The sequence below is a fragment of the Psammomys obesus genome, unplaced genomic scaffold (assembly GCF_907164565.1).
Source record: "Psammomys obesus unplaced genomic scaffold, mPsaObe1.curated_primary_1811, whole genome shotgun sequence".
In the NCBI taxonomy this organism is placed as follows: domain Eukaryota; kingdom Metazoa; phylum Chordata; class Mammalia; order Rodentia; family Muridae; genus Psammomys; species Psammomys obesus.
This window is the reverse complement of record NW_026594377.1, coordinates 261,547-383,783: the sequence shown is the minus strand read 5'-3', so window position 1 is coordinate 383,783 and position 122,237 is coordinate 261,547. Positions and strand designations below refer to the sequence as shown.

The window sequence follows — 122,237 nt, the reverse complement described above, 5'->3', positions numbered from 1 at the left end:
TGGGGGTTAGACGGTAGCCTGGGGGTTAGACAGACAGCCTGGGGGTTAGACAGACGGCAGCCTGGGGGTTAGATGGCAGCCTGGGGGTTAGATGGCAGCCTGGGGGTTAGACGGCAGCCTGGGGTTAGATATCAGGCTGCCTTCTCTAGCTGCAGGCTGAAGGCGCTTCACCGTGCATGGACACTGGGGGGGGGGGCATGGCTCCAGTTGCCTTCCAGTTTTCTGCAGAGGGCTGGGGGGCAGGAAGGACTTGCCTGGACCACTCAGTCCTTCCCATCCGGGGCTCTGCTCCTCTTTCAGAGCCTCTTCCCCAGCCCAAAGTTAAGTTCCTGGAGGAGCCGCTGGGCCACGGTAGAAGGCAGCTAAAGACCGTGCAGGAGCAGGTGACTGGTTTGTGGGGTGGCGTGGGCAGGAGGTGAGACAGGAAGAGAGAGACCAAATGAGAGGCTGGGTGGCAAAGACACAGGCCATGGGGTGGCTCTGAGGGTTGGCTGGGCCCGGCACATACCTGTCATCTAGCACGGGGGAGGTGGACGCAGGAGGATGAGGAGTTTAAGGTCATCTTCGGCCAGCCTGGGCTACACGAGGCCTTGTCTCTGCTGGTAACGGGAGCTGTGGCGTGAGAGCAGGGGAGGACGATGTCCCCGGCCTCTCCAGGCTGTGTGCGTTCTGGGTTCCCATGCCTGTGTCCTGCTCTGCAGTGGTCGAAGCCCGCCATCCCCGACGGCTGCCGGGGGGTGAGGCCCGGGGCAGGGGTCAAGTACATGGTGAAGGTACAGATGCTGTCCTGCGCGTGCCAGAGCAAGAACTCGTGGAACGTGTCCCTGGGCGAGAAGCTGGACCTCTCCGGGGCCGCCTACGAGCTGGCCCTGTTCGCCAAGACCCGCTTCGGCAACAGTCGACCGCAGGCGCAGGCGCCGTGGCATCTTCCCGCCCAGGAGCTCACAGGTGCTGGGGACGCCGGGGCGCAAGGGGCCAGGCACGGGCGAGAGAGGTGGGGCGCTGCTCCCTCCCAGGAGAATGAGATTCAGGGCATACACAACACGCCTTACCATCCGGCTCTTGGGAGGCAGAGGCAGGCGGATCTCTAAGTTCGAGGCCAGCCTGGTCTACAGAGTGAGTCCAGGACAGCCAGGGCTACACAGAGAAACCCTGTTTCGAAAAAGAAAAAGAAAACAACAAAAGGCCGGAGTCCTACTCCGTAGCCAGCTGGTGCCTGTAAACCATGTCCTGCTGTATCAGCCTGGCATACAGTTGGTGCTCAATTCATGCTAGCTGATCTCCTCAGGCTGAGCCTGTGTTTATGGTTGGCACTGACACTCTGTTGTCGTCCCATGTGACACTCATGCTCCTTCCAGAGCCGAGAAGCCTGAATGTCAGCGTGGAAGGCAACGTGACCTCCATACAGTGGGCGGCCGAGGCCCCAGGCACGAGCTACTGCGTCGAGTGGCAGCCGCGGGGCGCGGACAGGACGCGCACGCGCTGTGCCCTGATTGCGTCGGGAGACAGGCGCTCGGCCCAGACGGGTACGTCAACGCGGCCTCCGGGGCCTGTAGGGACCCGCGCCCGAGCCCTCCCCGGGTTCCCAGGCACGCAGCGTGCGGGTAGTCTCGCGCAGGAGGGTGGATCAAACGAGACGAGGGCTGGTGCGAATTAGTGAGGCTGGAGACAGGAGGGGGCCCGGGGTTTCGCTCCAAGGCTGCCTTCTCTGGGTTTGGGCTGCAGGTCTGGGGGAGGGGGAGCGACACAGATCTGGGGATCTCAGACAACCCCAGCCGAGGCTGCGACACTGAGCACAGACTGGTCCCATGCTGTCAAGGCGGGGGTAGTGGGCTGAGGGAGCCAGGGAAAGACGCATAAGGGCTTTGAAGCACGAGTAGGAGTTTCCTAGGCGGTCCCAGAAGGCAGCACAGCCAGCTCCAGGACTGACAGTTTGTCATTGGCTGCGCTGGTCCTGGCAGTGACGCACAGCTGGAGCTCCCAGCCCGCCCGGGACCAGGAGGAGTGTCACCGCGTCACTGTCTTCGCCTCCAAGAACCCCCGGAACCCAAAGCAGTGGTCCACGGTCCTGTCCAGTTACTACTTTGGGGGTAACGGTGAGCATTTCCGATCTGTGGGTTGTCTCACTTGGCGACCTTCGAGTGTCAGGGCCTGGCTGCAGAATGGAAGCTCGTGGGCGGAGCCAGGGCCGTGGGCGGAGCCAAGGAGGTGAGCCGGCCAGAAGCTATCGCTATTGGTGGAGCCATGTCAGTGGGTGTGGCCAAGGCTATCCGCAGAACCCTATGCGGGTGGAGTTAGGGTGGCGGACGCAATCGGGGCGGTAGGCGGGGCTGGGGTTATTGTGGTGGGCGGGGCGGGGCGGGGCCAGGGCGGTGGTCGGGGCGGGGCCTCTTTGGTGGGCCAGGGGCTGATGAGGGTTTTGCGCAGCCTCAGTGGCCGGGACTCCGAGCCACGTGTCGGTGAGGAACAACAGCGGGGACTCCGTGTCCGTGGTGTGGACGCCATCGCGGCTGAGCGCCTGCCCCGGAGTCCTGGCGCGCTACGTCGTGCGCTGCGAGGCTGAGGACGGCTCGTGGGTGTCAGGTGCGGGGGTGGGTGGGGCGAGCACCGTTGCTGTGTTCCTGCGACAGAACACGGTGACCACGGCGGCCTGCCAGGGTTCCACGCGGTGCTCACATCCCGGCCTCCACGTGACACCCCAGTCCCACCTAAAGCCAACAGGGACCAAGTATTTACACATAGGAGCCCACGGCGGCCGTTGTCACTCAGAGCGCTGCATCCTGTTTAACACGTTTTAGCCACTTATTTATTGACTCATTTATTGTGTGTAACTGGTGTCTACGGAGTACGCGTGGAGGACAGCGTGAGGGTCGAACTCGCAGCGAAGGCCTCACAGAGGGCTCAACCAGCCCGCCAGGCCTTTTGTTTGTTTCTGAGACAAGGTCCTGCAGGCCTGGCTGTCCTTGAACTCCCTCTGGAGGCCAGGCTGGCCTCCAGTTTATAGCAATCTTCCTGCCTCCGCCTTCTCGGACCCGCACTGAGCCACAATCCCGGCCTTCTTCACTCTTTGCTACCTTTAAAACCTCCCATCATTGGCTGATGGTTCGAGGTGCCTGCGCGCCATGTGTGCCGGATGGAGGCCGTTGCGGGGGGGCGCAGACAGTCCTGGGCCCCCATGCGGTGCTGGAAACTGAGCCCGGGTCCTCTGGAAGAGCAGCGTGTGCCCTTAACCCCTGAGCCCCCTCACGGCGAGGGTGGCCCCCACAGGGCTGCTCTGAGTGTCCGGCTCGGCCTACGGGTCATGAGGGGATCCCTAACCTACCTGCCTTCCTCCAACAGAGTGGTCCGTGCTACCCACGAAGACCCAAGAGACGCTTCAGGGGCTGCGCAGCGGCGTGGTGTACAGGATACAGGTGCGAGCCGACACTCTGCGACTCCTAGGAGCCTGGAGCCGCCCCCAGCGGTACAGCTACGGTGAGCGGGGAGAGCAGGGACCCCGGTTACCCAGCATGCATTTGGCACCTGTTTCCCTAATGGCCCCCAGAGCCCCTCACTGGCTGACTTCCTCTGTGGCCTCCGGGGAAACCACGAGTAGGAATTACTCTCTTGTGGCCTGCCTTGCCTGTAAGATTTGATTCTTCAGCCCCAGTTGTCAAACTCGCATTCATCCTTCAGAGCCCAGCTGTAAAGGTCCCTCCTCCATAAAGCTTTCCCTACCGGTCTCGGATCCACAGTGACAGAGTAACTGCCCTCTGCCCTCTCTTGGCTCCTTGGGTTGCTGTATGTGGGTCCAGATGTGTCTTCTCCAGTCAGGAAAGGAAGGAGTGAGGTGCACAGCCCTCAACCCGAGTTGTCCCTTCCCCAGAGGTGCGGATTTCTCCTTTACACATCATTTTCGCGTCTCTGGGGAGCTTCGCAAGCGTCCTCCTCCTGGGCGGTCTCGGGTACATCGTCCTAAACAAGTAAGTTTCACCTTTCCCTCCTGACGACTGTCCGCAAGGCATGGATCTGTGCTGGTAGCCGAGGACACCGGGCACAGCGCCCGGAACCGGATTGCAGTGGTGGGCAGAGATGGGGCTGAGCATGAGTGTGGGAGTCTCCTCCCGTCCACATCACTCTACACTGCACAGCGGGCACGAGAGAGACTCGAACCGCCAGCTCTGATCTGCGGTCCTTTGCTCCCCAGGGCCGCCTGGCATTTGTGCCCACCCTTGCCCACACCCTGTGCCAGCACGGCTGTGGAGCTCCCTGGCAGCCAGGGCAAGCAGGTAGGCATTCCTTCTCGGCTTCCGACTTTGTTTGGTACGTGCTCCGGCGCAGCTTCCCCAAGCTGAAGGGCGGCTGGAAAGCCAGGCGGACCGGCGAATCTTCTGGAAGCCATCACGGGAGCAGAAATTAATGTGGCCTCAACGGACGGGGAACTTGAAAGCCAAACTAGGCCGGGCGGCGGGCTTCAGCATGGCTGGATCCAGGGTCGCGCAATCCATTTGCGTGCTGCAGCTCTCCAGGGCTCTTTCCCCGGAACTGGTCCCTGCCCCCTGAAAGTCAGTGCTAAGGGGCGGTCCCCCTCACCCGGGCCCCGACACTGGCGGGCCACACTGTAGCCGGGCCCCGCCCACCCAGCCCCTCTCTCGGCCCCGGCCCCGCCCACACCCTGGCTCAGTGGCTCCTTTTCAGGCTTGGCAGTGGCGCAGCCCTGAGGACTTTCCGGAGGTGTTGTGCCCGCGAGAGACACTGGTGGTGGAGATGCCCGCGGACGGAGGGGACGAGACAGAGTCTCCCCAGGCCGCCCCAGAGCCTGCCCTGGACACAACGCGGCCCTTGGAAGCCGGCCGCCTGAGCAGGGAGGACAGTCCCTGTAGCGGCCTGGCCCACGTGACACTCCCGCTGCTCCTGGGGAGCACCCGGGGAGCCCCTGATCTTTGGTGGACCCGGAAGACTGAGGAGACGGGACTGCCTGCCTGCCCCTTGGGACAACAGGCCTGACTAGCCCCGGCGGCCTGCTCCCTCCTGAACCGCAACAGCTGTCCACAATGGCTGACCTGTTTTACAGATGTGACTCGGAGGCACAGGGAGAGCGAATGTCTTACCTGAGGTCACACAGCATTTGCAGGACGCAAACAGAGGGGGCCCCCACTCTCACCCCTAGAACACCCCTACTTCCCCTCCCATCTATTCCCTCCAGGCCCCGTGAGGAGAACCCAGAAACCGCCAAGAAGGGGAAGCTGCTTCACGCAACCATGCTTGCTATCGCCAGGGCAAGTCTGGGCCCTAACACTGGTCTGTTTGGGGGTGTCCATCCGGCCTGAGAGGATACAGGACCAGGCTCAGATTGACTGCAGTGCCCTGGGCTGGTGTCCATCCCCAGATGTGCTAGGAAGGGCGTCGGGATGTTTCTAGAGCGTCCTTACGTCGATGGCTCAAAGTGTGGGCTTCAGCAGCGGAAGAGAGTGGTCTCCACATCTGCTGGGAGGTTACACATCCAGACTCAGTTTCCCTATTAGAGCATTGCGCACTTAATACATGGCCTTCCCAGTGACTGGCAACTGAAGCTGGCATCGCCCTGCGCAGCTGTCATCCCACACCCTGGAGGCAGCGGCAGGAAGATGAACCTGACTGCATAGCAAGGAGGGCAGCCTGGGCTACACGAGACCCTGTCTGGAGGGCACTGTGATGGACAGTCACTCAGAACTCCGAGATCAGACCTGGGTAGGAGGGACAGCTGAGGCCTGGAGGTCCTTGGGTGGTCCCAGCTCCCTTCCCACGAGGCTGCCCCCAAGTGCACCCCTGGGTTCCCTCTGTCCGTAGGCACAGCAGCCGCCTCAGTAAACGCCCGTCTGTAACTTCTCGCCGTGACCGCCAGGGGGCAGCAGCGGCGCGTGTCGCCTCCGCGCGCCCCTCCCCCCCCCCTCCCGGCACAGGCGATTTAAAATGGACTTTACCAGTTTGACTCCCCCGAGGTGCGAGGACCCAGAAACCCAGCCTTTTATGACTGGAGTATCCGCAGCTCCGGGCCAGGCCTCCCCGACCTAGGACCTCAGTTTGCCCACAGAAGCTTCTGGCTGGGGAAGGAGCTTTGGTCTTGGGGTCCAGCCACACATTGGTCCCACAGATGGTTTGGTTACTGTAGCCCAGGCTGGCCCAAACTCCCAGCCATCATACCTCACTTCTCCAGTGCTGAGCTGTGTTGGGGTCCCGCCGGGGAGGCAGAGGACGCCGCTGCGCTTGGGAGGATTTGCCAACGCTCACGGCGTCGGCCTGGGGGCGGAGAGGGGTCACCTGCACCCCGCCGCGCAGGTGGACGCTTTCTGTCCAGCTCCCTTTCCACAGGACGTGTATCCTGGCGCCAGCGGGGAGTGACCAGCGCTCTCGCTCTGGCTTCTGCTGGCCACGGGAGGGCGGTTTGGCTGGGGGGTGGGGCCGAGTGACAGCCTAGGATCCCGGTGAGGGGCTGGCGCTGCCTGGGGTTCACCCCTCGCCAGTGCAAGACAAACAGGAGTCCTTACTGTGTCCCAGCCGCGTCCTGCGAGCTCCGTCTCGAGGCCTGCCCGGGTGGGGCGGCCCATAGGCTGCTGCAGGCAAACCCCGGCTCGGCGCCCATCACACCACCCGAACTGTGATGAGGCGGGGGAGGGGCGAGGTGGGAGGGCAGAGGGGTCCGGGAGGAGGCTATGCTGTGGCTGCGGCAGCCAGGTCCTCCAGAACAGCCAGCGCGAGGGGCCTGCTGCGCCCGATGGTTGCTGTGGGCCTACACGCTCAGCCGCTGGCTCTCCCTCAGCCCCCGTTAGTTTCTGTCGGTGGCCAGGTGTGGAGCGTATCAAAAGCAGGGACCTGAGCTGCCTCAGTTTCCCTCCCCGGGCACCTCCTGGCTGTATGTCTCCAGTGGCCTCTGTCTGTGGCCTCCAGCTGGGATGGGTGGATCGTCATGCGGAGATCCGCACAGAGCGGCTGGGCGCCGGACAGTGCCCGCTCTGACACTGATTTTACGCACACTGCTCTGCCTTCCTCTCTTCCCTTCAGTTTGCCCATTGAAAGCGCACAATTCAGTGACATTTGCACATTCAGTTGGTGTGCACACTGAATTCCAGACCATCCCATATCTAATGCCCCTGTCTCCCTGCCCGCGCTGTCACACCCTGAACCTGACCGCAGAGCCTATGCTGGCTGCTGCCAGCACAATGCATTTTTGAACTTTCTCAATATGTGTCGGTGTCTTTCTCTTTCATAGCTGAGTACTGTTCCATTGCGTGCTGAGAACATGTTTTGTTTCTCTGCTCATGTGCTGATGGGGACTCGGTGGCTCTGTGGTCCTGGCCGCTGTGGGTCCTGCCGCTCCGGCCTGCTGTTCTCTCCTTCCTTCGCCTCCTTTCGGCTGCCCTTTCCTTTTGCCTTTTCCTTTCCTTTCTTCCTTCCTTTCTTGCTCCTGATGGAACCCAGGACCCTGTTTCACCTGAAACAGAGGCTCCACCCCAAGCCACGCCCACCTCTCGCTGAGGCTCCTAGGCTGTCATTGTGCCCCTCCAAGCCACGCCCACCTCTCGCTGGGGCTCCTAGGCTGTCATTGTGCCCCTCAAGGGTTGTAGGCAGGGGCTGGGGTGAGCCACAGCGCCTCCATCCCTCAGCCTGGAGCTTCTACCGCTCTGCCCTTGGAGTTTCTCAGGGTTGGCAGCCACGCAGGGCTTCAGGAAATGTCACTTAGCCCTTCAGCCTCTAAGAGACACTGTCTCCAGCACCTTGAGCGGTGGCACAGGCACATAAACAAAACAAGGAGTTGGTGGGAAGCCGGCTGGCCTGGTCCTTGCCTAGATTTCCATGGGGGCCACTGTGTAGCCCTGCCCTGTCTGATCTCTGTACACTGTTCCAGCTCAAGCTGACCCAGCACTGTACCCTTCCTGTGAAAGCAAAACAGCAGCTTCCCTCCCCACCCCCCACTCCTGTCACAGGCACTTTCCAGTAGGGGCCTGGAGGAGGAGGCCATACAGTCAGTCAACAAATATCTCGAAGAGCGGGCTCAGGTCAGGTTATGGATTCTCTCAGCCATTTTGTTTTGTTTTGTGGTTTTGGTTTTGAGGCAGGGTCTCTCTGTGTAGTCCTGGCTGTCCTGGAACTCCCTTTGTAGAGCAGGCTGGCCTCGAACTGAGATTGACCTGACTGCCTCCCGAGTGCTGGGAGTGAAGGCTGCGCCACCACCGCCTGGTGTCTTCACTTTCCACACTGTCCACGCTCGGAACTCTGGTTCCTTCTCTGACAGTTCCCTGCTCACACGGGCCTGTCTGCTTCTGCCTCCGCGCCCTGTGGATGGACCTGGCTGGTGGCCTGAGTCACACGTGGCTGAACCTGTCCCCCACCCAGCTCTTCATGTCAAGGCTGTTGTAGCAGTCTGTCGTCCCTTCCACCCTCTGCACTCCCAAACAACTCAGCCATGCTCCTGCCTCAGGACTTTTTCCGGAGTCTTGCTTCTGCCTGGGCCCTTAACCCCTGTGCCTTCCTGTCTCCTTGGCCCCCTCCTGGGTCTAATTCCAATGTCCTTGCTCAGAGCCCCCACATGCAGTCTGAAGCCCGTTCATGGCTGCACCTTCAGCTGCCACGCACCGTCAGCTGTGAGTGCTATGCACCTGAAGACCTGCTGAGGGCAGGTGGCCCTGGTGCCACCGCTCCCGGAGGTGGGGGACAGCAGGAGACATGGCCGCAGGGTCAGGCCCTCCCTGAGAGCAGCTGGCCCCGCCAGGGTCTGGAGGCCCTGAGGCATTGATTGCTTCCTCCCCAAGGACAGGAGGACTTGTGTGGGCTTCAGAAAGTTCACAGGTGGGGAAACTGAGGCACAGAGCTGCACCATGACTGCTAATCAGTCCGCCTACCACTCCTCTGCTCAGCCTGCCCAGGGACTTCCTCGTGGGCAGATACCGAGGCAGCTGCTTTCACAAGTGGCTGGAGGTTGGTATCGGTTTGCATATGGCACACCGGATCACACCGCCTGGGGTGACCGGGGGATGTTGGCTCTGCCACTGTGTATGGGAGGAAACAGGGCACCAGTCCATGGCACAGAGACAGGGGCAGGTGAGGAACAGGGTGGGAGGGGCCTGGGCCCAAGCATGAGCCCTCACCTCAGACACTCAGCTGGCGCACGGTGGCAGCTCCCCTCCCACCCTAGCCACCTCTAGGCTGGCAGTTGGCAGGTCCTGACTGGTCTGTAGAGTGGCCTGTGCCCCTGGTCCTGGGTCATTTCTGTGTGTGCCTGGGACACCGAAGGTGTCGGTTGGGCTTTCTGAGCCTTCAGCCGCTCCCACCCTCCAGCCTGGGTGACCCTGAACATGAGGAGCGCTGACTGGGAACTTTGGCCAGTCACAGGCGGGAAGCAGCATGACGGGGTGCTCCCCTCCAGATGCTCTGGGCTGCAGCGGCTGCTTTCCTGCCGCGCCCCTCAGGTGCCAGCGCCAGGGCTCCTGTGTGCCAGGAGTCACGGCAGCTGTGTGTGGCTTCGCCATTCCTCTTTCCACTTTCCTCAAGGCACCCTGTGAGGAACAAAAAGTCCTATGACTTTATTAAAGGGAGGGCCTTGGCTTCTTCCTCTGCTGCCCCAACCTTCCTCACTGCATTTTCACTGTATGAGGGGCAGAGGGCAGAGGGCAGAGGGCAGCCTGCAGGACTTGGTTCTCTCCTTCCACCGTTGGTTCCAGGCATCAGACTCAGCCGGTCAGGCTCGGGAGCACCTCTGCCCTCTGGGCCTTCCTGTCAGCCCCCTGAGTCCCTCGCCGAGCGCTGATGTCTCTGACCCTCTGGCGTCCTCCCTCCCCGGTGCTGGCACCGACGGCCCCTCTCTGCCGGGACAGCTCCACCTTAGGCAGGCTTCCTGCTGCTGTGGGTTCTGGATTCCACATTGGTCAATGTGCCCCTCCCTATGGCAATCTTTCTGATGTAACCACGGGCTGTGAAGTTGCTCCCAGGGTCTGGTAGGACCAGTCTCGCCACCTCACTTTTCTCCAGAACTGCTGGGCCCTGCACCACCCTCTACTCAGTGGGGGCTTTTTGTTGTTGCTGAGACAGGTCTCCCTGTGTAGGCCAGGCTGGCCTGAAACTCAGCATTTAGTCAAGGCTGACCTTGAACATCCCAACTGTGAGCATGCAGACCCCACCAGTCTTTGCTGTTGTTTGAGATGGGGGTCTACTCTTTAGATGTCTGTCTGGTATGGAACTCACAGCCATTCTTCTGCCTCAGTCTCCTATATGTCAATGATAGGCCTATGCCTTCATGCCGGGTAAAAAAATGGAAGTTTCCCTGGTTTGATGATGGCTTTCTCTGGTGGTGTAAATCCCAAGTCCCAGGTTGGCAGTATGGCTGAGCAGGTAAAGGTGCTTGCTGCTAAACCTGAGGGCCTGAGTTCAAAGCCTGTGACCCACATGGTGGAAGAAGAGAATGGACTCTAGCAAGCTGACCTCAGCTCATGTATCCTGCCACTTCACCGCCACGAAGTAAGTAAATAAAATAAAATGTAGTTTAGTTTAAACGCTTTTTAACATTTTAATTAAGCCAAGACCCTTCTTCCTTCTGTTTTTCTCATTCATGATCTACCGGAAAGCTCCAGGTCCCCGCGGCAGCAGAGCACTCACGCCTCCAGGCGGAGCAGGGCTGTGGGCTCCCTTCCGAGTCGTGGCCTTGCAGGTCCAGCGACCATGGAGCAGGAGGGACCCGCAGCACCCCTGTTGTCTCGGGGACAGACCTCGGCATCTCCGGGGCGGTCCAGCTCCAGGAACCTCAGGGTCATTTTGATCCCTTCAGAGTCACGGAAAATTCCAGACTGAATTCCAGTCCTGAAGCCAGGAACTCGCTCTGATCCGCAGAGACCGGGGCGCTGAACTATGTCCTCCCGCCTGCAGCCGCCAGGGGGTCACGTGACCGCGGGTCCGCAGTTCCACCGCCATTGCAGCCGGAGTTCAGGGGAGGTGGAGACAGGAGGACCCTCTCCGGGCTGAACTGCTCAGCCCCGGGTTCTGTGGGATACCCGGCTTCAAAACCGACCCTGTGGACAGTTGAGGGATGCGGCCCGGGCCCGGCCTCCGGTGCTATCCTGCATGGCAGGAAAATATGCTCAATCTGGCTCCAGGCCTATTTGTCACAGCCTGAAGCTTAACACGGTGTCTGCACTTGGGTCTGAACACTTGGGAGGCAGAGGCAGGAGGACTGTCATGAATTCGAGGCCAACCGGGCTACATAGTAAGACTCTGTTACAGTAACAACAATAATGATCATTACTTAATACCATTAATTATTACTGTGATCCCAGCACTTTGGAGGCAGAGGCAGGTGGCCACCTGGACTAGCGGGTTTGGCCGTCTGGCAGCCAACATGGCTGGGTTGTGCCAGCAGCAGGCTGGGTTTCACCGTGACACCGACACTGTGACCCAGTGTCTGGACACTTGCTGCTGTCACTAGATACTTAGTAAACAGTGCCCACAGGGGCTCTTCCTGGGTCAGCATGATGGTGAAGGAGCTGAATTCCAATGCTATGGTTTCTTCCAGCCAGACCCATAAGTTCCTACATTGGCCCAAGAGCCCAGCACTCTGAAGGTTGAGGCGGGAGAATAACTGTGAGCTCCAGGCAAGAATAAATAAAGCAAAATGAATAAACAAAACAGCTAATTATGTGGAGGCCGGTGTGGCCAGTGAGTGGGCTACAGGAACCAGCCAGGGGACGGGAGGCACTTGGGAACTGTGCTCCGATCTTCCTGTCTCTGCTGGTCTCCTGAGAGGCCTCAGCCTTGGCCAGGATGGGGGGCAGTGACCCATACAAGATACAAACATCCTCAGCCTGTGCTGGTCAGAACCGGGCTAAAAGGAAGAGAGGGAGCCAGGCTCAGTATAGGGGTTTTGTATTCACCCTCAGTATAGGAGGGTGAATAGCAGTTTGTCAGCAAGAATGAGACTATGATAGGTAGTTAGACTCCAATGATATCAAGGGCAAAAATACTTCTGACTAGAACTGTCCCCACTTAATGTAGTCAAGATGAAGGGCCTGGAAAGGGGCATGTCCAAACTGGAGCTGGGGTCTCCTGTCTCACCAGGAGCCATAGCTGCCACCATGGCCACAGGGACATGCACACACAGAGGGTCACTGGCAACACCCCTACCCAAAGCCAACCTGCAAGCAAACGCTCAGGAAGCCCACAGTTGCCTGCCCCACTGCCTTTTGTTTGCCCACGCAGGGAAGAGCTTGGCATGGGACAGGACCCTGGCACACCTCAGGCAGCCCTGGCCCCCCAACCTCCCATCCCTCCTCACAGACTGCAGTGTCCCATGCTGTCCGGAGTGGCCCGCTACTTGTTCAGGGAAGACAAGAGTCCAGAGCTAACCCCTGATCTGCTCTCCTTCCTGGGCCAGGGGTTCACACCTGGGGAAGTGCCAGGACTTCCTGCCTGGGGCTCCATCCCTGCGGCCTCCTGGGGCTATCTCCCTCACCACAGCCAAGCGCTATCCCCAGCCAGGACTGTCTGCTAAGTGACTGCATAAGCTGTTCCCCGTGGCTGGACACCCTTTCCCTGTAAACTCCTCTTCATCCATCCAAACCCCAACTCCAGTGTCCTCTTTCCAGGACCCTCTAGACCCAGCTCCTTCCCATGGCTCCACCCTGACTTGTGTGGCCGGGATCCTGTCACTCCCGGTCCCCATCCAGGTGTACCTGAGACTCCGCCTACCATCCTGTCACAGGGGCACCTGGGCTTCCAGGCCTTGATTACCTCTGCTGAGGCCCCAGTCTGATTGGTCCGGTCAGTCCCCCATGAGCCAATCCCATGACTCTGCCTGACCAGAAGGTCCGTGATCACGTGAAGCCTGGAAATGGGGTGGGGCTGGCTGGGAGGGGCAGACCCCACAGGGGTACGCAGGGTTTGGGGTCCCGTCCTGCCCACCCTCGCTGTGAGGAGCCCTGGGCAGTTTCCCTGCAAGACTGCTCTTTATATGACACTCCCCCCATCCCCCCATCACCCGTGGCCGCGGCTGTCACCATCCGCCCCAGGCCAGTCACCACTTCCGCGTCAGCTTTTTGGGGACTTTCCTCAACCGCACAAAGCCCAGGGATCACGGCCTCGGCTCAATGAGCAGAGCTCGGCCTAGCGTGGGCAGAGGCCTGCCCAACCCAGGAACACATTATCTATGAACCCCTGTCATGACAGGTGGAGGTGGGGGGGGGGGAGGAGGAGTTCAAGGCCAGCCTGGGCTACAGGAGATTGTCTCAAAAAACAAACAATAAAAAGAGGGCCAGGTGGAGGAGCAGGAGCTGCTGGCCAGGCAGGTGCAAAGGTCCTGGGGTTGGGGCTCTGCCTCCTCAGGAAGACGGAGCCAGGGCCGGGAGGGGACTGAGGAGGTGGGACAGGGTGTTCTGTAACCCCGCCCGCAAAAAAACAGCCCCTTCCCCAGCACCCCAGGGCATCTTACCCTGGACAGAATGTGCCCTGGAGCGGCATGGAGACAGTGAGGGCGGCCACGACTGTGGGTAGATTCCTGAGCAGCCACTCCAGCGGGCCAGAGGCCAAGTGTCTGTGCCCTGCGTGCTGTCATCCCAGGGCTCAGACACTAAGCCAACAGGGTCAGGCCCAGCCAGGCAGAGTTTGACACTGAGCCCTTATTGGTCAGATTCAAGGGGGTCGTGGGAGAGATGCAGGGAGGTGACCCCACCCTAACAGAGTCCTGTGGCTGCAGCAGAGGGAGAAGGGGCCTGAAGCAGCGCCCCTTCCCCCACGGGACCACTGAGCCAGCTCCTTCCTGCTTGCTGCTCACCTACCCTGGAAACCAGTAAGCATCAGGTACCGAGGCTCTGGGCTCGGGTGTCAGGTGGCCAGCTGCCTGGCCCGAGGGAACTGCCCTGGGACAAACTGTGCTCACCCAGAAGGGGGACCCCACACCCCCTGGTGGGGACTTCTGGTCCTGGGCTGCAGGTTTGGGTTTCGGGGACAGTGGTGAGGATGGCTCCCTAACCGCCCTAGACACCCCAGCCTCCTGAGGCATTGTGGGTCTCTAGAGGAGGAGGATCTGTATGACCCCAGGGTCTAACCTCCCCTTGGGGCTCTGGCCCCCAATGCCACCTCAGACCGTCAGCTAATGTCTACTTTTTTGTTGTTTTGTTTTGGTTTCCCCATGTGGCACTGTCTGGTCTGGAACTCTCAGAGATCCACCTGCCTCTGCTTCCCAGTGATGAAATTAAATAATAATTAAGGGAATCTAATTTTTATCAATATTATTGCTGCTACTGTCTCACTATGTAGACCAGGTTGGCCCTAAACTCATGGCAATCCTCCTGCCTCAACCTCCGTATTTATGGCAGTGTGATGACAACCATTTGTGCTATGTTTGGGGTGGTGGTGATCACGTGCAGAGCCAGGAAAGTTATTCAGAAACCTTAAAACAGTAGACCAAGCCTAGAGGGGTCAGAGGTTAAGACCTGGGTTCAGTCCCCAACATCCACGTGGGCTCACAGCCATCTGTCACTCCTGCTCCAGGGACCCCTTTCTGGCCTCCACGGGCCCTGCATGCATGTGGTACAGAGACATGCAGCAAAATAACACACACACACACAAAAAAAAAACAAGACAAATCTTAAACAAGTAGCAGACAAAGCTGGTGAGCAGGGGCAGCAGGGTGACACACCAGGACCCGGTCAGAGCCGCACCAGCCCCCAGCTGCCAAGGTGGATGAGCCAGCAGCTCCGTCTCTTCCTCCTAGTTTATTTATTTACTTATTTATTAATGTACAAAAGGTGATCTGATTGGTTCTTCAGAGCTGTGGAAATGGCAAGTCCCTGGCGGGTGGCGACGTGGGGCCTTGCTCAGTTGCCCGCAGTCACCTGTCCTTCTTTCCACACATGATCTGCTAGGGCACATGTGTCCTTGTCTGGACCCTGACCCCTGAGCGAGGTCTGAGCTTCTAAGCACCCACAGCTCTGGGCTCAGCCACCAGCCCTCAAGAGCTGGAACCCCTGGACCCTCAGGTCACACAGAGCCCACTGGCTTTCCCTGTACATGTCTGCCCCTGGGCCCTCTGTCCTGCTGACCTACTAGTGGGCCTCATCTAAGCCTCCCAACCTGGGATGAAGGCCGTGGGCACTGTTGGTTCTGCCCTTTTCCTCTCTGCTTGTCTACTCACTGAACTCCTGTTCAAACGTCAAAGCCTCAGCTGAGCTGACCTTTGGAAGCCTTCTGCTTCCCCTCTGGACTCCTAGTTGGTCTGGTTCTATGAGACTGGATGTGTCCATCCCAGCAGCCCCACTGTGGGTCAGACGCAGAAAACTGGAAGCCCGAGAGAATGGCCAGTCCTCTGAAGCCGTGTGCTGCCTCTCAGCCCCGTGTGATGTCGGAAGACACTCATCTAACCCTGTGTTCCCAGAGCAGGACTGCAGTGGCCGAAGACTCCTCAACCCGGTACCGAGGTGTGGATCCTTGGATCAGCAGGTCATGCAGCGTGGCCTCACAGCCTCTGAAGAGGGGTTAGGGTCCTCCTGACAGACAGTTGCAGTGAGCCACATCGCTGGCCCTGCCAGCCCCAATGCCTACATCAGCTGAGGGAACAGGCAGTCAGGGGTCCCGAGGAGGGTGTGAGGCCTGAACACATGAAGGAGCTCATTTTCTATTTGCCACAAGGCAGGCTGGGATCCTGGATCCTCCTGCCGCAGCCTCCCAGAGGCCGGGCCCACAGGCCTGTGCCACCACACCCTGCTTGCTATCAGCTCATCACCCATGAAGGCTGGAGAGGGTGCAGGCACCTACCTCAGAGTACAGCGGAGGTGGGCGGTAGCGGAACTCCTGGAGACAGGCCAAGTAGGCCCCTTCCATGGCCACGCAGGGGTCATGCGGGAGGGGGAAGGACCCCTGTGCCGCAGCTGCCAGCTGGTTCTCGACCACCACCTCGGAGTATTCAGGGGGTGCTAGGAAGGAGAGAGGTGAGTGAGGCTGGAGCTGGTCTTCTGGGGACACAGCTCTCTCCCCCTGGACAGCTTCACTGTGGCCCAAGTCGACTTCCAGTTTGCAGCAAGCCTCCTGACTCAGCTGGGCTCTTGGCCTCTGCTTCTCCGAGCCAGGGTCTCGGTGTAGGACAGTTGCTCTCTGGGCCTTCACTGGCATTTAGAGGCGTCTTTCCACACAGTGTTAACTTGGCTTTTGAGTTAGGTTCTCCTGCAGCCCAGGCTGGCTTCTAAGTTATTAAGTACTGAAACTGGCTGGAACTGACCCCTTAGCTCTCGGTGTGCAGGGATGATAGGTGTCTGCTTGCATAGAGACCCCTAGACAAAGGGGCGGCTTGGGCTTGGCTCTGCCCACCTAAGTCCTTCCACAGCTGGTGGGGCTCACCCTCTGGCTGCTCCATCAGGCTGCACAGGCCGAAGTCTTGCAGAAAGCTGGCGCGGCTGCCCACACTGGCTGAGCGGCTGCCTAAGGGGTGCAGGGGGACCGTGCCGATGACCAGCGGCAGCTCCAGCAGCAGCTTGGAAGAGCCTGGGATGTCCACGTAAACCTAAGGGGAACAGCAGCAAGATGGACAGCTGCCCTACACGGCATCTTCCACCTTGGCCTGGACAACAGGGTATGGGGAGCCCAGAGTACCTTGAGCGAGTAGTCCACACTGAGCACTCGACAGTGCAGGATGGATGGGCCCACAGGCGGAATACGCAGGGCACGACCTGGCCACAGCCCATGGCGCCCGGGGCCCACGGGCTCTCCGTCCACGCTGGCCACCACAGCACGCTTTTGCTTTCGGGCACCTCGGGCCGTGAAGGTCTGTGTCTGTACTAGAGCAGCACGGGGCTGTACAGCTCGGGTGGAGCCATTGTCAACCTCCATGAAGATGGGGATGACCTCACCTGCAGCAGGAAGCAGCCTGCCTCAGTTTCCCACCGCGGACTCTCTCCCCCCCCCCCCCCCATGTATGGCCCTGCTCTACCTGGTGTGTAGCCCTTGCGGTCGATCTTGGCTGACAGGGACACTAGGCCGCGGGTGCAGTACCAGGATCTCGCCACCTTCTCCTGAGCTCCAGCCTGGGGTTCCTGTGGGGACACCAATAGTCACTTTGGGCAACTGGGCTTTTGGAGCTTCTGTGCCATAGTCTTGGGGAAGGGCTGAGGCAGAGGGACTGGTGCTGCTTCTGGCCTGCCACGGCCATAGAATGTGAACCTGTCTCAAGAAAGTTGAAGTAAAAATGAAAAGCTAGATTAGGTGTGGAGGCTCATGCCTTTAACCCCAGCAGGCAGATCTCTGTGGGTCTGAGGCCAGCCTGGTCTACTTCGTGAGTTTCAGGCCAGCCAGAGCTACATACATAGCTTTCTAAAATTAAAAAAGAGAGAGGGAGAAACAAACCCATAACCCAGTAAGACAAAGAAATGAAGCCCCAGTGTGCTGATTTTCCAAAGGGGACACGTAAGGCTGGGAGGGGGCAAGGCCCTCGCCCAGAGGTACAATGCGCCCAGAGGCACACCGCGGGTAGTTGCCCTCAGAATCTGCACCCAGCTCTAGAGGGTTCTGCACTCACCACTAACTTCTGGCTCCCTGTTTGAGGCCACCTGTGGCCCCCAAGTCTGAGATTGCACCCAACCCCGCCCCTCACGGGCAGCCACTTGCCAGCAGGGCAGGCGTGTTAATGTCCACGGGTTCAATGACAGTGAACACCTTCCGGGCATGGCGCGCGGGGACCCAGGGGCGGTGCAGAGTGGCTTTGATGGAATAGCGGACGCTGCCGTGTTTTCCCTCGAAGGATGTCACCAGGGAGCTGGGGTGGCGAGAGTGGGGCTCAGGGGAGGAGACAGGCAAGCAAGTGGGGCTTCCCGAGAAGTTGGGAGTGAGGAGACCCGGACGCCCAGCCGGAGGCAGGCGACAGCAGGGCTTACATAGGCAGCTGGAAGCTGAAGGGGAACTCGTGGTGTCCGGCAGGCAGCGCGGCGGTGTCCCCCGAGTCTAGGGAGAGACGGGGCTCAGCGGACGCGGGCCCGGGTCCGTGCTCCGTGAGCCCTGCGGGGGTCCCAGCGTACCTGACGCGAGCAGCGTGGCGCTGTGGTTCACGACCTCCACGCGCTCGCTGTAACTCTGCGTGTAAGCCGTGCTGGAGCCCGCGCTCCGCGACTCCGTCCAGTGCGCGCGAGCGCGGCCCCGAGCGCGCAGCCTGAGCGCGCCCACGCGCGCCGCGCCCGCCAGCTCCAGCAGTACCCGGCCCGCCACGGCCTGGCCTCCGTGGAACACGGGCTCGGTGCCCGCGCGCGCCCCGTCCAGCTCTACCACGAACGCCTTCACCTTATCGAACAGCATCGTGCTGACGGTCGTGAACCCAAAAGCAGGCTGACTTGGTGCTCGAACCCGCGACAAAGAAGGGCGAGCGGCTTCGAGGCAGCGGGCTCGAGCTACGCACGCGCAGAGGCCGAGCAGCTCGACTGCGGCCGTTCCGGACCCCGGCCGCGCGGTTCTTATACCGCGGGGTGTGGGCGGTGCCTGAGGAGAAGGCCGCGCCTACCGGAAGAGGCTCTGTCAAAACGCCAGCGGGGGCGGGGCCTGAGCGAGACAGCCGCGCTCCCGAAAAGCTAATAGCGCGGAGAAGGAATGGCCTGAGGAGAAAGCCACGCCTCCCGGAAGAGAGTCCACCAATAGCACGAGGAGGCGGGGCCTGAAAAACCTGCCCCTGAGGAGAGCGCTAGGCCAAAGGCTTCTCGAAGGCCGTGGCCCGCGAGGAAGCCGCACCCCTATAGGGCACTATGCTAATTACAGGTGAGGGGTGTGGTCCGAGGGGAAAAGCCGCTCCTCCGGGAAAAGGCAGTAGCGCGGGAGGCGCGGCTTGGGAAAGCCTGGCCTACCGGAAAGAACTCCACCAACAGTAAGGCGGGGCGGGGCCTCGCGAGACTCGCCACAAAATAACTCTCCCCGGCCCGGCCGGTCTCGGAAACTCAGCTGGTCCGCCGCTTCAGGTCAAATAAGGAAACTGAGGCCCAGAAATGGGGGACCAGGTCTGCGCCACCCAGCATGACGACTGTCGCTGATTTTTTGTTTTGTTTTTGAGGTCGGTCCTCACGTAGCCCAGGCTTGCCTGGGACTGGAGATAGTCCTCCTGCCTCAACCTCCTGGAGGGCTTAGATGACAGGCATTAGTTAGGAAACAGGGCTCTGTTATTTTGGTTGTTTTGAGACAGGGTTTCACCGTGTACCCTTGGCTGGTCTAGCACTTACTTATGTAGACCAGGGTGGCCTGGAACTCATAGAGATGAGGCTGCCTGTGCCTCCCGAGTGCTGGGATTGAAGCTCAAATCTGGTTTTGAACCCACAACCTTTATTTTCTTTTGAGACCGTGTTCCACCCATCCCAGCGTGGCCTCCAATTCACTATGTACTCGAGCCTGACTTTGAACTCGCCATCCTCCTGCCCTAGTCTTCCAGAGCTAACCTGATGGGCGTTTGCCGCCGTGCCTGGTTGTTTCTTGTGCTTTGAGACAGGATCTCACACTGTAGCCCGGGCTGGCCTGGAACTCACGGCGATGGAACGCCCCTCTTAGGCACTGGATTGGCCGGCGCGGCCTCTGGGCGTAATCCTCGCTGCCCTCCGCAGAGCCGTCTGGGGCCTCCCGACTACGGGCCCATTGTTTCCGGCGGTGCGAGTTGGTGGGAGCAGGAAAGGACTGGTGTTTCCCGTGTTGGGCACCCCTGTTTAGCGAGGGGACCCCAGCAAGGGACAGCGAAGACGAGCCTCAGTTTCCACTTCCATAAGGGCTGAGACAACAGTCTCCCAGACAGCAGGGGATGGCCACGCATAGCCGGCGAACCCAGTAGCCGCCCTGGCATTTCGCGTCCAGGGCTGCAGGACCCGGGACTCAGTTTCCCCTGAGCGGCTGGGAGGATCCGGCCCAGCGTCTGCGGGACGCGGGCGGCCCCTGGCGGACATGCTATGCACTGCGGCTCGCTCGGCCCTTTCTCCTGAGCCCCGGACACAGGGACACCCGAGGCTGCAGCCCCCACACAGCCCCGAGCAGGCGGCGGCCTGGCAGGAAGAGCGGGAACGGGGCGCTCCGCCCTGTGTGAGCCCCCCACGAGCCTCCGGAGGCTCAGCGAGCGTCCTGCCCTCGGCGGCCCAGCGCAGCAAGCCGGCCATCGCGCTCCGCCCCGCGTCAGGGAAGTCCTCAGAAAGCCCGAGTCACCGGGAGAAGAAAGGTGCCGCGGGGCCCCTTCCTGCGGCCTCGGTTCCCGGACCTCTCAGCGCGGTGGAGGCAGGTGTGGCCCCTTCTTCTGCTCCGCCCATTTCACGGCGAGCATAGCCTGCTTTAGCTGAGTGAGCGAGGGGCGGCGAGCCAGAGGCCACCTCTGTCCCCAGCCACACACAGGGCTCTGGCGCTGGGTCCTCACAGGCGATGCCCCCTCCCCAGTCCCTACGGTCTCCCCCCAGCGGACATTTCCATCCTACACAAACACCATCAGGCACGCCCCACACCCCATGAAAAGACCCAGAGTAGCAGACACGGCAGAGTAAACTGAGGCACCGTTCTGGGTGCACAGATAAGAAGATCCTTTGAGAATTGGGATCCCCACCCCTGGAGGTCCTGAGTGGGAGACTCCTAGCCCAGCTGGGATTCCACAGACCCTGCATGGGGCCCAGAAGCCCTCACTTTAATTGGGGTGTCCCCTCTGTGTCCCTCTATGTCCAGATTGTCATAGGCCTGGAAGGGGGGCACAGTCCAAGCCGGAGGACTTCGCCTAAGATGGATGCGTGTCTCTGGGAAATCCCACCTCTGGGAGGCCTTACTTTTTTTTGTGACTGTCTACTGTAGCCCAGGCTACCCTCAAACGATGAACTGCTGGTCCTCCTCCCTCAAGCTCAGTGGTGTTGGGATGACAGCCGTGTTCAGCCACACCTACCGCTTGTTTCTCACCATGTAACTTTGGCTGGCCTTCAACTGCTGGCAATCCTCCTGCCTCAGCTTCCCGAGTGTCTACTGCAAAGGGTGCTCCATTTCTGCCAGCTTACCTGGCAGCAGGCAGGTCTCAGCTGCGTGGAGTCGCTGGACATGGTTGGTGCTCACGAGTGCCCCTCGAGCAGCCCCTGGCCCAGCAGCCGCTGCCCCCACCCCACAGGCAGCCTCCCGCAGCTCCAGCGTGAAGCTGCAGACGGAGCCCAGCTTCATGGCACTCTCGGCCAAGTCCCTGTACCACCGAGTTCCTGCTTCAGCGCTGTGCTTATTCAGACCAGGGTGGGGACAAAGCAGGCGACCTGGGGACCCACACCTGCGTTTTATACTCTCAAAAGGCCCGCGCCGCCTCGCAACACACAGCGCAGATCCTGCGCAGACCTTGAAACATGCAGAGTCTGAAGAACAATGTTGTCCTCCACACTTTCACCACCGAGGAGTCCCAGGTCACCTCCAGCCCTGTTTACTTCTGTCTCCCAAGCTGCCCAACCTCACTGTGTAGCTAAAGAACTCAGCAACATCCTCGCCTTTGCCTTCCAAGTGTTGGGATGAAAGGCATGTGCCACCGCAGCCTGCTTCTTCTGGTCCTGTTTGGATCCCAGTCTCGCTCCCAGTGGCCAGGGGCTACACTGGGCTAAGAGGGGACAGGATGAGGCCATGTTTTACAGGTCCTCATGGGCAGGCTCAAGAGGGAGGGAGTGTTTATTGAGCACCTACCATCTGTGTAGGTGTTGAGTTAGGCCACCTCCCTGAGACTGGCCCTGCCACGCCCCACAGCAGCAGGGGACCAGAACCAGGCAAGTGCCCATGGCCCTCCTCACAAGTTCTTGTGGCCCCAAGCTGGGCCTCTGGGAACCCTGCCACTGTCCACTGTCCCCCAAAGTCTTGGGGGCTGATGGCCTTATCAGGGGCAGCCAGGACCAAGGCTCCAGAGTTGGTCCTGACTGGCCACCTATCCCAGTCAGGCAAGCCAAAGGCTCGAGGGACCTCCACCACTCTGCTATTCTGTGGCCCTGGCTTCTCACCCCCTCCACATCTGCTCCCAGACCCTCCCATGTGCCCTCATGGTGACCTCAGGCCATCAGGGAAGTAGAATCTGGCCACTGTTTGGGAAGCCTGTCCGCCTCACACCCTGCTGTGGCTGCAGACAGGTGGCCCCCCTCTCTGAGCCTGCCTTCCCTGTGTCTTACTCTGGTCTGAAAGATCCCGAGGAAAAGTCATTGTATCAGTCCCTGTGCCCAACAGGGACTCACCTAACCCTATGCAGCAACCTCCCACCCTGTCCCCATCCACTCAGGAATCCTCAGGCTGGGGCACCCACCTCCTCTGCGATGCTCAAGCGCCCCTGCCATGGAAACAGAAAGTGAGTCGGTGACTCCTGGTTTACTTAGAAATGGTGAGGGCCCCAAGCCCTTGCCCTGAGGGCTTGGGACAGCCAAGGGGCACTGATCCCACGGTCCAGCCTCAGGAGAATGAGTTCAGTCCTCTTGGCTCAACTCCACCCAGCCGTGTAAATCCAGAGGTCTGGCAGTCCAGAATGTGGAGGAGCTAGCCGAGGCCACATGATGGCCAAGATTAAGCAGTCTGGTGACCAGCAGGCCGTCACCTGCAGTCTGACCCCATGGTGGACAGCCAGTGGCCTCCTGGGATCTGGGTGACTGGGGCCAGGTGCCCAGGCCCGGGCCAGGGCGGTGGCAGAGGGCATATGGCTTGTGCGATGAGACCAGGCAGGGCCTGCAGGGAGGCACCCAGGGCGTCCAGGCGGCTCTCCAGGGCAGCCAGGCGTGCCTCCAACTCCTCCTGCTGGGCCTGCAGCTCTGACACCACCTCATACGCAACGCTCTGTGCCTGCAGAGACGGAGAGACAGAGCGAGGGACTAAGGACTGAGGGCTAAGGGCAGTCAGGGCCACCAGTCTCTTCAAAAAACAGCTGGCCAGGTGTGTGACCAGCAGGGGGCGCCAGGGTGCGAGGCGCTGAGCAAATAACACAAATACTGGGCTAGAGGAGGTGTCATGCTCCTCCTTTGGGGACCCACACTTTTGCCCAGGCTATCCCTTACCTGTCCCTACTTGTTGAGAAAGCAGGGTGTGACATTTGGAGACATCCAATGTAGCCAGCCTTGAGATGGCTCAGAGGCCTCTCTGGTATTTTATTTTATTTATTTTTTTAAAGATGTATTTATTATGTATACAGTGTCCCACCTGAATGCATGCATGCTGGCCGGAAGAGGGCCAGATCTCATTACAGATGGTTGGGAGCCACCATGTGGTTGCCGGGAATTGAACTCAGGATCTTTGGAAGAGCAGCCAGTGCTAACCTCTGAGCCATCTCTCCAGCACTGGTATTTTCTTTTTATTTATTTATTAAGCTGTGGCACCACCACGTAACTTTGTCTTGCCTGGAATGCTCTATATAGACCAGGCTGGTCTCAAATTCATCAGTCTCTGCCTCCACAGTGCTGGGATTACAGCTGTGTGCCTCCAGACCTAGCTTGGCTGTATAAAATACTATTTTAATGTATTTACATGTATTTTTGAGACATAGTCTTCAGGCCATCCTACACAGCCATGTGAGTACTGGAATGATGTGAAATGAACCACTATGATCTTTGGCTAACATCCCTTAACTCTACAAACTGAGATAGGGGGATCAGGAGTTCTAAGTTGTCCTTGGCTACACAGTGAATTCCAGGCCAGACTGGGCTACAGGACACAGTCTCAAAAACAATGTAACATCTTCAGAGGATATTACTGGGTAGAATGGGACTGGTGGAGCCAGTGCCTAGAATCCTCCAGTGAGGGCCTGGGGGCCGTGGCTCAGGGGTGGAGCCCCTGCCTGAAATCCCCCAGTGAGGGGCTGTGGTGTGGTTCAGAGGTACGGCCCTGCCTAGGGTCCTGTATATGTATTCAAGGCTGGGTCTCTGCAGCCTAGGCTATTTTTGACCTCCTGTGTCAGCCTCTGGAGAAGCTAGAAGCTCCATTTGTGGTTCCATGCCGGAATATTCATCAGGAATGTAAACTGAAGAGCCAAGTTACTGATTTGGGTTTCCAGCCTCCTCTGACTGGACGTTATCTGTGTGTTCCTGGGGCCTCAGGTCCTCCCCTCCTGTCCTGCACAATGCTCACCTTGGCCAGGTCAGCCAGTGTGTTGGCCTGATCATTCACCTTCCCTTGTTCAATCTTCACACTCCGGAGCCTGGGAGGGGAGGGATGGACAGGGGCAGGTCAGGCTCCAGAAGGCCACAGGGCTGAGGGTAGGACACAATCTGGCCCAGATCAGCCCATTCCCAAGAACCTGGCCACAGGCCCACCCATAGGACAGACATTCTCTGCTCACTAGAGACACGCCTGTGGCATGCCCCTCACATGAGCACTATGCACCCCCAGACTTCCAGTCACCCCAAGACTTACTTCTGAGCCCTGGCAGGAACCGGCAGAGCAGAGGAAAAGAAAGAGAAAGAAAAAGTACAATGCAATTTTAATCTCATGTAGCAATGTGCTGAAGTGCCCACCAGCACCCATCACCAGTGCCCCCCCATGACCGCCCAGGACTTTGCAGGGGCCCATGCTCTGCTGGAAATCGCTGCCGCTATGGGCAGGGATCTGGTCTCATAAGGTGAGAGACCAGCCCCTAGGCCACCTGTGTCCCAGCACCCAGGGCCTTCCAGGCAGTCCTGGCTGGCTGCCCATCACTGCCTTTGGACCCACAGCCAGCGAGTGAGTGGCAGGTGCCAGGTACTTTTCCTCCATGGGAGGCTTGCTTAGAAAAACAGCCTGACGTGAAGACCGCGGTGCCTGCCATGGTGTCAGCGAACGGCCAGGACTTGAACCTGATTAAACGTGGTGCCCCTGACCCCGGGAGGGCTGTTGCCCACAGAGAGGCTGCCCTGGTGGGTTCCTGCAGCTCCTCCCCCTCCCAGGCTGTGGCCTGCTTCCTAAGTTCCAGCACTCTAGCCCTGCCACGCTCTGAGTGTCACAGCACCACAGGCAAAAAATAAAAAAAGACAGCATGGCAGACAGACATGTTTTACACACCCAGCATTGGGAGCCCCGCAAGGACCAAGGGCGGCCACCTCTCACACCAAGGACCACCAGGACTGGAGACATTCAGACTCCTCCACTCCCACCCCCAAATCAGATGTGCCTCTGTGTGTTTTCCCCAGGACTATTTCTTTTTTTGGGTTTTATTTATTTGGTTCCTGGAGGCACTAGTTCCATTGTGGGGGCTCTTTACCTGCCCCAGCTTGTGATGCCTCCCCCCACCTCCCTGCCTCAGCCTGGGCTCTGCACCCTCCTTCATACAGCTAACCCTGGGACTCCTGCTTGTGCCTCTTGGCCTCTCTAGGTCACAATCCAAACTTGTTTAACCTCAGTGAGAGGTGGAGGGTCTAGGGAGGGGTGATGGAGGGGCCTACATCAGCCCGCCATCTGCGGCTCCCTGGGAGCCCGGTGTGCAGGAAGGGAGCTGCGAAGGCGCTGGACTTACTGATGGATGGCCTGAAGGAACTTACGCTGGTGTTTCCGTACCCGGCCCTTGTCTGGCTTCTTCACTAGCCTGGTGTGTTTGTAGATGAGCCACGTCTCCCTGAGAACGTTTGCAGCGGCGTTTTTGACCTAGGGATCAAAAAAGAACAGTTCCTTAGGGTCATTATCAGATGACCTGAAACTTCTGCCACTTTCTAGAAACCTCTGGAAATCCAAGGACTACCTGTTTAGGAGTCACAGCACTGTGAGCTCACAGTGTGTCTGCACACTCAGAGCTATGCAGCCTGGGTACAGAACAGTCAAATACTGAAAATGAAACTTTTCCAAATAGGGCTGCATGCAGGGTGCACGCCTGTAATCCTAGCACTCAGGGAGGCAGAGGCAAGAGGATCTTTGTGAGTTCAAGCACAAAGCAAGTCCAGGACAGTCATTTCTGTTTCTACAAACAGAAATCTTGTCTTGCAAAACCAAAAAAGAACAAAGAAACAAAAAAAGAAAAAAATTGCAACTTTGCACATACATACAGCAGTGGTTCTCAACAAGTGGGGTGCGGCCTCTCTGGGGGTCAAAGGACCTTTCCCCGGGGCCATCTAAGACCACCATGAAAAACACAGACATTTAAGTTACTATTCATAACAATAGCAAAATTACAGTTAACAAACACAAATTTATAGTTGGGGTCACCACAACATGAGGAACTACATTAAAGAGTGAGAAACGGAAAGTTGAGGAGCACTGTTTTACAGGGTTTTATGTATGTAACCAAGACTAGCTCCAAACTCACTAGGTAGCTGAGGCTGGCCTTGATCTCCTGCCTCTGGCTCGAGTGCCAGGATGACAGGTATGCAAACACTGCCGACTGAGCCATTCACTCATTTTATACACGGGGAAACTGAAGCACAGAAAGGGCAGTGTGCAAATGCCAAAGAGTTGGGTGCAGTGGCGCACACCCGTGATCCCAGCACTCTGGGAGGCAGAGGCAGGCGGATTTCTGTGAGTTAGAGGCCAGCCCAGGACAGCCAGGGCTACACAGAGAAACCCTGTCTCAAAAACAAACAACAAAACAAAACCAACCAACCAAGTAAACAAACAAAAACCGCAACCAAACAAAATGGTGAAGTGTTTGTGGTGTGCACTTAGTGGCTAGGTCCAGAGATGGGAGCACTGCCCCTCTGAGAGCTGAGGGCACGTGGACACTGCGCTGAGCCTGCGCTGCTGGGGGACCCTGCAGGCTGGCTGGGGCCTCACCCGCTTGGTGAGCTGTGTGTCCATCATGAAGTTGTGCACGTGTTTCTCCGCCTTGGTGAGCTCCAACTTCCTGGCCACAACGGCCACCACAAGCGCGGTGCAGCCTGCTCCCTGTGAGGGGACACAGGTCAGAGCCCAGCACGGGGCACTCCTCTTCCAGGCAGCCCTCCCCATGCCCTGGCCCACTGCCACAGTGGGAGAGACGGAGGGGACTTCGCTACAGCCTAACAGGATGCCTCCAACACCCAAAGGTGCCAGCAGGTTGGGGAAGGAGTTGGCAGGTGCTGAGCCCAGGCACAGTGGGCACAGAGTGCAGATAAGCCTGTCTCGATTCTGGTCAGGATAGGGCCTTTAAGGACGCAGAAGCCTCTTTTTGAGAAAAGCCATTTGACAAGGTCAAAGCAACTTGCTGGAAAATTCTGGAGGGAATGCTACAGTCAGGACAAATAGCCTGTGCATGGGGCATGGAGGTGGGCTGTCATCCATGCAGAGGCACAGAGGAATGCGAGCAGCTGTGGGTCTCCCAGAGCTGCCCCCCAAAAAGCCAGGTCGGGAAGCCTCAGATTCAAGGAGAAAATGATGGCTCCTGGAAATGAGAAAGCCAAAAGTGTGACTGTCTGTGCACAGAAAGGGGCATTGGGTGATAGGAGAGGGTAGAGAGGTGGAAGCAAAAGCCAGGCAGGTGCAGTGCCAACAGTCCCAGCAATTCAGTAGGCAGAAGCAGAATTGCTGGAGTTCAGGGGTTTGAGGACTGCCTGGATCATAGTTAGATTGTCAAACTAATAGCTAACTAACTAAATAAATGAATGGGGGCATGGCTCAAGGGTGGGGCTCCTGCTAGAATCCTCCAGTGAGGGCCTGGGGCTTGGCTCAAGCTGCTGGTTAGAATTTGCTGGAAGGACTGATAATTCTAAAGCTGTGTCCATTAAGGAACTATCACTAACCACAGAAGTTTCTGGAAGGGACCTGGACCATTAGGGAATGTAGTTTTGTATTCCCTCCAGGCCTTTCTGTGCTGGAAGGCTTCACCCTGGGGCTCCAGGAGAGTGGGCCAGGGCCCCACCTTATTGCTCTCTTTCTCCTAGGTGGAACTTGGCCAGATAACTTAGCCAAGATGCCATGAAGTCTTTTAGGGAGAAAGGTATGTGTGGGCTGGGCTTGGCCAGAGCAGACTGAGGTCTGTGTGATGGAAACTTTTCCTTTAGTTTCATACTGTTTTGAGATAACATTTCATATGGTAGCCCAAACTGGCCTGGAAGCTGCCACCTCCTGTCTCAGCTTCCTGAATTCTGGGATGATAGGCGTGTGCTATCAGCCTGACTGCTGATCCTAGTTCTGCAACAATACAGCTTTGCCTCAACAGGAATGGTGGTCTGGCTTCCAGAACGGGCAGTGGCTTAGAAGCTGTTGCCTGGCCTCTGGTGGCAGCAGCATGTCTTTAATCCCAGCACCTGGAGGCAGGGGCAGGAGAATCTCTGACTTTAGGGCCAGCCAGGGCGACATAGTGACATCCCTGTCTCAAAAAACCAAACAAAAGACGAGAAAACTGTTGCTTCAAGCAGGGGAAAAGGAATTTGCTGTCCCAAGTGGACCACACCTACCGAGGCTGAGAGAGAACAGGCTTTTTCTGCCCGGCTTCTTGAGCCACTACAGACCTTTAGAGGTGCAGAGCTACTCGGGCTCCCTGCAATCAGATGTGGGGTCAGCTGGGGCCTCTAGGCATGGGTGTTGTCTCACTGGACAACACTGGCAACATTAGAACAAGCCAACGGGTGGGGTCCCAGTCTGCAGGCCGTGCAGCAGCTTGCACACTCACCATAATGCCAGTGAGCAAACACACGCCCTTCCCACAGTAGGTGTGCGGCACCATGTCCCCATAGCCGATGGACAAGAAGGTGATGGAGATGAGCCACATGGCCCCCAGGAAGTTGCTGGTCACTTCCTGCTTGTCATGGTACCTGGTGTTGGGGGGATAGACAGGGTTGGGTCATTCCACGCTGCCCTCATCACCTTTGCTCATCACAACCTTAGGGATGGGGACAGGACTTTTCCAAGAATGTGGAGGGCCTGGGGGGTAGGGAGTGATGAAGGGCCTGGTGTAGGCTGGGATGGGGGTACCATGCCCTCCCCCATGTTCTTCAGCATCTCCCCTAACACCCATGCTATAACCCCTATGACAGTACCAAGGATGGCGCAAAGGCAGAGCCACATAGGTAAGACAAGCATGGAGGGTAGACACTAGGAAGAACTTCCCATACCATGGCCATCGAGGCCTGAGGAAATAGGGCTGGGGGAAACAGAAGGCCAGCGGTGGCTGTGATGTAAGGAGAGTGGAGGGGTGCTAAAGAGGTGGGATGAGGGGCACAGAGGGACATGCTGTCCCTAGCCTGAGGCCTTGGGAGAGGGGAGGGCACTGGATAGCAGAGCTGGATTTTGGTTTCTGCAGGACAGGCAGCCTGAGGCCTCACTTACTAGAGCTGTGGGGTCTGGGCACCCCGATCGGGGCCAGGACTGATGGGGAGTCCCAGGCAATGGGGAGGGCTCTTAACCACAATCCCTAACTTTCCAGAGATGTTTCTGTACTTAGTTTTGATGTTTTTTTTGTTTTGTTTTGTTTTGTTTTTTTGAGGCTGGGCATCACGTACCCCAGACTAGAATCAAGCTTGCTGTGTAGTCAAGGATACTCACCCTGCCTCCACCTCCCTAGTGCATGGCGTCACCCCCATGCCAGAATGCATGGGTACTTTGGAGTGACCAGGTGCAGGGATGGGTACATGCGGGCATAGGGCTGTGGGGTCGCAGCAAGGCAAGGTGGCAAACAGCAGTGGCCTGGTATTTAAGACAGGCTGGATGATCCCTTTACTGGGCTCCTAGCTCACAGGGGTAGTGCAAGGAGGGCCCTGAAGTCCCTGCTCTGACCAGTGGGTTGGGCTACAAGAGTAGCAGTGGGTACACGAGGTTCCTGAGGGCCAGCCTGGCCCCTAGGAGACAGAAAGATGAGAGAACGGGTCTCCCACCATGACCTTTCCGGACTAGGCACAGGGCAGATGGACCTCATAGTCACTAAGACATTCCTGTACCAATGAGGCCCAGCTGGACCTGTCTCCGATCAGTCAGGCCGGGGACCCCATGCAAGTCCCATGATCCTTGAGGACCTTAGACTCCCGCTCTGGGGTATCGGGGGGAGGGAGGATGACAACATTCCCTTCCTCACTCCACACCCCCAGGCAGGCCATGGGTGACCTGACACTCCTGGTTCCCAGAGCTGACAAAAATTCTGGACTCTGGATTTCCCTTCCTCCCAGCCAGGCCCATCCTGGTGGCCAGCTCCCCTCCCTCACAGCTAATCTTAAATTCTTGGCTGGTGGGACAGCAGGAGTAGGAAGCTGGGTGGCTGGGTCACGAGGGTTGGGGACGGAGGGGCTGGAGGCAGCTCTGATGAGCGTAGACTCACTTGCTGGCCCTAGGGTCCGGAAGGCCAGAGAGAGGGAGGGAAAGCAAGCATTAAACTTGAGTCTGTACTCAGTGGCCCCAGCCCTGAGCTCTACCCCAGCTTCCCAGAAATAAGAGAGCAGGCTATCAGTGAAGGGGCCAGGCCGGAGGGCAGCTCTGAGCCTGTGACCCCTTCTTCTGGGCTAATGTCAGAGGCCAGTGTGGGAGGCCTGGAGAAGGCTAAGGACTGAGCAATGGGCCTCCCAAGAGACAATGGAGACTGAGGACACGGGCAGGGATGGCCCAGCGCCCACCCAGAGGGGCCGAGGCCCATCCTGCAGGCGCCTGCAGGGTCATGGGAGGGCTGTCTAGCAGTGAATGGAGGGAGGTGGGGACCTGGGTCTGGGCTCCCGGCCAGTCACCTCTCGCACACACGCACTGTCCAGGCAGCGACTATCCAGGAGGAGATGCTGAAGACCAAGAGGACGGTGCCGGGGCAGATGGTCATGAGCGTCTTGGTGACAAAGCGCGTGTTGAAGGTCACGCGGTTGAGGGCCCCGATGCTGCGGCTGGATGCGTCGGTGAAGATACGGCTGTGCAGGAGCATCACGCGAGCCAGCAGGTAGAGGCGCAGGAACATGGGGATGGACAGAAGCACGTCCAGGTCTGCCTCGGCCGCTGACGGAGCCAGTGAGAAGGCCAGCCGTGCCGTCCACGTGAAGCGGTAGTGGCCGGGCACAGGGTGGATGGCACACACGGCCAGCTCCAGCGAGATCAGGGACATGCGCTCCCACGTCATGGCGATGCGCCAGTCATCTGCACCATTGTCCACCAGGAACAGCTGTGGGTGGAGGGGTGGCTCCCTGAGCACAGTCAGTCCACAGTGTGAACCCTGCCCGGGCCTCAGCCCATCTGGCTCGGGATTTTGGACAAGGATTATTTTTGTTTGTGCATTTTTGAGAGAGGATCTCATGTAGCCCAGGCTGGCCCTGACTCCTATGTACTCAAGGATGACCCTGAAGTCCTGCGCCCGGAGATCTGTGGTCTGACCCTGTCTCATGATGCAGCGGCGATGGCAGTCCCTAGGCAGCTTTCCTGCCATCGGGAGGGGAGCCGTCTCACACTCTGTAAGGTGATACCTCCTCCACGGCCCATGTGCCAACCAGTGACCTCATCACTGTTAGCTCTCAGTCTGACCCCCAGCCCTGCAGCCCAGAATCTGTTCGTCTTAGCAACATTTCCATTCTGGAACTTCTCAGCAATGCAGAGCCATGTGGCTTTGGGCCTCCCTCAGCCTCCATCCCTCGACCTTGGGTCAGAACACTGTGGTCAGAGCAACTAGCCCCCACCCAGTATCAAGGGGCTGACTGGAAGAGAAATCAGGTTTTAGCTGGGCACCAGCTTTTATCCCGCCCCAGGAGATGGTGACAAGATCAGTAGTTTCCAGCCTGTACTACCTGAGACCCTGTCTCAAACACAAACATACATACACACGGGATCCTGGAAAGCAGACAAGGGGTCGGGACATTGGGAGGGTTGGAGTGGACATTATCTCAGAGGCTCTGCCCAGTTTTGGGTCACACCTCAGCAGTGGTGACTACCAACCTGGATCTCACGGGCGTGGTAGAGGACAACAAGGCCAAGCAAGATGACAGTGGACAGGCTGATGAGGCATTTCAGGGCAAAAGAGTACAGTGACTCCTGCACACAGAGAGGGGGCGCTGTAGGTTCCTGGCATTGCCACCCAGACACCAGCTGAGTGAGGACAATCGCTGCCCAAGCAGGGTCTGTCCCTGTGGCTCCCCGACTCCAGCTCCTTGGACTCACATGCAGGCAATCTGGCTACGTGTGGCCAGAAAATGTCCCTGTGTCACACACCCCTGCGGCTCTTGGCAACTCTGTGCTGCATGCAGCCCCCTCCCACATGCCCCTCCTGCGTCCCTCACCCTTGCTCCCGAGGCCCAATTGAGGCCCCAAACTCAGGCTGATCAGACACACCTTCGTGTATACACCCCAGGACAGCTCTGTTTCTGTCACCATGACGACAATCCCAAACATGCCAAAGATGAGTGCATAGTCACTGAGCCGTTTACGCTTCTCAAAGAGGGCCCTTCGGTGGCCCAGGCGGTGGCTGACTGTGGAAGGCTTCCCAGAGCCGGGCCTGGCCTCCTCTTCCTCTTCTTCTTCCTGTTCCTGGGGGTGGCCCCTGGAGCCACCTGGTGACAGCCGGGCAGGCTGAACCTTGGCCACCATCTGCAGGCCTGGGACTTGGGCGAGCTGCAGGGGACGGTCTGCCTCGGGGTCCACAGGCTCCCAGCCCAGGAATCCAGGCCCACTGCCCAGAGGCCACCCCACACTGCCATTGTGGCTGCGGCTACTCATGGCCTCCTGTCTCCCTGGGCTGGTCTTGTGGCAGGCCTGTGGGAGCCCAGCATGGCTCAGCAGCGGGGCTCCCAAACAGACCTGTGGAAACAGAAAAGAGTGAACCTCAACCATGGCCATTCCAGAACATACCAAGGCTCCGGAGAATCCTGAAGGCATTGCTTGTGTGGAAAGGGGTTTTCCAGCTGCAAGCCAGCACCATCTCTGATGTCATGGACACGGGCATGCCGTGAAACTATGCCCCCTTCCCCTCAAACTGCTGTAGTGGAAGGTGCTGAGATGATCTGTGTGTCCGCAGGGCCCGCTGCACACCATGCACCACGCTGCATGGATGAAGAGGCAATTTTGAGCTGTGACTCAGCTCCCCAACACACGTGCTAAGCACAGCCCGGGAGCTTCCATGTTCGCTCCCCTGAGACAGTGTCCTCCTAGGCAAGCTGCACTGGCACAGGGAAGCCACCTCAGGGGCCAGTCCTAGACTCATCTCCAGTTAAAAGGATTGTCTGTGGTCCAGGCACAAAGGGAAGTCCTGTTCCCGTCTTATAAAGCTGACAGAGGTTGGCAGTCGGCTTCATTTTCAGCCGGCACTGTGTTAGAGCAGGGACTAATGAATGCCCCCAGGAAGTGGCACAGGCTGCCCCACAGCTGTGAGAGGGAACCAGCCTGGCCCTGACCCTAAGGGCCTGTGAGCCGGGGACACCGGCTGGCAACTAACCAATGCCTCTCTTCACCTGGCCTGGGATACCAGCTCAGCCCACTTTCTCTGGTCCTCTGTGATTTTATATATTTATTTTAGAGGCAGGTTCTCAATCTATAGCCCTTGTTGGCCTTGAGCTTATGTCACATACCACGTGCTGGGATGACAGCTGTGAGTCACCGTGCCAGGTGTGGTAATACAGACCTATCATTAAGTGAGTGGGGAGGCTGAGGCAGGACATAGTGAATTTCAAGACCAGCCTGTACTACAGAGTTTGAGGCCAACTGGGCTACATGAGACCCTGCCTCAAAATAAAATAATAAAATAAAATAAAACAGGATCAATAGGTGTCCCCTTGGTGCGAGTCTCCAGGAGGGACTCGCCTGCCCACACCCCTTCACAGGACCACAGTGAGAACAGCCCATGAACCTCACAGGACACTAGACCCTGTACGGTGGTCATGCCAGCAGCCAGAGGGCAGATGAGGCGGAGGAAGGCCCGGGACTTCTCAACAAACTCACTGGCTCCTTAAGGTGACTGGCTCTGCTTGCCCATTCCCCAGCGGCCGCCAGGGAGCTTGCCGGGCCGGACTGGCCGCCCAGGCGCTATCTCTGAGTACCGTGACCCCGGCTCAGGGTGGCCGGCGAGCGCGCACTCATGTCACCGGCTGTGCTACATCCACCCTGGTGCTCGGACTTTGAGAACTCAAGCGTCTCCCACTCGCAACCTGCCCTCACCGGGGCAGTCGCGCACCCACTCTTCTGTGTCCCTGACCCTGACCCTGTGACGACACCATCCCCAGCCGTATGGCCCAGGAACTCGCAATTACCGGCCTCCCGCTTCCTCACGCCAGTACCTGCGGGCGACGGCGGGGACCTGGGACCCGCGTGCCAGCGCGTCCCCGCCGCGGCCGGTCAGGGAGGGGGGCAGCACCGCCCCGGAGGAGCGACGTCTCGGATTGGCTGGCCGCGCTAGGCCCCGCCCCTATGACCCCCGCAGGCCCCGCCCAAACTTAAAGCTCCTTCCTGGGTGCTCTGCAAGGATGGGAGCCTGCGAGATAGATGGACGGTTGTGCACGCGCGGCCAGCTGTTGCAGAGTCCTGCAGCTGAGGACCTCATCTCTGGGGACAGACAAACTCACCACAGGAATCCCTCAGTCCTGAACCGCAGCTGCCTTGCGGGCAGGAAGAGCTCCAGGGAGGTGGAGTCATCAGGGCTGGGGAGCCCCCCAACACGTGCTGCCCCCCCCTTCACGCAGGCAGCCCTACAGGGCTCGCTCATGCAAGTTTTTATTTTGAATCAGGGTCTCATGTAGCTAGGTTGGGCTCAAACTCACTGTAAAGCGCAGGTGGCCCTAGAACTTACTAGGTAGCCCTTGAACTGGGTTGTGACGGAGGATGACCTTGAACTCCTGTTCCTTCTCTTTCCACCTCCCAAGCATTGGGACAGGCTTGGGCCACTCTTCCCAACTCATACAAAGTTTTTATGGTCTTGTATTTCTGTTTGTTTGTTTGTTTTTGTTTTTGTTTTTTTTACAGGGTCCCACTCTGTAGCCAAGGCTGATCTCCAATTTATTCACTGAAATCCTCCTGCCTCAGCCTTCTCCCTGGGGGTGCTGGAGTGACAGGTATCTCCTAAGACATCTGGGGGCCCTATTCTTCCCCCCTTTCCCCAAAGTCATACCATCACTGAAAAGTTGGGGCGACTGTCCAGATGTGTGTGCAGCCCTGGGTCCTCCCAGGTGTAGCCCCCCCAGGTCCTATCTGGTTCCTTCCGGGCCTGCTGTCTCTGTGCAGCTCAGAGCAGGGGAAGTGGCCTGGGACCTGACGACAGTACTGAGCCCCAGCTGAGCCCCCAACACAGTGACAGTCCAGGCTAGAACTCACTATGTAGCTGAGAATGACCTTGAACTGTTCCTCCCGTCTCTACCTCTTGGGTCCTTGCCAGGGAAGCCCTCTACCAGCTAAGCTTTAAGCACTGAGCCACCTGACACACCCCTCTTCCACAGCTCCCAGGGATGATGGACACACCCCTGCTTGTCACCCAGATTGGGCTGCTCACTGCCCTAGAGAAGACTTCCTCAGGGGTCTCTGTCTCACCATATACCCCCTTGGTGCCCATGGCCACAATCAGTCCAACAAAGGAATTTACAGCCTCCACAACCACTTCTGCCTCGGAGATACACCCCTTTCCCTCCTCGGGGCCACCTTGCCTTGAAGAAGCCCCTCAAGGAGGTATCCTAGCAACCAGCTGGGATGGGCCTGAGGCCTGCAGGAACCTCAGCTCTGGGGACCTATGATGCTGGTAGCAGGGAATGAACAGACTCAAATGCAAACTGGCTGGCTGCACCTTCATCCTAGGCCAGGCTCAGGGGGACATGGGGACAGGAAGGGAGTGGAGGAGCCACAGCTGCACCTAAGATGCCACTGGACTCCTGGAAACAGCCTTGCAAACCTGTCTTCTGGAGATTGCTGGACAGAAGGCCTGAGGGCTGAGCTACCAGCCCTGGGCAGTGACTGCTGGACCCTGGGGAATCCTTTTGGGGCTGGAGGCACCCAGAGAATGGGGCTGAAGCAGGGGTGGCCTGGTCACACACTCTCCTCTTCTCTTCACTGCTCCCAGGAAGCCACTGCTCAAACTCTGACATCAGCTAGGCATGGTGGCATGTGTCATCCCCGTACTTGAGAGGTGCAGACCAGAGGACCAGAAGGCATGACCAGCCTTTCCTACATATATAGCAAGCTAGCCTGGGCTACAGCCCTGTCTCAAAGTGAACAACAAACAGAAAACTCAAGAGGGAGTTGGTCACAGCTGTGTGTGCAAAGGCCCTGGGGCAGGAGGAGAGAAGGAAGTCATGGGACAAGTTGGGGTGCACATCTTGGGGACTAGCTCTGGGCTACCTGGGGTTCAGAGGTCTTGGACTCACCCATCCTGTATGCAGAGCTTATATTCTCAGGGGTAACAGAGGCCCCCAAAAAGACAGACCTCAAGTAGGAGAGACACAGCCCCAGTCCTGGATCTACAGGAAGTTAGCCTCCCAGTAAGAAACAAGGTGTCACCATCAGGCTCCTGGAGACCTAAGCCATTCACCTTCAGCCAGCAGTGCCTCTCTTTGTCAGCCTTCACCATGTGATCTCTGTGAACAGGCCCTCCACCCCTGCTGAGAGGGCAGCACGGGGCACTGTGTCCAGCCATGGGTGCTGTTCTTACTACACTGTGACTATTGCCCAGGCCTTTTCCCTTAAGCTTCAGGAGTTTTTTGCTCTTGTTGTTAAAAGTTTTAAATTTTTGATATTTTGTTTTCCCCTTTAAAATTTTTTTTCTTCTTTTCTTGTTTCAAGGCAGGGTCTCATGTAGCCCAGGTTACACTCAAAATCACGATGTGGCCAAAGATATCCTTGAACTTTAGCTCTTCCTGGTTCCGTATTCCACATGCTGAGTTTTTGCAGTGCTGGAGGTGGAAGCCAGGGTTTGGTGTGAGCAAATCCTCTACCAGGTGTGCGGTAGCCCCCAGCAATTTCAAAATACTTAGTTGAGAGGAAAGTTGCAGCTGCAACTTGATTTCCAGGTGATCCAACCCCCGCTTCTGGCTTCCACGGTCAGCGGTGCACACGGTGTACAGACATGCACACAAGCACTCATGCACGTAACAAAGGAAACGCTTCCTCCGTGTTCTTACAGGTAGGGCTGGCAGGGTGGCTAGGTAAGAGTAGCCGCTGCTGTGGCGGAGGCCCGGGCCCCAGCACCCACATCATGAGGCTCACCGCCCACACTCAAATGCAGCCACACACTGACGCCCTCACAGACACCACTTTTTACAAAATAAAAATTTAGGGCATGGTGGTGGTCCACGCCTTTAATCCCAGCACTCGGGAGGCAGAGGCAGGGGCAGGTGGATCTCTGAGTTCAAGGCCAACCAGCCTGGTCTACAAAGTGAGTTCCAGGACAGCCAGGATTACACAGAGAAACCCTGTCTCAAAAAAATCAAAATCTTTATTAAAATTTTTAATTAAATCTAAGTCTCCACGTGTGTTTCGCCTATAGCGACAGGGTTTCAAGTCACCCTGGTCTCAAACTCACCACGGGTCGGTGCTGGCTGAGCATTCTCTGTCCACCAGGGACTTGAGGCCAGCAGGACAGCCTGGCATCCTGGCTTCATTTATTTATTGTTCATTTATTCATCATCTGGTGTGTGTCTGTGTCTGTGTGTGTGTGTGTCTGTCTGTGGTGACCCTGAGCAGACCAGAGGGCGTCAAGTGTCTGTGGATTACTCTTGGATTTATTCTGTGTTCTGCCTGCATGCGCACCTGCACACCGGAAGAGGGCACTAGATCTCATAGATGGCTGTGAGCCACCGTGTGGTTGCTGGGAACTAAACTCAGGCCCTCTGGAAGAACAGCCAGCGCTCTTAACCTCTGAGCCGGCTCTCCAGATTTATTAATCTCCGGATTTATTCTCTTGAGATAGGGCCTATCACGGAGCCTGGAGCTGGGCTGGCAGTCGTCCAGCCCTGCCATCCCCCTGCCTCCACTCTGTACAACATTGAGGTTACAGTCATGGCCACACCCTTCTCTTCCTGTGTGAGCTGCGGATCTCCACTCAGGTCCTCAGGCTTGTACAGGGTTCGGCTGAGCTGCCACCCTGCCCTCCCTCACCTGAGACACTGCCCTGTCCTTCTGAACCACAGACCGAAGCTGTTGTCCCTAGACTTCTGAGCCACAGCAGGGGCCTGCTGTTTCACTGTTTCATTGCTGTTTTTTGAGACAAAGTATTGCTCTGTAGCCCAGGCTGCACCCCCCCCCCCAAATCCTCCTGACTCCACCTCGCAAGTCCTGGGAAGAAAGCCCCAAACCCAAGCCTGGCAGTCATCAACCCAGAGGTGAGCAGGGCTAGGGTACTCACCCTGGGCTGCAAGGGGCTCTGGAGACCAGCCTGAGGCCCACGTTCTTTAGTCCCTCAAAGTTGCCCTCGCAGGGACAGCTCTGCTGTGGCTTTTTCCTTCCAGGCACCTGTAAGGATCAGACATGGAGAGCAGCAGACTTTGCTTTGCTTTTGGTTTCTGAGACAGGGTCTTTGTAGCCCTGGCTGTCCTGGAATGCCTCTCTAGACCAGGCTGGCCTCGAGCTCACTGAGCAGCCCCTATCTCTGCCTCCCTGGTGCTGGGATTAACGGCCACCCAGTGAAGGTCTATGGACTGCAGTGTTCTTTAAGGTTAGTGGCTTTAGCGACTGAGCCCAGCATTTGAGGCAGGAGGATCTCAGGGTACAGAGCAGCCTGAGCTTCTCAGCAAGAGATTGTCTTTTAAAAGCCAATGAAACAAACAAACAAACAAATCAAACCAACCAAACAAGTTGGACAAGGTGGCCCCGGCTTTCAGTCCCAGTGCTTGGGAGGCAGAGGAAGGCCGACCTGGATTCAAAGCCAGCCAGCGCTGTGGAGGGACACTTTCTCCCAAAATACAATGAAGTACTTCATTTGATAATGCCCCTCAAGCTACCCAGGCCACCCACACCTCAGTCCTGCTCACTGCTGCTCCTCTGCTCCTGCTGCTGTGAACTTGAACCTGACACTGCTTTCCCAGGACCTGGGCAAGGGGCAGTGTGTGTGTGTGTGTGTGTGTGTGTGTGTGTGTGTGTGGTGTGTGTGTGTGTGGTGTGTGTGGGCTCTGGTTTCAGTTTCTTGGCCATCAGTGGCTATGGAGGGCAGGGCTGCCAAGGTCACTCTGCTCGCCTCCACCAGACACCTGCCCCTTGGGCAGCCTTGGTGAGAGACAAGATCTGGGGACTGGGCTTGGCTCTGCCGTGGTCCTGAAGTGAGTCCTGGGGACCCTAGGTCAATCCCTCTAGTTCCTGGGCTTCGGGTTTGAGGGCTGTCACACTCCACGTTTCAGGATGAATCGAAAAGCACAGATAGGACCCCACCCCCGAAAAGCTGGGTTCGGGACTGAGTGCTCTGGCCCCTGCCTTCTTATGTGACCTTGGATGAGTACTCCCCTCTCTGGACCTCCCAGGTACCCAACACAGGGGGTGGCCACAGAGAAAGCCACAGAGAGGGGAAGCCTGAAGGTCTGGGAGGTCAGCTCTGAGGCTCCTATCCGCTGCCACTGGGGAGGGGGAATCCCCGCTAAACGTGCTGACCAATACCCCAAAGCCCGAGGACGAGGCCCTGGAGGGTCGTGAGGAGGAATGCCACCCTGGGTGACAGTCCCCAGGTCACCAGCCTCACCTGGAGCGGAGCCCCTTTCTCCCAGGGACGCGGGGTTCGTTCTGGGACAGCTCCGTTTGTCTGAGGAAAATGAAGGGCCACCCCGTGGTTCCCGCAGGTCTCCCAAGCAGCGGTAGACTTGGGGAAGCCCGGCACGGAGACAGCCCCACCTCATTGCCCTGTCATCCCGCTCTCCCCCTCCTGTCCGTACACTCACCGGCAGTCTCCGGTCGCAGCTGGGGAGCCCTTTCGTCCCGGCCCGAGAGCGAAACCAAGTGAACCAGCATCCGGCAAGGGCGTGGGAACTGAGGTGCGCGCGCCGCCGCAGCGCGGCCCCCCGCCCGCGGCCCGCTGGGGAGGGTCGGGGGACCCTCCGCGGCTCCCAGCGCGCTCCCGCCGAGCTGAGCCCGGAGACGCTCCAAGGGATGGGGCGGCCCTCGGTGGCCGCTGGCTTTACGCAAGCAGTTTGTAGATGGGGAAACTGAGGCTGCGGCAGGGACGGGAAATCCCGGCTCCTCACTCCAGTCAGGCGCAGCAGCGGTCGCTTGCCCCTCGGGACTGCGTTCTAGCAGAAGCTGAGCCACGGGCAGGGGAGGGTCGAGGGGAGCTAAGCCCAGAGGCTCCTGCAGCTGGTGACGTGGCCCAGGCTGGAAGGTCCCAGTTAGGAGTGTGTGTGTGTGTGTGTGTGTGTGTGTGTGTGTGTGTGTGTGTGTGAGGGGGTGGTCTAAGTGACCAGAGAGGCAGGCGGAGAAAACTTCTCTGTCCCCGCGTCTGGCTGCCAGGCGCCGCCCACGCAGTCGGGGTCCCCCCTGCGCCCCTAACGGCGGATGTCGGGGTGGCCGCAGCGTGAAGGTCAAACCACCCAGCCAGAACAACGAGCCTCCTGGGGTCTGGAGTGCTAAGGCGGTTGGCAAACGGAGCCCGGGACTGGGGAGAGGCAGAGACCTTTCTGGGGATCTCGGCCAGACCAAACCTCAGTTTCCCCAGCCCACCTCGGGGGGTGGCGCTCCAAAACTGAGATCTGGGCCACTGGCGTTATCCTGCTTTGTTCTTTCCGTGTCGCCCCCCACCCAGCCACCCTCGCAGCCCCTCCCTCCTAGCCCCACCCTGAGCACCCACCCACCGTCTGCCATGGTCTGAGGCAGGGGGATTTCCTCCTGGGAGCCCAGAAGCCTCTAAGAACCTCCATCATTTTTCGTTGTTGTTATTGTTTTATTTTTTTCCTTCCTTTTTCTTCCAAATGTTCTAAAAATAGCCGCTCCCCCCACCTCGCCAGTCCCCTAGCCCCGCAGCTAGTCGTGCGCGGCGCCGCGCTCCCGAGGCCGGGGATTCCTCGGACGGATGGGGCTGGGATGTGCGGGGACGCGCGCGGCTTCCCCTTCCAGCGCGGAGCCGCGGGCGGGCGGGGAAAGACAAGACAGAAAGGGGACTTCGGGGTCTGCAGGACGAGCTCGAGGGAGAGCGGCAGATGCGTGGCGCCACCAGGCACCTCCCAACGCGCTGCGTCCCTATGGAGAGTCCGGAGGCGGTGGGGACAAAGGACTCACAGCTTTGTGGAAAACCCTGATCCTCACATCGCCCCGAGTGGAGTCCCCGAGGCGCAGTTCGCGGACCGCCTACAATTCTTGCCTCGTGAAACACCTTGATGGCCTGGCGACCGGTCACATTCCTGTCCCGCACGCACGACTGCCTCTCCTTCTCTTAGCAAGCGAGGAGAGAGAGCCCTATTGTCTTCCCCAGACCCCTGGGTGACCCTGGCCAACCCCAGCGTTCCATTGAACCGGTCCAGCTTCGGGGCCAGCATTTGCACCCTTTTGCCCGCTCAGCACCCCCCCCCCCTTCCACAGCCTGAAGGTGACTGTCCGCTACCGGCACCCCTGCTGGCCACCTCGCTCTGGTTTTAGGTCCCCCAGGACTTCCGTTCTTATACTCCCATCCTCCTCCCCCAGGGGAAAGAGGAGCCAAAGGCCACTTAAGGGGGAACCGGAGGAAGCTGCATCTGGGGCGACTCTGCCGCAAATAAAGGTGCTAGGGATGCAGGGCATGCAGAAACACCTGGTAAGGGCCTTTGTAAGCAACACAAAAGTCCTCCTTGCCTTCTGCAGGGCGTCCCCGAAACTTCAGTAACACAGTGGGGCTGCCCCGCCGCTGTGAGGCCCGAGGTCCCAAAGACGGAAGACAGCTTGTGTTCAGGCTGTCAGCTCGGACCAGACCTTCCTTGCGGATCACTCTTCCCATTGCATCGTCTATCACACTCTTCCCACAAAGGCGGAGGGGTGGAAGCTTTGTGCTGAGGACAAAGGCCCGAGGAAAGGCAAGTGCACCCTAACGAGGGTCCCTGCGGCCCACGACAGGACACTGCCCCTCTGCGCAATACCTTGCGCCCACAGAGGGTCGCAGCCAGGACCCCAGGGGACACAAAGAGAGCAGCCCCGGGCCAGGCATCGAGTTGAGGGGCACGGAGCTCGGTGGGGGCGCCATGCCTTTGCACATTCACGTACTCTGGGCTGGAGTTCGAGGCCCAGGGACGGGGAGAGGCCGAGGACCTGGGAAAGTGGAGGAGGTATGCGGAGAGGCTGGGGGAGGAATTTGTGGAGATGGTTGAGTATGAGAAGGCTCAAGGGGGAGGGGAGAGTATGGGTAGTGGGGAGACTCGGGGGAGAGTTCGGGGTGGGGAGATGAGGAGGCAAATTATGGCTGCAGGCTCTGTGCCATGCGATCTATTTTTAATTTTTAGACAAGGGCTCACGGAACCCACGTTGGCCTGAAACTCCTAATTCTCCTGCGCCCACTAAGTGCTGGGACGACAGGTGTGGCCACTGCGTGGGAACGTCCCGGCTGTGTTCCAGCGCGCGGGTCCCTTTGTCCCCGTAGCCTCCGCGGCGTCCCAGCTCCGAGAGGAACCCCGGCCCGGCGGCGCATGCGCACATTTGCCCGGCTTCCCCGTCGCCCTCAGTCGGCAGCCCCCGCACGGTTGCCATGGCAACCGCGAGGGCGCAAACGCGGGGAAGACCCCGTCGGCAGCCCGCCCCCGCCGTCCCCCGGAGCTCCACTCTGGTTCGAGCCGGTTTCCCCGGACCGCGTGGGCGCTGGGGCGGTGGAGGATTCCCCTAGTCCCCTGGGAGGGGCAGCGGCTAGCGCATGCGCGGAGCATGTGTGCCCCCCCCCCCCGCCCCAAGCACACACACTAGCACACGCAGGGAAAGCCCAGGTGCGAGGGTGAGCGGAAGCAAAGCGCTCCGCGCATGCGCTGAGCGTGACTGCTAGGACCGCCTGGTCTCCTTGGCAACCGCGCGGAACTCCCCTTTCGCCACCTTCTCCCCGAGCCAGGGATTTCCCCGGTGCTAATGCGCAGGCGCCGCCCGGGTTCCGGGAGACCGGGCTTTTCTGCAGAACAAAGGCTGTCGCCCGGTCGTTCCGCGCCTGTCTGGGTCGTTTTTATTTTGACACAGTGTCTTTGTATGTGGTCAGTCTGGCTTTTGCACTTACAGCAATGCTCCTGCCTTAGAGTCCACAATGCTGGGCTGACTGCTCTTGTCCTTCGTGTCCTCACTCTGCAGGGACGGAGAGTGGCTCCCCACTCTGCAGTGCGGCCCTGCCCCTCTGCTGGCTGCCTCCTCCTGCTAGCAGGACGGTCCTGAACCCGCCATGGGAGGGCCCTGGGACACCTTCTTCAGGGTGTGTGTGCCCTTCTTAGTGACGCCCTCTATGGCGCCAACAGTTCCGTGTCCTTAGACTCAAGAAAACCAGTAATTCCTGGAAGCGGGTGTGGAGGGGCGTCCCGGCCCCGGCAGAAGGGAGCAGAATCAGTTGTAACTTTGGCTACATCAGATTGTATCAAACTAAAATTTTTAGTTTTCAACATCTATGTGTAGAGTGTTTTGTCTGGACGCACATACGTCTGTAAGTATGTATGTGCGTGCACCACGTGTGTATCTCGGGCCTTCGGAGAGATCAAAGAGGTCACTGGAGCCCCTGGTCCTGGAGTTGGAGCTGTGAAGTGCTCAGGCCTACTGAGGCAACTCTCCAACTCCCTGAATTCTTTTCTTTCCTTCCTTTTTTTTTTTTTTTTGTTTTTTTTTTTGAGGTCTTTGTAGCCCAGGTTGGCCTTGAACTCCTGTCAAGCCTCCCGAGAACATGGACCAGGATAGCCTGCCGATGATCTTGGCAGATGCCCAGGCAGGATGCAAACACCTTTTGTTTTTTCTTCTTGTGTAACCCTGGCTGTCCTGGACTCACTTTGTAGACCAGGCTGGTCTCAAACTCACAGAGATCTACCTGCCTCTGCTGCCCAAATGCTGGGATTAAAGGCGTGCATTGGGCTGGAGAGCTCAGCATGTAAACCGATTGTCGGCTCTTCCAGAGGTCCTGAGTTCAATTCCCAGTAACCACACTGGTGGCTCCCAACCATCTATGAGATCCTGTGCCCTCTTCTGGCCTGCAGGTGTACATGCAGACAGAGCACTCATTCATAAAAAGGAGTGCCCCGTGCCCAGCAGCTCCTTTTATGGGACCCGTTTTCGCGGCGGCACCTGGCGCTGCAGGCACAGTGCCCTTCCCTTGTCCCAGCTGCACCGTCACTGTAATGGGGGGACCCCAAGCTGTGCATGGCACTCCCATCCCCTCACTAAAGCTCCCAGGTCTCCGGGAATGTCAGGAACCCTCTAGTTAGTTCTAGGGGATGCTTCCTAGTGCATCGCAGGCTTTGTTCAGGTTGTTTGGAAGCCTTTCTCTCCACTAGGCCACAAAGTCGCCACAGAGCAGAGTGACCTTGAACTCCTGAGGGCTGGGATGGCAGCTGTCACCCCCCAGGATTGTTCTGCTCTCCAGCTGTGGGCCTGGAGGCCAGAGCCCACACATATTGGCCAAGTGCTGTCACTCAGTTATGTATCTCACCCATCTTGCCATATTCACTGCCGCAGCCACATCCTGGCAGCACTGTGTGTCCACTTTACCCGAGGCCTTGGCATCAATTGTTCTCTCTTGATCAGCTACAGAACTTATGAGACTTACACTTAACCAAACCCCCTTCATCCTAGCCCTGGTCTTGGGAGCGGGGAACAGCGGCACCCTTCTTGGTACAAGAACCTGGGAGAACACAGGTCTTGAGGGTGACATAGTTGCTCTCTAGGCAGAATCCAAGAAAAAAATAGGAGCTGAGAAGGGTCCAAGCGGCAAGTGACAACTCTGTATGTTGGGTGTCTGTTGTCGGACCTGATAAATTCCTCCCTATGACCGGCCATCTTAATATCCTGTGACCGTAGGGCCAGGGCGTGCTGTCTGCACTGGCCACGGCTTACAGGACTCTCATCCAGCTCCCTCAGGCTCTTCCGGATTGACGCGGCTAGAGAAAGCAGTTCTGAGCTCAAATCCTATACTCTTCCCCTTCTCGGCCAAGGGCTTTCACCAGCCAACCCCAGCCAGCCCAGCACACTCATGCTCCGTGTGCCACCTGGGAGAAACCTATCGTGAGAACAGGCTCAGGGTGAGGACAGACGGCAGCTTCCCTGCTGCTCTGTGACCAGAAGCCTCAGCCACCCACCCCCCTTGCACTGTTGTCCAGGGTGGCCGGCAAGTCTGGGCCAGTAGATTCGACATGATCACCACAGATCCTCTCCCTTTTCCCGTGCTCCCCACAGACACAGACCGCAGGCACCCTCGCCACAGCCTTTATTGGGCGGGTGCTCAGCCGGGCTCCACGGGGCACACAGGGGCTGGGATGTCGCTCAGAGCGGGGACCCTCAGGGTTGTTGAGGGTAAGCTATGGCGCAGCCGGGAGGGCCCCACGCCCGGATCTCTATGGATCCCCTGGGCAGGCCTGGCTGGAGGGGGATGAGCTGACTCAGATAAGCTGGACTCCGGCCGGTTCTGTCATTTGGGTGCGTTGAATGGCAGAACCCGCTGGTTCATGGGGTTGTCTGGGGAGCGCAACCACTCCTTCTTCAGCAGCTGCTTCAGCTGCGACAGCCGCATGTTGGGGTTCTCCTGCTTCAACCGTGGCAGCTGCACCTCTTCGAATGCAGTGAAGGCCGCACGCATGCGGCGCTCCGGGTGCCGGTCCGCGTCCTCTGCCACACTACAGGCCTTGAAGTCAGGACCCAGGCCTGTGCTCCGCCCCCAAAGCGCTGCACTCCTCAGGGCCCCGTCCACCCCACAACCCTCCCACTCGGGGCCCCGCCCACCTGAGCACTGCTATGGCGTCTTCTACAGTGCGCGCCTCCACGCTGCCCTCCTCCTGCAGGCGCCGGTTCAGGTTCTCCTCCAGCGGCAGCTCCAAGTGGCTCTTGGCCTTCTCGACTGCGGGGAGAGGGGCGGGATGTAAGCGCCCGGCGGTGGGCGAAGTCCTCGGGGGTCCACCGTCCCGGGCCCGTGCGCACCTGGCTCCGGGCGCTGCTCTCGGCGCAGGGAGTCCTCAATCTGCGCGCGGGTGACCTTGGCAGGTGCCACACGCGGGGCCTTGCCGCCCTTGAGTCGTGAGTCCTCCTCCTCCAGCAGGCGCTGCGTCTCCTTCTTGCGCTCCAGCTGCTCCAGGCGTCGCTTCTCCTTCTCCTCCTGCAGCAGCAACAGGGTCACCATGGGCGGATCTGCAGTCACATACTGTCTGAGGCCCCAGGGTGGGACTCAAGAGGGCACTGCGCCCTCCTTCCCGACCTCTCAGGGCACCCTAGTGCGTAAAGACCCGGGCAGCTAAAGTTTTCACAATGGCACTCCGCATCCGCCGCCCCAAACGCACAGAAAGGGGCAGAAAGGCTTGTCTGCATTCAAAAGTCAAAAGGTATCTGAGGGCAGGTACGACAGTCAGCCTCAGCTTCTCCATTAGTCCAAAACAGCATCTTCTAGAGGCCCCTCTGCCCCAGCCCTGTCCCGCCACAGGCCCCGCAGCCTGCTCTCCCGAGACTGCTCCTCAGGCTCTGAACATTCCACTCCTAGTCTTTCAGGGCCCCTTACGTCCCGAGGGAGGGCAGAGGGCCTGGGCAGGGTCTTGTGCCAGCTGAGCCCGTTCCCAAAAGGACAATTTCTGGAAAGTTCCAAGAGCCTAGGACCAAGTGGTCATCGGTATGGAGTGACACACACACATTCCGAGCATGGTAACCCTGAAGTACCATGAGCTGAGGGAAGCTGCAGCAGGAGGCTCAGCTGGTCAGCCTGGGTCACAGAAAAGCCACAAACCCTTTAGGCAAAGAGGGCTGGCATCAGGCATCTCAGCAGCCAGCAGGGGAAGGCCCACCAAGGGGACTGTGGTGTGGTGTGGTGTGGTGTGAGTGTATGTGTCGCCATCTAGTGGGATGATCTGTCAGCACCAGCCCCAAACCACTCCAGGATCCCAGTAGGCCCAGGAGTCAAAGAACACAACTAAGGCTAGGGACAAACACAGAGCCACTTCAGCTGGCCACTGCACACGCAGCCCTCCGTGGCTACCTGGAGCCCCAGGACACTGCCCCACCCACCTTGCGCTGTTCCTTCCGCATCACGTGTTTGTCCTCATCCTTCCAGTAAGCATCTTCCAGCTCCTTCTGTTTCTTGGCATCAGCCGCTGCCTTGGCTTCAGCCCTCCGTGCTCGGGCAGCTGCCGACTTGCTGTTCTCGCCCTGGAACTTCTTGGGCATCCCTCAGCAGGCTGCAGGGAGGAAACCAGGCCAGGGAGGGGCTGCACTGTGGCCAGGGCCCAGCCCTCTCTACAACTTACAGAACACATACAGAAGCCATTTTTTAAAGATAGGGTCTATGTAGCCCAGGTTGGCCTGACAACACAATCCTGTCTGACCCTGGGCAGCCACTGGGATAGAAAGGGAAACAGTCCCAGCAGTCAGCGTCTCCTCTCACATTAGAATACGGAACCCTACCCACAAAACTAGAGCCACGCCCCCAGCCCTCACTGGGAGATTCTAGGCAGGGGCCCCACCCCTGAGCCACGGCCCCAGCGCCTCATTGGGATTTTTTAGGCAGGGGCTCTACTGTTAAGTCTCTTCTGATCCCTTTGTAATAATTTTTTAGAGCTACGATTACAGTGTTATACAGAGACTACCACTGCCTAGTCCAGAAAACGCCATTGCTATCAGCCATCACTCCTGTCCCCTGCCCCAGCCCAACTGACTTCCCCTGGCTTTGTCCCTGGAGGCATTTTCAGTTAACAGGTTATTCACCATGGGGCCTTCCGTGTCCAGCTGCTGTCACTCAGCAGTGAGTGTTGTGTTAAAGCCTCAGTCTTTTCTGTGCTGGATAATACTCCACAGCAGCGCATGCCATACGGAGCATCCACTGATGTCCTTATTTGTCTGTTACGAGTCACAGTGTAGAGGAACCCTGCATGGCTCCCGCCGCCAGCCATCTGGGTGTCCTGTTTTAGACTGCTGAGGTCCTGCACCCTGGCTCAGAAGCTGTGCCTATGAGCCTCACACACACAGGCACCTCAGGGACCGACTCATCTGTAAGGCCCCAGAACCTTAACTGTGGGGTGGTCTGGCCCACCCCACAGTGAGGTGAGGGAGGGGCCATGCTTCAGGGATTTCGGGAGCAACCCTCTTCCTGTCAGGTGTGGTGGGGTGAGCCTGAGCTCCAAACCCTTAGGAGGATGAGGTATGGGGGCTGCCAGTTTCAGGCCGTCTTAGCTACACAATGAGACCATATCAGAAAGCAAGAACACCAAAAATACCCCCACATAAAACGCACCTGCCCAAGGCCTGCAGCACGCTAGACCACTTCCCCACTGCCTTCCCAGCATCTCCAGCTTAGTGACCCCAAGTAAGGGTGACAGTCCCAAGTGGCCCGGGACCACCAGGATATCACCCCCATCAGGTCCTCTCTCTGTGTAAGACCCCTCTCTGGCCCTCCCAGAAAACCCGTGCATCTGCAGTCACGTTTCCTACTGAGAGAGGTTCCCAGTAGACAGGGGTCCATGAGGCTTCAGAGGGTGGGTGACAGAAAAGTGGCAGGGCTGAGGATGCACTTATGTGGCTTTCAAAGCCCCATTCAGCAGCTGAGTGTGGGCGCCATGTGGGCAGGGACCTGAGAGCTGGCTGCCTTGTTGAAGCCATTCCATTCCTAGCAGCATGAAGGGCACCACCCACCTGGAGCCCTGGCTGGGCGGGGGGATGGGATATAGACACAAGGCCAGTTGTATATCAACAGTTCATGTTGAGATGGAAGGCTGTGACCGGTTCGTAGTGCTGTCCTACCTCACTGCCTCAGACGGACCATCAGTCAGGGGCAGAGCAGTGTGGACCAGGGCTGCTTGGGTCCCAGCACTTGCTCTGTCCCTGTGGCCAAGGCACTCCTGTGTGCCTCAGTTTCCTCACAGGGGCACAGTGTCATGGGGCAGGCGCCAGAGCTCCAGCACAAGCCATCCCAGCTGGACCCCAAACCATCCTTGAATCCCAAGCTCCTTACTGGGTCAGCAGCAAAGCTCCCCAGGGCTCCCAGGAGCACCCGCAGAAGTGAGGCCACTTGGGGAAACTGAGGCACCCGACTTAATTCCCCTATTGTCCATGACCCAAGTCTCCTAATCCCATGGCAGCCACACCTGCCTCCGTTTGAGCCTTCAAACCCTCCCATCAGCCCGGGGCCTCAGGACCTTCACACCTGGTCTGGAACTTTCCATTCTCCTGCCTCAGCAGCGCAGGGATGACAGGTGTGCATCCGGGGTGCCAGCTTCATGCTCCTCTTCTAACCCAGTGAACGCCTATTGAACCTTCAGGACAGCCTGGGCACAGTCCCAGCAGACAGGCGGACACCCCTGAGTTCTAGGCCAGTCTAGGCTACACAGTGAGAGCCTGACTCAAGAAGCGAAGCAGCTCAGGCGTGGTCCCGGCACGAACCGGCTGTAGCCGCTGCCTTCCCCAGACCGGAAAGTTCTCTTCCAAGCGTGTCTTGGGGTGTGTGTTTGGTGGGGGGGTGGGGGGGAGAGGTGGAGGGGCATTTGGGGCTATTTTTCTCCAGACAAAGCCCGTTTCTCGCTAGGCTGGTCAGGACCCACAATCCTCCTGCCTGTATTTATTCAACAAATGAACTACTGCATTCACTTAACAAATCGTGATCGCCAGACGGCTGGGAGCATCAAGGAGGTGCGTGCACTGGTAAAGGGCCCTCGCCAGACACCTCATCAAGTCCGCACCAGCACCTCGGCTTCCCGACCTACGAACGACAACCACCCGGAAAGACGTTCCTAGGTTGGGCACCGCGGGCGCACGCCTCTATTCTACCAGCACTTTGCAAAGCCGAAGCAGGAGGACCACACCGAGGTCCAGGCAGCCTAGGCTACAAAATGAGCCGAGGGCTCCAAAAATCCTCTTCCAGAGGTGCCCCGAGACGGCCAGGCTGCGCGGCAGGAGGAAAGTTGCGAAAAACACCACCACCACCTCCTCCTCCTCCTGGAAGCCCTCCTGGCTCGACCTCGGCCCGGAAGCGGGCTCAGCTCCCCGCGCGCTGCTGCGCCTGCGCGCCGGGGGCTCCCACCGCCAGGCACCCCGTCTCCGGTTCCGCCCTCCGCCGGCGGGACTGCGGTGCCGAGCCGCGCCCGCACGGCGTGCCCCGCAGCCCGGCTCCGCCCGTGCCGCGGCCGCTCCTACCTCTTCCCCCGGCACCGGCCCGGTCGTCTGTCGATGACGTCCCGCGCCTGCGCACTCACCTGTAGGTGGCGCGCCGTCATGACGCTCTGGGGTGCCGCCATCCTGGTAGAGGCTGTACCAACTGGTTTTTCTCTCAGCCAAAACACTCAGCCAGTGTTGTCAGCACGTCTTCCTTTTCTTAATAAAAATATTTCTTAAAATATCATGCCATGTGCGCATTTTAGGCACTGATGAACAAAAACGGAGGACAAAGACTTTAAGTAGTGACCTTACCAAGCTGGCTGCTGCCCGAAGAAAAGATGGCGGCGCCGGCCTCAAATCAGCCTGTGGACTGCGCTGTCTGGCCACCAGGGGGCGTCTGTGGCCCATGCGGCGTGCGTGCCTGGCTGCTCCTGGGCTCTGCGATGACAATGGCACCCCCAGCGTAGGGCAAAAAACAGAATAGCCTTCTTTGTCCTGTCCAGGTCGGGAAACTGAGGATCAGAAGTAGTAGAAGTTGTCTGTTTTTTTTGTCTTTTTTTTCTTCCTTCCTTCCTTCCTTCCTTCCTTCCTTCCTTCCTTCCTTTCTTTCTTTCTTCCCCTCTCCCTCCCTCCCTTCCTCCCTCCTCTCCTCTCTTCCTTCCTTCCTTCTCTCTCTCTCTCTCTCTCTCTCTCTTTGTTGGTTTTTTTTTTTTTTTGAGACAGGGTTTCCCTGTGTAGCCTTGGCTGTCCTGGACTCACTTTGTAGACCAGGCTGGCTTCAAACTCACAAACATCCTCCTCCTGCTTCTGCCTCCCAGAATGCTGGGATTACAGGCGCGTGCCACCACGCCCGGTAGGTGTAGACATTGAATTAGACTAAAATGCAGCCGGCAGAGCTGGGCATGGCATCATTCCTCCCTGCACGGTGGCGGTCAGGAGCAGGACTGCAAGCCTAGGCTAAAGTGACACTGTCTCAAAATAAATGAAGAGAAATGAGTTGCTAAGTCGCAGCTCCGGGGTGTCCTCCCTTACTGCCGAGGTGGGCCATCACGGTTACCAGCTCTGCTTTTCTTTACTAGTCCCTCCACCTAGTCGGTCCATCCTCCTGTTGCTTCATTAGCAGTTACATTTACCTTAGCCAGACAAGATGGCACACGCCTGTAATCCCAGCACTCAAGGAGGCGGAGGCAGGCGGATCTCTGTGAGTACGAGACCAGCCTGATGTACAAAGCGAGTCCAGGACAGCCAAGGCCACACAGAGAAAACACACAGAAAAAATCACCTTAGTCTGTCCTACTTCGGTGCCGTGCATCTCCCTCGCCTGTACTGCCGCTTCGAGTCATCCCTGAGGGCTCTGGTGTCAGGATGGTAGAGTCAGAGCCCAGCGAGGGAAGCATGGCTTCCCTCCCAGCGGGCTAGGTCATTCCGCCAAGGGCGCCTTTGGCAGCCGCGGCTGCAGGGACCTGAGGCCGCAGGGCCTGCCTCGGCTCCCATTGCCTGCAGGTCTCCCGCACCGCCTCCACGCGCCAGCCCCCTGGCCTCCCGCCCGCTCTTCAGCCTCCTTCCCAAAATCGCCAGGGCCGATCCCGCCGGATTCTGCTCCCCTAAGCCTGCGATGTCGGGACAGGGGACCTGCGGGCACTGCGGTGCTGTTTGGCTGCCGGAAAGAGGGGAGGCCCCAGGACAGCCGGGGCCGGGCCGGCCCTTCCCACACCCACTGCGGAGCGGGCCACAGCTCCCCGCTGGCTCCCGAACCCGAGGACTCCGGTTCTCTCACGGAATTTGACCCAGGTAAAAACCGGTTGTTCCGCGTCTACGTGGAAGAGCGCTTCATGAGGAGCCGATGTGACCGAGTGTGGACGAGCGCGACCAGACCGAGGCCTACCCGGGGCTCAGGCGAGGATTTGCGGGCCAGAGCCGCGCTTCAATAAAAGACATTAAAGTTTTTAAAGTTCCATTTTACTTGCGGTGTGTGAGTGTGCGCGCATGCGTGCGCACCTGTGTCTGGTGCATTAGTGTATGCGTGTGTGAGTGTACAGGTATTTGCATGTGGCGTGTGTGTATCGCCTCAGCCTATGTGCAGGCTGGAGGACATCTGAGTTGTCTTCACTCTTCTGATGGGCTATGACAAAGGCTGTGCTTGGGCCACCCTCCTTAGAAATGGGAGATACTGAGAAAATTGCAGTTTTCCAGTCTAGGACGGTGGTGCACATCTTTAATCCCAGCACTTGGGGAGGCAGAGGAAGGTGGTTCTCTTGTGAGTTCGAGGCCAAACTGATCTACAAAGGGAGTATAGGTCAGCCAAGAAATCCTATCTCAAAAAAAAAACAAAACAAACAAAAAACAACAACAAAAGAAAAAGTAAAAATATTGCAGGTTTCTAGCCAGGGAGGACAGTGCCTTGAGCATGGGACACTGTTGGGATACTTTAACCAGTTCCCTGGATGAAGGGTTCCTCTCCCACCTCAGGTTCCCATGATTCATACCCCATCCTGATTCAGGTATGGGGACCCGGGGACTGGCCTGTACCCTCCTCAGAGACTCTGGCCTAACTTCTGTTCTATGCTATTCTATTTTATTTTACTGAGAGGATCTGTGTAGCCTCAGCTGGCCCAGAACTCAGAGGATCCACCTGCCACTGGCCCACCAGGTGTACCCCCACACCTGGCTTTGTTTGTTTGTTTGTATAATGGGGCTCAGGTTGGACTAGAACTCGCCATGTAGCCCTGGATGACCCTGTAGCCTCTGTCCCAGGGACTGGGATGGCGAGCACACCCCTTTATGAAAGAAAACAGACTGGGCTCACACTCTAAATCCCAGCACTTGGAAGGCAGAGGCAGGAAGCTTTCTGTGAGTTCCAGGACAGCCAGGACTACTCAGACAAACCTTGCTCAAAACACAAAAACATGCAAACAAACAAAAAAAGAAAAGAAAAAGAAATAAAGAAGAAAGAAGGTAGGTTGGGAAGATGGCTCAGAGGTTGAGAGCATTGACTGCTCTTCCAGAGGTCCTGAGAGGTCCTGAGTTCAATTCCCAGCAACCGCATGGTGGTTGGGAGGTGGCTCCCAACCGTCTATAATGAGATCTGGTGTCCTCTTCTGGTGTGCAGGTGTACATGCTGACAGAACACTACATAAGGAAATTAATCTTAAAAACAAAGAGAGAAATGAAGTGTAGTTCGAGGTGTCTGTTGCTGTGAGAGGGAAGATGGCTCAGTGGGAATCGGCTCTGCTTCCATGTCCTGGCAACAACCTGAGCTGCCCCAATCCATGTGGTGGCAGTTATGAAGGACAGACTCAACTATCAACAGGTACGTTAGTTTGTGTACCACCAAGGTAAGCAGTGATGTCAGAGACCCAGAGGACAGCCCTCCTGCCGGACCCAGGCCATCTCACACTACTTCTGTTGCCATGGATACATCATAAGAGAGTCACAGAGAAAATTAGCTGAATAGTAGCTGGTGTGGTAATATTTGGTAGCACTGGGAAGGCTGAGGGAGGAGAATTATCAAGCTGAGACCAACCTGGGCTATAGTAAGACATATATCAAAAAAAGCGAGTTCAGGGCTGGAGAGATGGCTCAGAGGTTAAAGCACTGGCTGCTCTTCCACAGGTCCTGAGCTCAATTCCCAACAACCACATGGCAAGATGAGATCTGCTGTACATGCAGGCAGAACACTGCATCCATAATAAATATATCTTAAAAAAAAAAAAAAGTGGGTTCTGGGACTAAGTTGGTAGAATGCTTGTAGCTCAGGGGGTAAAGTGCTTGTAGCTCAGTTGTTAGAGTGCTTGACATTTTGGACATTTTGATACCTACCTCTTACCCCAGGACACAGGAGTCTAAGGAAGGAGGACCAGAAATTTCAAATAGCCTTGACTTTGAGGCCAGTGTGGGCAAGAGGAGACCCTGAGTCATAAAAAAAAAAAAAAAAAAAAAAAAAAAAGAACAAAAGAAAGAAAAAAGAAGGAAGGAAGCAAGCAAGCAAAGACAGGAGGATCTCTGTGTGAGTTCTAGGCCAGTCAGAGGTATAGAGAGAGACTTTGATTAAAACAAAGGAAAGGAAAGGGGGAAAGAAAAGAACCTTGAAAAGTGCTGTCTGTTTCCTCAAGTGACAGGCAGGAAGGCTCACCTCTTGAGACACAGCACCTTAGGTACCTTAAGAGAAATGCAAACGTTTGTTCCTGATAATTCATTGCCTGTGTTTGTTATTAAACCTATTCATTTTATCTAAATGGTAAAGTTCACATATGACATTGGTTTGGTACAATGATAAATTTGCCTTTTGTTTGGAGACAGAAACTCAAGTAGCCAGGCTGACCTGCTCTTGTTGATGTTGAAGGCAGATCTCTCTGTGTCCAACAGACTGGCCTCAAACTAAGGGATTCCTGCCTCAGCCTCCCGAGTGTTGAGAACAGTGCCTAGCATACCCCAATGATGTTGGAGATGGACCCAGTGCTTCCTAGAAGCTGGGCAAGCAGCCTACCACCTGAGCTATCAGCACCCATGCACTGAGCTACTGGCACTCTATCAACTGAGCTGCTGCCCCAGGCACTAGTACTTTCTATGAAGTAGATTTCTCTGTGAAGATTAGGTTGTCCTCACACCCTGATGCTTCAGTCACCAACATGGTGGCTGGCAGGATGGGGCTTGTTCCCAGCTCAAAATCAGTCAGGGACCAGCACCTCAAAAGCTAGGAGTAGAAAGCGTTCCATGTCCTCATTTTAAGCTGTCTTCTCCTCTGATACAGCACCTTAGGAAACACCTTGACGAACTTTCTATATGCTCCTCCCAAAAGGTACATTTTTCACACACTTGTTTGCGAAATTCGTCTGCTCAGAATCAGGCCTTAATCTTCTGCACATGAAATACTTCTGAGGTCACGCCACCTCAGTCAGCAAGCTCAGCCATCCACAGCCAGAGCAAACTGGGTTATCTTTGACACACACTCAGTGGGGCCCAGAGGCACTGAGGGAGGTGGGAGTGAGCTCAGGGTGGAGCCCCTGCCGAGAATGCCCCAGTGAGGGGCTGGGGGTGCATACTGTATGCTTAGTTCTGTCTCAAGCAGTGGATATAGAAGAAAAACAAAGCTAATGTGTCAGGGGAGAATGGTGTCAGTTCAGCTTTTAGCTGAATCCCAAATCCAAGTCTCTGGTCACACAGAGACTCCTTGTGGCTTGGTCACCAAGCCACAATCACTATACCAGAGGAACCTCCCAGTCCTTTCTTCCTTTCTTCCTTCCTTCCTTCCTTCCTTCCTTCCTTCCTTCCTTCCTTCCTTCCTTTCTTTCTTTCTTTCTTCCTTTCTTCCTTTCTTCCTTTCTTCCTTTCTTCCTTTCTTCCTTTCTTTCTCCCTGTTGGAATTTCAGGTAAAGCACACCTGACAATGTGAGTTACTGTGATTTGGGTTTTTCTTCATTTGTTGAGAGGCAGGGTCTCTCACTGCAGCCCATGCTGGCCTGGAACTTGCAGCAATCCTCCTGCCTCCACTTGCACATTGTGATTTATTTTTGTTGGTGTTCTTTTGTGTCTCACAGTGATTTGTTCATTCATTCTGTGTGCACGTATGCAACCCTGAGGATAGTGCTGGATGCCTTCCCTGCTCTCTGTCTGCTCTCACTGGCCTGGGTGGCCAGTGAGTTCCATGCAGCCTCTTGTCTCTGTGTCCCAGTGCTGAGATGACAGTGACATGCCTGGTGTGTTTTCTTTTTTAAATTCTGTGTGTGTGACTGCTCTGCCTGGTTGTCTGTCTGTGCCCCACGTGCATTCAGTGCCCACAGAGATGGAAAGAGGGCATTGGGGCCCCTCAACTGGAGTTATGGACAGTTGTGAGCTACTGGGTGCTTGGGAGTTAATCCCGGGTCCCCTGAAAAAACATCCAGGGCTCTTAGCCACTGAGCCATCTCTTCAGCCCTGTGTCTGGTTTATTTGATCAAATTTCATGTAAAATGAGACTCCAGTCTACAGACTCTCTGTCCTTAGTTTCCCACCTCTATTAAGCCCCAGAATATTCCACTGCCAAACTGTTGTAGGCACTCGGCTCCTGCCCTGTCCTGGCCTGGACTTTTCAAGTCAACGGCGCCTCTCCCTGAGGGGACTTCTGCGCCTGCTCGGTCACCTGTCTCAGAGGATCTTGTGTGTCCATTTCCTCCCAGAGCCTGGGAATCCCTGCTGGTTCTTGGCCCCACCGCAGGCTGGTCCCTCCTTGGGATCCACAGTGGATCCAGATTCTCACCTGCCCCTGGGGCCTGTGCGGCTGCAGCCCTGCCTGAGCCCTCTCCCCTCAATGCCCTGGCTGTGACTCACCAGCCAGCAACTGCCCGGAGCCTGATGGGAGGTGGGCTGGGCGGGCATGAAGCCCAGCATGTGACGAGGCCCCTGGGAACACAAAGCAGAGAGGCCAAGGCCTGTTTGCTTTCTGGGGTTGACCCCTCTCCTCCTCTCCAGCCACAATCTGCTGCACACGGGCTGTGTGCACTGATATGGGGACAATCTGCAACTCTTTGCCCACATCAAACATGAGCCAGCAGCTGTCCTGTGGGGTCTGCTCCTGTGACAGGCACAACTCCAGGGGGAAACTGAAAACCAGCCCCACACTCTTCCTTCCTTCTTCCTCCCGAACCCCATGTTTGTTCAAGACAGCATCTCACTATGTAGCCCTGGCTGTCCTGGAACTCAGTATGTAGACCAGGCTGGCCTTGAACTGTCAGAGGGCCTCCTGCCTCTGCCTCCCAAGTGCTGGAATTAAAGGCATTTACCACCTTGTCCAGCTCAGTAAATATAAATCTTGTGCATCTTTGACTTTTTTCTTTTTAAAAATATAACATTCGTTATTTTAGATTGTGTGCATGTGTGTGTGCCTGGTCCCCGGAGATGTCAGAAGTGGCATTGGGCTCCCTGGAGCGGTGAGGCACTCGGTGTGAGTGCTGGGAACAGAACCTGGATCCTCTGTGCTCTCAGGTCCCAAGCCATCTCTCCAGAGCATCTCAGGATTCTTGTCCTTTGGGCAGATTCTCATGCGTTCATGGTGTTGTGTGAGCTGCCTCCCAGGCTGTCCCTGATTGAATAAAGCAGCTTCTGAAACTATAGAGTTGTTTTTTGTTTTTTTTAATTTTCAAATTTCTGAGTGAGTTCATTGACAATCTCATACTTTTGTACAGTGTTGTGTATGCTGTGTGGTATTGTTTGCCCTCTTCACACAACCTGGTTCCCCTCTCTCAGTCCTTTCCACTCCTAGATTTTCACAACAAATAATGGTGTAACCTACCCAGCACTTCAAGATATAATACATTTTAGCTTCATGAGAACTTGTTCAAAACACTTCAAAGATTCTCTTGAAAAGATGACTCAAAGGTTAAGTTTGCTTGCTGCTCTTCCTGGGAATGAGGATTTGCTTTCCCATACCAGTAATCACCCATAACTCCAGCTTCCGGTGATCTGACATTTTCTGTGGTCTCTGGGAAGACTTGCACAGACACACACTCATATACATAATTAAAAAGAAAATTTAAAAAGCCCTTTATAATTCAAAATAAGCAAGACGGTGGTGGTGCACACCTTTAATTCCAGTACTGGGGAGGCAGTGGCTAGCAGATCTCTGAGTTCAAGGCCAACCTCATCTACAGAGTGAGTTCCAGGACAGCCAGGGCCACACAAAGAAACCCTGTCTTGAAAAACCAATAATAATAACAAATAAAATTTACAGGCACAAAAATGAAGTCCCTCCAGAGGTTGGTAAACCCATGGACTTACCGCCCGCAGTGTGAAAAGGCAAAATTAGGTGGCAGATGAGTCACACGAGTGGTCTCCACTGCAGTGGAGTTCGTTTCTTCTCTCTTGAACAGTTTAGAACTAACCATGAGTCTGTGTGGTGTGCTGTACGGATGTAGCAGCTGTCAACTGCCTGGACAGCAATTCCTTCATTCTTCTTGCTTCATAATTAAGTCTGTCAGACATGCTGGGCCAACATGGTAGAGAGCTATTGGGTGACTGTCCAGGCAGCAACCTGTCCTTTGTATTTTTATTTATCTTGGAAGCCACTTGCCTCTACTTCCTGCTTATTCAGGTGATAATTTTAATTTTGTTACTTTCCAAGTCTCTGATGGGGTTGAAGACTGAATAGTTATAGTTGTACAATTAAGCTTAGTTGTTTAGGAGTTAAGTTGTTTTTTTTTTTTTTTTTTTTTTTTTGTCTAGATAGGTATTTTTAGGTTGATAGAGTTCAGGACTTTAGACTCACCAAGATAGGATAGATGTTGCTTTCTTCACGGTTGGCAAATACAGGTAAGTCAATGTAACTTTTATATACAGTTTTCCTGATTGCTTCATAATTGTTCTTACTGAAGGTAGTTTATCACACACACACACACACACACACACACACACACACACACAGCCTTTTATTTTTTATTGGACTAAAAGGCAGAATGTAGAGGAATATCTTGTGTGTTCTATGGATGTAGCAGCTGTCAATAAAAATCTGACTGGCCAATTAGCTGACTGGGCAGAGAAAGAGGAAGAGAGAAAGAGAAAGAGAGGTGGAAGGTGGGATTTCCTGAGAGAAACAGGAGGAAGGAGAAGGAGGAAGGCTTTTTGCCAGGAGACAGAGAGAGACAGACATGCCTGCATCCCGGGAGGCTAGCTGGCCACGTGGCTGATGAGGAAAGTGGGCAAGGTGCCATAGATGAGCTGGTTGAGAGTCCGCCCAGCCTGAAAAAGTCAAAAGGTCTTGGCGTTATTTCATGGTCTGAAGGTCTTTCTTTGCCAGGAGACATAAGCTGCCAGCCATCAACACTAGACCTTCTTACACCTTGTCCTTTTATTTTTGTTGCAGAAGAAATGATGGGATTGTTCTTGAGGTTTGTTAAAAGTTCCGAAGCCTCAGGTTCACCACCCATGTTGGAAGAAACCAAGAAGACGTTAACCCAATGAAGAAGCAGGCAGCACTTTGCACCCATCACTGGCTTGGGGTGGGAGGGTGACGGCCGCGGAACTCCAGGCAGACACTTCACAAGCCCCATTGTAGCCAGCCAGCTCCGAGGGTGGCCCCCAGGCTCCACAGTGGCCCCTGAGGCCATCACCTGCTAACTTCCCCAATCCCATCTCCATCCCAAGTGTCCACACTGAGCTTGCACACCGCCCACAGCTCCCTGTGCCCTCCGCATGGGTTCTTTTCCCATTCCTGTTTTGTTTGTTGTGTTTAAGGTGGACTCAGGCTGAGGCTAGTCAGGAGCTGAAAGTGGGCAGGACTCAGATGATTCCACAAAGGAGGGTGGGTGAATGGGATGACAGCCAGAAACCATCAACCCTTCTGGCAATACCAGCTGCTTACACATGACGGGCAGGTGCTCTATGCTGAGCCAAGTTCTGCTCCAATATGCAAGATTTTTAGAAAAGCACAACTCAGGATCTGATCTGGCTTTGTGTTGCCAGAGCAACTGCTGAGGAACTGGCCAGGTCTTGGTAAAAACAATATGGAGAACCAGAGCGGTGCAGCCAGTGGCGGCGGGTTACACAGCAACTTCACTGGGTTTTGTTTCAGGAGGAGTGTGCTGAGCACTAAGCTTGAGGAGCCCTAGTTCTGGAGGAGGACCCCAGTTCTCCCTCCACTGTAGGCAGGTCTTGAATTCTGAATTTGTTTGTGGTTGCTGTGGGACTCGAGGCCATCTCAGGTCATCCAGGCTGGCTCGGTACACACCATGAAGCCAAGGCTGACACTTGGAGCTTCAGCTCCTTCCACCCTCATGCTAGGATGACTGACTGGAGTGTCCAGCAGGTTTCTGCATTGTTCCTGGAGCCAGCCAAGCCTGAAGCTGACTCAGCCAAAGGAACTTAACTGCTTCCTGCCTGGCGCAGGCTGGGCTCCGTTTCTCCTGGTTCTTGACAGGGCCTCTGCTGCCCCAGAGCCACCAGGAATGCGGCAGGCTCTTGGCCTGAGCTGCAGATGCCAAGATCAGCAGGGGAGATGGACTCAGCCCTGTAGGGGAGGCCCCACCTGGCCCTTTGAGACAGTCAGCAGGAGTGGGGGTGGGACATGGAGAAAAGGAGAGGGAGGCCTGGGCTCTATGCTCTGTCCAGGAGGGCAGCAACCAGGTCTTGAGGAGGGTCTGGAGTGAGAGTCTTGGGTGAGTCAGCAGGAGGAGCTTCTAAAATTCCTGCTCAAAGCACCACAGGATAAAGCTGCTGAGAACAGAACAGCCAGGGGCCTGTGCGTGCAAAAATGCTAAAAAAAATATTGGGAGATTGAAGTCAGCTGTGCTGCGAAGGACACCATCTGGGGGAGGGGTGTGTGTGGCCTGCAGCGTTTCCATTCCCGGGACCAGAGGCCTGGACCATTCACACTCAAACACAGAGGAAGACAAATTCCCGAAGAGCAGCCTCTGTGCTAAGGAGCCTGATAACATCCAGCAGCCTTTGTGCTAAAGGAGGAATGCGGTGGGAGGTAGGGGATGAGGGAGACTGGGCTGTGGGGCCAGGGAGTGGATAGGGCTGACTGCAGGAGAGGCAGGCCGAACTGGGTGAGACAGGGATGGCAGCTGGTGCTGCTGTAGAGGTGTTTGCTATGGAGATATGGAAAAAGAAGAGGCCAGATTGAAACAGAAACGGGACAGGCGAGAGGGTTCAGTAGGTAGAGGAGCCTGCTGCCAAGCTGAGAACCAACTTCTGCAAGCTGTCCTCTGCCTCCCTGTGCTGCTGCATCGCTGTGATTGCATGCACACACACAAAACACACACCTTTGATGCCTTTGATCCCAGCACTTGGGAGGCAGAAGCAGGTGGATCTCTGAGTTCAAGGCCAGCCTGGTCTACAGAGTGAGTTCCAGGACAGCCAGAGCCACAGAAAAACCTTGTCTTGGAAAACCAATAAACCTTTAAATATAAATTAAGTAAGTATGGGAAGTGGTGGGGTCCAGGAGGGGAGAGGATGTAGGAGGCTCAGGACCTTCTTGCTTGACAAACTGAACGCTGGGCAGGTGGAGGCGGGAGGATCAGGTAGTCAAGGTCATCCTATCCTGAGCTGTAGAGCATGGGGGGCCAGCCTATCTAACATTACTTCATCCTGCTCCCCAGATTAAACACGCTGTAGCCATAGGAGCCAGCCAGGTCATGGCCACCCGAGAAATCAATTTCCCAGGAAAAAAGGCAGTGGGGGGGTTCGGGGCATGGCTTCCAGGACCACGCATGCGTAGGGCCCCACACATCCTTCTGTTTGAGCTGAGCAGCGGGAGCTCAGGCTGGTCTTTCCCATGCTGGGAACAGAGGCTCTGGCACACACAAACAGCCCAGGTCATGACAGCCGTCCACTCAGGTGTTTGCTGTCCTGTGGTTTTGAGACAGGACAACATGCCATAGCCCAGATGAGTCTGGAACTCGGAGCACCCTCCTGCCTCAACTGTCTGAGGTCTGGATCACAGGTGTGTGCCACCACAGCTGGCTTGCTCCAGCAGAATCGTCAGCTTACAGTGTAAATGCATCTACCTGTAGAATTTTCCTACACTATTTGTCTGGCAACCATCACTCCAACCGAAAGCCATATATATTCACTAAAAGAATTTTTTTTTTTTTCAAAAATATGTTCCATCCATGGGTTCATGGAACACACAGATATGGAACCGGATACTGACATCAACTGATTATGTCACACACCATTGAACAGACACATGTGAACACCCACAGCAATTTTATTTGTTGTTCACAAAAGTTGGAAACAATCTAGTGATCCACCCACTGCGAATGGATGGCACATTGTGGTATGTCCTTATAATGGAATACTACTTGGCAACAAAAAAGACTGAAATATTGATATACACAAAAGCAGGGAGTGACAGCTAGACAGCAGCCAGAATACCTTAAGACCCTGTGTCAAAAAATAAAAACGGATGTCTAGGTGACTAGTTCAGCAATAGAGTGCTTGCTTAGCAGGTGCGAAGCCCAGGTGGAGAGGGTGGAGAGGGCGGGAGGTGGTGTTTATGGGACCTCCTGGAAGCTGTAACAAGTTAGCAGAGGTTAGGTGGCTGATCCCAAGAAGAAACATGTTCTCTGATATTCTGCAAACCTTCAGTACAAACTCCAGGAACCTTGTGAGGGCTCTGAAAATCTGTCCCTTGGCACTTCCCGGAGGCTCCAGCAATCCTTGGGGCTCGGTGTCCTGTAGACACCACATTTTCCCCTTTGCCTTTCTTTCCCCAGTGTCTATGTCCCCTTCCACTGTTTAAAAAATAAACTTTGTGTTTGTGGACATGGAACTCTGGGCCTACTGTGTCCTGGGCAAGCCCTTTACCGAGGAGCCCCCCTGCCAGCCCAGATTACCTATATTTGTTTTGGAACAGGGTTTTCCGTAGCCTAGGCTGGCCTCAAATACACTATGTAGCTGGGGAGAACCTTGAACTCCTGACCCTCCTCCCTCTACCTCCCCGGTGCTGGGGTGATAGCCTTCGGTTTCTCTGCCCATGAAATGGAAAAACCCCACAGCCTGGAGAAGCTGGGCATTCTCGGCCTCCAACCACAGCTCTACAGGGTTCCGAAGGTTTCAGAAGTTTTTCTTTGTGGCTGGAGAACCAACCCTCTTGGTTTGTGTGTGGGTGGGACACAGGGATTTCCAGGGTGGGGCCTGTGTCAGCCAAGCTTCTGAACAGGCTCTGAAATGGTCACTCAGAGAGGAGGCTGCTGGCCCTTGGCCTCCAATTGGCCCTTTGGGGCCCTGCCCTCAGAGGTTGGTCTCAAGAGCTTGCGCTGGGAACAGTGGGTGGGCCTCGTCCCCTGGCCGGAAGCCAAGGGGCTTCTTGGTCGCAGCAGGAATGTCTTCCGAACCCTGGGAGAAATTGGAGGACATCACACACCCGTCCCAGATGGGGTCCCTGAGGACTAGATCAGCTATGTGCAAGGTGGCCCAGGCCCCCTCCATTAGCATCAGTTGCTGCCCAGGCTAGCCTTGTAACTGAGGCTAGGCTCATTCTCCTGATCCACCTTCCAGGTACTCTACCAAGCCCCAGCCCCAGTTCTATTCTATATTTTTGATACTGGGCCTCTCTCTGTATCCCACTGTAGCCTCAAACTTGCAGTGATCCTCCTGCCTCAGTGCTGGGATCACCACTGTGACCACACCCACGTTCATTTTATTTTTATGTCGCGGGTGTGGGTGTTCTGCTAGCGAGTCCTGTGCGCGCCTGATGCCCTGACACCCAGGCACTAGAGTGAGGCGATTATGGGCACCCTGTGGTACCTAAATGGACCTCAGTGGGCCCGCTGTGTCACGGTTGCTTGAAACAGGCTTCCATGGGGCCCAGGCAGGCCTCAGGCCTGCTAAAGCTCAGGCGGCCTTGAACTCCTAGCCTGGCATTGCACATTCCTGTTTTTGGTATCACCTGCTGGAAAGCCTCTTCTTTCTTCGTGTCGCTTTCTTGACCTGAGGTGACAGCCTTTCCCACTTTCAGGTCACAGGCTCTGCAGTCCCTGGCCTCGGCTCCAGCCTAGCTCTCCCTCTCCCCGCTTCTTATGTAATTCTGAGTTAAGTAATATTATCTTAAGAATATTCTTCATAAGTGGTGTCTCTTTTGAGGGGAAACCAGTTTCCCCAGCCACAGGCAGGAAATAATTGTTTAAAAAAACAGATATGATAAAAATAGACAGTGCTCATGTGTGCTGGCCCCTGGGAAAGGGATAGCTTTAACCACAGAGTGGAATCTGCCCAGCCCCTGAGGCCACACCCACCAGGTCCCCATGCCTTGGCCCCAGTGGCCAATACTGGATCTGACCTTCATTAAACTGTCCTCCAGGGTGACGGTGTCCTCCTTCGGGGCCACAGATGCTGTCTGCCGAGCAAGGTCCCACCACAGCAGTCCAGGGCCCAGGGAGCTGCGCTTGGTGGGGCCTGAGAGGTAGGGAGGGTGGGGACTTAGGGTGGGTTCTTGCCAGCCCTTATGCCAGCCATGGCTGCCCACTCAGTCTGACTGAGTTGCTTTACCTGCTGTGTAAGGAGTCAAGTTGGTTTTAGTGTTAGGCTATTTTTCTCTTCTGAGACATTCTCCAGCTACATCTCATTTGTTCTGGTACTCATGGCAATCCTCCTGCCTCTGCCTCCTGAATGTTGGCATAAGTGGTGGGTGCCATTGGCTCAGCTGGCTAGGAGTGTCCACCATTCCAACCACTTACTGTTTCAACCCTAGTGTCTCAAAGTTCGGCAAAAGCCTGAGGGCATCAAGTCACTAAATCAGAGGAGGAAGGTGGCTGCGGCTTTGGGTTGGTCATCAAAGGGCTAGGGCTCAGTGGGTAAGGTCTGTTCTGTGTATCCCCAGAACAACAACAACAACAACAACAACAAAAAGCAGGTATGGTGGAGCAAGTGCTGAGGAGCAGGTGGGAGAGGAGGCTGCTAGGTCTGCCTCAGCTACAAGAGGAGTGGGAGGCCAGCCTGGGCTAAATCAGAGCCTGTCTCAAAAGGAAATGCACGACTAAGAGAAGAAAGCACGTGGGGTGGTGCTTTCCAAGCACTCAGAAAGCCTAGGCAGGGAGATTGTCACGAGTCAGAGGGTCAGCCTGTAACACAGAGTGAGACCCTATCTCAAACCCAAGCACAAAAGATTTTTGGCAACACAAACAGGCACCTCCCCAAGCTGAGATTTGTTTCAGGACCACGGACAGCGCCCCGCATCCCCTCGCTGTAGTAAGGGCTCTCTGGAAGGAACCTGCCTCAGTTCCCGCGTCTGCAAAATAGACCTGGCCTTGCGGGGCGCGGGGTGCCTCGAGGATGACGCAAATGTGCCAGCTCTCAGCCCGGGGAGAGCCTCTTCTAGCTCTCCCTTTGGGAAGCCGGAGGTGGAGGCAAGAGGATGAAAGGTTGAGCCCGAGGGAGGCCGCTGCACTTACCGGTTAGGTAGCTGATGATAGCGCCACAAAGCACAGTGGTCAGCGTGCCCAGAGCCCCGTAATAGAGATAGGATATGGCATAGAAGGTGGCGGCGAGGGTAGGGCGGCCTGCGTCCATCCCAGAGCTGGGGTGAGAGAGGAAGGTGTGACATGCCTTCTTCCCCCGTCTGTCTAGCAGCCCACCGGGCCCTGCTTCAGCCATCCGTCAGATATGGTGACTTGCGCAGAAGCCAGGTCTCACCGATTTCCGCTACAGCCTGCCACCCTTCGTGGCTGCCCATTGATCTTGCAATTAAATGAAACTGAATACTTAGAAAGAAATCTTGTCACAACCTCCACAGCTGTCCATGAGGAAGGAAGCTCCTAGGAGCACAGAAATGTCAACAGGACCCGACCAAGCCTCGGAAGGTTTCAGATGGGCACGGAGCTTGCTTTAGCATTTTCTATTCTTTCTCTGTATTTTCCTAGAAGTAACCCAGGACCTCTGCCATGCTAGGAAAGTGCTCAACCACGGAGCTACATGCCAGCTCAGGCCTGTTTTTGAGACAAGGTTGTTACAGACTCCTGCGTGTTGGGAGAGAAGCCTGCACACACACTCGGCCTTGTGCACGAAGGTTCACTGAAATTCTGTTCACTACAGCCCAACCCAGACACCACCCACATGTCCATCAACTGACGAGCAGTTACCACACATGGAAATGGTATATCCATTCAAAGGAATATTACTCAGCCATGAACGAGAAGGAAGCAAAGGCATGTGCTCCAATCACAGACAATCACTGATGAACTTTCAAAACAGGGTGAGACACAAAAGCCAACATATTCTAGATTTTGTTCACAGGGAAAGCCCAGTACAGGTAAACCAACAGACTTAAAACATGGATCCTCAAAGAAAAAGAAAGAAAGAAAAGAAAAAAACAAAGAATGAAAGGGCACACTGGGATCCAGGACCTCTTTGGCTACATACAGAGTTTTGGGGCCAGCCTGGGCTACATGAGTCTATCTCAAAGTACTAGAATACAAAAAATAAAAGCAAAAGTGAGTCAGTTCCTTTGCCTTTGGCCTCTGCCCTTCTGCTAGGTGCCACTCGCTTCCCTGTGGCCTCTGAACTGGAATGTGGCCGGATGGCCTTTGCACAGATGGGTTTTTTGTCCTCTATCAATGCTCCCCTTCCCCCTGCTGGCCTTGGTCCCAGTCCCTTCCGGTTAACAACCTGACATCACACCCTGGACCCCGACACCCGGTTGCTCACCTGGGGCCCCCGCTGGAGGCGTTGGCGGCTCTGGATGGGCCAAGGAGGAGGGAGGCGTTGGTGCACCCTGCGGCCGAGGTGGGCAGCACCCCCATGGTCTGCTCTCCGGGCGGGTACAGTGTGGCCCCCACGGCCACCCACAGGGATATAGCCAAGCCTGCTGCCAGCCCAGAGAGGACGCCCTGGGGGCAGAGTCACCATGAGGGAAGGGGTTCCTCGACCAAGCTTCCTACAGACCACGCCCACCGCCTTCCCCACTCACAGGCGTGTTACAGGCTGGGAGCAGCATCCCCAGCGTGAAGGCTCCTAGCAGAGGCCCACTGATGACGCCCATCACGGTGAAGGAGCCCTGCCAGGCAGGTGGAGAAGGGCTAGGCTTAGCCACCACCTCTCGGGACTCAGTTTACTCTATGGAATCCCACTGCAGGTCTTGAGACTGCTCTGCCCAGTTTCCTCAATCCTGTTTCTCCCCCAAGGCTGATAGACAGTGATGGTCTTACATGTGCCTTAGACCTCTTTATGTAGCTAGGGCTTGCTTTGAAGCCCTCTTCTGCCTGGCTCAGTGCCAAGCCTCCCCTCCCCCCAGTGTTCCCAGTGGACTGAGCATCTCCCTGAGGTTCAGCTGGTGTTGGGGGTACAAGGCAGGCGGGGTTGGGGTTCTTACCTGGAGGACACCGCCTCCCAGCAGCGAGGACAGAGCAGCCACGGAGAGGCAGGCTGAGCCGTAGATGAATGCTGTGGTGGAGGGATAGCACAATCAGTGTGGGGTACCATCATGGCCCGAACACCAGCCCCCCCAAACTCACATAGCCCTTTAGAGATGTAAACCAGCTTCCGAGGTGCCAGGCCAGGCATCCTTGGCTTGACAAGGTCTTCCACGGTGACGGCTGCCATGGCGTTGATACTGGTGGATGCGGTGCTGTGGGAGGAGAACAAGGGAAGCACCTCAGGACACAGGACACATCAGACAGCTGGGCAACCCTCTGCCTGGGGCCATCTCCCATAGGCGATGGATGGACCCAGAACATGACATGCTCCCAGGGGATGATGGCCAGTCAGGAAGGGCAGAGCTCCTGAGGGCCGAGCCACAGCTGTGGGGTGAACGGAGCACCCACCTGAGGGTTCCACTGTAGGCACAGGCCAGAAAGAGCCCGGGGACTCCCGGCAGGTCCTCAAAGATGTCCAATACGAGCAGCGGCATGTACTGTGGGACAAGGACAGTGGTTTCTGGTTTTGGTTTTGGTGTATTGGGCGGGCCAGCCTTGGCTACATAGTCAGTCACAGGTCAGCCTGAGCTACATGAGACCCTGTCTCAACAACCCCTTACCCTCCTGTTAGTGACTGTTAGTTGAGATGTTCGTCTTGCCTGCTCACACACTCACTATGGCCCCCACAAATCACCTCCCTGCCTCCCCCACCCTGTCCTCAAGATGTCTTTCCAGGCTACACCTTCTGGGAGAAATGCTTTTCCAGCCCCACCTGGTGGAGGGGAGAGGGAGAGAGTTTGATGTGAGTGAACTCACCTGGTCTGGGGCTGAGATGCGGCCTGTGAGGAGGGGGTCACACTGTTTGTAGTACACGAACATGACAACGCCACAGCAAGCCGCGCTGGCCACAATCAGGAAGAGACCCAGCTGGTTGACAAGCAGGGCCCTAGAGAACACGGTGGCCTTAGGAGCGGGGATGAAGGGGCAGCCGGTCCCACGAGACTCCACGTGGGTCCCTCACCTGCATACTCACAGCTTGGCCTTTCTCTCTGTGCGGCAGGCCACATAGCGCTGGACCTGGGCTTGGTTCACACCGTACATGGAGAGCCACACCAGTGTGCCACCCACCACAAAAGTCCAGAAGGTATAGCGGCTCCGAGGGTCGGGGTCAAAGCTGGGGAGGGAGGGAGACAGCTGGCAACCTCATGAGGGTGTCATGTCACCCTCCCCAGGTCACCCACGCTTGTTCTAGGTCCTAAGCGGACATCTGCGGAGAGTTTTGAAGTGTAAGTAGGAGTTTCTATGTTGAGTTTTGCTTCCCTCTGACACCTGTGCATGGGGGTGGGGTACTCAGAAGCTATCATTCCATGATCATAGTACTGGGAGGCTGAGGGAAAGCTGTGGGGCTGCCTGGCCTGCAGAGTGAGGCCCCATCTCTCACTCCATCAGGTTGATCCGGGAGTGGTTCTGAGCGAGCCTGAGCACGTTCCAGGGGCCCCCCATGAGCATGGTGCCTCGGGCCAGGATCACCCAGAAGCCAAGGAGCATCACCACGACCTGGAACACGTCTGTCCAGACCACGGCCTTCATACCGCCCTGTGTGGGAGAGGCAGCACAGTCACAGGCCTGCCTGGGGTGAGAGGCAGAGACACCTGCTCACTCTGCGATGCTTCCTGTGTCACAGGGAGCCACAGTCCCCTTCCTGAGCTTCCCCACCTGGAAAATAAGGTTAGTGTACTGTCCCATGGTTGGCTGGAGGATTAAACAAGATGATGGGTGAAAGGTTGTAATGGCCCCAACATAACAGCGAATATTTCAATACCCGTTGTTAGCAGTGTCCGTGTGTGTGTGTGTGTGTGTGTGTGTGTGTGTGTGTGTGTGTGTGTTTAGGACTATGTAGCCCAGGATGGCCTAGAACCTTCCAGCCTCCAGCCTAGGCCTCCCTAGGGCCGCTGTGACTGGAGCCTGGTGGCTATGCCTGTTTTCACAAACTGTGATTTCTCCCTGCCTTTTCCTGCCATTCACAGAGAGCTGAGCCTCCGGCTCCAGGAGCAGCAACCAGAACATGCCAGCCCCCCAGGTGGCACGGCCAATCTTGGAACCCGGAGAAGAGCAGGCCAGAGTCTCAGCCAGCTCCAGCTGAAACCAGTTAACTGCTGGGCAGGAGCCAAGAAAGGCAGAGGCTCAGATCACGGGAAGGCAAAGCCCAGGAGGACTGCCGGATCCAGCCGCACCTGAACTAGTGAGCCTGTCTGTCAGTCGTTATGTGGGAGAGGCCATGGGGGCCAGCTGGGCAGGGCTAGCTCGGGATTTAGGCAGCTGGGTGGTGCTGCCTGCCTGGGCTCTCCACGGGTCAGCGGCCACTCACTCACCACGGTCGTGTACACGGTGCAGATGATCCCCGTGGACAGGAGTGAGGCCCAGATGTCTAACCCGGTCACTGCAAAACACACCTTCTGTTAGGCCTCTTATCCTGCCTGCTCACGTGGGGTCCAGCCTGGACTACTAGGCTCCCACCCCTCTCCCGCCCGCCAGTCAGACCTTGGTTGAGGATGAGCGCCGGCGCGTAGATCACGATGCCAGTGTACAGCATCTAAGGGTAGGGAGGGCCCGTGAGAGCAGGGGGCGGGGCCAGCAGGAAGAGGGCGGGTTCAGGCAGGGAAGCGGGGAAGCCAGGATACAAGAGGGCGATTTTTAGGTGGGATAGTGGTGGAGCTGGGCAAAAGGGTGCCCCTAGGCAGGAGAAGGGTGGACCCATGGGCGTGATCCCGGTAGGTCCCACGGAAGCTAAGCTCACTCTGGGCAGGGGCGGGGCCAGACAGGATAGGGGCGTGGCGTGAGGGCAGGTTGGGGCGGGCTGTGACAGGGGCTAGCGAGGGCGTGGCTGGTTGGGCCCCGGGCTCACCGTGGCCGCCAGGTACTGCAGCGTCCCGCAGAGCCGCACCGCTCGGCTGAAGCGCAGCTCTAGGTACTGCAGAGGGAGCCAAGGGCTGGAGGTCAAGCGGCCCCTCGGCCCCTCTCATTGTTCTTACTCTCTCCCGGGTGCCCAGCTCTGCGCTGACACAGAGTAGGACAAGCCGGCTTGCAACTCGCAGCAGTCCTCTGGCCAGCGCTTCGCTAGTGCTGAGTTGTCAGGCCTGGGCCTTCAAATTGTCACTACCTTTGTTGGACGATTGCAAGATGTCCAGTTGCGCCTTAAGATTTGAAACTGGGGTCTCTCTAGTGAGTCCAGCTTGCCTGGAGCTCACGACAATCCTCCTGCCTCAGTCTCGCTAGCGCTGAGAGTGCCACCCCGTTTTCACTACAGCTGTTGGACGGTTGGGAAACCCTGGGGGCCCTGCGCCACGCTGCGGGCGTTTGAGCCAGACAGGCGCGGGTAGGCGGCCTGTCCCGGGCGCGCGCGGGGACGGGTCTCGGCGGAGGCCACCGCCCCGAGGCTGCTCCGAGCGGTGGGACCCGGACTCGCTCTTCCTCCTTCCTGGCCCCGCCCGGTGCCCGCGGCATCTTCCCGGAACCGTCCCGCGGGCCCCGGCCCCTACCTGGTAGGTGCTGGTGAGGCCCAGGCGGTAGAAGATGGGCAGGAAGAGCAAGGCGGTGAGCAGCGAGTTGAGCAGCTGGCCCGCGCACATCCACAGGAACTTGAGGCCGTAGCGCGACGCCTCGGCGGGGACCCCGAGCACTTGCACGGCCGACATGAAGCTGGCGGCCAGCGACAGCCCCACGGGCACGGCCGCCAGCTGCCGGCCGCCGGTGAAGAAGTCCTCGGCGCTGCGCTGGCCGCCGCGAGCCAGGCCGACCCACAGCCCGATGCCCGTGGACACCAGCAGCATGGTCGCGAACACGCCGTAGTCCCAGGCGCCGAAGGTGGCCCGAGCCCTGGCCGCGCCCTCCATGGAACGGCGCCTGGCGCGCGGGGATGCGGGACGTGGGGAGCGGCGTGGAGGGTCCCCTTGCTCTGCGCGCCGCGGATTTATTGGGCTCCGGGGTGAGGGCGGCTCCGCCCCCGCCGGGAGGAGGGCGCGACCCGCACCCTTTCCGTCCTGGCGAGCGGGGCTGCCGGGCGCGGGCGGCCTCTTGGCTCCGGACGCTCGCTCCCACACCCAGCCCTCGTGTAAGGTGGTGGACACACGGGGAGGGCGACGGAGGGGCGAGGCCTGCGCTCACCCGGCTTCGGTGCGGAGCGACCCTCCGTCAGCGGGGTCCGCCTCTCTCCATGGTAGGGTCGGGAACTGGCCAGCCTCGCCCTCTGGCTAACCCGGTAGGGGTCACTCGGGTCCTTCTAGCTTCTCCCTTCTGGTTAAGACTCAGTTTCCCCACCTGTACAATGGGAGTCCGGCCGTGCCGTGTGCGTGGGAGTTTGAGGCTGAACCTCATGCAGCCCAGGCTGGCATGGAGTCCTGACCTTGCCTGGGCAGCGAAACACGAGCATGCACACCTGGCCTAGCTCTCCTCCCTCTTCCTGCTTTCTCTTCTTTCCTTCCTTCACACAGGCTGGTCTGGAAGCTGTGGCAATCCTTCTGCCTCAGCTTCCCTAGTGATGGGATGACAAGTGTGGGCCACCCGGCCTGCAAGCTCATTCGCTCGTTTTTTGGGCGCCTGTTTCTCCCTTCAGAACAGAAGCTTGCTAGCAGTGGCTTTCGAGAGGCCCAGGACTGACGCGGGCCCGGAGTGATGTAAGCTGTCACCGTGGGACCCTTCCCTGTTGAACTGGCTGGCTGGTGTGTCTGGGATCGATTCCCTCACTACATGTTTTGGGTGGCCTAAGGCGAGAGCCCCCTCCTGGTGTCACGGGGAATCTGAGGCAAGGCCCACGTCAAAGGGCCGGTGGAGGCATTCCCCAAGCCTTGGTGACTGGATCACGGACACTGGGGGGGGCCACTGAAGACTTTGACCCCGATGGCTTTAAGGTTTTGAAATGCTTCAGAATGGGTAGAGCTAAGGCGAGATGGAAAGGGCATGAGGCAGTTCATTTCGGAGCCGACCTGGAGTAAGGAAGCAGGGGGGAACAGGAGAGGGGAAGCCTCCCAGGACTGCTGGCTCTGCAGGCAGGCCCAGCGGGGAGCAGCATGGACATGTGCCCAGTGCTCTGGCACCAGGCCCTTATGGCTGCTTGTGCGCTCAGGGAAAGTGCTTATGCCCCCTGCCTCACCCCAACACTTGGAGAGACACGGTTTATCTGTACAACAGACTCCTGGCAGTTCTAGAAATCACTCTGTAGACCAGGTTAGCCTCAAACTCAAAGCTCTGCCTGCTTCTGCCTCCCAAGTTGCTAAGATAAATGGCGTGTGCAAAAAGCCTGCCAAAAGGTTGTCAAAGGTTCAGGAGAACATTCATGAGGTCAGGCCAAGCCAAGCCGTCTAAGACGAACTTAGGTGAGGGGTTAGCTGCACATGAATGCAGGAGCCAGCAGAGGCCAGGGGCACTGGATGGCCCAAGGCAGTCACAGATGTGGGCCTAATACAGGTAGAGTCCAAAGCAGCAGCAGCGCTAGCCACTGCACTGCATGCCTCTTACATTGCTTATTTCTGCTAGGCAGGGCCAGTCATCAGTAGTGGGGCAAAGGCTGTAGCTAAAGCCTTTTATCTTTTGGTGCTGGAGAGATGGCTCAGTGACAAGTGCAGTGCCTGTGGGCCAGCCCCCCCAGGGGCTTCAGTTGTCCTGACACTACCTCACTAGCCTTTCTCCAGGAGACAAGTCTTGCCAATGGTCACAGTACACTTAGGCGTCACTCGGCTGCCAGCAGGCAGCCCAGACACTGGTGTGGCTGGCACTAATAGACCCCTTCAAAACCCAGCACCTAGGTGGTCAAGGGTAAACCCAACCCAAAGGAACCCTGTGCTCCATCCAGCTAGTCTTAACACCAGCACCCTCCTTGGGAAAGAGTGACTCTGGTCCTCATCTAAGCCTGGAGGCTTAGTCAACTGTCCCCAGACACCCCACCCCCCGTGGCCGGACTGGCCTCACTCCAGCTCAACAGAGGCTTAGGGCTCAACCAGGTCCCAGGGTGTGATTATGCCTGGAATTCTCAGGCCTGAGCCAGCACCCTGGAGACCGCAGAAACAAACCCCACCATGTCAAAGTCAGACACAAGGCTTAGCACACAGAATCTGCAGCAGGGAGGGAGGACCTGGGGCACACAGCGATACAAAGAGGCTTGAGTGCGGCCACCTGGGACCTCCTCAGGGACAGAATCAAACAAGCAAGGGAGGACGCTCAAGACTTTTATTCTGCGGGTCTCTGGGTCTAGAAGAAGGTGTTGGGCCTCTTGGTGGTGAAGCGCGGCTTGTGCTGGCGCCGCAACACACGGTGGGGCAGCGGGAACTTTATCTTGGAGTCCTGTGTGGAGAAGGGACAAATGACTAGGGATCGCCCAGGCGCAACCACCCCCCACAGCCCTGCGTCAGCCCCCACTTGAGGCCACTCACGTGGAACTGCTTGACAGCTGGCCGGCGACACTTGCCCGCTGCAATCTCTTCCACCTTCATGATCTGGATGGAGTGCGCGCGGGCACGGTGCCGGGCACCCATGTCACGGTCTGTGGAAAGAGACGGAAATCAGCCCTATCCTCCCGAGGGTCCTCAGAACTGTAGAACCTCCTGATTCACTTTGGGGGGCACTGCACAGCCCCCCAAAGGCGACGAAGCCCCTTTGCTGTGCGCACCACTGCTTAAACGGCCACTACAGGCAGTGGCAGCTCTTGGGTTGGGTGCCAGGCTGGCAGGGGGCTGGAAACTCACAGCACTGGGTGACCGCACCAGCGGTGGTCAGGTCCCGGTACTCTCGGTACATGTTGTGTGTACCGCTGCGGGAGTCGTAGCGCAGCCAGATGCCGAAGTTCTTCACCCGTAGCGGCGACTTCTCAAACACCTGTGGGTAACGGGGTGGCTGTGAGGCACACTGCCCTGGCTCTGACAGTGCCCAAAGACTGTCCCCCTGTGGAGGCCCAGGGCGCACCTGCCCGCAGTACACAATCTCCCCGGATGATTTCTTCATCTTCTTCAGCTGGGACACGAAGTACCAGAACCGGGACTTGGCCACCACATGGTTGGGTGCGAAGATGCGCATTCGGTACAGGGGTGGTGTGTGGCACTTTGGGGTGGGCAGGCAGCGCCCCACCACTTTATACTCCCGAAGCTGAAAGACATGTCACCGGTGGAGGCTGCTGGGTTATGGAGGCAGACGCGGCCTGGTACCCATTACTCACCCCACAGGCAGGGTGCCCAAGCTGCCCCTCCGTCACCCTGCTTTTCCTGGATACATAGTGTGCCCAGTTCCTAAGCTGGACTCCACCCTGTTTCACTTTCCAAGAGCCCAGGGGCAGCCACTTCAGAATAATCATGCCGTGCTGTGGATCTGCCTCAGTTTCCCCAGCTCCAGCATCTAGTTCACATGCAGGTAGCTGGGCACTCTGTCCTCCCTGAAAACTCTAAGCTAGCAGTGGTTGCGCATGCCTTGAATCCCAGAGCAGGAGAACCTTGAAGCTAGCCTGTTCCGCAGTTTCAGGGCAGACAGCACCACACAGATGTCTTTGGGTGGGGAAGATCGGGTGCCAAGAGCTGGGATGGCCCCTTTCCTGTATGTCTCACAAGCAGACAGGAAGGCCACTGTCTGGAGAGCAAACCTGATGTGTGAGACCCCACACCTTAGTTTACAATTTGCTTTTTGTTCTTCCCAAGTATGAGGCAGCCCATCATGTCCTCCAATTTGGAACTAGATAAAGACGGCTCAAGTGACAGGCCTGCCTCTACCTCACCCACTGCGACATCAAGTATGGGGAAGCAGACTCGCTGAACTCAAGAGCTGGGCGCAGGAGACCACAAAGGAACAGCTCGGCCTACCCGAGTACCGCAGACTAGCTTTACATTTGAAGATGGGCTCTCATCCTCTTGAACTCTCCAGACGTGCTGCGAAACTCAGCAGCCGTAGCCTGTATTTCTTGAACACTAGAACTCGCGATAACCATCCTGCGTCGGCTTGCTAGGGGCTCCTACCACAGTGAGTGCCACTGTAACACCAATGTTCTCCCCTTCTCGGACGAGAGGATCTTGGAGGCCCCTCCCTCAACTACTAGCCTGCCGGGGTACCCCGATCTACGCGGCTCCGCCCGCGTCTGCTCAGCACGAGGCGGCCGCCATGTTGGCGGCGAGGAGGCCGTGCGCGCGGAGAGCCGCCCGCGACCGGGAGCGCGGCCCGGCGGCCGCCCACAGCGCCATCCCGAGTCACACGGGCACCCCGCGTGGCCACGCCGCCACGCCGTGACCCCAGCCGCACCGCTGGGGTCCTTACCGTGCCCGACGCCTTCATGGCAGTCCGTCCAACTCCGCCGCCACTCACAAAAGGAAGTGTTGCTTTTCGCGCAGGCTCTCACCATGCAGTCTGTGGCGGAAGTCCCGCCCTCCAGACACCGAGCGCTCATTGGACACAGAGCCTAGCGCTCTAAGAGCTTAGATTCTTTATTGGCTACAGATCGGTACGAGAAGCCCCGCCTCTTCTCGGGGTGACTACAAGTCCCAGGAGGGGGCGGGACACGCTTTTGCACATTTCTCCGGGTCGGGTCCCAGCGTCTGCGCACTGGGAATGTAGCGTAACGGCGGCTTCCAGTTCGGGTCCACCGTTCTTTCCTTTGTCTTCGTTTATTTCTCTTTCTACACCATCTCTTTGTGTATATACCCATCTAGCCCCCATTACCTACCTAGTCATCATTTTTTAGAAATTGTTTCATTCTTAAACCCGTGTGTGGGTGTTTGCCTGCGGATGCCGGAAGAGGGCGTATGGTGCTGGAGTTAAAGTTGTGAGCCGTGAGGCGCTTGCTGGGTCTCGAACCCGAGTTGGTGCTCTTAGTTGCCGCGTTTTCTCTCCAGCCTCATCTATCTTTTTATCTGTCATCAGTTTATTTTGTTGTTTGTTGGGACAGGATTTGTGTTCCCCAGACCAGCCTGTAACTCACTGTAATTCTCCTGCCTCAAGTTCCTGATTGTAGTGATACGGGAGCGTGCCAACCGCCGACCCAGTAGCTGTTCTCTTCATAGAATTGTAGCAGAATTGTACCGCGCTACCTCCTTGCCCTTTTCCTGGCCAGCTTCCCTTCCGGTAGGGAAACGGGCGACAATATCCGCTGTCTTCGCTAGAGGGCGTGCGCCCTCCTTTGGCTCAGCTGCTGGGCTGACTTATCTGGGCTGCTGTCTCCCGTTGAGCTTGAGTGTATACAAGTGTGGGGCCTCAGTTTTCCCAACCCCTCCCCGGTCCATAGGATAGTTGTAAGATTTAGAAATTGGGCGTGGTGATGCATGCCTGAGGTCTTACGTCTTACAATGGGAAACGCAGGCAGGAGGCTCACGACAGAGGGCCTTGGCTACATAGCAAGTCTCCTCCCGCCCTCCCCCTCCCTCACACCCCGAAATAAACAGCATATGATCATGTGTGCAGCCGGCAGGCTACGACACAATGTCTCCCTTTGCCGGGCCACACTGTTGCACACATACTGCGCTCTGTAGGCTGCTGAAGAGAGGTAGACACATTTTGTAAGATGCAGGCAGATCCTGAGATGCCGGGGGAGGGCAGGGGAGGGACAGGGTCATGGTGAAGAAGGTGGTATCCAGGCCCAGTCTTAGTTTTTTGTTTTGTTTTGTTTTTAAATTTATTTTTCTGTACATTTGGTGTTTGGCATACATGCATGTCTGTGTGAGACAGTTGGATCCACTGGAATTTGAGTTACAGGCAATTGTGAGCTGCCATGTGGCTGCTGGAAATTGAACCAAGGTCCTCTGGAAGAGCAGCCAATGCTCTTAACTGCTGAGCCATCTCTCCAGAACGAACCCTAGCCTTAGTCTCGAGCTGGGCCTTGGTGTGAATTGCCAGTCTACAGGCTGTGTGCACGAGCCCGGCAGCTGGTGATGGGGAATGTGACAGGTGTTGGAATTCCACCCGTTGTTTTGTAGATGTTCACTTTGGCCTCTCCTGGGTGCAATAGGCTCCAGCCTGAACAGACCTCCTGCTCCAACTGGCTTCACTCTTGGGGGCTGTGAAACATCCCAGCAGGGCCACCTGTTGTAGGACCTCAGGTTTCTGTCACACACCCTTGTCACCATAGGCTGTCAGCATTCTGGACTTTGAGGCCCGCTGACTGGACTGTCCCCTCTGCCTCTGTCCTTCTGCAGTACACCCTGGGAACCGAGGCTACCCTTTTTGGTCCCTCAGTCACCAGGCACAGTTGTCACTTTTTAGTCATTCCAGTCTTTGTGCCTTTCAGAACTGGCAGGATTTCAGACTCCAAAATGCCTTCAGGCTTATTGTGTGGTACTCAGGATTTCCTGTGCCTGCAACCATAGCTCTGAGGAGGGAACTCAGGGCCTCATGTGAAGGGAAAACACCCAGACACCAAATCCTTAGCACGAAGGACATTTATTTACCCACCCTGGAGGGACAAGCGGAGTGTGTGTGTGTGTGTGTGTGTGTGTGTGTGTGTGTGTGTGTGTCTTTGCCTCTGGTTCAGGGAAGGACAGCAGCAGGTATCTGCAGGAGTGGGTTTTATGGAAAGAAGGTAAAGTCCATGCTAGGGTGAGTTGCTAAGTTCTGATTGGACCTTGGAGTTTTAGTCAGGCATAAGGAAGTACCCAAAGGAGGGACTGGATCTTGGTGGCTAGCTTTAGGAATGGAATCTAAGGCTTTAGAAGGGGAAGGAAGGCAAGAGGCCAACACCTGCTAGCACATGTTTGCAATGCTAGGGCCTATTAGAGAGCTCTTCATTCCCACCTTTCTGTTTTATTATTGGATCGATCACTGGGTATTAGGTAAGTGAGTGTCATTTTTATGGCTACTTGTGGGGCCAGTGAGGAAAAGAGGTACGGAGACTGAGAGGCTCAAGAGTAAAGTATAAAGTTCAATAAGTTTTGGGTTGCGGTGCTGGAAGGAGCGGGGGGGGGGGGGCAGTGTTCCTGCTGACTTCAGGTGTTTTCTCAGCATCACCAGGAACTTGGAATGGTGGCCAAGTCTGGGAAAGGCTGTTGAACTTGCTGTCCAGGCTTTGTGGACCATCTGGGTCTAGCCTCCTTGGAGCTCTCTATAATGCAAATTCCAAGGGAACACTCAGAGCTGGGCAGCTGCTGCAAGGAGCTGCAGGTGATTTGAAATTGACCAAGGACAGAAGGGAAAGTTAAGAAGTTGGGGGAAATTTTAATCTTGGGTATACATTTTAAACTTCTAGGCCCATGGTCTCCAACCACCTAACACGACACAAGAGAGAAAAAAGGATAGAGGGAAAGAGCTCCCTGAATAAAGTCAGGGGTCAGAAAGGGGTCGATGTTATCATTAGACTACTTCCTGCTGATTAGGGAATTGAGTTCCTTAGGCCAAGTTTGATCTTTGCCATCAGGATACTAATTTCTTTTTGTTGTTTCTTCTTTGTGCACAACTACTTAACAAACCACAACCAACCCAGCTGAACTACCAACCCACCAACCCAACCTCTCAGGGCCCTAGCATTTATACACACTCTGAAAAGCCCCCAGATTTCCAAATATCAGTCAGTCGCAGAAACTATGTACAACTGACAAACAGCACACTTGTACTAGAGCAGGCGTTAAATCACAGTCAGCTGCTGTGGAACAGCCCCGAATTCCACATCTGTGATTAAAATGAAAACATATTCTTAGAATATTGCTGTTTTTGTTTTGTTTTGTTTTGTCTTTGTCTTTTTTCAAGACAGGGTTTCTCTGTGTTGCTCTGGCTGTCCTGGACTCACTCTGTAGACCAGTCTGGCCTTGAACTCAGAAATCTGCCTGCCTCTGCCTCCCCAGTGCTGGGATTAAAGTTGTGCACCACCCTCACCTGGCTATTGCTGTATTTAAAGAAACCAAAATTCTAAAATTGCAGCTACAGGAAAAGGGGGAAAGATACACTCTTAGAAACAGGCAGGTGGGAATCTTGAGCTTAGTTGATGACAGTTCTTATCTGGAGTCCATTTGACCCTTAAGACATGGATTCCAGTTGATGCCCTGAAGCTTACAGGAATTTTCTTATATACTTATTTTTATTTCATGTGAATTGTTGTTCTGCTAATACAAAGCTTTTTGGGATTCCAGGGAGTGAGATTGTGTCCAAATGGAGGTGGGGAAAAAAGGAGGGAGGAAGAGGTGAAGGACTGCTATTTGAGTAGAAGGCAAAAGCTACATCGATTTTGGAAAGGCTATCTCTTCTTAGTGAGGGAATAGAGTATGAGGGAATGAGGAGAAAGGAGTGGGGAAAGAGAAGCCTCAGAAGGAGCAAGTTAGGGGATGGGTTGGAGGGTCTGGGGGACTGGCCAAGTATTCCTACTATGGGTAATGGAGAGCAGTGAGCAAAGTCCCAGAATTTTCTCAGGACTTAAAAAGTGGCCCTAGTATCTAGGAGGAATGTGATGAGGTGACCTGACACAAAACATCAGAAGTCCAGAAGCTAGGCTTCTGGAGAGTGGGTGGTGTGGGTTCAGGCAGGTCAGTCAACATCATCAGAGATCTGAGAAGGATGACCCATAGCAGGTGGTAGAATCTGAATGGCCTATATATTGATTAAAGTGACAGAGATGTTTCCATTTCTAAACCGTTGCCCTTGGTTGCTGTGGTCTCCGTGACTGTGCCGTGTGGGACTTCAGCTATCATACAGGACAGCATTTAATCTTTAGCTGAGACTTTTCCTGTAGAGAAACTTGGGGAAAATGACCTTACTTTGATCAGGCAGAGTAGGGAAATCAACCCAAAAGTGTTCACTGATTAATCAGAGCCCTGGCAGTAGGGAAGGCATGGGGCAGTTCACCCAGTGGGTTAGCCTTACCACAATCCAGGTAGAGTCACCACGCTCCTTCTGTCTTCTTTGGAGACCTTAGGGTCCCCATTAGAAAGGGGGCATACCTAATTATGGGACATGGGACACTTCAACATTTCAAATGTCATATTCAGCAGATTTTTGAAGAGTTTGCAGACCATCTATCTATTATATAAGTTCAGGCTTAACCTTGAAAACACACAGGAGGCTCAATAAAGCTTGTCATTAAATGAATGACAGAGCTGAGAGTGAAAGCTTCAGGAATGCAGGCAGGAACTGAGACAAGAGAACAGGGTCACACAGTATCATAGAAGCCAGAAAAAGGAGAGATGGCTCAGTGGTTAAGAGCACTGTCTGCCCTTCCTAAAGTACCTGGGTTCAATTCCCAGCACCCACATGGCAGCTCACAACTGTCTGTTAATGCTGATTCCAAGCGCTCTGACTCCTTCACAGTAATGCATATAAAATGAAACCAAATAAATAATTTTTTATAAAAAGAAGCAAAAAAAAAAAAAAAAAGAAAAAAAAGAAAATAGTGGGAACAAGAAAAGGATCACAGAGGAGAGACAGGACCAAAGTCAGAGAGAATGCATTTTGGGACAGCAGGCAGAGCTGCAGGCAGATTCTCTAGGGAGAATTGAGAGGATGCAAAAGAGGGATGAGAGGTAGGGGAAGTGAAACTGGGCTCATTGACTACTTTATTGGGTTCCTATATCTACCACCCTTCACCCCGATCACTTTCAACCCACAGCACTAGGTAGGATGGTTAGAGAGGAAAGGGGGCATAGATCTCTTTAGACTACCTCCTGCTGATTAGGGGCAAGAGTTCTTTGGGACAAATCCAATGTTCATCAGCAGAACATCTTCAACCAGCAATTCAGCAATAGCAAAAAGCAGCAGCAGCAGCAGCCACCAATATAGATCCTGTCTGGGCTCTTGCATTTATACCCTCTCAAGAGTGTCCAGAATTCCAAATACAACCTTTCTGCAGCTGGCAAAAATCATTCCCCTCCTAGAGCAGTAGACAAATCATAGTCAGCCACTGTGCACAGTCTGAAGCAGCCCCACACTCCACACCCATGATTAAAACAAAAACATATTCATATAACATAATTGGGTTTTTAAATAAACCAAAATTATCACTATTTTGGAAAGGGAGCCAGTGAACGTCTTTAGTGGAGAGACCCAGCTGGCATAGCAGGTCACAGCAGAGATATTAGAGAGTAGCTGCTGTGGGTCTTGGGAGTCTGTAGAAGGCTCTGGGAGGTGAAGAGACATTTTTGGCATAGACAAGAAGAGGAATGTTTAGAGCACATGGATGGTGGATGAGAAAAGTAGCAGAGTCTTTGAATCCAATTTGGTGGGTGGCTAAAGCCAGCAGAAACAAATGATCTTAAGAGTCTGGCTAGGGGCTGTTGAGAACCTAGCAAGTGGGCAGGTCTGGGAGAGTTTGCTAGAAGCAGATGCAGGGGGTAGAGGTAGGGCAGATGCAGGGACACCTGGGAGAGTCCAGAGTGAAGAGGAACCCACAACAGGAGTAGAGGGAAGGAGCCACCAACCAAGAGGAGCTGTTGACCAAGATGAGAGGCCAACTGGGGCCAGATCAAGGGTGTGTAAGACCTGGAGTCTCACTGCTCAGGAGCTCAGGATCACGTCCTTCCCAGGGACTCTCACAGACCACAGCTCAATGCAAAAGCAAGAGGTTTTATTGCTATCTCGATAGGGTCACCCCTCCAAAGATAGGAGACGGCCCTGAACATGCAAGGCACAGGGTTTTTATACCTGAAAATCAGATCACTTTTGCTCTATAGTTTACAGCTGGTTGTAGATAGTTCACAGCTGGTTGTTTTTCAGAAAAGTTCACCCCACCCTTCAAGAGCTATCTGCACCTGGCTTCAATTCAAAGCATCACAGTTGTTTTTTTCTCATTCCCAGGTGGTCCCTCAGGTGGGGGGGGGGGTTTGGCGTTAGTTTGGGAGGGACAGGAGACATGACAAGGTTTGGCATGGCGCAGCTGGGACAGGCTGAGCCATGTGCAGAGCACCTGTCCTCAGTTTCGGTGCTCCTGTGTGCTGGGGGGGGGGATCTGGGGGTGGGGCTGATGGCCAGTGGGACACACACAGAGAAACAGAAAAGGAAACAGAAAGTTCAGTGGAAGGCTTGGGTCTGAGGTAGAAGCAGATAGAAATCTCCAGAGAGGGAAGATGGGAGGGAAATCTCCTCCCACCATTCCATGCCCACAAAAATTGTAAAGGTCTCTATTGTTTGCTCTTTAGGGAGTATAAAGGCCATCTGGAGTGTGGAGACACCTGTAATGCTGGTGTGAGCTGCATCTCTAGGAGACATCCTGGAATTATACCAGTCATGATGGAGGAAGCAGCTCCCCTTGTGAGAGGCCAAGAGCCAAGGGCATCCCTGGGGGTCTTAGCAGTTGAGAGGCCTCTGGGAGGGAGGGGTCATCTTTCAGTCACCAAGAGAGAGACATTGTGGGTTTGAGGAGGAATCTGGGAACCTGGCAACAGTGTTTTTACATGGTTAGAACTGGCCACGGGATTCCAATGGAGCTGTCAGCAAAAGCAAGCAGTGAACTGCCAACCAAGCCTAACTGAAGGGAAAGTGTCTGCCAGCCATCCAGGGAGCCCACCATCGCCGCCAAAGGCCGTGGCAAGGTGCATTCTCTCTGTCCCACAAAACAGAGCAGTGATGCCACAAACTCAAGGGTCACCACCCAATGTCCTGAGGAATGTTTAGGACAAATGAAGGAACAGAAAACTCACCAAAGGGAGCAGGCACTGGATGGTCCAGGACGTGTGAGAATTGGGTTGTGCCTTGTACATCTAACAAAGTCAAGGTCTGAGCAACGGAACCAAATGAAGGGGCCTGGGAGTCCTCACAGAGCACATCCAGACACTGGATCCTCACAAGACGCTTATTTACCCTGGAGAGACAGCTGGGTGTGGGGTGGGGGTTTGGGTGCCTCTGTATCTGGCAAAGACAGCAGCAGGTGTTTCTGCAGGAGTGGGTTTTAAAGAGAAAAGGGCAAGTCTGTGCTAGGGTGAGTTGGTAAGTCCTGGTTGGAAATGTTAGGATTCCAGTGTTTTGAAAGTCGGACTGTTGTTTTACAAAACTAAAGTATTGCAATCATTTGATTTTACCAATAAAGATACTGGGGTGAAAATCTACTAACTCAGGCAGAGGAGGCACCCAGCTGATCTTCCTACACTCCGGGAGGAAAAAGCCAAAAGCCCTTTCTTCCTCTTTACACTGTCTTAAATACCCTTTCTGATTAATTAATCCCTGTCAGCTGGTTGCTTGCTTCGCCTCTTGACCTAGGGTTAACTTTATTTAATCCTGTCTACAGAAAGCTCTTGGTTGAAAGGTGTGTGTTAGGGCTGAGCCATGTCAAACAACAAACATGTTTTTCACAGTTCACAATCTTGGGGTTCACAATGGGATCAAATGTCCTGCAACACTGAGCCTTGGTGTTTTAGTCAGGCAAATAAGGGGAGAGACCTTGGTGGCTAGCTTTAGGAATGTAGTCTAATGGTTTAGCAAGGGAGATGGAAGAGAAGAGGGCGAGGCTTGCTGGTACCATGTTTGCAATGCTTGGGCCTGTTGGAGAGCCCTTCTCTGTGAATACCAGGCTTGGACATCTGTCTTTCCAGCTTGCCCATTCAACAAAGTCTCATTCCTCACCCCTCCCTTTGTTTCTTGAGACAGGGCCTCCCTCTATAGTCCAGGAGCTCTCCCATCTTCCTCAGCTTCAGCACACTGGGGTCACAGGCATGTACCCCCACATTTACCTGAAAGCTGGGGTTTTGTTTTAAATAAATTTTTATCTTTATATAAGTCTAAAAATCTTCTAAGAAATCTTGGTCCCCCTCATGCTTCTGTGACATGATGATTTTTTCTCCCGGACAGGGTCTCATGTGTGTAGTTGTCAATGTCCCTGTCCCGGAAGTCCTGGTTCTCCTGTGTCCATCTCCCAGGGCTAGACGACAGCCATGTGCCACCACACACCGTCACAGATGACACTTTTAATTGGTTATGCAATTTTATTATTCTGCCTTCCTCTGTGGACCAGGCTGGCTTCAAGCTCAGAGATCTGCCTGCCCCTGCCTCCCTGGCTCTCCTATTAAAGGCTTGTGCCCCGTGGGCAGCTTATTCAGGGACTTTAAAGTTTTAAAGTTTTCTGTGTACAGGTGTTCCTTGCCTGTGTGCCTGGTGTAAGGAGATGGAAGAACCATTTGCCAAACTTATTGCTTCACTTGAGCCACATCTGTGCCCCGCCATCCACCCTTGCTGGTGATGCAGTAAACCCTGCTCCTGGAAATGTTCTTTTTTTTTCAATGAAGCCTGGCTGGGCTCACGGTGTTCACAGGGTCATAGAGTTGATGACTCTTGGGGTTCACGGCACTCCTGGGTGTCACGACATTCCTGTTTTCTTCAACCTTTACCATTTGTCAGTTAGATTCCTACTAATTCTGAAGCCCGAGCCTTAGTCCCCCTGGCTCAGGGACCTCCGTATGGATCTGTGCATGCAGGGTTGCTGCTGTCCCGGGCTCCTCTGTAGCCCCACCTCCTCTGTCAGCTTTCACCTCTCCATGCCCAATTGTCTCATCACCATTATCCAGCAAGGAGAGAGGGATGTGGTGGGACTCCCTTGTCACCCCAACATTACCAAAGCTGAGGCCAGAGAGATCGTGAGTTCAAGGCCAGCCCTTGAGCTACATGAACCATGGCCTCAAAAACAAAACAAAACAAGATAAAAACAAAAATAGAAGAGAAGGCAGTAAGATGGTTCGCCAAACCTGAGGACCTGAATTGAACTACTGGTCCAATAGTGGTGGAAGAACAGCGCTTAATTCTAATAGTTGTGCTGCCACAAACATGCTGTCTCATGTGCGCATGCGCGCACCCATGTCTGTTTTACCCAGCGTGGTAACCCAGCCACTCAAGAGAATGAATTGCAATATGAGGAAGGCCTGGATAACAAGCCACAATTCATGTCCTATGTTTTCAGTTTAGATCAAGGTTCTGAAAAGGCCTCCACAGACAATGAGATGTCATAGAGTTTACTCTTGTCAAAAAATTCCTAAATAGGCCAGGCAGTGGTGGTGCACCCCTTTAATCCCAGCACTTGGGAGTCAGAAGCAGGTGGATCTCTGAATTCGAAGCCAGCCTGGTCTACAGATTGAATTCTAGGCCCGCCAGAGTTACACAGAGAAACCCTGTCTCAAAAAAAAAAAAAAAAAAAAAAAAAAAAAATCCTAACTAAATAAAGCTGGGTGGGAGTGACTTAGTCCTAGCACTAGGAGTTAGAGGCAGTCGGATCTCTACAGAGTGCAATGGGCTATGTAGAGAGCCTCTGTCTCGAACCCCCCACTAAAACCGAAACCAAACAAAACTACTGAGTCCTGTTGACTGTCCCTAATGGCCATTTGTATGTAACTTGCTCACATCACATAACTCTATCTGGACCTGAACACAAACCCTGGAGGAGTGCGACCGATCAAAAGCAGCCAATCGACCATCACAGTCAATGACGGAGTAAAAATAAAGGGGGTGGGGAGGAGGGAGAAAGAAGACTCGGGGCTGTTACTGAGATGCGCGCATTGGAGGGGGCGTGGCCTTGAGCTCCGAGGAGGATGTGAGCGATTCCCGCACCGGACGGCAGGGGGTGACCGAGGCTGCTTGTGGCTTGAGACTGGAAAAGCGTAGCGTGAGGTGTGGGGACTCCAGAGCTGTTGGAGGGAGTGGAGAAAGCTGTGGTCGCCGTCAGAGCGATGGCAATTGCTCACAAAGCTCAGCAGTGCTGAGCGTGGTGTCCCACATCTGCCAGCCCATCTTTGGGAGATGGAGATGGGAGCCTGGTTTACAGCTGCGCTCTCGGGACGGGCTGTGGGAGTGGCTCAGGAGTAGAGCGACAGCCGAGAATCCCCTGGGAGGGGCTGGCATGTGGGTAGGGCTAGCAGGTCCTGTGGAGGCTGAGACCTGTCGGAGCACTGGAGAGGGATGTCTGGCTAAACTGCTTCGGAGAATTGCAGACAGCATGGCTGCACGGAGGGTAACAGCTTCCTCCATCACCCTCCCCATCTCCATGGGGACCAGACAGCTGATCGATCCGCTGGCTGGATCTAGGTGTGGACAGAGGTGAGGGACATGACCTGAGCCCCAAGTCTGATATTTTGGAACTGACCACTGATTCCTCTTCTCTCGGGGAGCCTTGCATTTCCTACTCCTGGGCTCCCAGCAGAAAAACTCATGGGCACTTTAGTTTTGAGCATCTTGCAGAACACTCGAACTACTGGCCCGTACAGCCTAATGGGGAACCTCTCCCCAGCTGACTCACGGCAGAGACGTTCTTAGCTGCTCCGGACCTCAGGGACTAGATCATAACATCCACACTCACTACAGGTGTGATGGTGCAGGCCTGTCATTTCCAAAGACGAGATCCGAGGCAGGAGAATTGTCAGTTTGAGGCCACTGTGGAATACAGCAGGAAATGGGAAAGGAAAACAGAAGAGCCTTAGGCAGCTAGTAGAGCTCAGACTTCAGCTGAGGAAACTGGGTTCAAATCCGAGGGACTCTGTGAGCGTACCTGAGAAGACAGAGCAAATGAAAGAGAGCAGGACTGGTGAATAGGCTGCCGAGTCGGTTCTGCACGCCTCTCTAGCATCTGCTGCACAGCTCCAGCTCTCTGCTGGTTTGGTAGGCTCTCACTATGTGGCCCTGGCTGGCAGATAGGCTGACCCTATACAGAGACCTGCTTGCCCCTCTCTGCTCACCATGTGCTGGGATGACACACAACACGCGTGTCACTTTTAGTTTTTAAAGATTTCTTAGTGTTTGTGTGCACAGGAATGCATCTGTGGAGGCCAGAGGGGGCAGCACATACCTGGGATCGGGTGCTCCAGGCAGTGTGGACCTGCGCTGTGGGTGCTGGGAATGGAACTTGGGTCCTCTGCAAGAGCAGTTCAGAACATTTAAGAGCTGAGCCTGCAGTGCCTTGTGTGAGCCTTAAGGGAGCACCCAGGCTGTTCTCAGGCTACCGGGGTGGCCTCAGACTCTCCACAGTCATCCTTCCTCAGCCTTCTGTGATGAGCCACCATGCCCATTCTGCACTTGATCTTAGCCAGAAGGCCGAGAATGGGTCAAGTGCAGCTTCCGTTATAATAGAGGAAATCACAGGCAGCCAGCTTGTGCAGGCTGAACAGCCAAGGGGGAGGAGACAGGATTCGGGAGGATTCTGGTGCCAAAACAAACAAACAAACAAACAAACAAACCCCAGGGAAATTGGTATCCAGGAACCTCAGACTGTTGCTACACTGATGAAGAGGAAGTTGGCTTGGACAAGTCCCGGACAGAACATCAATCAGCAGGGGCCCTGATTCTGCTTCCTGATGCTTCACATCAGTCCTGATTTGCCTTTTGCTTATTTTTTGTTTGTTTAGGAACAGTCTGCGTAGCCCTGGCTCTCCTGAAGTTCACTGTGCAGACCAGTGTTGGCCTGGAACTGGCAGATATTCTCCTGCCACTAGAGGGCTGAGATTAAAACATGCTTCTTTGTCTTTTTAGATTGTTTGTTTTGATACATGGTCTGATGTAGTCCAGGCTGGCCTCGTATTTGCTAGGTAATGGAAGCTGACTGTGAGCTTCTGATCCTTCTGCCTTAGCCTCCTTCAGAGTGTTGAAGCTCCTGGTTGGTCTTAGTTTAGTTGTTTACTCCTGAGACAGGGAGCTCACTGCTGAGGGGAGGCAGCTGGTCCTTCTTGGGATGAACAGCATTTCAAATACTTAACATGGAATGACCATAGAAGATCTAAGATTGGAGTGAGACTGTTCCAGAAGGTCTGGTTGGGAGCTGCATAAGCAATCTCCATCAAACCACAGCCCAAGTGAATCCCAAGCTGACTGCTGTCCCAGTGTGTGGGAAGCAGTGGAGGTAGGAGGGTCACTAGCTCTAAGAAGTACTATGGCTGTCTAGAAGTGAAAGGACCAAGCCTGACTTCCTCCCCCAAAAGTCATTAGTCCCAGGAACTAGTCCATAGGTCACCAATTCTAGGAATAAGAAAACCATAAAATTCCCTACCAAAGACTAGCCTGGAGGTAACCCCAAGAATGGGAAGGTATCTTATCTCAGGGTGGGGCATCTGTGCTGGGCGCCCACTGACCCTCCTGGAGTCGATAGATAGCTCACTAAATGTTAGTTATATTAGTTAGACAATCACTTTTTAACAAGCTTTCCCTTGCTGAATGTCACCAATCTTACATACCCAATCGTGTAACTGCTAAGCTGGAAATTCCAATAAAAACCCTGCTGTGTAGCTGCTCAGGGCTTTCCTCTCTGGTGACAATGGAGAGACAAAACTTAAGCCTGAATAAAACTCTTTGCTCTTGCATATGTGGTCTGGCTCCTGGTGGTCTTTGCGGACCTTGAGATCTGGCATAACAGAGGCAAACTTGCTTGTTGTCAGATGGGCTGACACTTAAACAGACCTGATGACTTCACCCCTCCAAAATGACCGGAACACTGCCCACCTGCCCCAAATACTGTAAATACTGAAACGTCTGTCTCCCTTGATCTGGACCATCATGCACAATAAGAAAACTGCCACAAATCCCTCAAAGTCCTCCCTCTGTTGGAATTTAGGAAGCTTGTAGGTTCTGTGTTGAACCACTGTGTTGGCATGAGTTTTTTTTTGGGGGGGGCAGAAATTCTTTATCGCCTGAGTGGATGAATGAGTGAATTAATAACTGAATGAATGAGTGAATGAATAATGAACGAAATTTTGGGAGTGATAACATAGCCTCACTATGGGGCCAGTCTTAGCCCTCTATACTCTCCCAAAGCCCATAGGGCGTTGACAGGGTTCAGAGGAGGGGGCGCTTCCGGCCGGGGTCTCCGGTGCTTCCGGTACGCTTCTTGAAGGGGCGGGGCCAGAGGGGGCGGGACGCTCAAGCGTCTGGGCGGCACGAAGATGGCGGCGGTGATGGCGGCGCCCGAGGCTGTGGAAGCGCCGAGTTCGCTGCTGCTGCTGGTAGTGGGCGAGTGCGGCTGTCCAGGGCTGCTGGCCTACGTCCTGAAGGAGTTGGAACGAGGTTAGTCCCGCGAAGGTCGAAGGGCGAGAGAGGCGGGGCGGGGCATCCGGGGCTGGGGATTCCGGCGCGCGGTGGGCCGGGGTCCGGGTGGGGTACGGGGTTCCCGGACACAACGTTCCGGGCGCGGCCTGTGGTCCTAGCAAGCCTAGGGGTCCGCACGTGCCTCCTGTACGCCTGAACAAAACGCAGAGGCGTGGGTCACGGGGTCCGGGTGGAGCGCGGTGGGCTGGGCTCCGCGTGGGGCATGGCAGATGGGTTGTCGGATTCTGGGGGTACTGGGTTTGGGGAGCGGCCTGAGGCTCGAGGGGGCGCTGAAGCCCCAGCTTCGGGATTCCGGCGTGGTGCGGCCTTCCTCCGGCCCCGCCCCTCGCCGGGCTCCCGGGTTCCTGCGGCGCCCCGGGGCCTGTTTTCCCCTGCTGCTAATTGGCGCGTGGGTGGAGCGAACGCCCCGGGGATGTTTGGCACGAAGGGAGCTGACTCTGCCGCACCTGCCACTTTGGGGTATCGGGCGGGGCTCCATCGCCTGCAACTGGGCAGCGAATGCAGTGCATTCGTGGGCATCCCTGCAGTCGGGAGCTGAGGCCGGAGGAGCCCTGTAAGTTCCAGGCCAGACTGGGCTACAAGATAGGCTTCTCAAAAATAACTTCAGGGGTTCAGTCGGTAGAGTGTTGCCTGGCATGTCAACTTTGGGCCTCATCCCTAGCCTTCATTTGTCCTCTCAGCAGCTCAAAGATGGAGGCATGGTAAGTGGCACATGAGCCCAGCCTGAACTACAAATTGAGTAAATAAATACACAAAACCTTCAGAAGAACATAGGATGCCCATGGACTGAAGAGTGTCACTGAGCCTAAGTGTGACAGGCTCAGCACACAGACTGAGCTGAATGACAGGCAAGGCCCTCTCGCCTTCTGAGTAATGGTGATGTGCTGGGGAGGAGAATGCAAAGTAAACTAGACTTCCCTGGTGTCAGGGGGCTCCAGGATACCAAAGGTCCAGAGGAGTGCTTCTCAACCTGTTAGTCACAATGCTTCCACAGGGTTCCCATATCAGATTTACAGTTTGCAACAGCAAAATCACAGTTACAATTTCGTAATATTATTTTATAAAATAATTTTATGGTTTGGGGGTCACCAACATGTGGAACTGTGTTAAAGGTTTGCAGCATTAGGAAGATTGAAAACCACTGCTTCAGAGAAAAGCTTGTCTTAGAGGCTGGGGGCTGGGGACCCTGCTCACTGGGAAAGGTGCAAAGGGGTGCTTCTCAGGTGGGAATAGCCCAAGACAGTCAGGTGTGTGCACACTTGTCATCTCCCCTTTGGAGATGGAGGCAGGAGGATTCCTGTGCACTCTGGTGGCCGAGGAGGGAAGGTGCTGAGAGCCTTTGACTCCCATCAAAGCTGGGGTTGGCAGTATGTGCCTGCAACTCTAGCTCTGGAGGCCAAGCAGGGCTCTCCTGGGTGCTCACTGGCAGCCAGCCTCACCCAGCTGATGACCTGAAGACAGTGAGGGGCTCTGTCCTTGGAACATAAGGTGCAGAGCAGTTAAGGAAGACGCGGAGTATGACCTTTGGTCTCTGCTTGTATGCACATAGGGACACACGTGTGCATGCCTGTGTGCAATGAGAATTCTAATTTTGGTTTCTTTAAAAAACAGAAATATTAGCTGAGTAGTGGTGGTGCAGGCCTTTGATCCCAGCACTCAGAGAGGCAGAGGCAGACAGATCTCTGTGAGTTCAAGAACAGTGTGGTCTACAAAGTGAGTCCAGGACAGCCAAGACTACACAGAGAAACCCTGTCTCGGAAAAACAAAAACAAAACAACAACAAAAGAAAGTTTTAGACATGTTTTCCTTTTAATTCCAGGTCTGGGATGTTGGGCTGCTTCGAAGCAGCTGACTATGATTTGCCTCCTGCACAAGCAGAAGTGTGGTTTTGCCAGCTGCAGATAGTTTCTGCATTTGTGTGATGTTTGGAACTCTGGGAGTTTTCCAAAGGGTATATAATACTAGGACCTTGCTGGGGGTGAGGGGGTTGGTTGTAGTTTGTTAGTAGTTTGTGCTCAAAACAAAACAAAACAAAACAAGAAATTAGGTTCACAGATCCCTTATCTCTCTTCCCTCTATGCTTTCTCTTCTATCTAGTGATGGGGGTTAATCTGGGGGATAAAGGGTGGGAAAAGAACCATGGCAAAGCTAAGGTTAGCTACGAATGTGCACATAGAAATTCCCCCAGACTTTCAGGATCCTAACAGAAGAGTGGGGATGTGGACCAGGGACTGGTCATCTTGTTGGTCAGGCCTCAGGCCAGTGAAGTGTCGAGGCCTGCCCGAGTCCCTGTGCCTCTCAAGGTAGAAGGGGGTTGCTGAAGCTGAGCTCTGTCTCCTGCTTCCTGAAGGTGTTCGCTCGTGGGATGATGTGGACCCTGCCGTGTGCAGCCTGGATGAGCAGCTCAAGGCCTTTGTGTCCCGGCACTCGGCCACTTTCTCCAGCATTGTGAAAGGTGACCTGTCCCACTCTGCCTCCCTTGGTACTCCTGCCACTCACTGGAGACTGAGCTGCTGGGTGACAGCTATGTACTGGGCGTGGGGTGGGGCGCTGTGGAAGCCCCTGACCAGATGCTTCCTTGGCTTTAGGACAGTAGAGGCAGGGCTCACTGTCCCTGTTTGCAGAAGCGTGCAGGGGAGGGGCCTCCCTGAGGGCCAGAACCTACAGGTTGCTCTCAGACAATAGGGTAGCAGAGATGGGGTACAGGGCAAGCTTCCCAGGGGATCCCAGGGTAGCCAGAATAGCCACTGGCCACTTTATGGGTATTGCTTGTACCTCGGTTTCTGACTAGCGATTGAGTCATCACTAAAGCTGCAGGAGGGGAAGGAAGTGTGTAGTTGTCCCTTTGGCTCACAGTAGCTTCCTGATCCTGGTGGGTGGAGAGAAGCTGGAAATGCCACACAGTGTGACCTTCTGTGCGCACAGCCCCTCCTGAGAGCCCCTTGGGCAGTCATGTTCTCTGGCTGGGTTTGCTCAGCCCTGGGGAGCAGCTTTGAGGGGAGGGACTAAAGCCGCTGCCTGCTGTGCAGAGCCTCCCAGGTCCAGCTTTTGCCAGCCTAGCAACTCTAGCTGTTTGTTTCTCTTGTCCCTGCTTGAGGTCCTGGGGTACCAGTGCATTTCTCTTTGCGCTCATCTTTGCTCACAGCTAGACCAGGTGCTTGTACCCCTGTGTGGGTCCTGACGATTGAGTCCCTCAGGGTCCTCTGGTGGCAGGATTTGGCATCAGGCAGCCTGATCCTGAATCAGGGCCTGAACATGTCATCCCACAGGCCAGCGGAGCCTGCACCACCGAGGAGAGACCCTGGAGACGCTGGTCCTGCTCAACCCCTCTGACAGGTCCCTGTGCGATGAGGTAGGAACAGGTGCCTGGGGGCCTGTCCCAGCTGTGTGCTTAACACTTCCACCTCTGCTTCCTGCCTCTTGTAGGGGTGGGGCCGGAAGGCTGCAGCCTAGAGGAAGGGAGTGTTCTATGTCTAGCTGGAGGCAGTGGGAACCTGACTGAGGCTGTGTCCTAGCTCTGCCCTTCAGCCTGACAGGGAGCTGTCCTAGGTGGCCAGTAGTCTTGGCTTTGGCCAGTCTGCACCTTTCTCCCAGTGATAAGACAGTGGAGGGCCAGGCAGCTCTGGACCTGCCCCCTGCATGCCCTAAGTTGATCTGGGAATGTTGTCATAGGCTTGTTGTCTCAGCAGGAGGAGGCAGAAGCAGGGTTAGGAGGTGAAGGAGTCTCTGTGCTTTCATAGAGGAACCCTGCCTATAAAAAGAAAGAAAAAGAACAGGCTAAGTGGGTCTCTGCTGAAGGGAGTCTCATGCTAAAGAGTAGAGCTACGCAGGCAGGTGTCCCCTGGTGTGGGGAAGCAGAGGGCTGTGGTGTGCTTCTCAGTTGCCTCCACAGCACCAGAGCTGGGGCCTGGCCCTGTGCTGCTCACAAGATGCTCACCTCATCCTCTCAGCTCCGGAACCTCCTGATGGACCCCGCCCCTCACAAACTGCTGGTGCTGGCAGGGCCCTGCCTGGAGGAGACTGGGGAGCTGCTGCTGCAGACTGGGGGGTTCTCGGCCCATCACTTCCTACAGGTGCTGGGGGACAAAGAGGTGAGCACAGTTCTTTCCTGTGCACTGGGGTGAGAGGAGGGCCCCCATACTGCTCATCACTGCCCAGTGCAGTGATTGTGTGTGTGTGTGTGTGTGTGTGTTTGCTTGCTTGCATGTGCACACAGAATGGGTCGCGGTCAGGATGACTCCCTAGGAGACCTGGGTGGGCCTGGGGTACCCAGCTGTGGGTTGGGTGTTTGGGGGAATGGCACCCAGTCCTCTGGTCCCACGTGGTCCTGTGCTGGCCCTACAGGTTCAGGACGCGCTGGCCTTGGCGTCCGCTGCCCCAGGGGTCCTCACCATGTCCTGCCCGACCTTCGGGGACTGGGCACTGCTGGGCCCCGCGCCCGGGCTGCGGCTGCGGCTGAACCCGCCCGCACGGCTGCCAGCCTCCGAGGGCCTGCGCGCCTTCCTGGAGTACGTGGCTGAGTCCCTGGAGCCACCGTCGCCCTTTGAGCTGCTGGAGCCGCCGGCCTCAGGCGGCTTCCTGCGCCTGGCGCGGCCCTGCTGCTATGTGTTCCCGGGCGGCCTGGGTGACGCCGCCTTCTTCGCCGTCAATGGCTTTACGGTGCTGGTGAACGGCGGCTCCAACCCCAAGTCGAGCTTCTGGAAGTTGGTGCGCCACCTGGACCGCGTAGACGCCGTGCTGGTGACCCACGCGGGCGCCGACAGCCTACCCGGCCTCAACAGCCTGCTGCGCCGCAAGCTGGCGGAGCGCGAGGCGGCGTCGGGGTCGCAGGGACAGCATGAGGAGCGGCTGCGTCGCCTGCTGTCGCCAGCGCTGGGCGTGGTGTTCCTGAACGCACGTGAGGCGGGGTCTCGGCTACGTGGGGGCGAGGACGAGGCTGTGTGCGCGCGGGGCCTGCTGAGGAGCCTGGGCATCACGCCGCTGCCCCTGCAGCGCGGCCCGCAGCCTGCACGCCCCACCGTCCTCTTTGAGAAGCTGGGCGTGGGCCGCCTAGAGCTCTTTGTGTTGCACCCGCCGCCAGGAGATCCCGCGGCGCCCGCCTGTGCCCTGCTCGTGTGGCAGCCGGCATCCCCTGGAGACAAAGTGGTGCGCGTGCTGTTCCCCGGCCGCACTCCGCCAGCGCGCCTGCTGGACGGGCTGCAGCGGCTGCAGCACCTGCCGTGCCTGCGCCGCCCAGTGGTCACTGCGCGGGATCTGGATGCCCCCGCGCGGGCCGACAGCCAGGACAGCTTGGCATCGCGGGAAAGCACTCGCAAGGAGCCAGCCCGCAGCGCTGTAGGCTGCGCCACTAGCAGGAGTGCAGTGCGAAGGGAGCCCGCCCTGGGCACGCGAGACGCCAAGAAGGAGACGAGACCCGGGCCCGCGCGGCCTGCCGTCCGCGACACGCGCCGCTCTGGGCCTGCTGTCACCAACACGAAGCCCCGCACCTCACAGAACGGACCTCGTGCCCCGGTTTCCACAGGGCTACCCACAGCCCTTGTGCCCGAGTGCCCTGGAGAAGTGGGAAACAGCATGGAGCCTGAACGGCCACCTGCCCCGTCCCTGACCCTGTCCACAGCTCCGTCCCCGCTGCCTACCGCCCCTGGCAGTAGCCCTGAGCGCCTGTCTCTCAGCCCGCTGCACCCGGAGCCGGCACCTGATGCATCGCCCTCAGCTACCACGCCCACTGCTACAACGCCTACGCTGACCACGCCCTCTCTGCCCGCGGAGCTGGGCTCACCCCACTCTACCGAGGTGGATGAGTCGCTCTCTGTGTCCTTTGAGCAGGTGCTGCCTGCAGGCGACGCGGGGCTCAGCCTTCCCTTGCGCCTAGCACGGCGCTCCGCCTCCCCGCACGATGTGGACCTGTGCCTCGTGTCTCCCTGTGAGTTCGAGCACCGCAAGCCACTCCCTCCTGCTTCCCCCGGCAGCTCGGACAGCAGTGCGCGTTCTCAGGAGCGGCCACCCGAGACGCCACCCACGTCGGTGAGCGAGTCCCTGCCTACACTCTCTGACTCTGACCCTGTGCCAGTCGCAGACTCCGACGACGACGCAGGCAGTGAGAGCGTGGCCAGGGACCCGCTGCCCACACCTCGTGTGCCACCACCACTGCCTGACGCGCCTGGCATCTGCATGGTGGACCCCGAGGCGCTGCCACCCCGTGCCCGGCAGCCTCCCAACACCTCCAATTCCAGCCGTGGCCGCAAGGCCCCAGCAAGGCCGAGCTCTGCCTCTGCCGCCCCCAGAGCTACAGTCGTGGCTGCCAAGACCAAGGGCCCTGCAGGGGACCGGGCCCGGCCGCAGAGCGCCCGCAGTGAACCCGCGGACAAGCCAGGACGTGTGCCCCTCACCAGGAAGCCCTCAGTCCCCAAGACCATTCCCAAGACGACCTCTACCACGAGGATCTCCGGTGAGTCTCCACTTTCCTGCTGTCTGGCTGTAGCCTCTCTGCTCCCTCTGGGCCTCGTTCTAGTTTAGGGGATTGGCTGGTGGCTCTTGTGCGACCTGAGCCGGGACAGGCTGTAACCCTGCCCCAGCCTTAATGCCTTCAGAGAGGCCTTTTGGTCTGGGTCTGGATGTGCTGCTTTCTAGAAGTTTGCCAGGTCCTGGGTGGGCATGGATTTCCCTGCTTGTCCTCATCTAGTTGAGATGCTGGTATTAGAGACACCTCCCATCTTGACAGCCCCCCCCCCCCAGTTGCTGACCCGGTGTGCAGTTTGCCCTCAGCAGCCATCTCCTGCCTGAGCCGCATCTTGTCTTATGTTTTGAGATGGCCACATGCCAGATCCTTCCAGCGAGACTGTCTGCTAAGCTTAGGGCTGTCTGCTAAGCTTAGCACTTTTCGGTGTTTTTAAAGGGTTTTGCTGGTTGTGGGGGGTGCAGCCCTTTATTCTCAGCATTCTGGAGGTGGAGGCAGGTAGATCTTATGAGTTTGAGCCTAGCCTTGGCTGTGTAGCAAGAGAGAGACTGTTTCTGAGACAGACTAGAGGGTTTTCACTGGCTTACAACTGGAAGTGATCCCTTGCCTCCAGTCTCAAATGCTGATCTGATCGGGGAGCACCTGGGCTTTACATGTGGGTTCTGAGGGTGCCTCTGGATCACCAGGCTAGGTGGCACTGAGGCCAGTCTCTGGGCCTGTTCCCAGCAGGGCCCTGGCCTTAGGCACTGCTGTAGGTTATAGATTGGGGTGGGGGCTGGTAAATGACTGGGAGAGACTTGATTGCTCTATTCTACCCAGAGTGGCACCTAGTGACCCTGCTGGAGTCAGGCCCACACCTGAGGATAGGATATAGCTAACCATGGCACCGGCGGTGATTATGCCAGATCTGGACAGGCATGGCCTTTGTAGGTTCTCAGGCCGTACACATATCCAGTGAGGCCCAGGTTCAGAAGGGCCTTTCAGTGGTGGTGACATTTTTCTGCCTTCTCCCTTTCCCTCTACCTCTGTAGACTTTAGTTCCATGATGGATTGATTCCCAGTGCCCTCAGCAGGGCCAATGTGTCGTAAGCCAGAGTTTTCATTGGCTGTACTGAGGCTGAGCAGGGCTGGATTTGCCATTCTCCTGCAGTCATTTTGTACCCATGGCACTGAGGCTGCTGTGGGTGGCTGTTGTCCTGCTTCCTTTGGACCTGTTTCCTCTGCTGCCCTGGCTGCTGGTGACCCAAGAGTGGGGACAGGGCTTTGGGTCTTTGGCACCTACCCCACAGGCAGTTTTTGTGAGCACCCTCAGTTGTGTGTGCTCGGGCGCTCACAGCTTGCTCTCCAAGTGCCAACCTCATGGCCCAGGGGCTTCAGCCACGTAGGCAAAGCCCCAGGGCGTGTAAGGCACAGGGATCTGGGCTGTCTGTCCCTAGTGGGAGGTGAGAGCCACCTGTCACAGGGTGCCACCACCAACCTGTGCCTTCCCCACAGGGCCCGGTTCCCGCCCTGCACCACTTGTTGCTGGCTCTCCTGTCTACCTGGACCTGGCCTACCTGCCTGGTGGTGGTGCAGGCCACCTGGACCAGGACTTCTTTCTGCGGGTGCGTGCACTCTGCTACGTCATCAGTGGGCAAGGCCAGCGCCAGGAGGAGGGCCTGCGTGCCTTGCTGGATGCGCTGTTGGCTGGCAAACAGCAGTGGGACCTCGACCTGCAGGTGGGTGGAGTGCAGGACTCTGAGGCCTTGCTTCATTCTAGGACTGCAGGGCATGGGGCCTAGGTGCCCTGTCCCCTGCAAGGCAGCCCTGGGGAACAGCTGGGGTTCATGCAGCTGAGAAGTGTCACCAAAGGGGTAGGTGCTCCCCAAAGCTGTGTGGGGTCAGAGTGTGGAGGCCAAGGGACTGTGGTTGAGGTACATCACATGCCAGGATATTCTGGCAGCCCAGTGACATACAGCCCTGCCACAGTGACATGTGGGAGACCCAAAGGTGGGAGGGAGTGGCAGACCAGCCCCGGGCCATGTGCCAGTTAATCAGAGAGGGGTCATCTGTTTGCCTGCTGTCCCCCCAGGTCACACTGATCCCCACCTTCGACTCTGCGGTGATGCACAGGTGGTATGAAGAGACGCATGAGCAGCACCAGGCGCTGGGCATCAGGGTGCTGGGCAGTGGCAGCATGGTGTCCATGCAGGACGAGGCCTTTCCCGCCTGCAAGGTGGAGTTCTAGCCCCGAGCCGCAGCAGGTCCTCACTGTCCTGGTTAGGGCTCTGCTCCTTGTGGAAGCCAGATGCTGTGCTTGAACAAGCCACTGTGTGACACCCCAGCTCCCATCCCCAGCACTGTGGAAAAGAAGAGTGCACTTGCTAATGCCCCATCACATGGCAGACACAGCTATCTCGTTCTTCATCCAAGCACTCAGATTGCAAAGGCAGAAGGATGCTTGCGGGTTCCAGGCTAGCCCAGGCCTGCACAGTGAATCCTTGTTTCAAAAATGACAAAAATCAAAGCAGGCAGGTGGGGTTTTGTCTTAGGGTTCTGTCTTAGGGTTTCTGTTGTGTGAAGGCCATGGCCATGAACAGCTTGAGAAAGGGTTAGTTTAGGGCAGGAGTGCAGGCGGAGCTGGTGCAGAGGCCCTGTCAGTAATTTTTTTTATATTCCCAGGCCACTTTGCTGGAGCCATTTTCTTAATTCATGTTTCCTCTTCCCAAATGACTTTAGCCACCACACTTGGGGAGAATTTAGTAAGGAATGAAGGCTGGGGTACACTGGACAGTTTCATGTCCAGTTGAGACAAGTTAATGTCATCTGAGAGGAGGGAACCTCAGTGGGAAAATGCCTCCATACGATCAGGGATCAGGCTGTAGACAGGCCTGTGAGGCAATTTTTCTTTTTCTTTTTCTTTTCTTTTTTTGTTTTTGTTTTTTATTTGGGACAGGGTTTCTCTGTGTAGCCCTGGCTGTCCTGGACTTACTTTGTAGACCAGGCTGTGCTCGAACTCACAGAAATTTGCCTGCCTCAGCCCTCAGCCTCCCAGAGTGCTGGGATTACAGGTGTGCACCACCACGCCCAGCTTCTGCAATTTCTTAATTAGTGATTGATTGGGTAGAGCCCAGCCCCTGGTGGGTCCTGGGCTGATGGTCCTGGTTCTGTAAGAAAGCAGGCAGAGCAAGCCATGAGGAGCAAGCCAGTAAGTAGTACCCTCCATGGCCTCTGAATTAGCTTCTGCCTCCAGGTTCTTGCCCTGCTTGAGTTCCTGTCTGACTTCCTTCACTGCTGAACAGTGATGTGGAAGTGTAAGAGTGTAAGCCGAATAAACCCTTTCCTCCCCAACTTGCTTTTGGTCATGGGGTTTCATCACAGCAATGGTGCCTAACCAAGACACTGGGGTGTGGCCATCCTTGAGCTTGCTGGAACGCCCGATGGCATGGCTTTGTAGTCAGTGCCACCCGGGTCTCAGGCAGTGAGACAGGCACTGACTCTGTAGAGCCTTCATTCTGGCCTCACATCTCCAGACCAAGCCTTTTTGAAGTAGCCATAAGCATGACTGGGTGCCACCAGCAGGTGGATGTAGTGAGGGCTCTGCAAATGAGTGCTAGGTAGGGGACAAGGCTGGTGGCATCATGAGGCTCCCAGGAGTGCGTTCATAGGGGAGGTCACCCATAGGCCACAGCAGTGAGCTAAGCCACTGTCCCCTGATGCACTGTCCGCTGCAGCCTTACCCCCTTCCAGGGCAACACAGCCTGGCTACCTCCCAAAGTCTTCAGCCACAGGATGGTGCTATGGTCTGGGTCACTTTTTCTTTTTCCCATGTGTTGTACTCGGAGAACAATTTGGAAGGATGGCTTCCCTCCCTCTACCATGTGGGTCCAAGATCACACTGTTGCTGGTTTCGAGCACCTCTACCAGTTGAGCCATGTCTCTGGCCCTTTTGAGGCGGTGGGTAGTTGCCTAGGCTGGCTGTGAACTTGCAGCAATCCTGCATTAATACCTTGAGCCCTGGTGTGACAGGAACGCACCACCGCATGGTCTTCGGTGGAAATCTTCTAGACTTTGTGTGTTGATGTTTGCCTGAACACATGTCTGTGCACCACATACCTGCAGTGCCCACGGAGCCAGCAGAGGGCATCACCCTCTGGCGTTGGACTCTCACATGGGATGGTGGTGAGCCAACGTGGTGCGCTCTAGCAATAGCCAGTGCTAATCACCCGTAAACTAACTGTCCAGCCCTCGGCTTCTCTGCATCTCCTTCCATGTGGCTGGCAGGTATTATCTGATTGAGGCTCTGGGGCTGCCCGTTGCAGCCAAGATGGCCTGAGAATTCTTGCAGGCTGGGTTGCAGCAGCCCGGGTGTTAGCAACACAGGCTGTCCCCTAGCCCAGGGACCACTGACTTCTACGGGCATCAGGAGCCACAGATCAGGAGTACTGGCCATTGCTGAGCCCCCATAAGAGCCGTCAATTGCAACCGCAGTGTCCAGCACCGTGAGCTCACCAATGCAGCCTTCGGCTTGGGCAGGCCATTAGACAAGGTCAGCACACAGACCTTGACCTCATGATCCTTGCCATGAGGATTCTACCTCCCAGTGGCCAGCTCCACATGGGTTCTGCATGTGAGGCAGTCTTGAGATTGAGCCACGAGCACCCCCTACCTAGTCTCACCTGAAGCCCAGTGCCAAATGCATTAGAGTAGATTGATAGGAGGGGCGGGGTTTTTCAGGCTCTGGGCATGGCAGAGCAACTGAGTTCATGGCTGGCCAGAAATGTGACTGACAGGAAGGGCAGAGATGCCTGTCCCCAAGGCTCCATCCCCACCACCTCCAGCAGGGCTTCTGTAGAACCTTACAAAGTAATGTCACCAGCTCGGGACGAGCAAGTAAAGCAGCCGCTGCCACTGAGGTGTGAGCCCATCAGCCAGACCGCTGCCTGGGCCGCACCTGGCAGCACCTCAGAAGACAAGAGCTGGAGAAGGCTGTGAGCACAGCTTTTTTACTTTTAGTCGGTAGCACTGCTTGTCCCAGGACGCGCTCTGTAGACCCAGGCAGGTGGGTCTCTGTGCACTGGAGGGCCACAGGCCTTCACGGAGAGCACCTGTCTCAAAATTAAAAGAAAAAACTCCCAAACCCAGAGCTTCGTCACCTTAGTGCGCTGGTGAGGTGCTTGTGGCTGAGCACTGACCCACTCTCCCTGACTTCTCTGCTGACATGGACTCACTAGATGTATTATCTACTGTTGACCTCAAACCAGCCATCCTCCTGCCTCAGCCTCCCAGGAACCTGGCTATTTTCTCTCGTTGTCTGGTCACTCCCAGCACCAGGCAATGGACACAGCTCCAGCAACTGGCCAGGCCTTCTGGAGAGATGCCATTTGGCCTGGCCAGGGCCCAAGCCCACCCTGGGAGCCAAGGAGACAGAGAGGCGGGATCAGCCGGTGTGCTGTCAATCCTAGGCCAGGGCGTGCCTTCCTCCCTCACTGCAGTCCGCCCTCCCCTTACCCTTCACCCTCCCTCTGCCCATTCCTTTCTCTTCCTCTTGCACCTCCCTTCCCTCCGCAGCTGTCTGAGGTCCGCCCCATTCTGGCGGATTCCGCACTAGAAACGCTACACTCGCGGCGCCCCAGCTGCCACTCAGGACCCGGGGTGGACGCCAGGGGGAGCAAGGCCAAGCTGACAGCCCAGGGGTCAGGGAGTCCGGACGAGGAGGGGGCGGGCACTGAGGGTTGCTGGGAGGGGAGAAGGGGGCCATGGAGGGGTGCTGGGAGGGGCTGGCATGAGGAGTGCTGGAAGGGGAGGGGCTAGTGACCGGGTTGGAGCCAAGTCTTAGCTAGGGGTAGGGCCAAGTGCCTTCACAGTGCCCGGGAGGCTGAGGCGGGAGCATGTGGACAGGTGAGGTCAGCCTGGGCCACCTGATGAGACTGTCTTAAAAAACAAAACAAAACAAAAAACGGCATTTGTGGGCCGGCGAATGGTTCAGTGAGTGAAGCGATTGCCTTGCAAGCCTGAGAACCCGAGTTCGATTCCCAGACCCCTGTTAAAAAGCTGCTCTTGTATTCCGAATACTGAGGGAAGTGGGCGGAGACAGAAGGACGCCTGTCTTGCTGGTCCCCAGATTCAGCTGCAGAAGCTGTGTACGTGCACGCGCTTAGCGGGGTCCGAGCCTGGTGGGGACTGCGCCTCCCCCCCCCCCGGCCCCTGCGGTTCCCGAGGCCGCCGCGTTGCCTCTCCGTGTCGTAGCCGCAGCCTGTGTCCTCGGATTCCTCTCTCTAGCTCGCCTCGGTCCAGGGTTGCAAGGAGGGTGGACTGTGGGAATGCTCTCACACCTCGCCTGTGTGAGGTGCCGCATTCCTGCTGGGTTCCCTGCCTGGCGGGAAGAACAGAACCCACCCCGGCTGTCCATCCGGGTACCTCGCCGGAGTCCCCAGGAGGCTTTGGAGACGACGGAAGAGCTAAAGGTGAATAAATGACTAATCAGAAGGGAAGCTGGCGGGTGGGCGCGGCTCGTTGAGCACAGCGGCTGAGAGTGCGCAGAAACACCGAAAAGCATTCCCAAAAAAACAAAAGAAAAGGAAGCCGTGCAGTGCTGGAAGAGTCCTGCAGGACCAGCCACTCCGAGGCGGCTATTCCACGGGGATTGGGCAGGGCCCGGCTTTCATCTTGCCCCAGGCCAGGGTCACTGGGGTCATAGTTTGCCAGCCCCTGCAAAGCTGCTCACTTCCCAGAGCACAGGAAGGGTTGCTGGGGTGACCCTTATCTCCAGTTGAAGCCCTGGCTCCTAGTGTGCCCATCATGCCACAGCCGCCCAGCTGGGAGTTACTGGTGGACTCATCCAGTGATGGCCAAATCCTAGAGCAGATGCCTCCAGAAGCCGCCTCTGAACACACAGTTCTCCACACGGAGCCCAGGCTAGCCTCTGAAGGCAGGAAGTACTCGGTAGTCAGTGGTTCCCGCCATACTGCTGAATACAGTGTAACATCACACATCTAAACCCGTTCTCATTCAGGGCTCCGTTGCAGAATATTTTATTGTGATGACCACCGTGAAAGGAAGTCAGACCGGTGGCTCAGGCAGGAACCAGGAGGCAGGTGCAGAGGCCATGGAGGGCGCTGCTTGCTGACTTTCTCCCATGGCTTGCTCAGCCTGCTTGCTTATAGAACCCAGGACCACCAGCCAGGGATGGCCCCACCCACAGTGGGCTGGGCCTCCCACATCAATCATAATTAAGAAAATGCCTTACAGCTGGGTGTGGTGTCAAGCATGAGCCTTTAATCCCAGGACTCGGGGAAGCACAGGCAGGCAGATCCCCGTGAGTTCAAGACCAGCCTGGTCTACAAATAGAGTCTAGGACAGCCAGGACTACACAGAGAAAGCCTGTTTCGAAAAACCATAAATAAATAAATAAATAAATAAATAAATAAATAAATAAGAAGGAAAAGATAAAAGAAAATGCTTTACAGCTTTATCCCATGGAGGCATCTCCTCAACTGAGGCTCCTTCCTCTCTGATGACTCTAGCTTGTGTCTAGTTGACACACAACCAGCCAGTAAAGTCACCCACTGAAATGTGTGTATAAATCACACACACACACACATGATCACTCGATCACAATGTTCCTTCTTATGGTTCACACTGGTGAACTATCTCCATGACTTCATAGCCAGAGATATGACTGAGTCATGTAGAGAATGCAGCAGGCTATGGGGACAAACGGGCCGGAAGGACCTGGGAGGCCGGAGCACCAGCTCCTGCACTCCAGGCCAGCACCATGCATGGCTACGTGTCCCTGAATGGAAGGCTGAAACGGAGCCCAGGCCAGGGAGTTGCAAATTTCTCAAAGTTGTCATAGGGGTGACTGAACACAGGGCTCTTTAGTGCTGGAGCAGCGTGCTCCATCACCAGCACACCCAGCCTGAGTAAATAAACGAATGATATGCAGTATGAATAGATGGACCAGAGTTGCTGTGTGACTTCCAAAGCAACTTTTAGCCCTCTTTGTTCTTCAGGGCTCTTGTGAAATGAGGCTCAAAATATTATTATTACTATATATTACATAATATATTGTTATATAACCTCACTCACAGCTTCGGAGGGCTTGGTTCTTCAATGAACCATGCACGCAGTAGATAATAAATGCTGCTCCTTCTATCCTCCCTTGTTTCCGCTGGACTGACAGGTGCAGAAACTAGAAGCTTCTCCTGTCGCTTTAAAATATGCAAAATAGCCTGCGGGTGAGTGGCGCGGTTCAGCCAACCAGCGCAGGGTTCGTGAAGCGCCGCGGGGCGGAGCTTCTCCTGGCCACACCCCGTAAGCCGGGCCCGCCGCGGGCTCTGCAGGGCGCTGGGAAGGCGGGACGCGAGTCCGGAGCGCGCAGGTGGCCGCGGCGCGAGGCGGTGAGTGTCCCCGGGCGCGGGGCCGGGGCGGGGGCGCAGCGGCCACCCTGACCAGACCCGAGCGCAGGTGCAGCCTGCAGAAGGCAGGGCGTTGCTTCCCTGCATCCCTCAACCCTGGGCTGGGAGGCGGGGACCCCTTCAGGACCCCCAAATCTCCTTTGGGGTCTCTAGACCGCAGCTCGCTGGCCCTAAGGTGCAGGTAGCCTCCTTCGCTGCCCGTGAGCCCTCCCATCCTCGCCTGTGAGCCGAGGTTTTCTCCCTCTCATTGCACCTCCCTGGGGTTGACGGGCAGGTGGGGGCTCTGCAGGGCGGGGGCGGTGGGGTGTGGAGCGTGGGGTCCCCTCCCAGGCAAGCTGGGCCTGGAGAGGCCTGGAGCCTGCACCGGGCACTCCCGCGCTCTGTGAGGGGGGTGGCTGGCATATGCTTCTAGGGACAGAATTAGAATGGGGTGCGGAGGAGGTGGCAGCGTGGCCGCCCCTCCGCTTGCCGGCTGCATCGCGGGACCTGCTTCATGGTGACCTTGGGCAGGTGACAGCACCTCTCTGACCCTCTGCCTCCTCTTTGGAATAGAGGGTGAAGAGGCCAGACTGTCTCAGATTCCCAACCCTAGTGCCCCATTTTTGCTAGATGGTGACCCCGGTCTTGGGCCAAAGGTTGGGAGAGGCTCAGTTTTTCACGCTTTAAAATGGGTTGAGTCTGGTCATTTCAGTCCTCGGGAGGCTGAGGCCATGAGGTCTACAGCTTGAGGCCAGCCTGGGCTACATAGCCAGACTCTGCCTCATAGAAAAGCATAAACAAAAACAAACCATGATATTGATTGATGGGTACAGTCTGGCCTTGGGAGAGGAGACATAAGGCCAGGCCAGGCTAGTTCCCACCTGACCATAAGACTGACCGCCCACAGTCAAGACCCGCCCTCAATCAAGACTGGACTCTTGTCACCCTGGTCCCACTGGTGTGGCTGCCTGGGTCACACCCTGACCCACATACCATCACCTACCTACGCCAGGACCAGCCGGTTCCTGGGTGGGGTTCCAGGTGGGAGATGAGGTATTTAATTCCTGCCCCTGCAGGAGTGGGGTGATCCTAGACAGGAAGCCTGACACCCCCAATTCTGTATACTCAGACTGGACTGGCTGAGACTTCTGTGAAATGGGCCGAAACCCTGTGGGAAGATCAGAGGTGACTGTGGGAGTGAGGGCGTGCTGTAAATATTACTTATGATATTAATTATGATATTGTGCTCATTAAATGGGGTCACAGCCAATGAGAAAGTGAGATGTCTTTGAAGGATTTGGCCAGAGTCATCAGCATCCCATGGACTGGGGGTACACGGTGGTGCTCAATGTGTGTATGTGTGTTGAAGGCTGGCACAAGGGTCTCAGTCTCTCCATGGAGTACTGGAGTACTGTGTGTGGGGGTGTCACACAGCAAGGGGCCAAGTGCTGTGGGCACAGCCAGCCTACACCTGTCACCCAGAGCACCAGCCTGACACCCAGGCACTGTTCATACACCTAGGCCCAAGGTTTTGGAGAATTAGTATCAGGGAGTGGTGGAGTGCTGTGTGACACTGAGCAAGTGTCTGTCGGTCTCTGGGCCTCATTCTAGTGTTGCAGAGGTCAAGAAGCCCTGGGTTTCGTTGGGTAAACTCTTAGGCCAAAATATTTTTAGGGGCCTCTGGTGGTAATTTAACTTTTTTCCAAATTACAGGGATAAAAAAGCAAAACAAACACACCCCAAGAACGTGGGGCTAAGGAACACCTTGTAGTATTTAATATTTACAAATCAAAACTGTGCAAGGTGACTCATGCCTGTCACCCCAGCACCCAGAAGTGGAAGCAGGAAGATCAGAAATTTGAGGTCATCCTCTGCTACATAATAAATTTGAGGCTACATGAGACCTTGTCTAAAAACAAACTGTAATCTGCTGGTCCTAAAGTAGTTGTAAAGAATATTTGAGTTTCCCTTTCTAAGGAGGGAGGCTTCACCCGTCTGAAAGCCTTGGTTTCCCCGAATGGGCATGCTGGCCTATTGGCCAAGGTAGAGGCTCTGTGGGTGGCCACGCTTGTCCTAGTTAGTGTCTCATGTGGCCCCCAGCCTGCTCCCTCAGCTCTGAGACCTGTGTGGCTAAGCCCTGTGGCTGTGGGGACGTCCCAGGGGTGCTGGGCGGGAAGGTGACGGTTGGGTGGCAGGCAGGGCGGGCCAGGCTTCCTGCCCTCCCCCAGTCAGTGCTGGCGGAAGTGTCAGGGGCTGCTGTGGCCTCCAAGTGCTGACTCCATCCCAAAGGGCCCCGGCCCTCCATGCCCATAGGTGAGTTGTTTGACCCCAGAACCCAGTTTTGTCAGTCCAGAACAGGAAGGCATCCCCCAGTTGTGGGCTTCTGTGTGGAGCCAGTGGTAGCTGTCACTTCCTGGGCCAGGTGGCAGCATCGGCGCCTATCCTTGGTGCCACCTCCTGCCACCACCAAGTCGGCCCTTGCCCGGTGTGGGCTGTGGCCTGTCAAGGGCAGCTGGGTGGGCATGGCCCTGAGAGCTGGTGTCTGGCCTGGCTGGGGCGGGGACAGCACGGAGTATGACCCTTTAGCACAGCCTGTATGTGGTGGCTGTGGCTGTATAACATGAGCTCTGGTGACATTGATGGCTTCCGGGACGCCAACACCCATTGCCCAAGAGCCTCTTGATCCTGGTAGAAGTTTATCTGGCCTGATGCAGATGGCTTTTGTGGTCATGGCCCCCAAGGATGTGTGTGTGAGGGCCTGACCCACAGGGAAGATGGATGAAGTTGCCACAGGGGTGTGGTCAGGTCTCTGTCCTTCAGCACACTTTAGGGCTCAGATAAGCTACCTGGCTCCAGCCATGCACCAGGATACAGGGTTGGGGGGAGGGAGGGAGGTAGTGCTCCTGCCTGTCACCCCAGTCCTTGGGAGACTGAGGCAGGGGGATGGCCCTGAGTTAGAAGGCAACCTGGGATAGAGTAATACCCTGCTTTAAAAATCAAACAAACAAAAAACCTCACAACATGGGCATTTGGGGCTTTCCTCCCTGGAGGTCAGCCCGTCTCACCACGAGGGAAGCACTGCCCAGCTCCAGGCTGGAGGGTGCACATTTGAGACCCCTCAGCTGCCAGACCCTTCCTCGGGACCTGGCATGCCCAGCGTCCTCCTTTTATCTGGGACACGCTGCCTTTCCATGTCTGGCCAGGGGAACCTGTGCCCAGCCCCTCCCCCCATCGGCTCCCACCAGGCGCAGTGACTTGCAGCTCAAGTCCCCGAGGGCCTGAGGTAGGAGGATGCAGAGTCCAGGCCAGGTTTGGCTGCAGAGCAAAAACAAGGAGCAGCTAGTTTCTATGGTGGGTAAACTGAGGCTGAGGGCTAAGTGGGTCTCCCAGTGAGGCCCGGATGGTCCGGCCCTGTGGTCAGCTGTCCCATCCCGTCTCGCTGGGCCTCCTGGGCTCCAACTGTCACTGTGCAGCCCAGCAGCTCATGAAGTATGGATGAGGACACAGGCTCCTGTGACAGCCCTGGTGCCACCCCTCTGTGCCACCAGCCCAGCCCCTATGCAAAGGTTTAGTCTCCGGCTAAACCTCTTCTAGGTTTTCTGTCTCTTACAGATGGAGAAACTGAGGCACAGAGCTGAATGACTTAGAGCAAGGTGAACAGTAGCTTCTGAGGGGTGGCTGGTGTTCATGGGCCCCTGCTGGTGGTGGGGGACTGGCCATGGCATCTCGGGGACCTGCCTGGGGTTCTGACCTCTCAGGCTCATCATACCCAGACTTTCCCCACAGAAACTACTCTGTAGTTCAAGACATGAAATTCACTGTCCCTTCCCGCCATTTGACCTTGGCAGATAGCTTCCCCTCTTGCAAAGTGACTCCGTTCCCCTATATCTGAAATGGCCTAGAAGCATTCTGTCTAGAACTCAGTTCATCCAATTACCACTCTGACCTTTCCCCACAAACTCATATCCATGCTTAAACACCCTAGTTGCCATGGCCCTCTGCACCCAGCTCCTGACCCCTAGCCCATGCCAAGGCCTGTAAGACTGGGGAATATGTGCCCTGTTGCCTAGGGCTACGGGATTAAGGCTGAGACATCTCAGGGGACCTGACTTGTTCCTGGCCTTGGGCCTTCATTTCCTTAGTCCTTCCTGCATCTCGACCCAAGAGAAGGTGGTTGGAATTTCCCTGTTCAAGCCCTTGTTGGTTCTGACTCAGGTCCTCAAACCTATCTCTCTCTTCAGACTGACACAGGACAGAGGCCACCAGGGGTCTCCACAGAAGCCAACAGGATGTCATATTTTGGGGAACATTTTTGGGTAAGACCTGTATTTTCTGTTTCCTTTTCATTTTGTTCTTCATAGCTCTTATTTTGGTGAAGGCTCATAAAGAGCTATAGAGACTTTTATGGTCAAGGGGGGACTGGGCAGAAAGGAAGTACAATTTAAATCATGGAGACATGGGCTGTTTTGACGGGGCAAGAAACAGATTATAGCACCGAGAATCTGCCCTGGAGCTGTACATGTGTTCCGAGGGCCGCACAGTACAGAGCTGGGACCCAGGGAGGCTGAGGCAGGAGAATGGCAGTCCCAAGCAAGCTTCGCCTATAACCTGTCTCCACAAATAACATGTCAGAATAACATGGCCTCGCACTGGGCCAGGCCAGCCAGGGAAATTCTGTGGTGGTGGTGGTGTTTCTTGTTTTGTTTTGTTTTTCCATCTTAGGGAGTTTGTTTTTGTTTGGTTTTGGGGGGTGACCTACTCCTGACTTCTGCACCGTTGGCCATTTAGGTCTGCTGCAAACCAGGTCTTGGGATAAGAGACTCTCATAAGCCACAGCTGAGCCCTGAGAGAGAAGCTTCCATTCTTGGGTACACAGAGCCAAGCAGATCCTGAGGCTCAGCCCACCTCAGGGCTCCTCACAGCCCAGTTTGCTGAGGCCTTGAAGGCTGCTTTTCCAGGCTATGCAAAAGCAATCACAATTGCAGCAAACATCCTGAGTCTATCTCAGAGCTGTGACGCTGGGTGGCAGTCAAGGACCAAGGTCTCCTCCTCGGTTGGTTGGGCCAGGGAACTGGAACCACTGAGGACGCAGGAGCAGCCTGGTGCTCCTCCTGGGGGATGGACGCCTACAATCAGGAAGACACCAGGCTGAAAGGCCCCTTCCTCTCTAGTTGGCCCACAGCTTGCAAAGTGGTAGCTGGTTGCTAAGCAACTGGTTGCCCCTAGCAACAAGCCCCACTCCTTTCCCAGCTGGGCTCCTCTTATTTGCCTCTGCTTTCTTAAAGGGCCCCACCATCCCTTGCCACCTGCAGGCCTCAGTCTTCTCCCTAAGGTCACTGAATGTCTGTGGAACCCCTGGAGGTGTCCTCTGGGCTATTGAACCCCTGTCCTGCAACAGCAGCCCAAATGACTCCACATTTCAGAGCGGTGGTGGCAGCTCCTATGTAGATTGTCAGTGTTTTATATTCCATAGAGGTGTGAAAATGGGGGAAGGAGAAGTCAATGAGTGAAGAGAAAATAGAAGCCACCCCAACTTTCCTCCCATGCACACCCCAAGATAGCATGGCTGAGAGGTGTTCAGACCCTTTTGTTCAGGATCCCACTGGCTCAGAGGTTCTCCCCAGAAAGGGGCTGGCCAACCAGCCTCAGTTTCCCAAGGTAGAATAGGACATGAAAGAGAGTTGTATATTCTGGATCATGGGTCTGTGGTTGATATATTGGGCTCCTTTTCTGTTTTTGCCCTGCTGAAAACAGAGCCCATGGCCTCTCAGGTAATAGGCAAGGGTTCCACCCCTGAGTCACGCCCCAGCCCCTCACTGGGGAATTCTAGGCAGGGGCTCCACTACTGAACCATGGCCCAACCCCTCACCAGGAGCCCAATGCTGACCAGTATTAGGGTGCTCCTGTTCCTTTGAGGTAAGTCAAGGTCAGAAGCCCGGGGAGCCGTGGCAGATGTGTGTGCAGTAGAGGGTGTCAAACTGTGTTAGAACGTCCTTTGGCTGTCACCCAGGGGTTCTGATCAGTGACATAGGCTCTGGACGTCCCTCCTCAGACCCTCCCTGCTGCCCACTTAGACTGAGGCAGACAGTGCTGAGGGCTTGCCAGCTCTGGGAAATGGACCAGTGTTGGCTCTGTGTTGGCCTGAGATAATGGCCTAGGCGGCAGTGCCTGGTGCAGCCTCACCCGAGGATTCCCCAGCAGCAGCAGGCGGCTCAGTGGGAGCTGTGTGTGGAGCACTCATTATTACCCAGAAGGCGTTTGTTGCCAGACATATCTCATCCATAAAGCCATTGTGTGGCATACCATCGCTGCCATTTTTTCACATAAGAGAACCAGGGCTCAGAGAAGGGCAGCCAGTGCCCCAAGTGGCCCAGAGCACAGAGTTGGAAGAGAGGAAATACCGGGTGGAGGGACAGACCGTGACCTCCATGGGAGGCTGGTGCTCTGAGTCGCTGTGGAACTGTGGAATGGTCTGGAGGGTAGCTGGCCGGGCCAGGAGGAAGCTAAGCCATGAGGTGAGGAGCAGGGATACACTAAGGATTTTGAGGGTATCAGCAGCTGTCTGGCAGCAAAGAACCACTGATAATGATGGGTGAGGCATGACGCACTGAGCCTGGGACACGTGGGTATAAGGCTGACCTGGGTGTGTCCCACTCTTGGCTTTGGTAGTAAAGTTCTTGTCATTGCAAGCATCAGGATTTGAGTCTAAGACCCCAGAAGCCATGTAAAACGCTGGCGTGCAGGACATGTCCATAACACCCCAGCACCAAGGAGGGGAGGGTCTCTGTGGCGTTAGTCATGAGTCTCAGGTTCAGTAAAAGACTCTGACTCAGAAAACGAGGAGGAGGATAGAGGAGAAAGACGTGAAGTCAACCTCTGGCCACATAGAGAGACCCAGGAGGCGATGGCCTCAGGAATGCAGCGAGAGTCCCAGGCTTCTCTCTGCGGAAGCCACTCTCTGGCCAGTGGGAAAATGCAGCTGATCTGGTTAGGCCTCACCCATCTCTGCAGTCATTTGGCTTCTTGGTCACCAAGGCCTGTCTCTGTTGCTAGGTAACCTGGATGCCCTTCTCTGTCTTCTACATCTACTCTCTCATCCCTTACAGGGGGACAAAAACCATGGATTTGAGGTCCTCTACCATTGTGTGAAGCAGGGTCCTGTGGCCACCAAGGAGCTGGCTGACTTCATTAGAGAAAGGTGAGGGCCAGGGCACACCCACTCAGAGACTCACCCGGGACCACCCCTCACCCGGGATACACCCACTGGTGGACATGCCCACACATGGACACTCCCAACCAGGGATGTGTCCACCAGAGCTCTCCCACAAAGCATCTTCCCTGGGACTCCTGGAAGGATCAAGGGGGTGGAGCTCCTGGGGTTCCGGGAATCAGATGCAAGTCCTCCAATCCCACTGGTCCATTTCTGCCTCAAGCCACCTTTTTGTTTGTTTTTATTTTGTTTTCTGCTTTGAACTTATCTGTGTGGAGGGGCGATGCTCATGCCATGATGTACACATGAAGGGCAGCTCAGGAGTTGGTCCCCTTCCACCATGTGGATTCTGGGTATTGAACTAGGGTCTTGGGCTGCAAGTGTCTTTTCCCACCGGGCTGTCTCACTGGCCTACACGCATCTCTTAAACCATGACTCAGGGTCTGATGCTTCTACTGAAAATAAGACGGCACACTCGCACACAGGAGCGACGATCCCGGGCGCTGGCGTCAGAGTGAAAACGTGTGCTGTAGGCATGATGGTGCACTCCCATAACTCCAGCACTGGGGAGAGTTGAGGCCAGAGAATTACCATGGGTTTGAGAGCCACTAAGGTCACATAGCCAGACCCTGTGTCAAACAACTAACTAAATAAAAATATTACTTAGATTAACCACAGGAAAACAATTATCCAATCAGCTTCCAAAACTTTTTTTGAGAGGTGTAGAGATGGGGAAACTGGGGGTGGGGGGGAGGCTTTTCCCAGGGTATCATAATCTGCCTATCTTTGCCCCTTCTCGGACCCAGGGCCAGCATTGAAGAGACATACTCGAAGGCCATGGCCAAACTGTCCAAGCTGGCCAGCAACGGGACGCCTATGGGGTGAGTGCAGGTGCACGCGGTGTGTGTGTTGGGGGGTGACCAGGTGGACACAACTGCCGAGTTCCATATCAGCAATGACAGCTGTGCTGCGTGACGGCCCTGGGTGTGCCAGCCGTGTTGGGCTCTGCCTGTCCTTAGGACCTTTGCCCCACTCTGGGAGGTCTTCCGTGTGTCCTCGGACAAGCTGGCCCTGTGCCACCTGGAGCTGACTCGGAAGCTGCACGACCTCCTCAAGGATGTGCTCCGCTATGGCGAGGAGCAGCTCAAGGCCCACAAGAAGGTAGCGGGCTGCTTCAGCAGGCATGCAGGGGCACGGGGGCTCCCAGGACATGCCTGCGGCTCAGAGTGTGGACATGAGCCCGGAAGAGCATGAGAGGCTCACGGGGTGGGGGTGGGGATCTCCTGAGCCTCCCCTTTCCTGCTCCCCACCCCCCGCCCCCCGCAGTGTAAGGAGGAGGTTCTGGGCACTGTGGATGCAGTGCAGGTGTTGGCAGGCGTGGGTCAGCTCCTGCCAAAGTCTCGCGAGAATTACTTGAGCCGCTGCATGGACCTGGAGCGGCTGCGCAGGGAGAACACCAGCCAAAAGGAGATGGACAAGGTTTGTTGGCATCGTGACCAGAAAGAGACAGCATGCCACACAGTGCTGGGCACTAAGCTGTGTGGGCACCCCACCCCGGCTTTCAGAAGATGGCTTGTTAGGCGGTAAAGCCGCCTGACCGTCCCCTGTCTATGGTTCCCAGGCGGAAACGAAAAGCAAGAAGGCTGCCGACAGCCTTAGGCGCTCCGTGGATAAGTACAACTCAGCCCGCGCAGACTTCGAGATCAAGATGCTTGACTCTGCGCTGGTGAGAACCCGGCCCTGTGGATCTCACGGCCCAGTGGCTCTGGCACGCCGTGTGTGTGTGTGTGTGTGTGTGTGTGGGCATTCTGAGAAAAAAGCAGAAATTGTCATTTGAACCAGTTTGTATGTGGGTTTGCTGAGTGAAGCCACCACTGGCCAGTGGGCGCGGCCGTGTCAGCCTGGACCCAGGCATTCCAATGGTGTGCTTAGGAGTCTTCTCTGCTGCTGCTCTCGGGTTTCTAGGAACTCCTAGGCTGACACGAGATCTGTGATTGCAAAGGGTATATCTCTAATCCAGCAAGGCCACTTTTCTTTTCCTAAAGATTTAGTTATTTATTACATAAAGTGCTCTGCCTACATGTACACCTGCACGCCAGAAGAGGGCACCATTATAGATGGTTGGTAGCCACCCTTTGGCTGCTGGGAACTGAACTCAGGACCTCTGGAAGAGCAGCCAGTACTCTTAACCTCTGAGCCATCTCTCCAGTCCCAAGGCCCCTCTTCTTGAGACAGGTCTCACAATGTACACCAGGCTAGTTTCTCAGAGATGCCTCTGTCTGGGGTCAAAGGCCAGCACACAGCAGGTGGGGGAGTAGTGGTATCCTTTTAACTCGCACCAAAAATCCTAAGTCAGAATCTCATTGGTGCCTCCTTAAGCCACGCAGAGTGGACAGGAGCTGGGCTGACCTGATTGGTCAGCCTGGGTCTCATGCCCTTCCCCAACCAGCGCTTTCAGGCCATGGAGGAGGCACACCTGCAGCACATGAAGGCCTTGCTGGGCTCCTATGCGCACTCCGTGGAGGACACCCACGTGCAGATTGGGCAGGTGAGAATGCGCCACTCCCTCCCCTCCTCTTGCCCTGCCCACCAAGGCCCCGCCCTACTTCTCATGCCTCCACTCACCCAGGTGCATGAGGAATTTAAGCAGAATGTGGAAAATGTGACTGTGGACATGCTGCTCAGGAAGTTTGCAGAGAGCAAGGGCACTGGGCGGGAGAAACCGGGTGAGTGGCAGCCAGGTCTCCTTGACCCTCTCTTTCTTCTTTCAAAAAAATGACGGCAGTTCCGCATCCCCCAGAAGGCATCTGATAACTGATCTCACCTATTATCACTCCAAAGAGGTTATGAAAGGTCAGCTCAGAGGCTGGCTGTTTCTCCAAAGCAGAAGGGAGCCATTGTAGTTGCTGAGCACAAGCTGTCTGTTGAGTGCCCGAGTTTCATAGTCAGGCTTGGCTTCCATCTTTTTTTCATGCCTTGCTGTGTGACCTTAGTCATATTTCTTAACTTCTCTGAGCCTGCCTCTTCAATCCCCTAAATATCACTATCCCCCACATTCTGACACACTGTGTCCCCAGGTCCAGGTGACCAGGAGAGCTCTGCTTCCCTTGCTGTCTTCATATTGTCTGCCGCACCTAGGTCCCCCTCTCACACCCTCCATCCTGGCAGGCCTGGTTCTGCCCTCAGACTTCCCCATCGTCTTTTGCCCCAGGGCCTCTGGACTTCGAAGCATACAGCTCAGCGGCCCTGCAGGAAGGCAAGTACGTCTGGGCCTGGATGCCCAGGCTAGACCTGGTAGTGTGGGAGGGGGATCTAAATAGAGATGGAGAGAACCTTCCAGAGCTCAGCTGTCCACCTCTGTCAATAGCAATGAAACGTCTCCGAGGAGCCAAGGCCTTCCGCCTTCCAGGACTGAGCCGGAGGGAGCCCCGTGCATCTGTGTGAGGAAGTACTCTGTCTTGGCGCAGGCTAGCCCAAAATCATGCCCCTGCTAGCACAGAAGTCCCCTACATGACACTCTCCCAATCTCAGGCTATCCCAGGATTGCCTTTGGCTGGACTATCCCAGAAAAACCACCCAGGCTAGTCCAATAGTGCCACTCCCCAAGTTTGGAACTCCTTTTTTTACCCAGGCAGGACCAGAAGCTGCTTGGCACATCGTAGCCTAGGCTGGCTATGATCCCTTCCTTTGCCAAGGCTAGTTCTTCAAGTGCTCTACTGTTTGAGGATATCTATGACTCAGCTCCCTCTAGATACACTCCCAACAGTCTCAGTGAAGCCCCAGAGCTCCAACCTATGGCCCAGCTTGGGGCAATATGGTGGGCTCCCCCTTTGGGGGCTCTGACTACTCATCCCTGTTCCTTTGTCCCCAGTGACTTCCTGGAGTCTGATTTGGGGGTGAGTACCATGGGGGATGGTCAGCAGGTGGGCTGGGGTTGATCTTCAAGTCCTGAAAAGAGGGGCCCAGAGTGGGGCTCAGAATCAAGTCTCACCTCTGTGGTCCCCATGTGAGGGACTGAGAGCTCTGCTGTGCCTCAGTTTCCCCCTTGGATTTGACTACACCCTGTACTATATTCTTGGTCCTGACCCCTCCCCCCAGGTTCCTCCCGAGGTGGATGACGAAGGCTTCAGTGTGCGCCCCGATGTGTCTCAGAACAATATCCTTTAGGTGACTGTGTCCCCGAGAGGGCAGGGGTGGCTCCTGTGCTACATGATGGGAAAGATGAGCAGGGCTGAGAGGTGGCTGCCTGCGGGAGCAGAGGCAGGCGGGTCTGTGTGAGCCCAGCCTGGGAGTTCCAGGCCAGCCAGGGCTGTGAAGAGAGATCCTCTCTCAAACACAGACAGACTGACACAACAGGTGGACTTTTACGGTGGCTATCCTGGGGGCTGCCTGGAAGAAGGGTGCCAGTGTTGGGGTCTAGTGGCTGAATGGGAGTTCCTGGGATAGTGTCCTGAGCAGAAGGGGACAGAACTACTGCACGGGAGGAGTGTGGTCACATTCAAGGTTGGCTCCTTGACAGTGGCCCATGTGCGGCCGCGCCCCCGCGGTTCTCCTCTAGTGACTCAGATTTTGACGATGAGGAGCCCAGAAAGTTCTACGTGCACATCAAGCCCGCCCCCATGCGTGCTGTGGCCTGCAGCTCCGAGGCTGCAGCTGCCCAGCTCAGGGCCACAGCTGGCAGCCTCATCCTCCCTCCAGGCCCAGGGGTGAGCCAGGGACCATAGGGGTCTGGGGCCAGCTGGCTGCTGCTGAGCCTGACCTTGCTTGATGTTTCGCTTTTTGCGCAGGGCACCATGAAACGTCACTCCTCACGTGAGTAGCTGGCTGCGGGTTTAGGAGGCCCTGGGAGGGGACTTGCGAATGATGGCTTGGACAGCTGAGAATGAGAGCTGGCTGCAGACAGGCTGCTGAGCTGCTCTGACATTCAAAGCTCGAAGGGCAGCAGAGCCAGGCCTAGAGCCAGATAGAGCGGGACTTCTGCACTAGCAGGGGCAGGATTTTGGGCAAGCCTGGGCCAGGGTGGGTCACTTCCTCACACAGATGCACGGGCTCCCGTCGGCTCAATCCCTTTGCCCACTGTGCTGGTCACCTTGGGCCTCTGGGACAGAAACTCAAGGCTCTGTCTGTCCTAGGGGATGCTTCTGGGAAGCCGCAGAGACCTCGGTCGGCCCCACGCACGGGCAGGTGGGTCTCTCGGGGACATGTCCCTACCTTCAGCTTCCATCTACCCTGCCTAAGGTCCCACTCTTGGACCTGTGCTGTGTCTGGGAGGGGAGGCCTGTAGACAAGGCTCAAAATTTCAGAAAGCATGGTCTTCCAAGGGAAAGGGGACACAGGGGCGGGGCCCAGAAAGGCCACAGAGCTGCGCCGGTGGTTGGTGGTTCCGACCTCCCCTGTCACTGTCCCCAGCTCTGTGGAGAAGCCATTGGCCTCTGAGGAACCACTGTCCAAGAGCCTCTTTGGGCCGCCACTGGAGTCTGCCTTCGACCACGAGGACTTCACGGGTAGAGGGGGTGCACTGCAGAAGGCCGGGCCGGGTGTGTGGGGAGCAGCGGGGCTCCAACCCAGGCTGGAGCCCGAGAAGAGGGTCCGCTGGCGTGGACCGCGGTGACCACGCCCCTGACCGCCCCCTCCCTCCTAGGCTCCAGCAGCCTGGGCTTCACATCCAGCCCTTCTCCTTTCTCATCCTCTTCCCCTGAGAACGTGGAGGACTCAGGCCTGGACTCTCCGTCACACGCTGCCCCTGGCCCATCCCCTGAGTCCTGGGTCCCCCGGCCGAGCACCCCACAGAGTCCACCCACCTGCAGGGCACAGCATTCCGAAGCCAGGGGACCAATGCCCCGTGCGCCTTCCCCAGGTCCGTGGGGGCCAGAGGGAGGTACAGGTGAGCTGAAACCCAGCAGGCATCTCCGGGCAGGGCAGGGGTCCCCAGGGAAGGCTAGGTGCAGGCTTTCCTAGGCGGGGCCTTCTGATGGGCAGGAGGGCAGGTGTCGAGTTCGTTGCAGTATGGTGCTGAAGTCGCCCTGGCCGTGAGGTTGGGCTTGCGATGCAGGAGTGCTGCAAGGATGATAGGCCAGAGACGGCTGTGTTGAAGGAGGCTAGCTGAACCCTGTGGCCACCACTGAATGGAGATGTCCTTGGAGCAGAATCCAGCCTAGGCAGCTGGCTGGCATGCCTGGGAAAGTGCTGAGGGGGCAGGACATCAGAGTGACAGGGGCTCAGGTGTTCTGAGTGTGCCATCACCAAATCTGCGGCTTACCCTCCTCAGCCTGTCAGTCCTCAGCCAGCAGCCTGTGTGGGGCAGTCCCAGAACCCTGTCTCTCCCTGAGGGCGTTAGCCCTCAACCCTGTCGAGGCTCAGCCCAGTGTTGTCCTGACTCTAGACCCCACGTCAACCGCTGACCCCACCAGGGAAGGCCTGGCTGCGCCACCAAGGAGGCCTCGGTCAAGGAAGGTGTCCTGTCCACTCACCAGGAGCAATGGCGACTTGGTGGGTGACATGCTGGTGAGGCAGTGTGAGGAAGCGGTGGCCTCTGCCAGTAGCTCTGGGCAGCTCTCAGCCCCAATTCTCTTGTACCTTGCAGTGCCGGTCACTCAGCCCCTCCCCGCTGGGATCTTCTGCCCCCGGCATCACCCCGGATCGGCCCAGCTTCTCCACCCAGATGGGACATGGTCTGTGGAGAACCTTGGGGATGGGTCCCCTTCTCTGTCTGGGCTGGGGGATAAGTGGGTGAGGCCTACCCTGCTTCTGATCCCGTGTCCCCACAGGCATCTCCCGAGGCCCCAGCCCTGTGGTTCTAGGCTCTCAGGACACCCTGCCGGTGGCCACGGCCTTCACTGAGTATGTCCATGCCTATTTCCGAGGCCACAGCCCCAGGTAGGCAGTCACAGGGGACAGCAATGCCAAATGCAGGGTCAACCAGAGGGCAGTTGAGTGAGAGACTGGGGAGTCCTGAGGCTGGTCTGCAGCCATGGGCATTGAGTCAAAGGGATGTGGGGTGGAGACAGGCCAGGGGTGAACAATCCCTGGGGTTGACATCCAAAAGATGAGATCATAATGTTAAGCCCCAAAGAAGAGGACCCTAAACCCATGCCAGTGGTGTTCAAAACAGCAGTTCATTCTGTTTTGAGATTCTGGTTGCCCAGGAGAAAAGGGATCGGGGAAGACACTTTCCTTAGTTCTTAAGCCCAAGCTCTGGGGTGGGCTTGAGGGCTGGGAGATTCGTCCGTCCGGTAGGAGAGGAAGAAAAAGAAGCTGGGGAGAGGGAACAATGAGAACGTCTTGAGAGCTTCGGGGTTGCAGGTGGGACATGGCCAGGCGGAGCACAGATACCACACTCAGTCTGTCCCTGGCTCCCCAGTTGCCTGGCTCGAGTCACCGGGGAGTTGACCATGACCTTTCCTGCGGGAATCGTGCGTGTGTTCAGTGGGACCCCGCCCCCGCCCGTCCTCAGCTTCCGGCTGGTGCACACGGCCCCTGTGGAACACTTCCAGCCCAACGCTGACCTGATCTTCAGGTGCCTTGCATGGGTGGCCGAGAAGGTCACAGATGGCCGTGGAGCCAGGGGCCCAGGGTCTTAAGCGCCTGCAGCGCCTCCTGATAGTTGCTGTGTGGCACGGGGCAGGTGGCACTCCCTCTCTGGAACTACCTCTCCTACCGATTGGCTAAAGTGGGAGGGCATTGAGGTGAGGATGTCCTATCTCTGCAGTGACCCCTCCCAGAGTGACCCAGAGACCAAAGACTTCTGGCTGAACATGGCTGCGCTGACGGAGGCCCTGCAGCACCAGGCGGAGCAGAACCCCACCGCCTCCTACTACAACCTAATGCTGCTGCGGTACCAGGTGGGGCGAGGGCAGAGCCGGGCAATCATGAAATGGGGGCAGACCAGCGCCGTGGCTGGTCCGCGCTCTCTTGCCCTCTGGTGGCCACGTGGGGTACTGCGTATGGTCCGAGGACCCGGCTGGGGAGCGCGCGAGGGAGGTGGAGTGCGGTTGCGTACTCCACAATGCAGGACATGGCGGTGTTGCCACCCGTCCTTTCATTCCCAAGTTCTCCCGCCCTGGACCCGAGTCAGTGCCCCTGCAAATGAGCGCCCACTGGCAGTGCGGGCCCACGCTCACGAGGGTCTCGGTGGAGTACAGCTACCGTGCAGGCGCCACCGCCGTGTCCACACCGCTCACTAACGTCCAGATCCTGCTGCCCGTGGGGGAGCCAGTGACCAGTGTGCGCCTGCAGCCTGCTGCTACTTGGTAAGCCACCCCGCCCTGCTGCTGCTCAGGGGCCAGCAGACAGTCGTGTCACGCCCCACGCCTATATGGGTGGTGAAACTGAGGTTCGGCTGGGCGGTGGGTTTGCATGGGCCATACTGGTAACTCTATGGAAAGCCTGACCCAGCTTCCCTTGCTACCAGGAACACAGAGGAAAAGAGGTTCACATGGAAGCTTCCAGATGTGTGTGAGGCAGGGGGTGAGTCATGTCTGATGGGAGCTGCTGCATGGGAGAAATCGCTGGTGGGAAGCACTTGTTAAACTGGGGGTGCTCTTGTGCTCGTGGGACCTGAAGGATCCCAGAGCACAAATGTCAGGGGACTGGCCTGTGCAAAGGACCTGTGGCGGGAGGGCTTCCCTGAGCCCTGGAGCCTGGGTTGAGGGGTTCGTGTGGGCTTGCAAGGTCTGATTTAGCTGAGGTTGACAGCACCGCCCCCCCCCCGGCCCCCGTAGGCTCAGGCCACCTGTCTGCCAGCTGGCAGCCTCAGTCGGGACCCAGTACCCCAAGCCCGGTGGCCGCTCAGTTCACCAGCGAGGGCGCCACGCTGTCCGGCCTGGACCTGGAGCTGCTGGGTGGCGGCTACCGCATGTCCCTGGTAAAGCGGAGATTCGCTACAGGTAGTTGCCGGTGGAGGGGGTGTGCTGGGGGGGAGATCCCTGAAGGGGAGCCCACGTGAGGCCACTGCTCTGTCCCAGCAGGGATGTACCTCGCCAGCTGCTGAGGTGCTCACCCTCTTGCCGAGGCTCCCCTGGGCAGGACTCTGGACAGGCGTCTCCATCCTAGCCTGGCTGAGCCAACTGCTCCGTCCTCAAGCAGGCCCTGGCCTTTTAGTATTCTTTAAATAAAGTTTTCTAGCAAAAATCCTCTCTCGGTTCTGTTTTCCAAAGCCAGACCAGGAAGGAAGGGACGGGAGAAAGGGAGTGCTGGTACCTACCCACAATGCACTGTATCTTAGGTCTGTGTGCCTGCCTGGTCCCTGTCTCTCACAGCTGGGCTACAGGGAGGAGTAATGAACCTCACCTTCCTAGTGCTGGAATCCTTTAGCACAGGTCCTAGAGTGGTGGTGACCCCAAACTATAAAATTATTTTGTTGCTATTTTATAACTGTAAGTTTTCTACTGTTACAAATCATAATATAAACATCTGATCTGCAAGATACCTGATATGTGCCCCCGAAAGGGGTCTCCACCCACAAGTTGATAACTGCTGCCCTAGAGGGTCCTACGACAGAACCCTAACCTAGTCAGCCATGGGCTTGGTGAGGAAGCTGTCAAACAACACTGACACAGGGTGGGAAGCAGTGTAAACTTCCTGGTAGCTGGGGCTGGACAGCAGGCTCAGTGGCGAAAAGCCAGGACTGTTCCCAGCATGCTCAGTGCCAAGAGATCCTGCGTCCTCTGCTGGGCTCCAAGGCACTCATATGGATATAAACATGGATACAGGAGTAAAAGAATTAGTTGTAACAAACAAAACAGTTCTTGGAAGCCATGGGAGCCAGAATGATTATCTGACTCCAGCTTCAGGTTTATCTGCGCCTGACTGGTCAGGGTCTGTGAGGAAGCAGTTCACATATGCACAAGAAAAGGGATCCTACTCAGGGGTGACCTGATCATCCTGGGGTGGGGAAGAGGTGGATCATGAGTCTCAAAGGACCCGTGAGGACTTCTGATTCAACCTTGTGGCTCTGAAGATCTCTGACCAAGCCTGGACTGCAGATCCAGAATCTAGAAGCTGGGGGCTCTGGGTGGCTCAGAGGTGGTGCCCTGCCTAGAATCCCCCATTGTGGGGCTGGGGGTGTGGCTATGCGGTGGAGACCCTGCCTAGTGAAATAGACAGGAAAAAGAAAGGCTGTGGCTTGAACCCTCAGGTTCCCTGGCCTTCCCAGTTTGCTCTGCTGAGAAGCTGTCTGCATCGCCCTGCTATATGGTACGGACAGTTACTCAGGCCTCAAAAGTCCCATTTGTATCACCCCCTCAGGCTATAGAAGTTGGGGCCCAGCAGACGCCCCCAGGCTTAGTCTGCCTTTCTTACCGGTGCTTGCACATCGGCGGCTGGTCTGCGGCGCTACGTGGCAGGTCACCATCAGCACCTGTGCCTGGGGACACGGCCACACCCCACAGCACAGGTTTATCTCCCCCGTGCCTCCCTGCCCATCCGATAATCACCGAGAACACGGCGCCTCCTGGCAGCTTTAATTTGCTCTTCTTGGGGTGCAGGAAGGCAGGTCACCTTTAAAAAACACAAGAGTCCTTTTTTCTCTGGCCTGGCTTTCCTCACCCAGCCTCCCAGAGCCGGAGGGAGACAGGTGTTTATCTCACGAGAGTGGGTCCAAGCAGCCAGGGTAGGCCCTGGGTGGGGTGCCAGTGCCTGTTTATGATGCTGTGATTGGTTCCACCGCAGTGACCCCAAAACCGTGCCTTGAAGTGAACATTTGACAGTAGCTGAGTCACCGCATTCTGATGAGGTTTTCAGCAGGAGGGAGCTGGTGACACCCTTTCCCGAGGAGTGGCAGTGAGTGGCATTTAGCACCCTCCCCACCCCTGGCAGCCCGGATCTGCTCCTTGCCTGGATTTTTCTGCCCCATGACTTTCTCATGAGCCCGTCTCTCTCTCTCTCTCTCTCTCTCTCTCTCTCTCTCTCTCTCTCACACACACACACATGGGATGGCTGTGATGGTTGCTACACTCAGCAGCATGGCCTCTGTGGATGCTTCGCTGCTCTCTTTTCATGGCTTACTAATATTCCAGCATCCATGAGTAGGGCTGCTGTGACCTCTGGGTGCAAGGGCCTGACCAGGGTTTTGAATTCTCTGAGCATTGCCATCAGGAATTACTATGTCATGTGACAATCAGTTCTGTATCCAACCCTGGAGCTCTGCCCCCTATGTACTGCTCCAGGGAGCCAGTGTCAGGAGGACTCATTTTTCAGTCTCAGGACGTGCTTTCTCTCCCTCCAGCAGGCTACTAGGTCCCAGAACCTAGTTGGTCAGAATTAGGACCAACAGGTTTGGGGGGTAAATTCTGAGGCTGGTGGGGATCGGCACATAATGGTGGTGTTTAGGAGTCTGGAAGTCTACCAACAGGTCTGAAGGGTCTGGGATCTTCTAAACTCTGGGTTCACTCTCTTCCCAGCTGAATGTTTCTTCATGCAGCTATGGCTGGGTGGTGAGGCTGCAGCGGGGAGGTGACCTGGGAGGGGGAGGCTGCAGCGGGGAGGTGACCTGGGAGGGGGAGGCTGCAGCAGGGAGGTGATCTGGGGAGGCTGCAGCAGGGGAC

At 56.3% G+C, this 122,237-nt stretch overlaps 8 protein-coding genes and 1 non-coding gene across 13 annotated transcripts in view; 3 read left to right on the top strand and 6 right to left on the bottom strand.

Moving 5' to 3' along the window:
* The window catches only part of Il12rb1 (interleukin 12 receptor subunit beta 1), a 12,887-nt gene extending 5,687 nt beyond the window's left edge, over positions 1–7,200 (top strand). The window contains exons 8-16 of the mRNA XM_055618774.1: positions 301–383; positions 702–948; positions 1,359–1,526; positions 1,962–2,096; positions 2,428–2,583; positions 3,340–3,474; positions 3,866–3,962; positions 4,187–4,268; positions 4,678–7,200. Of these exons, the coding sequence (XP_055474749.1) occupies positions 301–383; positions 702–948; positions 1,359–1,526; positions 1,962–2,096; positions 2,428–2,583; positions 3,340–3,474; positions 3,866–3,962; positions 4,187–4,268; positions 4,678–4,986 (1,412 nt within the window). The 3' untranslated portion in view covers positions 4,987–7,200. The remainder of the gene's footprint in view (positions 1–300; positions 384–701; positions 949–1,358; positions 1,527–1,961; positions 2,097–2,427; positions 2,584–3,339; positions 3,475–3,865; positions 3,963–4,186; positions 4,269–4,677) is intronic.
* A 7,499-nt stretch (positions 7,201–14,699) lies between these two features.
* Arrdc2 (arrestin domain containing 2) lies at positions 14,700–18,392 on the bottom strand. Of its 2 annotated transcripts, none has more exons than XM_055618695.1 (8): positions 18,003–18,392; positions 17,862–17,928; positions 17,596–17,743; positions 16,922–17,024; positions 16,585–16,841; positions 16,333–16,495; positions 15,754–15,911; positions 14,700–15,485 (listed from the first exon to the last, which is right to left on the bottom strand). In XM_055618695.1, the coding sequence occupies exons 1-8, from the start codon at positions 18,274–18,276 to the stop codon at positions 15,432–15,434; spliced, it is 1,224 nt and encodes a 407-aa protein (XP_055474670.1). In that variant the 5' UTR covers positions 18,277–18,392; the 3' UTR covers positions 14,700–15,431. The 2 variants fall into 2 exon arrangements, with proteins under 2 accessions (XP_055474670.1, XP_055474671.1); XM_055618696.1 differs by having other exon boundaries at positions 14,700–15,482.
* Positions 18,393–22,278: 3,886 nt separating this feature from the next.
* Kcnn1 (potassium calcium-activated channel subfamily N member 1) lies at positions 22,279–32,556 on the bottom strand. Its single transcript, XM_055618809.1, has 9 exons — positions 32,074–32,556; positions 31,681–31,776; positions 30,498–30,916; positions 28,460–28,601; positions 26,644–26,754; positions 25,397–25,524; positions 24,322–24,330; positions 24,037–24,106; positions 22,279–22,758 (listed from the first exon to the last, which is right to left on the bottom strand). Exons 1-9 carry the CDS (start codon positions 32,455–32,457, stop codon positions 22,513–22,515), a joined length of 1,605 nt encoding a protein of 534 aa, XP_055474784.1. The 5' UTR covers positions 32,458–32,556; the 3' UTR covers positions 22,279–22,512.
* Positions 32,557–45,011: 12,455 nt separating this feature from the next.
* Ccdc124 (coiled-coil domain containing 124) lies at positions 45,012–49,967 on the bottom strand. Of its 4 annotated transcripts, none has more exons than XM_055618877.1 (5): positions 49,924–49,967; positions 46,807–46,976; positions 45,736–45,910; positions 45,541–45,655; positions 45,012–45,434 (listed from the first exon to the last, which is right to left on the bottom strand). In XM_055618877.1, exons 2-5 carry the CDS (start codon positions 46,963–46,965, stop codon positions 45,230–45,232), a joined length of 654 nt encoding a protein of 217 aa, XP_055474852.1. In that variant the 5' UTR covers positions 46,966–46,976; positions 49,924–49,967; the 3' UTR covers positions 45,012–45,229. The 4 variants fall into 4 exon arrangements, with proteins under 4 accessions (XP_055474852.1, XP_055474854.1, XP_055474855.1 ...); XM_055618879.1 differs by having other exon boundaries at positions 46,807–47,040; positions 49,924–49,938; XM_055618880.1 differs by lacking the exon at positions 49,924–49,967 and adding an exon at positions 47,503–49,214.
* An 11,589-nt stretch (positions 49,968–61,556) lies between these two features.
* Slc5a5 (solute carrier family 5 member 5) lies at positions 61,557–70,600 on the bottom strand. Its single transcript, XM_055618828.1, has 15 exons — positions 70,247–70,600; positions 69,613–69,678; positions 69,249–69,300; positions 69,080–69,147; positions 68,149–68,303; positions 67,741–67,881; positions 67,524–67,653; positions 67,116–67,204; positions 66,807–66,919; positions 66,665–66,735; positions 66,263–66,349; positions 66,001–66,182; positions 64,749–64,873; positions 63,638–63,753; positions 61,557–62,694 (listed from the first exon to the last, which is right to left on the bottom strand). Exons 1-15 carry the CDS (start codon positions 70,598–70,600, stop codon positions 62,590–62,592), a joined length of 1,854 nt encoding a protein of 617 aa, XP_055474803.1. The 3' UTR covers positions 61,557–62,589.
* Positions 70,601–72,915: 2,315 nt separating this feature from the next.
* On the bottom strand, positions 72,916–75,067 carry Rpl18a (ribosomal protein L18a). Its single transcript, XM_055618808.1, has 5 exons — positions 74,994–75,067; positions 73,662–73,841; positions 73,445–73,574; positions 73,133–73,242; positions 72,916–73,043 (listed from the first exon to the last, which is right to left on the bottom strand). Exons 1-5 carry the CDS (start codon positions 75,009–75,011, stop codon positions 72,951–72,953), a joined length of 531 nt encoding a protein of 176 aa, XP_055474783.1. The 5' UTR covers positions 75,012–75,067; the 3' UTR covers positions 72,916–72,950.
* On the bottom strand, positions 73,290–73,420 carry LOC129685386 (small nucleolar RNA SNORA68). The gene has a single exon (XR_008721477.1). It is a non-coding gene; the product is annotated as a small nucleolar RNA SNORA68 (small nucleolar RNA).
* A 13,418-nt stretch (positions 75,068–88,485) lies between the features above and the next one.
* Positions 88,486–98,436, top strand: Map1s (microtubule associated protein 1S). Its single transcript, XM_055618875.1, has 7 exons — positions 88,486–88,607; positions 91,000–91,104; positions 91,919–92,001; positions 92,600–92,740; positions 92,994–95,097; positions 96,601–96,824; positions 97,178–98,436. The coding sequence occupies exons 1-7, from the start codon at positions 88,487–88,489 to the stop codon at positions 97,331–97,333; spliced, it is 2,934 nt and encodes a 977-aa protein (XP_055474850.1). The 5' UTR covers position 88,486; the 3' UTR covers positions 97,334–98,436.
* Positions 98,437–103,294: 4,858 nt separating this feature from the next.
* On the top strand, positions 103,295–119,816 carry Fcho1 (FCH and mu domain containing endocytic adaptor 1). Its single transcript, XM_055618870.1, is given in 28 exon segments — positions 103,295–103,487; positions 107,097–107,137; positions 107,726–107,800; positions 110,591–110,682; positions 111,501–111,575; positions 111,714–111,855; positions 112,021–112,173; positions 112,316–112,420; positions 113,144–113,242; positions 113,324–113,420; positions 113,906–113,950; positions 114,062–114,134; positions 114,566–114,590; positions 114,793–114,869; positions 115,214–115,400; positions 115,482–115,506; positions 115,827–115,878; positions 116,104–116,198; positions 116,336–116,578; positions 117,077–117,183; positions 117,278–117,365; positions 117,462–117,570; positions 118,055–118,210; positions 118,403–118,535; positions 118,744–118,943; positions 119,105–119,160; positions 119,415–119,579; positions 119,661–119,816. Coding segments are annotated over 26 exon segments (2,649 nt in total). The 5' UTR covers positions 103,295–103,487; positions 107,097–107,137; positions 107,726–107,773; the 3' UTR covers positions 119,684–119,816.
* Positions 119,817–122,237: the final 2,421 nt, after the last annotated feature.

What these genes read in the sequence shown, in the direction of transcription:
- Arrdc2 (XM_055618695.1), bottom strand. Translation starts at nt 18,276, where the DNA reads ATGCTGTTCGATAAGGTGAAGGCGTTCGTGGTAGAGCTGGACGGGGCG. An exon ending in CCGCAAGGGCTACACACCAG is followed by an intron (nt 16,842 to 16,921) that starts GTAGAGCAGGGC and finishes TTCCTGCTGCAG; the next exon opens with GTGAGGTCATCCCCATCTTC. An exon ending in CACCTCCGCTGTACTCTGAG is followed by an intron (nt 15,486 to 15,753) that starts GTAGGTGCCTGC and finishes ACTGTCTGTCAG; the next exon opens with GAGGACCCTAACCCCTCTTC.
- Kcnn1 (XM_055618809.1), bottom strand. Translation starts at nt 32,457, where the DNA reads ATGAGTAGCCGCAGCCACAATGGCAGTGTGGGGTGGCCTCTGGGCAGT. An exon ending in ACAGTGCGTGTGTGCGAGAG is followed by an intron (nt 28,602 to 30,497) that starts GTGACTGGCCGG and finishes CCCCAACACCAG; the next exon opens with GTACCATGACAAGCAGGAAG. An exon ending in ACACACAGCTCACCAAGCGG is followed by an intron (nt 25,525 to 26,643) that starts GTGAGGCCCCAG and finishes TTTGATCCCTAG; the next exon opens with GTCAAAAACGCCGCTGCAAA.
- Ccdc124 (XM_055618877.1), bottom strand. Translation starts at nt 46,965, where the DNA reads ATGCCCAAGAAGTTCCAGGGCGAGAACAGCAAGTCGGCAGCTGCCCGA. An exon ending in AGAGCAGCGCCCGGAGCCAG is followed by an intron (nt 45,656 to 45,735) that starts GTGCGCACGGGC and finishes CTCTCCCCGCAG; the next exon opens with TCGAGAAGGCCAAGAGCCAC. An exon ending in GACGCCATAGCAGTGCTCAG is followed by an intron (nt 45,435 to 45,540) that starts GTGGGCGGGGCC and finishes CAAGGCCTGTAG; the next exon opens with TGTGGCAGAGGACGCGGACC.
- Slc5a5 (XM_055618828.1), bottom strand. Translation starts at nt 70,600, where the DNA reads ATGGAGGGCGCGGCCAGGGCTCGGGCCACCTTCGGCGCCTGGGACTAC. An exon ending in GCCTCACCAGCACCTACCAG is followed by an intron (nt 69,679 to 70,246) that starts GTAGGGGCCGGG and finishes CTCCCTCTGCAG; the next exon opens with TACCTAGAGCTGCGCTTCAG. An exon ending in GCACCGTGTACACGACCGTG is followed by an intron (nt 68,304 to 69,079) that starts GTGAGTGAGTGG and finishes TCTCCCACACAG; the next exon opens with GGCGGTATGAAGGCCGTGGT.
- Rpl18a (XM_055618808.1), bottom strand. An exon ending in TGGTGCGGTCACCCAGTGCT is followed by an intron (nt 73,243 to 73,444) that starts GTGAGTTTCCAG and finishes CTCTTTCCACAG; the next exon opens with ACCGTGACATGGGTGCCCGG. An exon ending in CAGCTGTCAAGCAGTTCCAC is followed by an intron (nt 73,044 to 73,132) that starts GTGAGTGGCCTC and finishes TTCTCCACACAG; the next exon opens with GACTCCAAGATAAAGTTCCC.
- Map1s (XM_055618875.1), top strand. Translation starts at nt 88,487, where the DNA reads ATGGCGGCGGTGATGGCGGCGCCCGAGGCTGTGGAAGCGCCGAGTTCG. An exon ending in CCTGAAGGAGTTGGAACGAG is followed by an intron (nt 88,608 to 90,999) that starts GTTAGTCCCGCG and finishes TGCTTCCTGAAG; the next exon opens with GTGTTCGCTCGTGGGATGAT. An exon ending in ACAGGTCCCTGTGCGATGAG is followed by an intron (nt 92,002 to 92,599) that starts GTAGGAACAGGT and finishes TCATCCTCTCAG; the next exon opens with CTCCGGAACCTCCTGATGGA.